Source organism: Hemicordylus capensis, chromosome 1 (genome assembly GCF_027244095.1).
Source record: "Hemicordylus capensis ecotype Gifberg chromosome 1, rHemCap1.1.pri, whole genome shotgun sequence".
NCBI lineage: Eukaryota > Metazoa > Chordata > Lepidosauria > Squamata > Cordylidae > Hemicordylus > Hemicordylus capensis.
This window is the reverse complement of record NC_069657.1, coordinates 273439575-273583753: the sequence shown is the minus strand read 5'-3', so window position 1 is coordinate 273583753 and position 144179 is coordinate 273439575. Positions and strand designations below refer to the sequence as shown.

General features: G+C 45.1%; 1 protein-coding gene and 1 long non-coding RNA gene across 5 annotated transcripts; one reads left to right on the top strand and one right to left on the bottom strand.

The window, feature by feature from the left end:
- Window positions 1–32693: 32693 nt before the first annotated feature.
- Window positions 32694–64600, bottom strand: OSR1 (odd-skipped related transcription factor 1). Of its 4 annotated transcripts, XM_053285555.1 has the most exons (6): window positions 64454–64600; window positions 63954–64108; window positions 59687–59782; window positions 56619–57730; window positions 39168–39851; window positions 32694–33836 (listed from the first exon to the last, which is right to left on the bottom strand). In XM_053285555.1, the coding sequence occupies exons 5-6, from the start codon at window positions 39812–39814 to the stop codon at window positions 33701–33703; spliced, it is 783 nt and encodes a 260-aa protein (XP_053141530.1). In that variant the 5' UTR covers window positions 39815–39851; window positions 56619–57730; window positions 59687–59782; window positions 63954–64108; window positions 64454–64600; the 3' UTR covers window positions 32694–33700. The 4 variants fall into 4 exon arrangements, with proteins under 4 accessions (XP_053141530.1, XP_053141531.1, XP_053141528.1 ...); XM_053285556.1 differs by lacking the exons at window positions 59687–59782; window positions 63954–64108; window positions 64454–64600 and adding an exon at window positions 57851–57995; XM_053285553.1 differs by lacking the exons at window positions 56619–57730; window positions 59687–59782; window positions 63954–64108; window positions 64454–64600 and adding exons at window positions 40644–40785; window positions 56010–56266.
- Window positions 64601–82448: 17848 nt separating this feature from the next.
- On the top strand, window positions 82449–110791 carry LOC128340453 (uncharacterized). The gene is made up of 3 exons (XR_008313727.1): window positions 82449–82553; window positions 94059–94304; window positions 110161–110791. It is a non-coding gene; the product is annotated as an uncharacterized LOC128340453 (long non-coding RNA).
- The last annotated feature ends 33388 nt before the right edge of the window (window positions 110792–144179 follow it).

The following is a 144179-nucleotide window of genomic DNA, read 5'->3' as shown; positions in this document are numbered from 1 at the left end:
CCCGGGAGTTCCTGATTTGGAGTTCAGTATGTTGCTTTCCAAAATACCTCTCCTCCACAATGGTTTTCTTATTGTGGGGGGATAGTTCAAAACAGACATAAGGGTGTGTTATGTGGCCAGACCAGGGGCGTAACAAGGCTGGAGTGGGCCCAGAGACAAAATTTTAAAATGGGCCTCTCGCTGATACACACACACACTCACTTCACATTTGACTTGCCTTTGAGGGCCCCCTCTAGGCGTGGGGGCCCCCAGGCAGCCGCCTCCCCTTGCCTAATGGTAGTTACGCCCCTGAGCCAGACACATTCACTAAATTACTGACTGGCTATTATCGTATCATTAAGAGACTTTGCAAATTGTGTCCATTTACATAGTCAAAATCTACATTTCAAATTTTAAAATGTGGATGGGTTTCAAAAACGTTCGTTCCATCGCTGAAACCTAATATGCCTACACATGGGGTGGGTCCAGTGGGAGGTGTCAAGGTGCTCAGGCACCCCCTGTGAAAATCCTGTCTCCTGCCAGCAGGAATCTCCACACCTCCCAGGGTGGCTTGGAGGCAGCAGGCCAAGTGCGACACTCTCAGAGTTGGAGGCAATGCAGCCAGCTGGCTGCAGCCAAGAGCCGCAGGGCACCTGCATGTGCCTCCTTGCCACACCTCCTCCGGTGTGCTGGGCTCACCCTTCCAGTTCTCTCCCTTCCCACCACACCTGTGAGGCAGCAGTGTTACTACAGCAGGCTCCAGAGAGCCAGCCTTACCACCAGCCCGTGCAGCACTTCTCTGCCTCCCATGGCACCTGGAATCTCCTCTGCCCATCCTAGCCAGAAATCAAGCGCAACGAGGAGCGGGCAGGCCTGCTGCAACGTGTGCCTCTTCCACTCCTTACCAGGTGCCACTGCCACAGCCCCTCCTGTGCTTCAGCCAACCAGGTTCTCTCCCGTCTCATGTCTGGCCACACTACATCAAGGCAGCAGTGCTCGGTCAATTTTTTTACTAAAAGAATATTTCCCGTGGCACCCCCTGTAATTTCCTGTGTGTTCCATCCCTGCCTACACACATGTCAAGTTATACTAGTACTGAGCTCAAGCAAGCATTGAGGAGTGGTGGAGAAAGGAGTCAGTTTACCCAGGCCCAGAGGAGCCCAGACAGGGCTACAAGCCAACTATCATGAGGCAAAAACTAAGGCTAAATTGCAAATGATGCTTGAGAATGTTTATACAAATGAAATGTATTTCCTTGTAGCTGCTATAGGGATGTCCAGATACTGGAAGATCTTGTGAGATTTGAGGGGGAATTAGGGCTCATGCTACACATTTGTATCAGGCCCAGCGGCAGAACCACCATTGGGCAAACGGGTTCAAAGAACCTGGGCCACCACCAATCAGGGGACACGAGCATGGTCCCAGACACACACCGGGCGTCTGACATCAGGGGGTGTTATTTCAGTCCCAAATGGGGCCGCGCTGCATTGTCAGCATGGCCAGAATGAGAGTCAGGAGCAGCTTTCCCTGCCTTTAAAGTCTCACTGCCAACGCAGCGGGGCTGATCGATCTCCCTCCCAAACAGGGCCGCACAGCCCCATTTAGGAGAGAGATCGGCCCGCACTGCATTGGCAGCGCGGCCGGAATGGCTCTTCCTGCCTTTAGGGCAGGGAGAGTCACTCCAGCCCACGCTACCCTCTTGGAGAGGAGAGCTGGTCTTGTGGTAGCAAGTATGACTTGTCCCCATAGCTAAGCAGGGTCTGCCCTGGTTGCATCTGAATGGGAGACTGGATGTCTGAGCACTGCAAGATATTCCCCTCAGGGGATGGAGCCGCTGCTCTGGGAAGAGCAGAAGGTTTCAAGTTCCCTCCCTAACTTCTCCAAGATAGGGCTGAGAGAGATTCCTGCCTGCAACCTTGGAGAAGCCACTGCCAGTCTGTGAAGACAATACTGAGCTAGATAGACCAATGGTCTGACTCAGTATATGGCAGTTTCCTATGTTCCTATGTACCCAATGCAGTGTGGGCTGATCTCCCTTCCAAATGGGGCTGCGTGGCCCCGTTTGGGAGGGAGACCACGTCCCCCACGTCTGACATCAGACACAGGGGCGTGGCTAGCTGGGCCCCTGTGTCTGATGTCAGATGCGGGGGCGGGGCCAGGGGGCTGCAGCAGCAGCCACACACAGGCCGCCGCCAGCCTCCCTATGCTGTTGACCAGGCCCAGATAAAGTATGCTTAGGCACTGCCTAAGTACGGGACTTATATCTGTTTTGAGAATTTGTTGCCAATCTCAGTTAGATTTGATAAAAGTGGACATAAATTATATCCCTGTTAGAACCTCAGTTCACCTATACAGTCCCTCAGGGCCATTCACTGATGAATTGTACAGGGCACAAGAGAAAGAAAAGAGTGATGAGACAGAACCAAAAAACAGAAGGATGTTCTTCTGATTTCTACAAGTGACCTCCACTTGTAAAATAATATTTCCTACCCCAAATAAAGAGAAATAATCTAAACATGCAAACAAGGAGAAATAGTAAGAATTCAGCAGCAAAAAACACACAATAGAATTCTCCCTAAACCCATTGCCTTCCACAGAATTGATGCTAATTACATACTACTTCTTGCATATAGAACTTTGGAAAGATTAAAAAACTCATGTGCACTTGCTTTCCCCCTCAGCTACAACAATAATCGGACTAAATTATTCCTAAATAGTCCTATGGAAATGAACTAGTCCTTTAGAGTAACTCCTGAATAGCACTGTTGAGTAACTTGTTCTGAATGTCAGCCAGTGTGTTGATTAAATTTCCTCTTTGGAGATCTCAATCAGAAGTAAATTCTGTTGGACCCAAGAGTATTCCCTTCCAAGAAATTGTCCCAAATTACCAAGGAGATCCACACAGGAAAGCAGCCTTACATATGCAGAGCCAACTTGGATACAAAGCACATATACATATCCTATTCCCGTGCACTAGTGATGTGCACGAACCAAAGTTTGCCATGTGCGTGCCGGTGCCAACGTATGGGTTTTTTGGGGGGGAGTGCCGTCGCAGCAAGAAGCTGCATGGGGTGGTGGAGAGCAGGGAAGGACCTGCTCTCCTCTTTTTTAAAGTCCCTACTCACTGCTCCCCCCACCCCCCGCATCTGGCAGCACCGAACCAGTTTGGAACTCGCCCTAACCAGTTCGGCTCCAAACCTGTGCACAAACCTCAGTTCATCCACATCCCTACATTGAACTGGTTGGATGTCCATGCCCACATGGGCTGACCAGTTCTTGGCATGGCATGACTAGCTGTTCATGATGGCAACTGGGCTGGAGCTAATGCCTTTAGGATAAGGTGCTTATTCATTTTGTGTTTCTGTGGAGGAAAGTTTCAAATGATTCACCGCTGTAGCTTTGCGTTTTACCAAGCGTTGGTCCCATAAAACAAGGGTGGCTAGGCCTTGCGGTTTTATTTTTGTCCCTATAAAAGTTCTTAATAGGTGGTGAGTGAGTAATGTGATTCCCAGATAGAAATAGCATGCTATATAATTTGTTCCTCATATATTATGTTAATTAACACCATAATTATATCTCCACCAAATTGCATCCTATTGAAAGGGTGTGTCATCTGAAAATAGATGTTCTTGTTGAAGCCCAGAAAAATAAATGCTTCAAGACAAACTTGCGTTCCTGTAGACCAATCATTTCACTGTGGGTGGTATCTCATTAGAAACTGAGCACTTAAATAATAAACCTGAGAAGACAATTGGTAAAGTTTTTCATTGAAGAGATGACTTTTTAACCTGCATCCCATTCCCAGTCCCAAAAGTGACTCTTGGAAAATGAACTTGGATGCTTCTGAAGTATTTACTTGGAGCTCATCATCCCATCCATGCCTTTATTAAACAAAGTATTTAGGCAGATGCTTTCACTATAGCATGTTGTTCGTTCCGCTGAAGTCAGTAAAGCGGATTGCACACAAATGTACTTCATTCCTTTCCTTTTTTTTCCTGGATCAAGGTTCAAAATGGCACATAATTCAAACTGAATTAAGAGTCTGGAGTTAAAAGAAGACTTTCTGAATCAGAAATCTGGATCATATCGTAAAGGCACAATGAAACAAACAGGCCTTCTCAAATTTGTGAACTCGCAAGTGAAAACTGAAAATTCATTCGGTTGGACAGAAAACACAGATTGTATCTGCATGCTAATGTTTTGGTATCCTTACTAGGACTGCAATTCAAATATTTTATTTTCTCAATAGGTAGATTTATTTTTGCAGATTTTTGAATGTTCAGAGCACTTCCCTTACAGTAATCTTGCATCAATCCAGTGCAGCACTTAAGTATTACTATCTTCTTATTGTTTGGGCAGGGAGAAGCAGAGTGGGTGGAGGGAGACTGATGAAAGGTAAACTCCCCTAACATCACCTAGTGAATTTGTGGGCTGTGGCTGTCATAGGAACTTAGGAAGCTGCCATATACTGAGTCAGACCATTGGACTATCTAGCTCAGGATTGTCTTCAAAGACGGGCAGAGGCTTCTCCAAGGTTGCAGGCAGGAATCTCTCTCAGCCCTATCTTGGAGAAGCCAGGGAGGGAACTTGGAACCTTCTGCTCTTCCCAGAGCGGCTTCATCCCCTGAGGGGAATATCTTACAGTGCTCACACATCAAGTCTCCCATTCAAATGCAACCAGTGCAGACCCTGCTTAGCTAAGGGGACAAGTCATAAGTCATGCTTAGCTAAGGGGACAAGCTACCACAAGACCAGCTCTCGGGCAGCTGTTACTAGGGGCACAAGGCCAACGGCAAAACTGGGAGAGCCAGGCAGCAGGAGACAAGCTTGCAGCCAAGGGGGCCTGGAGCACACTAGAGATCACACCGAGTAGACGGGGCCAGAGGGTCAAATCAGTAGTCAGGACAGGAGCTAGGCACACACTACAGGACACACCAGGTAGGCAGCCAGGAGACACTACAGAGAACAAGTGCATCACGACAAGACCTGCTTCAGGCAGGAAGTCTTTCATATACTTCCTGTGATCTATTAGCAGGCCTCACAGGGCAAGGCCAGCATGAGGCCTGGTCAGGGGCGTATCTAGGGTGGGGCAGGCAGGGCATGTGCCCCGGGCACCACATGAAGGGGGGGCGCCATTTCTTAAAATATATATTTTTTAAAAATGGCTGCCAAAAACAAAATGGCCACCACACATGCTCAAATGGCCTCTTTGAGGCCCTAGGCCATGCCAGGCCTCACAGAGGCCATTTGAGCATGCGTGGTGGCCATTTTGTTTTCAGCGGCCATTTTAAATATATATATATATTTAAATATATATATTTTAAAAGCCACCACACGTGCTCGAATGGTCCCTGCGAGGCCCTAGGCCCTGCCAGGCCTCACAGAGACCATTTGAGCATCCGTTGCAGTCTCCAAACTGGCCACGACGCTGATCTTTGCAGTCCTGAATAGGCCCAAAAATCAGCCTGGGATGGGCTGTGGCGGTAAATTAAGAGGCCAGCAGGGGTAGGGGGAATGGTGAGTTTGTCTTTGAATCAGTGTGAAATCTTTAGTATTAAGGCCCACTGGGAGTTTCAGAAAGATAGTTAAAATGAGAGAAAGAGAGCAAGAAATACTGTAATATATTCCAAGCAGTGACACAGTTTACTCTGCATATCCTTTAATTATTTTCAGACTATCTGGGAAAAGTCAAATTCTCCATTTATTTTAAAAACTTATGTAATAGTGATGCTACAATGCATAGTAGAGAATTAGATAGGCACTTCTGTTTAGTTTTCCAAGTACACCTCCACATTTGGGTCTTTGGGTATTTCATGAGCCCCAGCATACTGAATTTTGTCGTTTCCCAGCATTTTTTGGTCTGGCTACGTACACTGCTAAATAGTTTTTGAAATATTAAAAGATAAACGAGCTTGACTTGTATTTTTGAGCTGATATTATGGTAAGTTATCTGAAAGATGGATGTCAGATGTCTGGACAGGGGGCGCAATTTCAGTGCTTGCCCTAGGCGCTATTTTCCCTAGATACGTCTCTGGGCCTGGTGAGTTGCTGCAGTGCAGCAATGCACAGGAACCACCAGGGGCAGTGGTAAGCAGAGCCCCAGACTCAGGAAACACTGACAGTGGCTGCTCCCGGGCTGTGGAATGCACTCCCTGCAGAAATCCGTAATTTGAATTCATTATATGCCTTCAGGGGAGCCTTCAAAACCTATCTCTTTGGCCTGGTCTCCCAGAGTTTTTAAATTGTTGTAAATGTTTTTAACTTCTTGTAACCTGGCTTTCCAGGGTTTTTAAACTGTTTTGAATGTTTTAGCTGTTAATTGTTTTGTGGTGTTTTATAGCTTCTGTTTTTAACTGTTAATTGATTTTAATTGTTTTGTTTTAATGTAAGCTGCCCTGAGCCATTTTTGGGAGGGTGGTAAAGAAATCAAATGAAAAAAATAAATAAAATAAAAATAAAATAATAGTTCAAATTTTTCCAGGGCAATCCTATGGATGCTTGCTCAGAAGTAAGTCCCATGGTCAGTGATGTAGTCGCAAATTCAGGAGTACAGGCACCCTCCATGACAGCCCCCATGGCCATGCCCATGCCCACTCCAACCACCAGAGAAACCGAGGAGTACCGTCGTCCGTCCCCCCCAGCACTATACCTCGGCCCATGGTGTTCAGTGGGGCATGCTCCCAAATCAATGCATCTATGACTGCAGCCTCAGTTATCACAAATTCTGCAGACGCTCCTAGATAACAGTGGTACAGAGCTGCCGTTAAGAAGCCACTGTGTGTAAAATAAGGGCTTTGTGAAATACGACTGAAAACAGTCTAGCAGCTGCTATGGAGGTGAATTTATTTATTGACTCACTGTAAATTGGCATGCTCTTATAACCCAAACTTGTCACTGGCTACATTCCACATCACACAAAGGCTGCAAATCTCTGCATGGTTAGGCCTGCTTAACCCAGTTAAATGTCTCTGGATTAGGAGAGTTTACAAGGCCCAAGGCCAAGACTACTTTCATGTAGGAAAAACAGCCTGGCTTGTGAAGCAAGTAGAGTATGAACAAACTCTTGAAAAATAACCATTAAGTGTTTGTACCACTCTGCAGTTCTGGGTGAATCTCTAGTAGGGATGTGCAAATTGATTCAGGTACAAATCGATTTGTACCCGAATCTAGCTGATTCGGGTGATTTGTAGAGCAAACAAATCACCCCTGTGGTCCATTGGCTAGATTCAGGTACAAATTGAATTGCGACTGATTTGATTCAAATCGATTCGAGATTCAGATCCCTCCTATTAATTCCCCCAGATTCCCAGCTTTCATTTTTAAAAAAAAGCTAAACTCTAGCCCTTGTAGAAGTGGAGTTATGGAGCAAAATGTGTGGTCACAATTTTTCAAGTATTTGGATTCTTTGGTGTATAATAAATTTCCCTCAATGAATCCCTATGAGGATTCATTACACCCTTCATTTCTTCTATGCATTTTGACTGTCTTTTTGACAGTGCCAACTGTCAACTGCCATGTGCCAGCTATCTCCCACCTGCAAGGCAGTAGGGTACTACCCAGTTTATATTCTAGGATTTTTTTCAAGTGTTTAGGCTATTTGATGTTGAATAATCTCTCCTCATAATGAATCCCTGTGAGGATTCATTACACACCAAAGAGTCTAAACACCTCAAAAATTCCTAAAATATAAACTGAATACACAGTGGCTTGTGGGTTGCAAGGTAGCTGGAAGATGGGATGCCACTAATTCCTCACCCCACCTGCAAAGCAGTGGGGTCAAAATGAACAGAAGAAATGAAGGTGTGTAATGAAGACACCAAAGAATCTAAACACTTCAAAATACCTAAAAAAATAAACTGAGTACCCCAGTTTGTGTGTGTGTGGGGGGGGGGGGTAGTTGACACATGGCAGTTGACAGCTGGCACTGTCCAATGCTAGTCAAAATGAACAGAAGAAACAAAGGAAAGGTTATTAGACACCAAAGAATTGAAACACTTGAAAAATAATGACTGCACATTTTGCAACATAACTCCACTTCTACAAGGGCTAGAGCTTTGCTTTAAAAAAAAAAAAAGGAAAGAAAGCTGGGGATCCGTATTAGGGTTAGGATATGGCAACTTTGAATCTCCATTGTTTCCTATGGCTGAAATGTTCAAAATAAGTAAAAACTAAAAAAATCATTAAAAATCAACCAAGTGTCCCACTGCCTTGACACCCATGGGGACCTACCAACCACCCAAATTTGGTGCCCCTAAGGCCTTTTTAAGTGGTCCAAATCAATCCAAATACAAATAGAATCAAAGCAAATACAAATTGAATCTGGGGTGATTTGGAGGGGGTAGATTTGGATACAAAACAAATCAGGGGTGATTTGTTTGGGGCACAAATCAAATTTAAAAAATGATTTGTGCACATCCCTAGTCTCTAGAGTATTTGTGCTTTGCCCAGGATTAAGCATTTTGCATGGAAATGTTTTCTCTGGAATAATTTGCTTCCATCAGCTCCACTCTACCCTGGAGTAAAGACATTTGTGAAATTTTCAAACTGAACAAGTACCTGTGTGTTGTCTGGATGCCCTGGAATTGACTGATGGATTGCTCCAATTAGTGGTGGGTTGAAAACAGGGCACACCTGGAACCTGCATTTTTGCAGCTGCATTACTTGCTGATCACAAGGACTAAATGGGATATAATCCTAAGGATATAAAGCCTTCTCCGCCCCACAACAACACACCCATTCTCTCAATATGTTTCAGTTTCCCAGAGGGTCAATGAGAGCCTGCATTCAACTTAATTTGCTCATTAAAATAATGTGAGCTGGAAAGGGCTTTAAAAAGTAAATCTTGAAGACCTTTCATGTTTGTTCCCCAAATGATTGGAGCCTTATTCTTTCCCTTTCCTTTTATATTGCCTAGATTAACTGAATGAATTTGTTTTAGAGCATTTTCCTATTAACTAAAATCTCCCAGAGGCTGCCTGGTATTTGCATTCAGTACACATCAGTAGCCGTTCCAGCACTCTGCCAAATATGCCATCCGCTGAGCAAGGGAGCTGCTGTGGAAATCAGGCACATGTTCCTTGCAGATGTTTGACCTGAGGCTGTTCAGCCTACCTACAGTTAACTCGCTGGGGACCTGCAGACACCAAGTTCAGCCACATATAAATGAGCTATCTAAGTGCCTGCAGTTAAGTACCCCCACTCAAGGTAGCTGGTTGTTTAAAGGTGCTGAGTTCCTGTTAAATCTGGTGATCAGCAGTTACACCTCTGAACATGTCAGTGGGAAATCTGCTTTGGATACCCAGACCATTCAGCGAAGGCTATAATCTTACGTATTTTCTCTTGGGAGCAAACCACAGTGATGCTTACAATCAGGCTACAAATATAATTATTCTCATATGGGGAGTTGGGACCTACTTTGAGGGAGCCTCCTGAGTAGGTCATAGATGGTGATGAGGATTATGACAGAGAGTTGAGCTTTTGCTGCACATATAAGGCATGCCCTGCCTCCTGCTGCGGCCTAGCAGAGAGCACCTCTTTTACTTTGCTTCCTTCCAGACCATGTCAAGGATCACAGAGGCTAACTGTTTATGGAGATGAAGTTGTGCTTCCCCTAAAGGGAAAGATTTGCCATAAAGGGAAGCTTTTTACCTCAAGTGAATTTAGAGTTGCCATCCCTCCAGGATTGGCCTAGAGCAGGGGTGGGCAATAAATTGTGGCTGGGGGTGATGGGAGTTGTAGTCCAACAACAGCCAGCGGGATAACGTTTGTCCACCCCAGCCTAGAATCTCCAGAAACTGACATTCATCTCCTGGTGCCTATTGAAAGCAATGCTGGAGATTGTGATGGCTTGATATTATGAAAAATATTGGCGGAATTTCCAGGAATAGCTTCAGTCAGAGCTGCTGGCCCTAAGTGAATTGTCAGATAATGCTAAATGGAAGACTCAAACAATGCTTATTTGCTGAACTCAGTTTTGTCATGTCCTCAGCCTAGAAATGTGAAGGCCTCGGGGAGAAAACCAGGAAAAAATGAAGGGAAACAAAAAAAAAAAATTCCTGCCCCCCCCACCCCGACCTTCTGTCACAGAGTTATGGTCCTTCTCAAAAAAAATAGCTCCATTAACATTCAGTAATATTGTTTGCTTGTTCTCACTCTCCAACCATAAATCACATTGCAGTTTATTGTTTCCGATTATGCTCAAATATACACTGTGGTCTAGAAATGGAGGACATGCACAGCTATTCATTACTTAAATTAAAAGTTATCTTCCTGAGCCATTGCTGCATCTCTCAATTCTTCCCTCTGTTTCTGCTTTTAAAACTTCATTATTTCAAAATCATGTTATTAATCTATGGAGAGAATTAAACAGCTGGAAGTCAACATCTCCCAAATGCTGAAGAAAAACTGCAGACGCCATCCTCTCTCAGACTCCATCTATCCATGCTAAGGCAGAAGACAAAGCTATTCCTTTGCCTGGATCACTGCCTGTGCTAATGGAGACTACAGCAAATGAGCATCGTCTAATTTTACATTATCTGACCCGATCCACAGATAACTTAAGAAGAAGTATTTTGAACGATTCAAGGGCCGCTTTCGCATATAACGGACCCGCAGTTTGACACACACACACACACACACACACACACACACACACACACACACACACACACCGCATGCCTCCCAGATGATCTGATCTGCAGTCTGGGAGACTGCAAAGAGAACTGGCTGTGTGGGCTTCCTTCAAGGCATGAAGGGCAGTTGTAGCAGTCAATCAGGTAGGAGAGAGGGAGGAGCGTCTTACCCTCAACTCCGGTGGAAGAATCTGGACAACATGATGCCAGTTTTTGACCTGAGGTTTCTGCGCTGAAACTCACTACAAACTGAAGCTTCAAATTAAGGTTTGGGGTTGGAAACTTCAGGTTGGGTCGTTGGTGAAACCATGGGTTCACATATTCCAACAACACACATCTATAACCTCTGGCCAGGGGTGCACACAGGTAATTTTGGCACCTGGACCTGAAGAGCTTTGGAGGGACCCCCCGCCACAAGGCTGCCGCTTAAATTTTTTTTAGAGCAAACCATCCTTGTGGGGGGCACCTCTGCTGCTGCACGGCCACTGACTCAGCTGCTGCACCACTCCTTATCATTTTCACAGCCTTTTCGTGGCCACCATGTGCACGGCTAGGGGTGAGGGGTGATCTGAGCAGGCCTCAGCCTCCTCCATAGTGGCGGCGGACACAGAGGCTGGTGGGCCCGTCCGTCTGGCCCTTCAGCACCTGCACAGTGGGCGTATCAAGTCGTTGCAAGCCCATGACATCAGCCGCCAGCCAACACGACCACCATGGGAGAGGCCAAGGCCTGCTCAGCTCACCCCCGACCCCCCCGGCTGCACACATGGTGGCCACGAAAAGGCCACGAAAATGACAAGGAGCAGCACAGTGGCCAGGGCAGTGGCAGGCATGAGCAGCAGCAGGGCGGCAGGTCATCTGGCAGCTCCCCTGGACTTAGGAGGCTACAGACTGGGGCCCCAAGGTCCAAGGATAAGAGCACCTCTGGCATGGCTTCCTCTGGTTTGGCGTAACATCTGAAAGTGGTGCCGGGCTAAATGTTGCTTAAGTCCCAGCACTCTGACATGAACAACTCGCTCTCCCCTCCTCTAAGGGCCATGGCTGGCCAAACTGGAATGCCAGCAAGGCCCTAGACAGGAAGCAGATGTGGCCTTGTCTGTTCTGCTTACATCATCCATGACCTCTGCTTGTCTGGATTTGTAAAACCCACCAAATAGCCAGTTAGGGTAAAAGAACTGATGTAAATGCTCTCTGAATGTGCAGGGTGACACTTTGGTCTGTGCTAGCCTGTGATGGACCATTAAAGTGACTACAGTGCTTTTAAAAAGGCTAGCCAGGTGTAGCATTCCCACTTGTCTCAGTAGAACCTGGACACTGAGTCTGGACTTTGATTTGAGAGAGAGAAAGAAAAGAAGCAGCCTCTGTTTGGACAGAGAAATTCTGAAATATTGCTCCCTTCAGCCAGCATCAAAACTGAGTCAGAATGGCTTTCCTTTGACACCGGCTGACGGAAGCACCATTTGGTGGGGCTGGGGGTATGTGTGCAAGAATACTGATGTTGGTTTAGGAGGAGCTGATGCTAGTTATATGTAAGAATTAGGATTGCTATCTATGTGCATAGGAATCTACCATATACTGAGTCAGACCATAAGTTCATCTAGCTCAGTATTGTCTACACAGACTGACAGTGGCTTTTCCTAAGTTGCAGGCAGGAGTCTCTCTCAGCCCTTTCTTGGAGATGCCAGGGAGGGAACTTGGAACCTAGATGCTCTTCCCAGACCAGCTCCGTCCCCTAAGGGGAATATCTTATAGTTCTCACACATCCATTCATATGCAACCAGGGCAGACCCTGCTTAGCTAGAAGGACAAGTTGTGCTTGCTACCGCAGGACCAGCTTTCCTCTGGTATCTGAAGTATCCACTTATTTTACACATGCTCTACTTGTATAACAGGACTCCAGTTCTCTCCCCTCCCAAGGGCACTGGCTCGGTAAGTGAAGCTGCCCTGGAACATCCTACACTTAGGGTGACCCAAAGCATTATTATTGTCAGAACTTCCTCCTCTTCTTCCCTGTCCCTTAAATCATTCTCAGGGCAAATTAAGAATCAAGGATCCTTAGGAGATCTTTACATGAGCTTCTGCAAACATCCCCAGTTAAATAGTACAGGAGGCCCTTGTTATCCGCGGTTTCAACAACCACGGTTTCACGTATCCATGGATGGGTCTTAGAGACCTGATTTCTTTATCCGCAGTATTAAAATGGTCCAGCATTACTTCTGGTGTCACTTCCGGCCACCATTTTATAGCATGGAGCCATTTTGAGGCTCTTTCCTAAAAAAACAAAACAAAACAACAACCCATATTTGCCAAAAATTTGGCCAATTTGGGGGTTTGGGAGGGGGGCATTTCTAGAGCCCTGTAGAGCAAGGCACTGTGTTTTTCTACACTTACTTTTCTCCCCGAACCCTTGTGCTTTTTTGGCATTTTTTTCTGTTAGGAACCTAACCCCTGGATTCCCATAGGGGGAAATTTTCTTTCTTCATGGTTTCTGTAATCATGGTCATAGGCAAGAATGGAACCCCCACGAATAAAGAGGGGCCACCTGTACAATGGAAGCTCTGGCCTCCTCTCACTATTCCTACCAGGGTATTCGTGACTTTCCAGACCACCCTTTCCTGCTAGCTTGTAAGCTAATGCTGGACAGCAGCTCAAAATTTTAAACCTAATAGGAAATTGTGTGTGTGTGTGTGTGTGTGTGTGTGTGTGTGTGTGTGTGTGTGTGTATGTAAGTGGTGCTCTTGTTCCACAGACATCAGTGTATCATTGTGCAATCTCTATTTTGCCTTCTATAAGAGATACATTTCATGCCTGGATAACTCAAGATATCAGCACATCCCAAGAGTTTACATTTTCAAAAAGCCTATAGGCAGAAATTGTTCACAAGTGCCTAATCGAATACAGGAAAGACGTAGTGTTTGGAAAGGTATTTTCTCTTTCTCTGAAATTTGGAACAGTTTTCTTTCCTCCCAGGCATCAAAGATAGGCATGATGGAATAGGAGACAGGGAGAATTGTTCCAAAAAAATGCCGCTGAAGACTCAACAGACAGGTTGTTCTGCTAGCTACATTTGAAGCTGAAAAAGAACTCTCTCTAAAGTCAGATTAGCTGTTGTATGGGGATGGTGTTTTGCCTTTCACTGAAGCCGAGCCAGCTTGTTAAAACCTAATTTTTCTATCTGTCTGGCACAATGGATCTTGGTCCTTGTAGCACATTGCAATCCAAGTTAATAATAATAAGCTACATTCCTTCACTTACACAGGCTCTTCTCCTAGGAATATTTAGAGAACTCTGCACAGGAGCCAAAGGTTCAGCTAGAGCCCTATGTTATGTTCAACACTTATACAGTCTAGACTTATTCATGTGTTAAGTTCAAGAGATATAAGATTTGTGTACAGACCTGTACATGTGTATATATACAGACCTGTACACGTGTACAGTAATTCACACATTTCACGCATGTACAGTAGTATATTTCTTATCTGTCCCCTGTATTTGAAGAGGCCAGTACCCAGGTTCATTTTTAACATGAACACCGGTAGAGTCTTTCACAGAAACACATGTATCTATGTACAGAAACCTGTACATAGATTGTAACATCTGTATAGATACCTGTAATATCTGGATAGGTTTTCTGTGTACAGTGTACACATTAGGGATATACATGGAACCTGCCAGGCTGGTTCAGTTAGAATCCAGACTAGATTCAAAGCAACCGGGTCTGGTCTCAGGCTCGGCCAAACCGGGTCCAGTGTGGTTTGGCCACAGAACCAGGCCAAGCCAGTTAACAGGCTGGCTTCGGGGGATATACTTGTTAATCTGGCAAGGATTCCCCTTTAAGGATTTCCTAGCTAGCAGCGGGGAGAGTGAAGGGGGAATTTCTACCTTTAATTTCCAGGTGGTGGGGATGGAAGGGACGGCCACAGTGGCGGCTGCAGCAGAGACATCGGCGATGGGGGCTTCTCCAACCCCCCACCCGCCAGCCTCCCAAATGACAGCCTGGGCCAACTGCGGCCTGGTTCAGGCCTCTGTGCATGCACAGAGGCCATTTTTGTGACTTCCACACATGCGCAGTGGCCATTTGCACCACCATGCAAATCATGTGGTGATGCAAAGGCCTCTGTGCACACGTGATGATCACAAAAATGGCCTCTGTGTATGTACAGAGCTGCACGTACAGAGCTGAACTGGGTTGCATCCACCCCAGGCTGTCATTTGGGAGGCTGGTGGGGTGGGGTGGGGGGTTAGAGAAGCCCCCATCACTGCTGTCGATGTCTCTGCCACCGCTATCCCTGCCACCTAGAAATTAAAGGTAGAAATTCCCCTTTTGCTTATTCTCCCCTTTGGCTAGGAAATCCCCCCAAGTAAAGGGGAATCCTCGCCAGATCCCCCTTTACAAATATACCCCTGAACTGGCCCATGAACCAGTTCTTAGAACCAGGCCCAGTCCAGTTCGAACTTGAACCAGCTCCCCACTTTGGGGGGCCAGTCTGGTTCAAACTTGGACTGCCTGAACTGGGCTGGTTTGATGTTGAGCCCGGCTCAAATCAAGCTGACTTGCAAATCCCTAGTACTCGTGTACAGATCTGTGTGGATGCAAAGTAATTCACAAATTATGTTTACTACACTTATGATTGTATGCTTTCTATCTTATAGAAGAGCCAGATCTTATAGATGGCTCTAAGAGCCATCTTATTTGTTTTATTTCTCTTTGTAAACCGCCCTGAGCCATTTTTGGAAGGGCGGTATAGAAATCGAATTCATCATCATCATCATCATCTGTATTCTGCATTTGAGAAGGACTGTACCAGGTTCAGGTCGTAAATCAATGTTTGAAAAGTCATTACACAAACACAGTCATTCATACAAATAACAGTTGTGGGGGAACAATCTGGATTGGGATCATGGTGCGGGCAGAACCTTAACCCCCGTCTCCCACACCACATCTCCAATTCGCTATTTACTGAATAAAAAGCAAGCATTCTAGTCTCAAATCACATGCTTAAGGAAAATGCAAAAAAAGAATTGATGACTGAAGAATCAGAAGATGGTTGGGGTGTGTGAATGTGCTTGTGTGTATGCATAGCATTTAAAACAAACTGAATTCTAATGGTCTCATGTGGATAAATCAATTATGGAGAATTACAGTATGTTTTCAGACATATTTGGATGTTTAACAATCGTCATTTTTAATACAATAATGTGTATTGTATTATTTGGTTTTAATTAATGTGTTACCTCATCTTCTCTTTGTCTGGGGGGGGGGGGTTGTGTTTTTTTTTTTTAATTGGAATGCCTTATTCTTCCCCATTCTGGTGCTTTACAGCTATAGTGATGATATTATTGTTGGTACCCATGCTATTTTGTATATACACAGCAGAACAGTGCCTGCCATGGATGTGTGCCCTTAATACAAATAAAATAACTGGGGGGGGGGGTGAGGAGGGGCGAGAGACAAACTGAGCTCAGGCCAGACAAAAAATAAGGCCAAAGAAATGTTACTATTTAAAAGTCTGGGAGCAAAGCGAAGCAACAAGGTACATGCAAAGATAATGGCTGGAGTCTGCAGTTAGAAAAATTGAAACTGGAAAGGGGACAAAAACTGTCTGAACAGCCAGAATAAGTCACTGCTGGAGCAACCCACCACAGGAAATAGTAAATTCATCATCACTTGCAATCTTGAAATTGAGACTGGATTGCTTTCTGAAAGATATGCTCTACTTCAAGTGCAAGTTGTTGGACTCAATAGTTTTCACCTACTTCTCGGAAAGACGAGTCATCCCTTCCAGTGGAAGACTGCCTGGGGGAAATTCCACCACCTGTGTTGAAGCAGGTCAGACTAGATGGCTACAGTGCTCCAAAGTGACCCAAGGAATTGTATAAACTAATCGTCTTTTAATCACAGCATGTTAGTTTTCCGCCCTGCACTTTTTAAAATATTAACCCTTTGCTCTGTTTGTAGTCAATTTTCAGGATAGATGGCTTTCTCAGAAACATCTAGTACATAGCAGGTGGATTTGGAGCACTTGAGATGGCATGGGAGGTGGGAAAGATTCCTTTAAAAGAAAGGGATCTTCAGGAAAGCAAGCCCCATATCTGAAAACCTTCCCTGCCTTTCTTTGCTCAGCTTTGTAGCAGAGGAAGACCATGAGGGTTTTCTGCCTGGCTGACAAGGCAGCTGAGGCAAGAAGAACCGCTATAGAATCCTTATTCTGGTATAGGCTGCTGGTTAACAAAATTAATGATGACCCTCAAAGTGTTCAGGTTCAAATTCCACATCTGCTATGAAATAAGATGGGTGACTTTTGGACCAGTTCATTGCCTTTCAGCCTCAATCCCTTTGTACTACAAGCATTTGACACATCCCTCTTTTGTGGTGTTCGGTATATTCTTAAAACATTGTAGATATTCACCTAAAAATATAATGCTAGACATGGCCCTAAGTGGGTTACAGGAAAACAGAATTAAAGATTTTCCTCCTTTCCTGAAGAACCCCAAACAGGAAAAAGTTTTAGCCCAAAATTATGGGGAGCACGGTGCTCATGTGTATCCCTGGTGGGAGACAAACATTCTTCCATGGCTCTTGAGTGTGTCCAATCCACAACTGATTAATTAGTGGGTTTATTTCCAGTTATGGAAAAAATCGTTCCTCTGGATAAGGTACCTTTCATCAGAGGAAGGCAACCTTTGATACAGCCCATCGTATTTGGAAATAAGCCCATTTAGGGCCTGATCAGAAGATCCATTGCTTCATCATCTGCTTAGGATGAAGCACACTGAACATGATGTTCTGCTGTGCTAGTATTGCAAGAGCACTGGGTCAGATTCATCAGGTCAAATGTTTAGAACTGGAATGTAAATCCCACTGTTAGATTGAATTGACTTCAGTCCAAATGCAATGTGGATTTAACAGGTTTATGGATTTCAGCTGACATGCAGAAGAAATCCCATCCGACAAACGTCAACATTGTGAAAGTCTGAATTCACTTGTGTGCCTTTTTTGTTGCCTCTTCATAAGGAGTTTAAATTGGAGGACAGATAAAAGTTTAAACCATTTCAATCTGTGTCATAGTGGAGGAGGTCTTCAGCTCCAGCCCCGCTTGGAGAAATCTTTCATATGAAAGAAAGGGGAGGTTATCTTTGTTTTAGCAGTAAGCCAAATCCACAAGTGAATGCAGCAAACATTTGCCCATAGGCAGCCAATTGACTTCAGCACAAAACCTCCTGCAAAAACCATTGAGTTCAATTAGGTTTCTCCAGGGATAAATTTGACTTGTAGTGCTCAATCCATTTATAACCACAGTACATTTAGTTAAGACAGAAAAGCATACTGTGCTGCAAGTTTGAGTGGAATTCCATATTTACAAAGCTCTCCTAATAGTGACACAGATTAGGGACCAATGCTATACAGTTTGCCCTTTCAGATCCCACCACAGTCTCTGAATCGGATCCTCCTGTTACCCCAAAAAACTATTCCCTTAAATTAAATCATCAGTCTTCTTTAGGCCCATCATGCAGGATTCGGGAGTCAATGTGATGATAAAATAAACAAAACTGTATTAAGATGATGCTTAGAAGGCAGACATTGTTCCTGTTTTGTCAAAGGTGAACACAGCCTCTAGGGACATGATTCACCTCTACACAAGAGAAGGTCCCCATAAACCACCACCGAAGCTTCACCACTTCTCCTTCTCCTCTGCAAACCACCAGTAAGTGGGAGGCTCTCCTAGAGAAGGATCCAGTGGCTCCATTCTTCTCTCGTCCAGCAGAATGCAGACTACTCATGCCAAGTCAAAATAAATGGTAGATCTTACATTCCTAGATCTACTAGATTTCTAGGAAACAGCAAAGCCACAATCACACTATGGAAAGAGCACATAAGAAGAAGAACAGCCCTGGTGGATCAGGCAGAGGTCTAGCTAGTACAGCTTCCTGTTTCCTACAGTGGACAACCAGGAAGCCCATAAGCAGGACATGGAACTGGTGCGGTGTAATGATTAGAGGGTCAGACTAGGAGCAGAAGACCCAGGTTCAAATTCCCACTCAAATTGCTGGGTGACCTGTTATGTTCACCCAGATGACACTGGCCCAGTCACTGCCTCTCAACCTAGCCTACCTCAAAGGGATGTTTGCTGATGGGAGAAAAATGTGCACTGGTCTGAGCTCCTTAAAGGCAGAGTGGGATAACCATGTAACTAATAATGAGGGCAAGAGCCTTCTCCTGGTGTTCCTTTCCAGCAGTTGGCGTTCTGCGGCATACTGTTTCACTGCACCCGAAACAACGTACAGTCACCTGCAGACCAATAGTGAGGAAAATACTCAATGATGTCATAGACCTTCCATGAGCAGGTACTGGCCATTCTCTATGAAACTGCAGGATAATATCATATATAAATCCTAGCATTACTTCTTAAAATGTCAAAGTGTGTTCCAGCCAGGGTAAGCACTTATACGTTCCATTGATGTCAATGGGAGAAGATTCAGAATATGCTTAGCTTCCCTCACTGAAATTCAATATTATTTTTTAAAAGAATAACTTTGGCTGGATGATGCCTTAGGGTATGAAAGCCTCACTCATAAATCATCCCCAAAAGGCTTTGTAAAGAACAAAAATGGTGCTCAGAATTCTACCTTACATGCAAAAACGTATGTTTCCAATGACACATCTCTTTTTTTGGCTTGTACTCTGTACATATATAGTTTTAGAGCTACTAGGGATGATTTTTTTCCCATTGAGAGCAGAGTTTGTCATTCCTTTCTGAGTGGTTGTGCGGAGGCATCCACCTATTTATAGGTTTTTGCTTTCCAAAGTCAAAATTCTCAGACACAATGCTGCAGAACCCTTCTTGCAGAGCTCTGGCTGAGAGGGAACTATGAAGGCTAGGATGGCTCCAAATGTCTTCCCAAGCCGCACTGTCACTTTCTTGGCTTAAGAAGGCCAGGGCCTTTTTGTTATGGCAGTGGAAGGAAAAGATTTGGCAGAAAATGGCAGCTCACATTACGTGCTTAACTTGCCAAATTTCTCCCTGTTGAAAGCACAGAAGCATCCTTCTGCTCAGTGATTCAGTTTCTGCCTGTGGTTGCCTAGGCCAAACCTTTGGAACCATTTACACTTCTGAAGTTGCCTTATATTCAGAAGCAAGAGTATTGGTTCATCTAGCCCACTACTGTCTTGCTGCTAGCAGCATTTCAAGGTCTCAGGCAGAAATCCCCAACCCTGCCACTTGAAATCTCTAGGGTAGAGGTGTGCACAGAACAGTTGCTGTGGTCTGGTCCAAATTCGAACTGAATTTGGACCAAACCATGGGTTCATGGACCGGTTCAATCAAACCCACCAGCTGGGCCAGCTGGGTCAATGAACCGGTTTGAAGTGGTTTGCAGCAGACCGGTTTGTGATCAAACTGGCCCGTGCACACCCCTACTCTAGGGATTGAACTTGGAACATTTGGTATTCATAGCACATACTCTAATACTGAACTAAGGGTTCTCCTCACTTACAGAAATGCCCTACTCAAAACTTGGTTTTAAAGGCAATAGAAGAAACTGACCGAATATGGATAGCACACAAGCAAAACCAGGAACAGCACCAAAATGAACATTTTTGTTGTTTTTTTACAGTGAATAGATCCAGCACTTCTTGAAAATATTTACTCTGCATAAATTCTTGATTAATCTTTAATTCTGATGTCAATTTTCCTTTTTTATTATTATAGCACATAAAAACATATGCATGGAGAGATTCTTGGCAGCACTGAATGTTCACAGTCAAACAACGCAGCTCAAGCCTTTGGATTTTCCATGTGTTTCTGAAGAATTTATTCCTCTGCACTGCTGCTCCCCACACACACAACACACAAATTTTTCCCCACCGCACTTGTCCTTTTTCTGGGGTGAAGCCTTTTTTAGGATCCGTAAACAGGATTCTCCTTGCACTGAAGGGACCCTAATCATGGCTGATAAGAACTGGAGGCACTGAGCTCGGGGATGTTGCATCTGACTGATCATGTCTTTGGAACTGAATCAGAACTCTCTTTTATTTATTACTCAGATAAAAAGAGGACAGAACTCCAGGAGATAACTGTCTTCCATCCCAGCTCCCACCATGTGTGAACTACAGGGAGACACTCATGTATGCCATGCTGTGATGAATGAAACAACAAAACACAGTGAGGTGTGTATTCCGTATTATCTTGATACCTTTGAAATGTAGAACTCATCCTTCCTTTCTTAGTTAGATAGCATTGTAGAATGCAGTACCACCCCCAGATGCTTGATATACTTTCTGGAAGAAGCAATTCTTTCTTCCAAGATGGCAGTCTATTAGCCATTCCATGATGAAGCCACCACGTGATAGCTTGGTTTGCTGACTCATTCCCATGCCATCTTATCATTTATTGTTCATAATTTCTATAGCCATTTCACCTGTGGTCACACTTATCATGAGAAGGAAGCTATTAATGATTCATTTTATTTGCCTGTAAATAAAGTTTGTGAGATTACTTGCCCAAGGCAAGTAAGTGAACCCAGATTTCCCAGAATCCTAGTGACAGTGCTGTTATTGAATAGTCTGAAGATGAACTGCTGTGTCCACACAGCAGCTCATAGGATCCTGCCACTGGAGTCCATTCAAGTGATTGGGTACACCTGACACCTCCATACCACATGGGGACAGTAACAGTCCCTGTGCTGATTGCCATGAGCCCAAGGACAGACTGCTCAGAGCTGTAGAACAGCACAAACCAAAGAATGACTACTGCTGAAAAACCCCTGTACCACATATGGTCCCTCTTAGCTATATGTCTCAGATTTGTCTAGTATGCATCTAAAACTATACATGTGAGTGTGACAAACAGGTGTTTGGAAAGACGTAGCCAGAGAGTGAAGACTGGCTGAAACTCCCTGCTGAGTACACACTCAATGGCACTCTTGGGTTTATTTTTGTGTCGTGTGTCACATACTCAAATTTATTTATTGTATTTAACATATTTATATACCGCCCAAAACCTGTATCTCTGGGGGGTGTCAAATAATTAAATATAGTTACTGCAGTCTACTGTGGAGATGTCCAGCAAGTCCTCTTATAGGTTTAAATTGGATCATTTTCAGTTTGTGACTCCTGAGGATGTGGACAAACTGCTTTGGACTTGATATGTTCTCTTGATCCTTGCCCAACCTGTTATCTTGATATTTGCCCAACTTGGTTTATTTCATCTGGTAATAAGAGGGTCTGGTAAATATTATAAATACTTCTCTGAGGGAGGACAGGATGCCTCCTTGTCTTAAGGAGGCTACTGTTAGACTTTACTTGAAGAAACCTGCATTGGATTGCTCAGAGTTGGCTAATTACAGACCCGTTTCCAATCTTCCATGGTTGGACAAGATGGTTGAGCAGGTGGTGGCCTCCCAGCTCCAGGCAGTTTGGGATGATACAGATTATCTAGACCCATTTAAAACCAGCTTTTGAGCAGGCTGAGACTGCCTTAGTCAGCCTGATGGATGATCTCCAATTGGCTACTGACAGTGGGAGTGTGACTCTGCTGATTCTTTTGGATCTCTCTGTGGCTTTTGATGCCATCGACCATGTTATCCTTCTGGGTCACATAAGGGAGGTGGGATTGGGTGGAATTGTTTTAGTGTGGTTCCATTTTTACCTCTCTGGTAGATTCCAGATGGTGTCACTTGGAGACTGCTGCTCTCTAAAATGAGAACAAAAGTATGGAGTTCCACAAGGCTCTATTCCAGCTCCAGTGCTCTTTAATACACAAAACCGCTGAAAGAGATCATCAGGAGGTTTGGTGCAGTGTGTTATTAATATGCTGATGACACCCAAATCTATTTCTCCCTGTCAACCTCATCAGGAAATGGCATGTCTTCCCTAAATGCCTGTCTGAGGTGGGTAATGGGCTGGATGTGGGACAACAAACTGAAGTTGAATCCAAATAAGACAGAGGCACTGACTGTGGGGGCTCAGGACCCAAGAGATAGTTTAGATCTGCTTGTTCTGGATGGGGTTACACTCCCCCTGAAAAATCAGGTACGTAGCTTAGGAGTGCTCCTGGATCCAAAACTCTCTCTGATTTCTCAGGTTCAGGAAGTGGCCAGGAGCACTTTTTATCAGCTTTGGCTGATACATCAGCTATGCCCATTTCTGGAGGCAAATGACTTTATAACAGTGGGGCATATGCTGTTAACCTCTAGTCTTGACTATTGTAATTGACTTTTTGTAGGGCTGCATTTGTACATAGTCCAGAAACTACAACTGGTATAGAATGTGGCAGCCAGACTGGTCTCTGGGCCAACCTGAAGGGACCATATACACTGATTTTAAAAGAATTGCACTGGCTGCCGATATATTTCCTAGTGAAATACATAGTGCTGGTCATTACCTATAAATAGGGGTGTGCGAACTGGTTCAAGCTCAAACTGGGTTCGAGTTGAACTGCCCTGGTTTGACTGGTTTGAGCTTGAACTGGACAGGCCCTGCCAAAAGGGGGACCAGTCCAAATTTGAGCCAAACCAGGCCTGGTTCATATCAAACCAGTTCGGACTGGTTCGACCAGTTCAGGTTCTTGTAAAGGGGAATCTGGTAGGGGGTGCTTGCAAAGGGGATTCTGGTTCAACTGGTTTGGATGCTTGTAAAGGAGAATCTGGTTCAGATGCTTGTAAAGGGGAATGTGGTGCGTGGCTCCTCTGCGGTGGCAACGGACCAGCAGTGGCTCCCCTGGGCCCTGCTGGCACTACCCACAATGAGATACAACGGGTTGATTGCATGATCCACAGCTGCCATGGAGAGAGTTCAGAGAAGTGGGGGGGGGCCCTCTGCACCTTGGCCCGCCTTCTTCAGGAGGACTTCTCGTGGACAGCAGGTGGGTACTGCCAAGTTATGACAACACCTGGCAGTCTATGGAAGACATCTCAGAGTGGGATGACAAGCAGTTCATGGGCAGCTTTAAGATGTCCAGAGGACCTTCGAATTTCTTGCCAGAGAAATTGAGCCAATCCTCCTCCATCAACAGGACGAAGTCATGCACCACGTGCTGCCAGTGTGTACGCACCCTTGTCATCACACTGTACAAGTTGGCTGCTAACTCCAAATGTCTCACACTCAGCCATTGCTTGTGGTTGGAACCTCAACGCGAAGCGCAGTGGTTACATTCTTGGTTGAACTGTTCAATGAAGACGTGATCCAGGTGGGTGACCCACAGGAGGGTGGGGAAGGGCCCCCCAAGTCCCTTCCTCTCCATCTGGGGAAGACAGGCTGTCTTTCCCCAGGAAGATTAAAAAGAGCACACCCACAAGGGGGGACATGAGGATCCTCATATGAACTAATAAAGAACCATTTTCCTGGCTGTTTATTGACAACCATGGCCAGGAGGCTGGCAAGTGGATTCCCCGTAGGTAGAGTCTCCTTGCTGCTCTTAAGTTGCCATTAAATGGTGGGGTAGATAGATAGATAAGCTTTATTACAATCTTTGACCAGTACAGAAGCAAGCAGAAAAACATAATATGAATGTTGAGGTATGCTTCAACACAGGAATCACTGTGCGGGTGGGCTATACCCACCACAGCCCTTCCCAGTTCTGCAATCTCAAAGTAGGTGTAGGAATGCCCCCCCCCCCTAAATTCTGGATGCATAGGCCAACCCTCCAGAGCAAAGGTGGGGACGACATGCCTTTGTGAGCCGTCACCTTTCCGGGCAGGTAACATCTCCCAGAAAGACCATTGCCAATTAATGTGCATGAGATCTGCACCAGGCTGCAGGAGCAGTTGTGCGGTTGTGTCATATAACTGTTTCTGGCATGCCGCACCTTGCATCCTCCTCCCCAGCCATCAACCAGCTCACTTCTCACCCCAAGTTATCGGTTGCTATTCTGTGTGAATCCCCAAAGACCCCATTGCTATCTGGAAGTGTCCCTTGCCATTCTTGGGTACCGGTAACTTTGCTTCAGCATGACTGTGTAGCTTGAAAGTTCCTGCAAGGGTATTGCTGTGAGTGCAGTGAGGAAGGGGTGAAAATGTCTTCGCCATGCCGAAGGCGAAGGCGGCCATCAAGGCTGAAAAGGCCTTGGAATGCTCCCTCAGAGATCATGCCCATTGGTAGCCGCCTTGATGACATCCTGATGCCCTGCTCGTAGTCTGGCGACACAAGTGGCCCATAGCTTGTTGGTATTCGGCCTCAGCAGACCAGGAAGAGGGAGGAGCTCCTCTGCCCAGAAACCAGAGGTTGCCAGATGGGCGGTCTGCAGGACGATTCCCAGGTTCACAAATTAACCTCGAGTTCATCAACCTGCAGTTTCACGCCATCAGAGCGTGATCAAAAGCAAAAGCAGTCAGAGTGTTTTCAGAATTGTAGTCTTAGATTTTAAGGTGCTGCTAGATTTGTGTGGTTGTTTCTGCTGCAACAGACTAATGGCCCAACCCTATGGATCCTTGCTCAGAGGTAAGTCTAACATCTTCCCTGGGACTTACTCTCAGGTATGTGCATCTAAGATTGCAGCCTTGCACTCCAGTGCTATGCATGCATTCTCAGAAGTAAGTCCCACTGTGTCCAGACTTATCCCTAGTAAATGTATTTAGGATTGTTGCCTTAGACAGCTGGTCCTGTAGATATGGACTAAATTTGTTGACATTTGGGAAGCCACTATGCCTTGCAGAGGTGCATTAAGAATTCATCACATGCATTTCCAGGAAGTAATTAGAGAAGCTGTACCTGCTGAATTTCTGCCTGGACACATCCCTCCCAAACCCACTGTTCTGCTGAAGACCAAGGCACAGTGTGGGAGGATGGAACCTCATTTGTAAAGCCAACATAAAAATGAGACTGCACAAAGTCTTCACTGCTTATCTGATGTGGAAGTCAAATTGAGCATCTTGCAATTTCCATGCTTTTTACAGCTGGTGAAAATTATAAGCCCCTTAACTCTCATCTTAAACTTAAACTGCTTTGATATTTAAATTTAGCTTTTGTTTTAAAAGAGACTAAGTTATGTGAGAACTTTGCATGCCCCGGGCACCACTTGGAGGGGGGCGCCATTTTTAAAATGAAAAAAAAAAATTAAAATGGCTACCAAAAACAAAATGGCTGCCACACATGCTCAAATGGCCTCTGCGAGGCCCTGGGCCTTGCCAGGCTCCACAAAGATCATTTGAGCATGTGTGGTGGCCATTTTGTTTTTGGCGGCCTTGCCAGGCCTCACAGAAGCCATTTAAGCATGCGTGGCAGCCTCCAAAATGGCCACCATGCTGATCTTTGCAGGCCCAAACAGGCCCGAAAATCAGCCTGGGACAGGCTGCAATTAAGAGGTCGGTGGGGGGAGGGGAGACCCTTGTAGACCCCCCCCACCAGCCTTTAGGAAGCCCCTCGAAGGGGCTACAGGTTAAAAAAATTTTTTTAAAAAAAATATAATATAAGTCACTGTACACATATTCAGTTTGGCACTATGTACAGAGAATCAGGGCTTGTGAATACTGAGCTGAAGCTTATGAGCTAGGATTGTATTCATTTGCTCTTACTTTGCTTCTTGAGATAAGTGAGTTAAGTGTGATGTCTTAATTATATGGCTATTAATGGTGAGTTTGTCTATGAATCCTTGTGAAATCCTTAGTATTATAAGGCCACTGGGAGTTTCTTTCTTTCTTTCTCTCATTTTAACTGTCTTTCTGAAATACTAGAATATATTCCAAGCAGTGACACAGTTTAATCTGCATATCCTTTAATTATTTTCAGAGTATCTGGGAAAAGTCAAATTCTCCATTGATTTTTAAAACTTATGTAATAGTGATGCTACAATGCATAGTAGAGAATTTGACAGGGACTTCTGTTTAGTTTTCCAAGTACACCTCCACATACTATTTGGGTATTTTATGAGCCCCAGCATACTGAAATTTGTAGTTTTCCAGCATTTTTTGGTCTGACTACATCCACTGCTAAATAGTTTTTGAAAGATTAAAAGATTAACGAGCTTGACTTGTATTTTTGAGCTGATATTATGATAAAGTTATCTGAAAGATGGATGTCAGATGTTTGGACGGGGGTGCAATTTCAGTGCTTGCCCTAGGCGCTATTTTCCCTAGATACGCCTCTGACACGGTACAATAGGAAGAGCACTACAATTATCTTGCAATGTATTCCACTCTGTTCCCACAATTTTGTCAATGGGTGCTTAAGGTAAGTCAATGACATAAGGACTGGGTGAGAGGGGAGGAATAACAGCACTCTGCCTTTGTTAGTAAAGTAATTCTAAAAACAGCCCTCCAGTGCTGCTCGCTAAAGAATTCACACAGTTTCTATTTCATTGATAGTGAAAAACTACTTCATATATTCCTAACCCTAACCCTAACCCTGCAGAAGGAAAATAGATTAGCAATGCAACAGATATAAATTGGGCTCAGAGGCCTAGTTCCAGCTGCATTGAAGATAGTGATCAATGCCAGCATGTATTAACAACCTTTAAGACGGAATTATAGGTTCACTCCTTCACATTGGTCTTAGATTGCTAAGTTTGTGTTGGTTTAATAAAGTTGAGGCATGTTTAATCATACTTGCTCATGTCTCTCATGTCTTTCTCTTTCCCTGCTATCTACAAAGTAGTACATTCCAGAAGTTGTCAACAAAGAACACAGCCTCTGAGCATACACAGGGTACGTGTCTCTTCCTTAAACCACAGACTTCCAATTAATGCTCTCTCTCTCACTCTCTCAATCTCTCTCTCTCTCTCTCCTGTCTGCAAACTAGAAAGACAGGGGTCCTTGACATTCTTTTAAAGAATAGATTAACAGATTCCACCTACCATGGGATGTTGTGGATGTCAGAATTATATGAGCACAGTGTGTGTACTGGGTGGGGTGGGTATTTCCCTCTTTTCATAACAGTCCTTCCATTAGTCCTCCCCAGAGGTGCTCTTACCCTTGGACTTTGGGCCAAAGTCCAGAGCCTCTACACCCCCTAGGGGCCCCCAAATCCTCTTTAATTTGCCCTGGGTAGTGTGGTTGCTGCACCGGTTGCTGAGTGCAATTGTGACCAGTGCCAGGTGCTTTAAAGACAGAGGGGAGAGTGGGGAAAGAAATATGTGGGATGGGGATTTGTTAAGTTATCTGTTGTCTTGTTTTTATGCCTGTTTTATATGTTTTTAGCTTGATATTTTTATTGCTTGATGTTTTTATTGCTTTTATTGTATGTTTTAATTTTTGTAAACCGCCTTGGGGTTTTCTTTTAACGAAAGGCGGTATAGAAATGTAAAAATAAATAAATAAATAAGTTGCATGTTGAAATGTTTCTGCTAATGCATATTTGCATAAATCTACCTGCTTTATATTCTTACATTCTTGCGAGTTCAGTTGCTGTTTGTGCCCTAAATAGCCCATGTGTTAAAAATAAAGCGTGTGTATGTGTGTAGGGGATGATGTGTAACTTGCAGCCGAGGCCGGTGGGCCTCCAAAGGCCTTTAGGTCCAGGCTCCACAATTACTTAGGTGCACCTCTGATCCTCCCCATTTTTTAAAAAAATATGTTTCAGTATCACTCCCTGCTGTTTTTAAAAGATTTTCCACTTAAAAGATTCCCCCCTTATGTCCCCATTTTATGGGATTTTCCATTACTTGCCCCCAGCTTCTTAACAGTAGGGCTTACTCTAGAAAAGAAGCAAAGGACTGTACTAACAGCTCCGTAAGCCAGCAGTCTCTGCTGAGAATGAGAGTCAAGTTAAACACACAGCTCAGCTTGCTATGGTAGTTCAGTTGGTTCATACCATTGGCTCAGGGAAAGGGAAGGCAGCAGCCATCTTTACAAAGGAGAAAGATTTCTGCTGGGAAGATTAAAGGAGGTCATTCTGCATGTGTTGCAATGTATGCCTTCATTGGATTACCCTGATAAGATGAGAACTTCAAGATTAATAACTTGAGAAATACTGAATGGTGTGTGTGTGTGTGTGTGTGTGTGTGTGTGTGTGTGTGTGTGTGTGTGTGTGTTTTCAAAACAAGCAAAATAAGAATATGATCCACAATGGAACTGAATTTTTGGACATTTAAAGGGGAAATGGGGTGGGGGGGGAGAGAAAGTGGTAACCTTTGCTTGAATATAGGCCAACAAGAACTGAAATCAGCTTCTTAGGGCTCCGTTCTCAAACTGCTGTCTCTTAGTCATTTGTCAATGTACAGGGGTGTAACTATAATAGGGCAAGGGGAGACAGTTGTCTGGGGGTCCACTGCCTTGGGGGGCCCCCAGAGGCAAGTCACATGACTGACTCCCCCAGATGCGCACCTGCCCAGGCTTCCTTCAGTTGTATTCATCCTTCGAAATGGATGTGAGTGTTAAGACCTGGAGCTACCAGAACTGCATGTCTTTCTCTAGTACCATTAAATGACTTGCATCATCCACAATTTACAAAACCTTTTAAAAAATAATTTAGGATGATGTTCTATTGTGGCACATAGGGTGTGTGTGTGTGTGTGTGTGTGTGTGTGTGTAATCCTCCTGGGTGCGCCTTTAGAATGTGTGTCCCGGTGCCCAGCTGATTGGCTGAGCGTGAGCGGCAGGCGCTCATGCGCAGTAGGAGGCCACTGAGCTGCTGCTGGGGAGAATGGAGGTGGCAAGGAGGTGTGAGGCAGCGGTGACACCCATCAGGGTCAGGAGGTGGCTGGGCCACAAGAAAGAGGAGGCGGTGGCAGGAGAAACAGTGAACGGGAGGGAGAGAAGCGGGCCGTCAAGGAGAAGGGGCTGAGGGAGGGGGGAGTGTCGAACTAGGGGCGCAGACACTATGCTCCTGGTCAGCTAGTATATTACTAATTTTACTATGCTTTTTGTTACTACTATTCAGCCTCATTTAAGATTTCTTTACTTCATGACTTGAGCTTCAGTGACGGCAGGGGTGTGTGTGCCATTTTAAAATCTTGTCTCTGGGCCCACTCCAACTTTGCTACACCCCTGTCAATGTATCTACATGAAATTCAGGGAAATGGTGGTGCTCTTCATCTAGATTGGAGAGGAGAGCTGGTCTTGTGGTAGCAAGCATGACTTGTCCCCTTAGTTAAGTAGGATCTGCCCTGGTTGCATACAAATGGGAGACTTGATGTGTGAGCATTGTAAGATATACCCCTCAGGGGATGGAGCCACTCTGGGAAGAGAATCTCGGTTCCAAGTTCCCTCCCTGGCTTCTCCAAGATAGGGCTGAGAGAGATTCCTGCCTGCAACCTTGGAGAAGCTGCTGCCAGTCTGTGAAGACAATACTGAGCTAGATAGACCAATGGTCTGACTCAGAATATGGCAGCTTCCTATGTTCCTATGTAGATTCTCTGTGCCAAGCCTCTGAAAGATTGGACAGGTGGTTTGGAATGTATGACTGATCTGTTTTGAGCTTGCAATAGTGGGATGCAATTTTTTACACTTCACCTTAACTATCCAGATACTAGCATACCTCTATGATTTACTTATTAATTTATTTATCTTACTATGCCCGAACCACTTGGAAATGTTTTGCTTTTCAGGATTGCAGGGGTGCTGCTCAGTCAATTGGAATGATTTTTGAATTTCAGTTGGAATGATTTTTCCCCTGGCAAATGAGTGGTCCACCTCATTCTCTGCTGCAACCCCATTGCTGCTACATCGTGCCCACTGTCAGCAATGGAGAAGAACTTCTTCCAAGCCTTGTCCCACTCCAGCTTGACCCTTCTTTCTGGGATGGTTGGCTGGGGATGCTTGAAGTGTCTCCTCTTTCTTGACTTGTATCTGTTGACCAGGCCCATTTTTCACAGCTCAGTGGTTTAGTACTGTATTGATTAAAACAGGAGACAAATGTAAAAAGGGGACGTGGAGCTTTTAAAAAGTCCTTAAAACATCTTTAAGGCTCATCCCTAAGTTTCCCTTTTCTTCCCCAATGCACCACCCAATTAGAAATGTAGGTCATATTCTTATCAGCTGAATGGGTTCTTCTTACATGGCTGTTGATCCACAACATATTCCATATATTCAAAAGATACCCACAATAGTGCTCCTGGATGAGTTATTTCTACAAGGTCTTGAGCACAGCTCAACCAGTCCTCCAGTATGGATATGCACATTTTAAATGTTTGAGAGTTCCAGCTGTTAAAGGACTGTTACAATGAGGTGTCTAGTTTAAAACAGATTTCACTTCATGGAAGTAGTTAGGCATTAAGATAATAGAACTGGTTGTCACATATCATTCACTCACTGATGATTTTGCATGTATGAATGAACCATCAAGAGCCAACAGCACAGGACTTCCATAGCACTTCATTTGTCAATGAATGGATATTTAAGATTGCAATCTTAGGCATGCTTAGCCAGGACCCATTGAACACAATGAGACTAACTTCTGAGTAAAAGTGAATAGGACATCAAAACTATGCATATGTCTGTACAACCCAGCCCAGAATCAACAGTGTTTCACATACGTTAGAGGTACTCCAGATATATTTTAGATCTTTTCTAACAGACGTGTCCCAAAATGGTTACTTGTGGTGTCCTGGGTACCTGTGTGATAGATCATTTTGCTACAAATGTAGATGGGTGGTTAGATTAGGTGGTAAAAGTTATGAGGTGGAAGGCTAGACTACCACTTCAGATTCCAGGTGGGCAGCATGTTTCTGAATATTCCCCCACACAATAAATTATCTGCAAGGAGAAATCTAATGCACAAAAAGATTCTAGATAGCTTCTTGCTGATGAGCTACTTCTTTACTTTCAGGGAGGTTTTTGTTTTGGTTTGATTGTTTTGTTTTGTTTAGCATGGAGTTGCATTTCAAAAATGGCATAACACACCTGTAAACTAAAATAGTAAAATCCTGCCTAACCTCTGCATTGTACCACCATATTCCACTGCATGCATAGACCAGGAATATCAAGCCCTGCAGACCAGTCTGATCACATGCAGCTAGATTATTTAATAGCAGCCCCAACCACTCATGGTTAGGCAGCTCTCACACAACAAAGATAATGTTTAAAGGGTAGCTCCATTTATTTTTCCTTTGAGTAAAAGCATGAGATCTTGTGCACCTGGCACAAAGTGTTTTGATTTCAGTGGATTTGGAATAGGGTTGTGAATCATATGAGCAAAATCCACAGAAAAACCATATATGTGATCGACAGAAGTTGCATGTATGTTCATCACATAAAGGCTGTGGATGTGTGGGATGTGTGTGGACTTGCAGGTGTGAATGGGCCCTTCCCATCACAAGTTCAACAATTGTATCATATCAAATACAACTCTTTTCAATGGAATGAGTTCACATAGTCAAATGTCAGTCAGCCACCAAGTTAGTTATCAAATCATGAGAATGCAAGTGGAGTAATCCACCCATTCAGGAGTGTAGCTATGATTGAGCAGATAGGTTCAAAGAACCCACTCCACCACCATCCCAGCTCCAGAGGTCCTCCCAGCTCCACCCCTCCCGATTTTCTCCATTATATTCCTCATTCCGAAGGGCTACCGAGGAGAGGGGCAAACACAGGCCCTCTCTGCCCTAGCTATGTCCCTACGCCCATATAATAGCTAATTTGGACTTCATGGTTTAAGAACTAGGTGAGTCACAGCGATGGCAATCTTCACATTAGTGACTTCATAAACCAATCCGCTTTGATTTAAAAATACTGCAGAATCCTTTTTTTGTGGGCTCGAAGTCTGATCAGTTTCTAAATGGATATGGCCCTTATTAATTGCCAATAGCATTGTGTCCATGTACATCTTGATATGGCTTTTGCACTGTGTTATGATTATTTCTTCCATAATCAATTATTTGTCATTTCCTAGAGAAAAACTAAAATAACCTCATTGTGATGCTGTAATATCCCATCTTAATCTGGCAATGTGCATTCTGGAATCCATGTTTTACTCAGAAATAAGTTGCCTACATTCATCAAGATCTCCAAGTATGTATAGGATCTCAGCCTCAATCAACTCACTAATCTGTTAAAAGTGAGACAATAAATAATCAATGTTGCACTTTTCAAACTTGGGGCTACTAAACTGATTGAGTGTTCAGAAAACACCAGCAGATAATCAGTTTAAGATAACAAAAAGCAAAGACTTGGTTAAAACAGTTTCAACAAGGAGAGTGAAAAGGTTACCCAACAAGATTTGCCTGTAAAATACCAATTTATTTTAATACTTAAAAAAACAAATAAATCCAGTGATAAATGTTCATTATCAAGAATCAGCATAAAGTGCCAAATAGCAATAACTTTAACCAAAAACATATTGGAATGTCTCAATTTTTTTACACCACTTAGGAGAAAAAATGACTGTGGATAAAGCTCTCAGGTTGAGATTTGTCACTCCCCAATCTACTTGCTCCCCATCCGGACATACACTAACTTGAAAGTACCACTAAAACCACACTGTGCACAGCAGACACTGATTTATTGCTGTCAACCTTTCCCCCTTCCCACCTTGGGTGTTTTGTTTTGTTTTGTTTAAATAAATCCACAAATTACAAACCACCTCCCAAGGCACTAGACCACAAACAAACAAGCTGAAACCCCAGGATGCTGGCCGGAGTGTGCAGAAAGGAGACCCACTGATCAGAGACCTAGGTGTCAAGATGTATGGAAGACAGCAGGGTCCCTTATGCAAGGGTCATTTCGAATGTTGCCTCTTTGAATTCAAAACCCAGAGTTTATCTGTGGTTTTCCTCTTCATCTGGGCAATGCCTAAAACATGAAGCCAGTTTCTTTAAAGATCTTCTAGATTTTCTCTTCTGCATTATATGAATTATACGCTTTTAAAACAGTCACACGAACACACACGCAAAAAGGATAAACTTTTTTTTAAAAAGCAATACTTCTGGAAGCTTTTGGTGTTGTTTGTGTCTTAACAATGAAGATTCCTCTCCAATACTTGAGCACCACCTTTTGACGTAAAGTTTATTGAAGCCATGCAAGATTTGCTCTCTCCTGTGTAACTTGGAAGCAATCAATATTATCACCCAGAGTTTGGAAAGGCTGGTCGTATTTGTGTGCAGAGAGGTTTTTTTAAAAATTAAACATTAAATTAATAGTGTTCAATGCTCCCATTTTGTCTCTGTTGAGAATTTGATTTAAAATTCAGAATGGGGTAGGGGTGACGTTCATGGGAGCCGGAAGCTTTAGCATTTTATTTTGGAAGGTTTGAGCTCTTTTACTTGTGTGTGCAGTGTCTTGTGAACAGCTAGAGTCCTGGACTGACAAAATCCTTTTCCACATTCTTGACACTTAAAGGGCTTTTCTTTAGAGTGAATATATCTGAGGAGAGAAAATAAGGGACAGATTTTAAACAAAAGAAAAAGAAAGAAAGAAACACATTCAGCTAGAGGACTTCTCCATCAAAACTTTTCCCTCACAACTTGCCAGAACTCAAAGGATGGGGGGCCAAAGTGGTGATAGCAGTTCCTCAAAAGGGACCATTAATACCCCTAAGGAAAATGTAGTGCTCATGGATTTTGACTTGGAAATTCCACTTGTAGACCACTCTCTCATTCCAGTAGATATACAGACAGAGCTCCACTGCAAGCAAGTAGCTGCATTCTTATCAACAGAATACTGCTCCATCCTCCACTTAACTGAATGAGGCAGCTGGGAGAGCTTTGCTTACACCATCAAAGTCGCCATGCCAAAAGGAGATTGCTAGGTTATGGTAGCAGCACTTGGATGCAATCCAGCATACTGTTCAATTGCATGCATTTAAACCAGGGTTTAACGCTTAATCAGAAATTTAATCCAATCATTTTTTTAAAAAAACTTCCATAGCCTAAAAAGGTGCTCCAATTTATTGCACTTGGATGCAATCCAGCATACTGTTCAATTGCATGCATTTAAACCAGGGTTTAACGCTTAATCAGAAATTTAATCCAATCATTTTTTAAAAAAACTTTCATAGCCTAAAAAGGTGCTCCAATTTATTGCACATATACAAGTACTTATTAAAACAGCAAATGAAAGTGCTTTCTTAAAAGAGGCATCCTTCCTTCTTTCACATGTAGGAGAGAAAGCCTAAGATTAAGCCTGGTATGATATGTGTACATTATCTAAGAAAAAATAAAAGTCTTTCCTTCTCCAAACTATTATTTTTACTCACACACAAGCTCAGCTGATCAATTAATTGACTAAGCCTCATCTAATTAACTAGCTACTGTAACTAATCATAACAAATATACTTCTAAGCCATTATTTAATCAGTTGAGTCTAAGTATTGTTCATTTCAACAGGATTTTTACATCTTAAGCCCACGTTTCTCAGTAGCAGGTCTAATTTAGTTCAACAAGGATTACTCCCAGGGAAACTGCCATAGGATTGATCTGCAAACATGCATAACTCTTTCTGGTTTGTGGGTCCTTGAATTCCCCAGTTTAGCCAATAAATCACTGGATAGGCAAAATAGATGAGATGTGGGAAGTCTTGTTTGATTTTTATTTAAAAACAGCTGCCCTGCGGGGATGAGGCACTCAACATTTTATCCAGGCAGCAGTGTTTAACCCTTTACCCCTGCACCACTTCCCCATTTTAAAATCATCTTCCTGCAAAGAGAGAGAGAGAGAGAGAGATGTTCTTAGTCCCACAATGGAAAGCATACCTCTCCCTTTCCAACTGCGTAATGTGAACCATTGTAAAGTTATGGTTTGCCTTACACAAATACATTCTGACTAAGCCTCGGCAGTAGGGCACTCTATAAATTAAATAACTAAGACTTAAGTCCAATGGGACCCATTATTGGTGGGTTGTGATTTTTTTTAAGTTCCTTAGAAGTTCACTCATGCTTTCCTGCTCAAAATAATTGTCAGCAATAAAACAGAGGGGAACCAATTGATGGAAAAGGCCTAAAACCTTGAAGTTAGAATGAATGACATCCCTTAAAAGGCAACAGAGGGCTCATCCACACAGGAGGTGTGGTACTTTGGGATACATTTACACTACATGTTTAAATTGGTTTGGAAACAGTTTAACCATTATGGTTTCTCCAAAAGGATCCAGGGGATTATTTGGTTAGGGTGCTCAGCATAATGTCCATATCTCCTTGGGTGAGAGCCATAACAGTTGAATGGGTTTGAAAGAGGTTTAGGTTTAGACTACAGATTAAAAACTAGTTTCAGACCTGCATAACTTCCAAGGCTTACTTTTAGTGTCCAATTGTAAGTGTGGGAGGTGTCATTAAGAGTAGGATTTTACTTCTGTTCCTTCATGAGGATGTCACCATTTCTTGACTCCAGGTAATCACATATCAAAACATAGAGAAAATCTCAGCAGAAAAGATTACTGAATAATCAAGGATAATCACACTTTGACATTATGGTGTCAAAATTCTCAGTGTCTTTAGTGGACTGTTCCTGTTGTGCAAAGTGAAGACATTCTCTATACAAACTGGGGGTTGTAAAGCTAAAAAAACAAAACCAGGACCCACAACATAGTAATATCGGCATATTTGTATGTGTATTTAAGATATTTTAAGCCCATTCATCTGCATGGGATTGAGATTGCAATCCAATAGATCCTGTTAAATTCAGTGGCGCTTTCTTCCAAGAAAAATAAAATTGAGGAATGAAATTAAAGGGGCTTAAACTGAAATATTTGGCCTTACCTGAGCTGTGGACAGAAGCCCCGTTCAGACGTGATATGAAAAGACACTGCACTCATGTACACCTAAGGTGGTGCCAGAAGTCACTGAACTGTCACTCACCCCTAGCAGCCTTCCACTCACAGTGACAGCAGCATTCACCGGAAGAGATAAACGCCATACCTGTGGTGGCATATGTTTCTGTGATCAAGAGGCTGGGGCAATCCAGCCTCCTGATCATGGAAATTCCTGCCAGCGCAGATACGGCATTTGCCTCTTCAGGTGAATGCTGCAGTCACTGTGAGCTGCACACAGCTGCAGGCCAGTGATGGGGCCAGGGTGGGACTTCCTGCCCCACTTTAGACACTATACATGAGTACAACATCTTTTCATGTCATGTCTGAATAGAGCTGTCTCTGTTTTCAAAATGAGTTGATCAGACCTGGAGTGTTGATGTAAGCTCATTTTTTACACTAAAGAGGTAGTAGGGCCATAAATCAGGGATTAGGGTTGTCAGCTTACAAAAAGTAAGCTTTCCTCCCACCTTTTTGCTTTCCCCCCTCTGATGGACAGGCAGCAAGTGTGAATCTCAGTTTATTGGGGGGCTAGTACCAAAGTTCCCTCCCCCTCCATTTTTTCAGTCACAAGGCCTCACTCAGAAATCTTAAATGTGGATGCATCCAACATGACAACCTTATCAGTGACAGGGGACATACCTTGTATAGTGAAGGTTCAGTTCCCAGCACCTTCAACGTAAAGGAGCTTAGGTGGCAGGGCTGGGAAAGACCTCTGCCTGAGACTTTGGACCAACACTGCCAGCCAGAGTAGATAATGCTAGGCTAGACAGTCTGACTCAAATAGTCTGACTCAGGATAAGGTGGCTTCCTAGGTTTATACATTACTTAGTCAAATGCAGATCGTAACGACAGTTTTGCCTGATAGAAGCAGTTCTCTATAGCAAACTTGTGTAGGATAAACCAGGGGTGCCAAACACAAGGCAATGTGAAGTCTTGGTTGGGGTCACTATGGCACCCCTATCAGTCTACACCAGGAGCTCCCAAAGTTGGGTCCCCAGATGTTGCTGGACTACAACTCCCAACAGCCCCAGCCATTGATAATTGTATCCATGATCATTGTGTCAGAGTTGTAGATCAACATCATCTGGTGGCCCAAGGTGGGAACCCCTGGTCTACCCAATTCAAGCATTTTCAAAGCCGGAAAGGGTGGTCTGAGATGCTCGCCCATCAGGAGAACCACAGCTGGAATAGTTTGCCATTTACTGTAAAATCAGCCCATCTGCTCAAAGCTAGCTTGCAGCAACTTAGTGAGGCTTGCAACTCAGCAGCTCAGTGGCTTGCACTGGGGAGGGGAGGCAGGCATCGCTTTGGCAATGGATGCTCTTCCAATACCTTCTGTTTTCCTTGCCCAGGACTCTAGGAAATGCAATGAGGTGGTGGGCATCAGAAAGAAGGGTTTGGGCAATGGACAAACTTCATCATACTGAGGCAATATTAGCATCAGAGGCGTAACTACTATTAGGCAAGGGGAGGCGGCTGCCTGGGGGCCCCCACACCTCGAGCCCCCCCCCTCCAGAGGCAAGTCACATGTGAAGTGTGTGTGTGTGTGTGTGTGTGTATCAGCGAGGGGCCCGTTTTAAAATTTTGTCTCTGGGCCCACTCCGGCCTGATTAGCATTTTGGGTAATAATTAAAAGGGATACAACCCCTGGGCATATATGTTCAGTAAACAGCCTCTCAACTCATTTGGGTTATATAAAGTAAAGACTCCTGGCGACCACAGAGCCCTGTGGTTTTCTTTGGTAGAATACAGGAGGGGTTCACCATTGCCGTCTCCTGTGCAGTATGAGATGATGATGCCTTTCAGCATCTTCCTATATCATTGCTGCCCGATATAGCTGCTGAGAAACATATAGTCTGGGAAACATACCAGCAGGGATTCAAACCGGCAACCTCTTGCTCCCTAGGCAAGTTACTTCCCCACTGCACCATTAGGTGGCTTTTGGGTTGTCCCTGCTGTAAGTGGACTTTAGCGAAAGAATGGAAAGAGGACACAAGATTAGACAATTACTAGCATGTGCAGTAGAGAATAAGGTGTAATGGCCAGAATGGTTTAAAAAAATGACTGATTTTTGTTTTGTTTTAAATGTTCAACTAAGGAGGTTTGGAATTTTCTAGCTCTTTAACTAATGACAGGGACAAGGGAAGGAGAATGCCACAATACATATCCAAAAATTAGAAATATTTCTATATATTGAATTATAGAATATATTATCTCGTTATATAGTTAAATATATTGTGCAGCACGGTAGCATTTGTTTGTGACCATAAGTTATCCAGACTGTACTATGCTGAATATATTGGTTGATATCCAGACATGCACCAAAATACAATCCAACATTATTCCAGATGTCAAGCAATATATTCCGCATAGTACACCTATATTGGGCAGCAGCGATATAGGAAGATGCTGAAAGGCATCATCTCATACTGTGAGGGAGGAGGCAGTGGTAAATCCCTCCTGTATCCTACCAAAGACAACCACAGGGCTCTGTGGTCACCAGGAGTCGACACTGACTCAATGGCACAACTTTGCTTTACAGTTTGGATAATTTATCACAAAAGCAAATGCACTGGTGCATTACAATATGTTTAACTATATAATACATTCCATAATATATTTTATATATGTTTAACTATATATTCTATAAAATATTTTTGCCAATTCCCCCTTCTTTGCAGTCCTCTGTGCCTCCTGAAAATGTGTCCTTGAGAGTCCGGCAAGCCTCAGGGACATCTTTTTGGAAGACACAATGAACTGCAGAGACAAGAGGAGAATGGTGAAAATTGCCCCTGCCTGCTGTGCACATGAAACATTTGTTGTCATGCATGATAGTCTGAATATCATCCACTGAATAACTCTTTCTAATTGATAGGCATATGATTTTAAATATAATCAAATATACTTTGATTGTGCTTCATTATAAACTCACTGAGTGAATGGGCATACCTGTGATCCCTCAGGTGATCTTGTCTTCGGAAGGCCTTGTGGCAAATGTCACACGTGTACGGCCTTTCGTCCGTATGGGTTCTTTCATGAATCAAAAGGTTATACGACTTGGTGAAGTGTCTGCCACAGAATTTGCACACAAATTCCTTCTTGGTTTTGGATGGTAACCTCCCACGGGTGGGTTTCTTCTCAGGCGAAAGTTTGGTTACCTCCAGCAAAGAGCCCAAGCCTGGAGGAGAACCTTGGCTGTCCATCTGTCCCAGTTTTGAGTGGTCCTCTTGGGTGGCTGCCACAGCAAGATTGGCAAAATCAAATCTGGGCTTGGCTTTGAGAGGCAGATTGGTGGCTTCTTGCTTGGGATGGATGACATGCGGGAACAGAGGGAAGGCAGGCAACTGAAACCTGGCATCCACCAGGCTGGTCACGCCAGGCACTTTGGAGAAGGATGAACGGGGCAGATGCATGGCAGGATAGCCCAGTGTCCATTGGTGAAGGTGAACGGCATGCAGAGCACTGAACCCATAGAGGTTGGGCAGATGATCCGAAGGCACTGCAGGCAGGCCATTGAAGGCTTGCAGGAAAGAATAATTGGTGAGCTGCAGGGAGGGGTGGATAGGCACTGGTGCTGGCAGTGTCTTGCTACCCATGATGGCAGACAAGCTTGAGAAGAGAGGAGACAAGTGCCTGCAGGAGAGAGAGAGAAATACACAACACACAGCACACAAGCCTCTGATTATTGGGTTGAGGTTTTTTTAAAACATAGCTATATTATCACATACTCACAAGGGGCTATTATGCTCTACTTTTACTTTATTTGAACATGCTTCCTCTAAGTAAAGATAACAACTATGTAGAACTACAACTATGAATGTATATACTCTAGAAGTATGCTGGTTGCTGTGCAAAACAACATTTTGCCTGTCCCAAATAGACCATAAGTACTCTGGGCAGAAACAAAGAGAAAAGAGGGAAGAGAAGTCAACAACTCAGAATAAACTTTGAGACTAACAAGATCTCTCTCCTCAGTAGAAACCAATAACGTTATCTGACTGAGGCCCTGCCTCACAAAGAGCACATGGATGGGGCTGTAGCTCAGTTGTAAAGCATCTGCTTTGCATGCAGAAGGTCCCAGGTCCATCCCCTGGCATCTTCAGATAGGGCTGGGAGAGATTTCTGCCTGAAACCTTGGAGAGCTGCTGCCAGTCAGGGTAGACAGCACTGAGCCAGATAGACCAATGGTCTGACTCAGTATGGCAGCTTCCTACGTACTTCAAGGTTGTACAGAATGTAGGCCATGTTTACCGTTAGTCAAATACCCATCCTTTTGATGGGCATAAGGGCCCTCTCAAAAGGGCCTGTGCTACCCAGAAGCAGGGAGGCAGAGACAAGAAGAAAGTTTGGCTTCACTGCAACCGTGTCTCCAAGTATATTGCTTTACTTTCTGGCCACAGGGGTAACAGATAGCCATTCACTTACATTTCAAAGTAAAGAGGTGTGTATTTAGGGATACTGGCTGACATCCAGACTAGTGTTGCACTAGAGCAATGAGAGAAGTTGTGCAGAGCTGCATGAAATTGTGGTGCTCCATGATGTTGTGTAGCCGCTGGAAGTCGACCTTCTGTGGGACAGATACAAAGTTGTGGTACAAGACCATGCAATATTCCACTAGCACAAGGACTATTCTGGAACCGATGTTTCTTTAGCCAGTGTTCTTGTGCTAGCACAACACTAGTCTGAATGTAGGCCATTGTCGAGGTGGGAGCTAATCCTGCCCCTCTTGCCCCTAGTGAACCCAGTATGGAAGATCTCAAAGGAAGAAGGTTTTGTTATTGTTCCCCAGCAGCAGATATACTTTGACCCATAGAACTTAATAGGAATAACTGGCTCAGTTTTCATGAGCACCGGCACCCACCCACATAGTAGACCTCTGATTCTGTTTATTGGTTACACTAGTAGAACCCTTTAAATAGATTTTCTTTCTTGTCCTACCATGGAAACACATGGGCTCTTCCCATTGGCTCGCTGACCTTTGGAAGGAGCCAATAGGACTGATCCAGTGCTACAAACCCCCAAATCACCCTTGGGGAGTCCCCATTACATGGCAAAGCTGGCATTCTAGCTTGCCTTTCCTAGGGACCAATGGCAGCTGAAGAAGTCCATAACAGAAAGGAACTCCTCACTTATCAGGAGAACAGGGGGAAAGCATGCGTTTGGGCTAGGCCTGACCAGAAGCTTCAAGCAAGAGCTGTTGTGGCTTGTAAGCCCACTTTCTCTCTCTTGGTCTCTCTCCTTTTTTTCACAACAGTCGCTTCAACTTTGACCTCCAATTTGCTTTGGAAAGCAGAGTACAAGGGTTTAACATTGCTGACTTCAAAGCCCTGCATCTGCGCAGCCTCCCCCCCCCCCCCAATTCCTCCTTCCCTCGCCTCGTCCATTTCAGCTCAGAACTGCCTTCCCTTCTGCATCGGAGAGGTTTTGCTGCGAAATCATCATCATCATCATAACCATCATCATATGTCTGACATTTCCCTTCACCTTAGCCCTTAAGTTTAATAGGGGCCATCTAGTCGACTTCGTGGCATTATCGATCATATCTCTTGCATGAGGATGTGTGACCCAAGTCTCCTCGGTGTATTTCGGAACAGCCCAGGACAAGACGAGGGAGGAGGAGCCTAGCTAGTGGTTTTCAACCACCACATCTCTCCAGCCGGAAGAGGAGGAGGACGGTCTTGAAACAAAATTCCCACTCCTTAAATAGGAAAGGAGACCTGATCTCACAATTTCCCCAACTAGTAGAAAAGAAACTTTTTGCACATCAAGAGCTATAGGGCTTGACCTACATCGCACTGAAGTCAATGGCAAATCTGGCACTGATTTTAAGGCTACTGGATTGCACCAGAAGAAGTCACCTCTGGATGTCAATAAATGTGATTTTAGGGAGTTTTGTTGTGTTTTAACTTTTGTAAACTGCCTTGGGATGCCGATATAAAAAAAAAAGGCGATATAAAAATTGAACAATAAAATAAAATACACATAAATAAATATGCGCCAATGGTAATCGCAGGACTTCAGTATACGGTTGGAGAAGAGTTTTCTAATACCGTTATGTAAACAAAGAAAATCTGGGTCATTTCGGGCGGGTCAGAAGTCCATCCTAGTTCGAACTCTGCCTTTCATTTTAAAAGAGTCAAAGAAAAGTATCGGCAGAGAAACTCTTGAACGCAGGTGAGAGTTACAGCGCACATATATATTTTAATGAAAGGCGGTGTATAAATTTATCAATAAATAAATAAATGCCGAATCCTGCAAGTATCAACGATTTGACTCGTAAAGACTGCCAACCGCTCTCGTAAAGAACAACTCGATCCGGGTTTTCGGTCTTCCATTCAGTTATGACAGAGCATATTATAGACTGAAGACGTGTGTGTGTTTAATGGGGGGCACGATCCGGCCACAGTCAAACATTTTTATGTTCTACTGATTGCAATGAGAAGGTTTAAGTACATGCTTAAGGCTCCCCGCCACCAAAAAATAAAAATTTAAAAAATGGACTAATATTTGAGTCAATGCACTTACTTCGCAAAGCTGTGTGTATGTTTACTCGGAAGTAAATCCCGTCGTTCAGGGACTTACGCCTAAGTAACCGTGCACAGGATTGCAACTGTAGGAACCTGCTTCTCCTCTCTCACAACTGCATTAGCGGGATTTAAGCTGAATTTTGGCATAACTTCATTTTACTTTTGACAGGGTCGTGCCTTTATCTAATAGCGCCGACAATTATTGAGTAAGGGTGGAGGGGCGAGTGGGTAGAATCCTAAAAGATCTTATTAGAGAAATGAAATAGAGCCAAATATGGTTTAAGAATAAAACAAAAACACTCCCAACTCTCTACCATGCCCCGTTTCTTAACTAAGGTACAGAGGTTTAAATCTTGCTAGGAATTCCTCTTCCGCTCTAGCACGCAGAACACCAGTCAATGCAGATTAAGGCTCCGCTCCTCGAGTAAACGCGCAGAGGAGCGCGCAGCATGCAGGTGCCCCAATTGTGTGTATGGCCGCTGCGCCTTGGCCAATCGCCTCCGTCTTCTTAACAGCCCTCGGTTGCTTCTCTGCCTAAAAGAATGGCTCTTCCTTTGTGACGTCATGTGATCTTGATTCTGGGTTATCTGTCCCTAAGTACCTGGCCATGGGGTGGCTGCCTTCTGTTCAAAACTTATCAGTGACAGCACCTTTTGTTGTGTTGCTGCTGCTGTTAAGTTCTGTTTTACTCTTCCTCTTTTCCCACGGAGCAGCGAGAGCTCAGAGAACGAAAGGCGGTGGGGGGGCGGGGAGGGAGGACCTGACCACAGTTGCAAAGCAAAGCAAAAAAGAAAGAGAAACCTTTCTCTTAAGAACTCATAAGCAGGGAATTTATTACTCAAAAGTAGGAAAACCAACAAAAAGATGCGGGATGGAAAGGAAACCCTGCCGCCCAGCTTAGGTGAAAGGGGACCTTCAAAAGGCGACTAACTGTTTGTGCGGAGGTTTCGGTGCTCACGGATCTTCTCACTCAAGATCTGCCCCAAGTGCACCTTTCACACCACTTTACATAAATCAGCCTCAAAAAAAAAAAAGAGCCTCGAAGCCTAGAGGAATTCCATCGCATTGACCCAGAATAAACGAGTGTGACATTTTGCCAAGATTTGCCTTTTCTAATTGGATAAATTTGGTATCGTGGTCGATTAAAACACATACATCCACCCTGCAGCCTTCCTCGCTCCCTCTCAAACACACTCCCCCTCCCTCCTTAACTATTTAAGAACCAGAGACCAGAAAAACTGTGTTGAAAGCAGAACAGAACTTTGCCTATTTTTATTCACGTCCGTAATCCCTGACACCGTCTGTCTTTTCTTGGTGGAATTCCTCGTGCTTTAGAGTGTCCCGACCAAAGTAGGCAGGAGGAATCCCAATTATTCTTAGGGCTACACGATATCACTGATCCTAAACACCGGTTTTGGCATGTAAGCATGACCTACTGAAACCAATTAACCTTCCTTCAAAGTATACTCAGCATCATAGATAGATATAAAATTGCATTTCTAATGCTGATTTCGATTGGTAGGACGGACGGACGGACCCAGGCGTGTTCTGTTCTCTCTATTTTACACTGAACATTCTCCCCACCCTCAAGTTCAGAATGATTTACTTCCCAGGAAAGTGCTTATTTAGCCTTGCAGGTTTATTTTTACGCGATCGTCTAACGGTGTTAGAAGACTGTTTTTTGAAGGCTTAATGCTGGGTGATCAGAAATTGAGTTAATACCTCAGTCAGGCAGAATCTCAGCGACAAGGAAAGCATGACTACTGTATTCCCATATCCTCCAATGTTACTAAACTCTAAAACGTACGCCTCAACCATCTACGCCGATCCACAGACCAGTTAAGTCCTCTGATTTAAGGAAGTGCATAAATCGGGATTCGAAACCCCATCTATTAGAAATTAAGTTACACCGATTTCAGTGTAAACTTCCCTTCCAACTGTCAGCGTGCTTCGGATATAGGTGCCATGAAACCAAGTGTTTCGTTTTAAATCTGTTGTTTAACCGAATTCTGGCTTGGTCTGTAAAGCATAAATCTTGCCCCGCAAAAACGTCATGCTGGGAGGGGAGGGGAGGGGAGAGGAGAGGAGACCATTTAACAATGAAAAACAAAACAAACGAATAAAGGTGGTATTCAAGAGATTCTCTAATCCGAAAGGAAGAGAAAGTCATAATAGCATCCATTGTGCTAATGATTTTGTTTGCTAGCAGCAGTTGGGATTAAAACAAAGAGATCTTGGGGGCAGAAAGCGGGGAGACGATTCAGGCTGCTACAAGTTGGCTGGCCTCGGTCCAGCCAGAACTGTAAGCTACACTTTTGCTCTGTTACATCCAAGGAGGGGGGGGGGCAGGGGGAGGGGAGACTGAGGAGCAGCGACGAGTCCCTTTTAGGACATCAAAGCAAAGATTCCCTGGAGGTCTGCAGTGACACCCCCGGCTCGCCTCCCCACCAGAGAGCCGGTTGTTGCTTTTATTTCGGTGTCACCTCCACCTTTAAATTCTGTTTCATGTCAACAGATCTTTATCAGCATCTCTTACTCTCTTTTTCTTTTCTTTTTAATGAGAAGAGCCTGGGAGTTCTCAGCCACTCCGCGCTCCCACCTTTCCCTCTGCCCCGACGGCAATAAACCACAGCCCCGTTTCTTTCTTTAAGCGCGCACACACACACACACACACACACACACACACACACGAGATACCCCAATCGCTGGGTAAACTGGACAAGCGATTCCGGGACTGACAAAGGAAGTGTGGCAGAGGAAAGAAAGGACCGACAACCTACGGCTCCAACTGCAGCCTTACTTTGGAGAAAGCCCGGTTGGACTCTAAGGGTCTTATTTCTGAGTAAACATGCTTAGGACTGCATTGTGAGAAGCACGATCTAACCAAGTCAGTTGGACTTCGTCCCATTCGGTTGCGTTCAGTTGGACTCATTTGTCCCATTATGACCGTAAGGCTGAAATCTTATACGCACTTTTGCGGGGAGACACACATCACACAGGGAGAATTACTTCTGAATATAATGCGCGCGTTTCGGATCCAGAGGTTGTCTCTACTAGGTGGCTGTTTTACAGTCCAGTCCTAGCACCTTCCAAGATGTTTTTTGCTGCGACAGGCAGAGTCTTGTAGCACCTTAACGACTATTTTGAAATGGGCGAAGTTGATCAGGATGGATCAACTGTCGTAGAGTCCGTTGAAGTGGACTCCCGGAAACACATCTGTGCTGAACTGGATGTGTTCGTCTTTAAGATGCTACGAGGCCTTTGGTTGATTCAGTCCGAGGGATGTCCTTTCAGAAGTCAGTCCACTGAATCCAATGGAGACTGCGGCCTTCCCTCTTAGAGGCTGGTTTTCTGGCGTGGATCGCCAACCCAATGGCGTGCCCCCACCCCAGGCCAATTCAAGGACGCAGCCCCGACGACGCCCCAAGTGCCTGAATCGCGAGCTTTTATTTCTTTCCCCCCTTTTCTTTACTTTTTTTTTAATGCCAAGAGCATTTACCGCACTTGGATGGAAACCGACTCGAAGGGCGTTACACAGAGGGCAGCCGCTGCTTGCATTTCAGTGAGTCGTCTGGGATGGCAATCGCGTGGCTTGCAATGGGCGCTCAATATCTGAAGACACCACCACACTGGCAGCTCGGCTGAAGCCCGCGAAGGCGGAGCGATCTCGCTTCCTAATCCACATCCCACTTGAGACGCGGACCCCTCTCTCCTAGACTCATAGCCGCGAATGACAGCCCTGTCACGGCCTTAATGTTTACTCACGGCCTGACCCTCACCAGCATTGACTCGGAAACAAAGGCCGTGGGTTTCAGGAATTGTCTTTAGGATCTCGCATTTTCTTGAGGCTCGTGCCCGGATGGAACCTTCCTTTCAAGCAAAGGGGTTTACGTTCGTGGCGCGGATGCCTTTCCAGAGTTGGCTGGAGCCAAACCACAGAGAAGCTTGTGGCACCTAAAAGCCGAAGGTTGAGATCCTATGAATACTTTCTTTTGAGTAAGCCCCACTGAACACAGTGGGACTCACTGCTGAGTAAACCTGCATAGGATTGTGCTGCGTCACATTTGTTGTTTGCTTTGGTAGGCTGCAGTCCAGGTAAATCTGATTAAGTAAACTGCTGCCCACAAAAGCTTATTTTACAATATATGTATTCGTCTTTCTGGTGCCACAAGACTCTTTGCTGTTTCTTAAGCAGGTTTGTTCAGAGGCAAGTGTCTCTTACTTCTGTGTAAGTGTGTATAGGTCTGCAGCCTTAAGCTTCCCCTCCTGACCCAATTACAGTTGCGAAATGCGAACCCAGGCGGGTTTACTAAAATAAATATGGTCCTTTGATATTAATGGGGTTATAAAGCGAAAAGGTTTGTTTCAAGTGTATTTACAGACGCCACCTAACACGCTTATGATGTAGTGAGTTCCGCAGAAATCAATGGAAAGGGATTTACTTTCCTGCTGAGGCTAAGAGATCAAGGAAGCCGCTGAAGAAAGTGAAGTAAAAATCTTGCAATTTAAAAGTTGGATTATAAATCCATCCACACCTTGGACCAAGACACTCTTTTCCAAGCAAATCCCTTGTGGTCCAGTGGAACTCACTGCCAAGAAAGGACTTATCTACATTAGGCGTTAGGCTGGGTCAGTGCCTGATTTCACCAACAGCTGTTCCTCAACATCTGTGCTGGAAACATCTGGAAACAGGGTAGTCCCCACCAGACGTTGCTGTTCGTCCGGGTCAAGTTGCACCACAATTGAGGAGAGGACAAATGGGCCTGGTATAACTTTAACAATGTGTGTGTGTGTGGGGGGGGTGTCCTTCAGATACCCAACTCCCCTTCTTTTCTGTAAAGATTGACTGCATCCCTATGCATACCTCCTTACCCCTCTGTAAGCAAGCATAGGATTGTATGGCAATGCACAGCTCTGAATCTCGTTTGCAATCCCTAAGCATGTTTACTCAGAAGTAAACTCCGCTGAGTTCAGTAAGACTTAGCAGTAAGTGTCTTTAGGATTTCGATCATAGAAAGACACGAGAGGAGAGGAGAGAACTTCACGGAGAATTCTTCCAGTTTCTCAGCAAGGGGCAAAATTGCTGCCCTCCCCTTTCAGTGTTCTCACCAATGAATGAAAACCCTGGGATGACTGACAACCCTTTAGGCACTTTAAAGTGTATTGCGTTAAGACAAAAGACACTTTGACTTTAAACTATTTGTATTTGGGATTTGTGTCCATTTCCAATTGAGGGGAGCTTTAACTACTAGGCCTCCTGTCCTGACTGCAACATTTCTGACAAGATAGCAAAAGGCCTAGACACACACCCCCTCCTGGGGCCAACAAAGGGGCTGGGAGTCCGTGCATCTCCATTCTTATTTCCGGTTATTCTGCAGGTTCATCTGGCAGGGGTACAGATCCCCCCACACACACACACTATGAGTAGTCACCCTCTTTTTACTGAACCCTGGCCTTATATATACTATCACTCTGATTTATATACCACTTTTCAACAGAAGTTCCCAAAGTGATTTACATAGAAAAAACAACAACTAAAGATGGCTCCTGTCCCCAAAGGGCTCACAATCTTAAAAAGAAACATGAGTAGACACCAGCAACAGCCATTGAAAGGATGCTGTTTGGGGGGTGGATAGGGCCAGTTGCTCTCCCCCTGTTAAATAAACAGAATCACCACTTTAAAAGGTGCGACTTTGCCCAGTTAGCAGATATCCCCCCGCCCTGAAAAAAGCATCTTTCTTCCCCTCCAGATTTAAATGAGGAGTTGATCCTCAGACTTTCCTTCTGCCACCTGTCTGGCCTGTTGGACCCGATTTCATTCCTCTTTGTGCAAATTCCATTTGGAAAGCAAGAATTTACGGAGGTTGGCAGGCAGACGGGGGAAGAAAAGGCACCGACAACACACAAGAAAGTCCTTCTGGCAACCAGAGATGCCTATTGACACTTGTCAACACAAGGTGGTGTGTGTGTGTGTGTGTGTGTGTGTGTGTGTGTGTGTGTGTGTGTGTGTGTAAAATCTGGTACAGCTCAAAGCAGAGCTGTTAGAAGGCGGCGCAGGATTCCAACTCAGAACTGCCTACCTCAAAACGGGTCCTTTTATGGAATTTGCTCTCAGATCGGACCGAGGAGCGACCCTCCAGCTACAGACCTATGCAGGGGTGTAGCTATAATTGAGCCGCTGGGTTCAAAGAACCCAGCCCCCAGCTCCTGAGCCCCGTCCACCCCTCCCCATTTTCTTCATGTTCTCCCTAGGGGCCGCGAGGTGGGGGCGAACAGGGCCCCCTCTCCCCTAGTTACGCCCCTATGCGCCCTTTCCTGGGACTCTAGGGAATGCATCCCATCGAATACATTAGGACTCCCCCAGCAAACCTCCTTGAATAAACATATATAGGATTACAGTGCACGCAGGTCTACTCAGGAGTTAGTCCCACTGTGCTGCTCAACGGAGCATTCTTCTTCGTAAGTGCGCTTAGGACGACAGTTTTAAAAAACCAACCAATGTTTAAGAGAAGTTTTTACATCTCATTTCTTCAGACAAGGTGTCAGTAACATCGTTTATCAACAGAATGCACTTCTTTGAAATATGTTGTGTTTGCCCTGTAGATGTAAAGCTTAAACTAAGATGACAAGGACAAACACACTTGTTTGGAAAGTGAAACACACCCAATCGATGGAGAGGCTAGATGGATCTTGCCCGCACAGGGACTAGAAATAGAGCGATTTAAAATTTGTACAGAATTCAAGTGGAAGTAAGTTCCACCGACATTACCGAGACGGCCTTTAAAGTCAATGCATTCGGAATCCCAACACAATCCCCTTCCATCCCCATCTAGTTTAACCGTGTTACCCGTGTCAGTTCAGTGACAGGCTTTCAGCATCGTATTTAGCTATACGGACTGGGAGTCGCAGATTTTTCAACCTGAGCACTGAGATTCAACCAGATTATCCGTAGAAACGGCTATTATCTTCTTCCAATTGCGGTGGCGAGGGGAGTCCCTCTCCGTCGGCCAAACTAAATGCTGCCTCTCGCGTTAGGAGTAGTAATGACATTACCTTTAATTGTATGGTCAGTTCTTGGTTTAGTATGTCTTTTTCTTTCTTTCTTTTTCTTTTAAACGGGGAGATTTGCAGATGAAATACTTGACTCATAAATAATGAGCTGGGCTTCCCTCCCCGCCCTAATTAGTTCCACATGTGGAAATGGCCGAAGTAAATTAGCTTACTTGCTTGTCAAATGATAAAGTAGCGGCTACATTAAACACATACACTCACCTCGAGATTCTAGCGGGGGAGGGAAAATGCCACACTAGTCGCAAACCAGCCCGCGTGGTCTAGTAATTAAGAGGGTGATCGACGTACCAGGACGGTCCTAGTTCGAATCTCACCCCCGTCTCACTAGGTGGTGGTAGTTCGAATCGCATCTAGGTGGCCTGGAGCAAGTCAGCGGCTGCCTTACAGGGGAAGCGCTATACAAGTAGGATTTTTTTATAATCAAGTCCCGCCGTCAAATAAACGAATGCACTGTAGCAGTGTTAAATATTAACTATTGAGTTACGGGGGCGGTTAGTTGATTTTAGGCGGCGAGTATCCTTTTGTTATTTTTTGTCACCAGAATCCTAAACACGTTTTCTTGTTTATATCATCGGTTAAATTACAGAAAAGTTAGAAGTCCGAAATTATTATGGGGATTTCTGTCCAGTTAGAAGCGTCTTTATCAGGATCGCAGTCTTTATAAGAGCCAGTTCTGCATTTTGGATAGAACCACGTCCCCTTCCTTAACCTCTACAGAATCGAATGCCAAGTAATGTATAACATTTTAATGTTTGGATTGGCCCATTGTCACCTACACTTCTGCTTTCTGTCCTCTGCCCCACTCTCCGGCTAGGATCGAATTGTAAGTTCCTCCTGGCAGAGACCTAACTACTGCCAAGTGCTGCGCTGTCGAAGCCGCTCTTTAGTGGCGGGGAAATGCTTGACTAACAAGCAGAAGGTTGCCCTACTGACCCGGGAGGAGGCAATAGTAAACCCCTCCTGTATTTTACCAAAGACAACCACAGGGCTCTGTGGGTGCTAGGAATCGACTCTGACTGGATGGTCCATTTTTACTTTTACATGTTAGGCAGACGCGCGGAGGCAAGCAAATTCCAGCATTGGTTGGAGCCATTTACTTCCGAGCAAGAGCATTTAGGATCTCAGCCTGATCCAGTCATGTAGCGAGATCTCCGCTCCGCTCGACCCCAACGCTAACTGGCCTGCGGGGCCTTCCAAAAGGGGGTGCGGGGAGGAGAGAGAGAGATTGAGAGAGAGAGAGAGAAGACAACTGTGCTTTTCTATCCATGCCACCGCCGGCCGCCTAGGAGGAAATCGCGCATGGCCTCTACCTGTGTTTAGGAAACAAAACAGGAAAGGGATTTGGCGTGGCCGGCCAGAGGCTCTGTCGGCTCCAACAGCTCTGGAGGATTCAGCCTTGCTGGAAAGGGGCAGGCAGGCCGGGATCTCCTCAAACCGAGTTATGTACGGCGCTAATCGAGCGTGAACGAGTTAATTGCGTCCCTTAATGAGGGCTGGAAGGACTCCAGCAGCCCTGCGCCCTGCCTGGGACGCAGCGCCGGGCGAAACGGTTTGGTTAAAAAGGAAAGGAGGAAAAGCCAGTCACGTTTTATCAAGCAATCGGTGCTGACAAGCCTGGCAAACGCTCTCGCAGTTGTTTGCACACACAAACACCAGAAACCTCCCCCCTCCAAAAATAGAGATCACTGGGATTAAGTGTTCACAACGGACTTTGAAATGGCTCTTGTCATTTCCCTCCTTTCTTTCTCTTTCTCGCTCAACCCCCACCCCCAGCTAAAAAATAAATAAAATTGGTTGGAGTTGGAGGGAGCCGGCCGGGACTGAGAACCACTTTGTGAAACCAACCGGACCAAAAGGCATGGGTCTTCTACGTTCTGGAGAGGGTGTGGGAGGACTAAGGGATTTTGGTTTGTTACACGCTGGAAATAGTGTCTTCATCTGTAATTGCTAAATGCTGTGAAAGCCAATAAATTGTTACTAAATAAACAGGAAAATTGGTTCCTTCTGGATCCCAATAGAAGTCAGAGACCGGAGTCACTATCCGCAAAACTAAACTGGCTCAGTGGGTTCAGATTCATACGCACACAGAAGGGAAATAAAGGGATACTATAACGTCTGAAAAAGGGTCCCTTGGAAACCTGACTAGTGGTGAGAGAAGCAAGCAGAAATTTAGCGTAAAATTTTCAAACTAAAAAACTAGCATTTGTAGCGCGCCTCGCATGTATGATCTGCTTGTCATCCTTACAACAGCCTTGCTGTGGAAGTGCGTAGTATTATCCCCATATCGCAGTGTGTGGGGGGGGGAGGCTGAGAGGGAGTGGTTTGATTAAGGCCACCTAGCCAGCTCATAGAAACGGGGGGCGGGGGCGGTGTTCAGATCAGGGACTTCGATTTGTAACTCACCCGCCTGCTAGGCTACATCAGTTCTGGAGGTTGGTGTAAGTGCAGAACACAAAACCAACAGGGATTTGACAGCCCGAGCCCGATGAGAAAATAAAATGGATTAGGTCTACGGGGCGTGGTTCTAAGTAAAGGCTGGGGGTGTTGGGTTCACTTATGTTATGAACATGTCACCTGCGTGTTTAGGGCGGTGTTTAGCGTGTTTAGCTCTTCATTATATTCTTTAGATGCATTGATTCCAGTCGAATTTACTTCTCCATCCTATCAGGATCAGGGGACCTCTTGAAAGTCCAGAATATTCTACACCCAACACTAAAGGTGCTTTTAAGCCTCTCTGTCGCTATTTGCCTGCTTGTGTGAATGTTCCTCCGCAGAAGACCGCGCTATGAACTGTCTTTTTTGCGTCTGATGAAGTAAGCTGTAGTAAAGCTTATGCTAATACTACTACAAACACTGGGTAGTCTTTCAAGTGCCACAAGGCGCGCGCTCTCTCTCCCTCCTCTGTATACTGACAGTATAACAAACAACAATAACAATAATAATTTATAAATCATAATCAGTAGGATTTTCGATTGGGCTGCATTAGTAGCAATTACAGAATTGGGAAATAAAACGGGAGGAGAGGTTGTAGTACCTACACACATTTCTTCTGGACTTGTTTCAGAGTAAACATGGTTGGGATTGAGCCGATCATCGTGTGGTGTGAGGGCACCTTGACCCCAGCTCATGACTTGGAGATTATTCCCATGAGACTAGCTGAATACACGCACGCGTAGGGCACTCCGAATCGTTTGTGAACAGGTTTGTGAACTGAGAGCTCCCTGCTTTCTAAGTGGAATCGATCCCTCCAAGGGAACCGGTTTATCAGACTGCATTCTGCGGGGCTATTAGGACTTCCACGCCACTGAGTGCCTTACATATACTTCCAGAACAAACAAAAACCGTGCAATGGACGTTCCACTGAGTGGACCTTCGGTTCCTGAATCCTGAAGTCGCTTAATGGGGCGTAAGCCCCACTGCATTTAACGGGACTTACTTCTGAGTCCACACATGGATAGGATTATGCTGTTAGGGTGCATAGATCTGCAGTCTCAGTCATGTGCAGCTCAGCTGAGCTGAGGTATAGCCCAAAACTTTGCGAAACAGGAGACCTCACAGCCTGGACAGGGCATTTGTTCATTGCAGACCCACCACCACCACCACCACACCCCCGCTAGAGTGCATTTCTACTTTAAAGAAAGACATACTAAAAAGCTACAATGCTATGAACGAACGACATGAAGCTGAATGGAATAATTCACACCGACCCCGGCCCTGCAAACACACACACACACTCACACACCCCAACCACCTTGCAGCCTCCTTCCATATTTTCCGATCCAAAATATACACAATTATTAGGTAAGACTGTAGGCCTCGCGTTTGCCCTCTACATACGTTTGTCTCTAACGCATGACTTGAAAAAGTTAAGTCTCATTGGAATTAAGGACACCTCCTTCCAAACAGACATTTTAGATTCTAAGTGGTAACAATTGTACATTGATAGACGAGGCTCGAGTGCCAGGTAATTAAAATAACCAGCCTCGATTCTGACTTTAAAAAAAAAGACAGGGGATTTATTAAAGAGGACACTCTTTTACTCCCCACAAAAAATTGCATCCTCCCCCCCCCCCCAATTTTTAAGTTAGATCAGGCTTGGGTAAGATAGGTTAAACAGGAGACAAATTCAGAAAGAACCCGGTTCTTCATAAATATTTCGCTCTACCAGCAACTCTAATTTACAGCCTAATTTACTTCAGATTAACGTGGTCATCGCAGATCGATCTATTGGACACCAAAAGGCAGCGAAGAAACTCCGGTAACGGTAGGCCTTGCAGATACCTACGTGGACGTATGTGTGTTTGAAGGGCCACCGATAATTTTCAGCAAAGTAAACGCTGAAAAAACGCAAGTGACGTGCTGAATGGGATTTCTTCCCACAAAATACCTTTAACATTCAAAAGGGTTTATTACGCCAGAGATATGGAGTTTTAAGGCGGACAGCTGAGTGTGCACCTGTGTAGGATTCAGTCCTCAAAAGGCAATGCTAACCAAAACAGAAAACAAAAGAAACCCTCTTGGTGTGTTCGATCAGAACACAACGCAGCCACCCTGAGGTCCTCCTTTTTTCTTTTTTTCTTCTTTTTTACTTCCGCGGATCTGACACCTCCCATTCGCTCTGAAGTTTCACCGAGTGCAGTACTAACTTCGAAGTAAGTGCCTTTAGAGCGGCAGCCTATTCTAGAGACTTGGAAACAAGCGCTACTGTACTGAAATTGAAATCCACGGGGCCGCTGCCGGGATTGGCTGTGGCGAAGAACTGAAAAGCGAAACAAACGTGCTCCTAAGCAGGTCGAAACAAACGGGGTTTTCACGGGAAGAAATAAGCAAGCAAGGCTGCAGTCCTCCGACCTAGATCCTGCACCCATTTATTTGGGGGCAAGTCCCAACGAATTCACTTCCGAGTAAATCTATGTAGGAGGATCGGGCTGCGAGAAAGCGAAAGATCCGGGGGCCTAGTAGCGCCCTAAATCCCAGCCCTTCGGCTTCAGCGAGAGAGGGATAGGACTGATGCTATAAGCAGTAAAAAGGAAGAGGGATACCTGAATGCCCCTCCCCGCCCCAATATTACTGTTGTCTTAGAAATGCAGCTTTAACGCACGCAATCCGCGTACACACGCGCGCGCGCGCACACACACACCCAATCTTCGGAGGGAAACCTACTTTCAAGTAATTATTGTGTTAGGATCTATCCCCGCCCTCATATAGGTGCATACAGTAAATATACAATTGATCCATCCACAGAGCCAAGGATTCTTGCTATGGGATTCAATGCGGTGTGGATCAACCCTTTCCCCCCACTTCCTCCAGACACTCCCCCCTCCCCGCCTCTCTAAACTACCCGGTTTCTCGTCTTCGCAGCACCGTTAGCCTCTGACAACTCGAACTACATCGGCGCTGCGCTCCTTCGCAGGTCTGGAAGGAAAGTCCCAAACTGGTTTCTAAGGAAACGCGTCAAGGATCGGGCTCTAAAGGTGCAAGCAAAGCCAGCTTCCCTTCCTTCTACTGAAACCCGTGGGACGCCCTTCTGTCAGAAGGCGCCTGGGAAGAGATCAAGACCTGGAGGAACAGCCTTGTAGATACTAGGATTTCCGTGGAACTCTCCCCAGAGGCAAAACCCTCCAGTCGCGTTCAGTGGGACTTTCTTCCTAGACACGCTTACGAGCTAGGAAAGGAGTCAGCCACACTGAACACGCTCGGGCTTACTCTCGCGTAAACGTGCATGGGCTTACAGCCCTTTAGACACGGTAGCCCGCTCCTGTCTGCATGCCCTTGTCTGCTGCGAGCCGGTGTCTTATTCCACCCATGGAGCTGGGCCCTGGGATCAGAATGGATGCTGGGAGGAGAGAGCTGGGAAGCGCCACTCCTGCCAAGGGAAGAAGTGTAGGGGGAGCAGAGAGAGCCCGCTAACTTTGCTACTAGAGCTCGCACATCTGCCTGCACTGAGCCGCGGCAAGACTTTCCCGCAAGTAGCCCGATTTCCCAGCGCGTCTCCCCGAGTTCCAGGAAGAGCAGGGAGCGCTGTGACAGCGAGAAACCCGCCGCCGGTCCAGGTGAGCCGCCCGCTGCCCGCCAGAGGAAAGGAACTTGACAGGACTTCTTCGTCCCGTGGCGTGGAAGCAGCAACCGGGGAAAGAAGGGAGAGGAGGCCGGCGGGCGGGCGGGGGTGCTATTGGTGGATCTCCATATTTACCTACTCCCGATCTCCGCTTCCCTGCCGGCCGCTGGTACAAGATCCTCCGGGGCGAAAGGGGTTCAAGCTGGGCAAAGCGGATCTGCCCTGCCCGGGCCCTTTCTCCTGCTCTCCGGCTGGGCGGGGGGCAGCGGAGGGCGAGCCAGGTGCTGGGACTGGAGGACAGCTTCTTTCCCCCGCCTCTTGGTCGGAGGATGCGGCTGAAGGCCAAGGCGCCTTGGAGGAGGCGAGCTCCGACTGAACGGATCTCTTCCCTACGCCGCCTACTTATTTCAACCCCCTGCCTCCCCTCCCCTCCCCTCGCCTTCCCCACCCCTGGGCATGCGCACTGGCAGGGGGAGAAAAGTTTCTAACTGGGAAGCTTTTGGTTCGGCGGCCGATCGGCTGCTGGTTACGGGGCAACCAGCCCGCCCCGCCCTCGCTCCAGTGGCATCTCCCCCCGCCCGCCTCCGCCCGCCTCTCAGTCAGGGCACAGCGGGGAGCCAAGCCTTGGCAGGGAGTCGAGAGCCCCTTCTCTGACTGACGGGATCTCTGACCCTCGAGGGGATCTCTCCCGGCGTTTAGCTTGGCTCTTCGCGGATCTCCAGGGAGCGGAGGATCCTTCCCCACCTTTCCCTAGCGCCTGCTAGTTGGTCTTCGTTCTCCCTTGAAGTCGCTGCTCTCTCCCTCGGATCCCAGATGCATCCACTCAAAAGCGGTAGAATTTGCTCCTTGGCGAAGGAAAGTGGTTAGGCTCGACGACAATATTCTAGAGCTGACAGTTTGAATAATCTGACTACTCTGGAGTAAGCCCGACCCGCCAGCCACAACTCCAGAAAACCCAATGACCCCAGACAGTCTTGCAAGCATAAAAATAAATAAGTTATCCCATATCTCCAGTGGGATCCAGTGTATTCAGTCTCAGTGGACCCCGTCTCCTAGCGGCAATCTTCTACACACACTCACACCGGGCTCAGGAATGGATCCCCTTTCCCTTTTTCACATAGATCCCGATCTCGAGTGGGATTCATTTGTCATTCTATCCCTCGTAGACTCAAACTTCCATCAGAGCTGAACCTTGCCAGGTGACCAGTCCTGATCGCCGATCTCTCCTCTAGGTGGATCTATACATTCCTCCCTCGAAGTAGGATCCCAGAGTCCAAGCGTGGTGAGACGGGCCAGATCTCTCTGCCGTGCCTTAGGAACACACGCCTCTACCGGCCGCCCTCTCGGTTTCCTCAAATGCAAAGCCCTGGCCTTAAACCCCGAGTTGCAGATCCTTCAAGCAAAGCAGGCGAAGCCTACAGCCCTTGGGGAAGAGCAGTGACCCCCTTCCCCGCGCTGCCCTAATAACCAGCCCACCTCAGCCAGTCCTGCCTGCCTGTTTGTTTGTTTGCCTACTCAGCCATCCACGAGCGATGGGCTCTATTATACAGATCCGAACAAGGTAGCCTCATTAATAGGGAGGTGAAGACAGATCTTTCCTGATAACACCAGCTGGGTCTGCTTATTGTTATCAGGGCCTTGTCACCGTTTTACAACCGCTGCAGATTGCACATGGTGGCGGTGTGTGTGTGTGTGTGGGGGAGAATAAAAGGGTGGTGCCGTAGAGGATGATCCCAATAGGGAACGCTGAACAGGAGAACCGGAGCGAAGGATCAGAAGGAGTCACGGAGAGACGATCCGGCTGCAGTCCCTGGTTCCGAGGGGAAAGCAGCCTCTAGGCGTTTGCAGAGTGCCGGCTGCGGAAGAAGAGGAGGAGGAGAATTAAGCCCTCTGGCCATTTCACTGGGGCTCCCCATTCAACCCAGGAGCATTTGCTTCCCTGCCCCCTCCCCCCCCCCCCAAATCGAGCTCCCTACCTTCAATCTTTGCACCTCCACTTGGAAGGAAAGCTCCACTGAGTTCAGTAGTGGAACTTACTCCCGAGTGGGGCTGCAAGAATCTTTCCGTTCTGTGAAATTCCTTTGGTGATGTCCCCCCCCCTCCCGCGGGCCACGCGCGCTGCTGTCGAAAATCCGACAGGAACCCTTAGCCAGAGGAGAACCACAAGCGAACACCTGTGACCCCCATAAATGGTGCGGGCATCAAAAGAACCCACAGCACCAACGGATTTGCAAAACAAGCCACGTGGCCCGTTCTCCTAACATTCGTCATCTGCGTCATGGATTGGGGGCACGATCCAGACAAGAAGTGTCAATTATTTCAGTGGGGAACTGCTGAGCACACGCTTAGCATTTAAACGTGCATACTTTTGGCGGGATTGTTATATATATGAAATAATAATATTTCAGACAATTATATAATGTTATTGCCTGAATTCAGTAGCTAACATGGACCCTGAAAACTTCCATATCCGTTCAAAAACGTAATTTTGACGAATAAGACAACGAAGTTTGTCGTTCCCCCATATTACGAAGTAATTTGGAGCTTGTGGCACCTGCTTTCTTCCGTGCCTGAACTTTCCCCCATACTCCTCCGCCAAGGACTTGTGCATACAATCAAAACGTTGTCATTTTCAAATACAAGCTTCTCCACCATACCATAAAACACAGAGATCGGAGCACTTCTTGCAGTGTTGATGTACAGCCCCGATCCTACAATCCAGTTACAATGAAAGCAAGCCTCCTTGGAAGTAAGTATCGCTAAAATTCGGAATGATTTGCAACCCACGGTGCTGCGACTTACATCCCGACCAAAAGTAAATTCCACCGCGTTCAGTGGAATTTACCTCGTCATAGGATTTTCGTTTACTTGCAAGGAAATGTCAGCCCAAAGGATGGAACAACCTAGAGATATTTTGAGGATCTGAGGTGTAGGCTCTTGTGACAAGCTGGTTTCCATCCCGATCCTAAGCGCATCTCCTTGGAGTCCGTTGATTTCAGTAGAATTTATTTAAAAATAAATGCGCTGAGAACCGAGGCGAGAAAAAACAGACTCGAATCCAGCCACGCGGTGTTTGTACAGAATGAGGCTGACAAGGCTCTTCAACCCGATTCTAATGACTGGAGTGGTGTGGAAGAGCGTTAATCCGGAATGTCAGTGGGGTAATAGGGAATATAAGAACCCCACGGAGCTCTTTAAAAACCTGAACCGCGTTGCCGCTGGATGCTCCCTCGGAACACTGACGTGTTTGTTTAAAATAGACATATTTGACATAGTCTAGCGGCAGAGGATTGAAACCAAAGTGAAGCGGGCGGTTTAAACACACTCGCTTGCAACAATCTACTGATTGAATAATAGAGCGAGGGAGTCGCTCCAGAACCCGCAATTTTCCCGCGAGGTCTGCTTTGGTTTGAAGGAATCCCTGGTTCCCTTCACGCCTATTAATAAGTCCGCTTGCTCAAGGCAGAAAGATGGGACCTCCCTGCCTTTTCTAACACTGCGAACGGAATAATAGTAATAATAAATATATAATATAGTAATTATAATAAAAGCCCGCCCACCCCTAGGACATGGAGGGAATACCCTCGCCTTTTCCGCGGCGGAGATCTGCAGGAATGAAGGCTGGTGTTTAAAGAGCCTCGTAAAGAGGGAGAGAGAGGGGAAGGAAAGGCATCTGCTTCCAAAGGCAGCCGTAAGTGCTGGGAGACTTATAGAGTGAGATCATAACCATTAAAATAATAATAATAATAATAAACCACCGCAGAAAATTCTCCCCTCTCTGGATATCCCGAGTGGCAGAGTCGGATACACACCGGTGGGATACCAACTCGACCTCTCAGGTAGGCAGGGCACAGTAGGTGGGCGTGCAGGTTGATCTTGATCCTGTGCGTGCAAACATTCAAAAAACACTAAATCAAGGGAGAGAGAGAGAGAGAGAGAGAGAGTTTAGGTCATTTGTTGTAACAGCGTGTTGATTTTGTCCCGATTTCCCGGTTCTAAACCCTGGGCAGACACGATCTTAAATGTGGAGAGCAATCTTAAATATATTTATTCCAAAATAACTCCATTTGCATTTGGACTGAAGCAACGAAAAGTGAAGAAGCAGCCTCAATGCGCGCTCTTTCATGCAGATTGATAGGGCTGAATAGTGAGTCAGGTTGGCTGGATCGTGCTCCAGGGGATGGTTTTATCCATCCTCGGGGATGCTTTTAGCCATCCCCGGAGAGGGCTCATTAACGCTTAATTTCGAAACATCTTAGGGGCAAGTAAGTACCACTGATTTACTTTCAGATGCTCAGGGTGGAGCTGTTACATTTCTTCGGTCAGGAATAATTATGATTCCCGTGCAAACAGCATCCAAACTGTGTCCAAATCTGATACTTTGGTGGGGGGACGATAGCAACTTTTATCTTAAAAACTAATTATAATTAGGATGCACACATTCCACAAGCTGCAAAACCCAACGGTTTAGGGTCTGGGCTGACAGCCAATATAGAAGTCTTAGGACTGAGTTCCACCATGCCTAGTATTTCCAAGGTCCCTTAAACGCATTCCCTTGACAACAGTTCCCTTTTGTTTCAATGGATCGTGTTTACTGAGAAGTTAGTGGAACTCAGCGCAACTCAATTCTGGGTCCACATATAAATGGAATCTGTTTGTGGATTTATTTAAATGCAAGTAGCTGGCCTTAAGAGAGCGGTGGAGCGATCTGAAGGCTGCTATTTAAATACTTCAGTTTAGCCGACATGTGGCCTTGGCTACAAGGTAGTTGCAGCCAGTGCCTAACCATATTTACTCTAAAGTAAGTCCTTTTGCGTAAAAAGGCATTTACTCCCGCGTCCGCGCCTGGAGGATTGCAACCCAGCGGTTCAAACTTCAAACCCTCAAGTGCTACCAGGCAAGTGCAATGAGATTCTAAGTAGGTTTACTCGAAAGTAAACCCCATCGAATTACGCAGAGTCCATGCCGGACAGACAGTTCTTGCCCAGTCTGCACAGAATCATACTACCGGCGGCTCTTGAGGTATATCCAATGCAAATCAAAACCCTGGAAAGTAAACCCTTTTAGCACGGCGGCGTGGCACCCGCAGGCAGCGTTAAGAGTGTATTGAAAAATCATTCAGACAAATCTGGAAAGCTGGTTCCGCAGTGCCCGCAATCCGGAGCTAGCTGAGTAGCAACTGAAAGCGTAGTCCTTACATGAACCCCTTTCCAGCCTTTGACTGGAGACAAACATTTCATAAACAAAAACAAACCTGGCTGTCTACCTGTCATGGACACACCTGGAGCACGTGGTGATTTGCTTGGGTTCCTCAACACCGCCCAAGCAGAGACCACCCCAAGGGTCAATTTGGCTGGATGCAGGCTCAGGAAGAGAGACTGCGCAGAGACCGGGAAGAGATCACGTGACCTGGGGTCCTGAGCGGAGCAAACCCTCTGGTGGGGCTTTCCAAGAGGGGTTATTCTCGGCGCGCAGTTCCAGCGGCTGCTGCAGGAAGCCGAGTCCACCGTGCGTGCGAGTATTTTTAACGAGTTATCTGTGTCGCGATGAAAGCCCGTTTCCTGCCCTCTTCCCCTCTGACTGTAGAGCTATTCTTGCAGGCTCATCCTGAATCCGAAAGGCATTTGCTTGGGAGTCAAGAGTGCCACTGATTTTAAGAGATTTGGCTTGCATAGGTCAGTGCCCCCTTTCAGCCCTTTGATCAGTCCCTTGGGACCTAAGCTCGGCTGAACTCGACCAGACCTGCTGCGAAGAGCAGGGTTTGGAGAAGGATGCAAAAGAAGACAGGATTCGGAGTCCGCTTCCATCAGCCCCTCCGAGGGCTTTCAACATCAGGCTGCCTTAAAAGGTGTAACTAGCTATTATTTTGCACATCATCTCTAAAAGCCGAGCAAGATCATGCGATGCGATCCATCATTCCTTATCACATATCAATCAGTTTGGGGGCACTCACATTCAGGATAGTTGCAGCGAGCAGAAGCTGAGCGGGGTTTCCCGCCTGAAGTTAATGTTTCGGGGTGACCTGAGGACTGCCATCTATGCTTGTCCTTGTGAGTCCATTTCAGAGGCTGCAGTTGTTCGCACAGAGTTCATTCACTCGCAATGCGATCCTGTGCATGTTACTCAGAAGTTAGTCCCTCCACGAGCAATGCGGCTTACCGTCTAGTAAGGTGCACCCTTGGTTAGTTAATGAATATAATGTGATGCCATCTCGTCCTTCTTCTGTGCGTGTGACCTGGGATAATCCCGTCTGAATCGGAGAACCTACCTTTAGAGAGTTCAGCGAGAAGGGACTTCATGTCCAAGGGGGGCTTTGGATGGGGCCCTAGCTTAGGGGGAGAGCATCTGCTTTGCATGCAGAAGGTCCCAGGTTCAATCTCTGGAAGCATCTCCACGTAAGACTGGAACCTTGGAGAGCCACAGCCAGTCAGCGTGGACAGTACTGAGCTATATGGACCAATGGTCTGGCTCGGCATGTGAGCATCGCACACTCCTGGAATTGACAACTTGTGGACCCCGCACGGAGCTGATGGGTGCTATTCTCTGAAATGGAAACAGAAATGCGGGGCGGTGGGGGGCAGCCATTTTCGAGGGTGGGGGACTTGCCACACCACCCGCCCCCTGGGAGGTCCACTTGGAAGGCCAGTAATTGCGCACTCCTGGATAAATGTGAGATGGAATCCTGGGTGCTTTTCTCTCTCTGCCTTGCTCTCTCTCCTACACGCGACGCTTTGCAGGCCCTGTGGATGTGCAGCCCGATCTCATGCATGCTCACTCGGGGAAAATTCCTACTGGGTGTCATGTAAAGGTTACTGGCAAGTAAATGAGCGGTGGATCGCAGCCAAAGCAGGTAAAAAGACTCCCCCTCCCTGAGCGGGAGATAACGAAGAAATTAGGGAAGAGGTGGTACTTGGGGGCGCCCTCAGGAGCTGGGGGCCCTGGGTTCTTTGCACCCATCCGCTCAATTATAGGGACACCCCCTGCCTCCTTCCAGATGTGAGCAGGTGAGCTTAAGCCGACAGAAGTCTGTGTTATCAATCCGTTGCGTGGAATGGGAAAGAAGAACCTGGCGGGGCAGAGAGTTTCAAGTGAGCAGTGGCTGTAGCAGTCCGGGTCTCCAGCAGGGGAAGGGGAAGTGCCCAGAAAGGAACACCACGGTATCCACAGCCGCAGCCGGAATCTTCTATCATAGGGGCGCAACTAGGAGAGGTCACCTTAAGTGGTGCGGCAGCAGGGAAATGCTTGACTAACAACTAGGTTGCCAGTTCGAATCCCTGCTGGTACTATATCGGGCGATATAGGAAGATGCTGAAAGGCATCATCTCAGACTGCGCGGGAGGAGGCAATGGTAAACCCCTTCTGTATTCTACCAACAGAAAACCACAGGGCTCTGTGGGAGCCAGGAGTCGAAATGGACTTGAGGGCACACTTTACTTTAGCTAGGGGAGAAGGGGCCTGTGTTTGTGCCTCTCCCGGTGGCCTCTTGGACTAAGGGAGATAATGAAAATAGGGAGGAGTGGAACTGGGGGCCCTCAGGACCCGGGGGGCCGAGTTCTTTGAACCCCCATCCACTCAATTATATCTACACCCCTGGCGACAGACCGGCCCAAACTGTCCCAGATCGCTCTGGCTTATTGGAAGAGCAGGAACCACGCTCCGCTCCCCCACACCCTCCCCTCCACAGCACCGAGTCGTCTCGTTCACTTTGTGGCGACTCCAGAATCATTTTCAAGGTCCTAGAAAGGAACCACGACCTAGTGGGGTTCAGGGGTTGCCACCACCGACGCGATCATTCCAAAGAGGAGTCTTGGTCGGACTCCTTCTTTCCAAAGGGGGGTTGACTGAGCTTTTGATCCTCCTGTCAAACAGCAAAACACGCTTCCTCCACCCCGCCTCGAAAAGTGGATGTTTCTTTTACGCTAGCAGCAGCGGCTGCAACTGAAGACACAGCTGGAAATCGAAGAGCAGGGGAAGGCCATCGTGAAACAAAAAGGACCGCCTCTGCCGTCTAACCGACAAACGCATATAATCAGCATCAAGGGGCATAAGGAGTCGGTCGCCTGGCTGAACTTCACTCACCTGTTTAATTCAGCACCCCCTTGTTGTGAACGGCCAGATGCCCTTTAGGGAGCCGGGAAGCAAGGCACCGACTGTACTCCTCTCCCCCTCCCCTCAAATCAGTGGTTCTGTGAGGACGCTGCACGTTCCATCGCCCCTTACATTTCCCAGGACACCTTGGGCAAAAACAAACAAACAAACAAACAAACAAACAACTTATTAGTGTAATAGATCCTTTGTAGTGTAGTCCTTAATTACCCCGCCCCGCGCTTAAGAGAGTTAAAACTGATCTTGCTGACCAGAGCAAGCCCACCAGCTCATGAAGAAAGCCAGAGCCACGTGGCTATCACCCGGGGCGTTAGAAAGGCCACGCCTTTGCACGGAAAGCCAAGACTTACATTTACAAAATACATAACAACACATCAAAAGAATAAATTGGGTAAGCCGGCTGACCCCGTCTCCAAAAAACCAAAGCCCGGACACACATAAATAAAAGTCTGGAGAAATGTTTGAAAACTCACACCGAAGCAGTTGTGAAGATTCACACCAACGCGGGGGTGTAGCATGGTGGGTAGGTGAGTGAATAGGGAAGTCCCCGATTCGAATCTCGCCATCTGTGAAGAAATCACTGGGCGGTGTTGCGCAAGGCACTCTCCCTCAGCCTCAGGGGCCCCCGCCATCTGCAATGTAGGGGTAATAATGGTCACGTTCTTAGAAGGCTGCTGTAAAGACTACAGAAAGGTAGTACGTGTGAAGCGTTGTACAACGCACTCAATATTCTGATTGATGGTAACGTAGACTTTAGGTTAATGGCACAGCAGAGTGAGATGGTGAGAATCGAAATAGACCTAAATGTCCTGAGGTTCCACCTCGTTAGAAGCAGTCCCTAACTTTGGACACTTCCAGTTCGTTCTTGGGTTCCTGATTAGGTCGGTTTAAGCGTGCACTACTGATCGGGCATTCAGATAGTTTAATTAGTGACGTCACCACGGAGTGCTCCAATTGATTCGCCTCACCTCTGTTCATCAGCGAAGGTCCTCCCTCGTTTCTCCAGTCTCTTCCTGCTAGAGAGGAAGAGCAACGTCGCCCATTGACTTCGTGTGGAAAGCATCGAGGTGAAAAGGCTAGAGTATCAGAAAGGTCTTCCTGGGATCCTCCTTGTACGTTGTCATGCAGAGTAAAAGCAGGGCATCTGCATTATGTTGGCTGGGTTGTTGGAGGAAGTTTGGGGAGGGATGGTGACAGCAACTCAAGGATGTTCTTTTGCTGCATAGTGAGGTATGATTTTTCTTTTGCTGGACTGTTTGCATCTACCATGTGGTGATTTCAGATGGTTTAGACACATGGGCGGTATTAGCCAAATGAGTAGGCTTGAAATATCTGTCCCTCCTATGTAATTTGTTCTATTCTAGTTCTGTATCGTGACAGCTGTGTCTGCTGTACAGAACAGCAGACACAGTCCTGTGAGTCCTGTGTCTGTGGCATTGTAGTTATCCAATAAAGATTGGAGGAGGTGATAGTTCTGAAGTTGTTATCGATGAAAGTATCTAGCAGCCTCCACTCCTTTCTGAAGTGGGAAAACCACAATACAAGGTGGTTGGAATCCTCAACCCAATCTGCAGTATGGAGAGAAGTCATTGTGTGGTTGTTATGAACTGCAATGAGACTGAGCTGCACACAGAGCAAAGATTCAATTCAGAAACTGCCTCAGACATTCAAAGGGAAAGTGATTCAACTTATCCCTTCAGCTGCACATTGCACTTTGATCTTGCCATATCCAGAGGGTCGCTTCAATTTGGGGAAAAAATGCTTTGGATTAGACTAAGAAATTGCTAAAACAATTTTTAAAAATCTGCAATGAGAAATCCCTAAAATACCTACCAGTTTTTCATTGCTGGACAGAATCAGACCAAAACTGCAGGAATGGCATCCTGTTCTGAGGGAACAAGGCCTGCCAGATTGCAGACAAGGAGGTGCATGGCTTTCTGTAAAGGTAAACTTTAAAGTTGGCGATCTCTCTCTAACTTTGTTTTAAGGCAGTATGGGATGGAAACTGCAGAAATAATAGCCTTCTGAGACCATAGACCCTACCAAATTTCAGACAAATAAGAGAAGAGATTTATTTGCAGGGACCTTTTACAATTTGTGGATTGCGTTCCCATGTAAAAAGCCTCCAAAGGATGGAATCGGATCCAAATTGAAGTGGGATGCTTTAGGCAGTTTGCTTCAATTTGGCCCAGGCTACTGATTCAAGTGTGAATTAAAGCAAATCTCCTCGAAGCACCCCCATTTGATTATGATCTGAATGCCAATCCAAAGCTTTGCTCATCCTTACTATCGGATTCATTTCCCAAACTGCAATATGTGAATATCCACAGTGCTCAATCCAAAACAGATTCCCAGTTAAATCTACCTGCTTACAAATCTTCCAGTAGGGCCCTAGTCTGCATGCCAACCATTGTTGAGTCACAATAGTCATCAATGCCTGGCAGGGCCTTTTCTGTGGTTGCCCCCAGATTGTTGAACTCCCTATATGAGGATATTTATACTTCTGTCTCACTCCTGGTCTTCCACAGGCCTAAAAAACCTGCCTCCTATGAAAAATACGTCTATTTTTTAATGATTGGAGGGGTGCATCAGAAAACAAGCTTTAAAATGGGCGGCTAGTCAGGTTTGTCCCATGAGGTAGTTGTTCTTTGAGGAGGATGGCGATTTAGTGTGGGATGAGTGGGGTTCAAAAGGGCTGAGATGGAGAAAGATGGTTATATGCTGATACTCTTTCTAGGCCCCAAAGGGCAGATTTAAAGAAGACGGGGAGTGAAGTGGCACATCAAATATCCTCTAGTAGGGAGTTCCACAGTCTGCGGGCAACCATGGAAAGGGCCCTGTCATATGAGGGAGGCACCTTTCAAAGTGGTGATTCTCTTCATATTAAGCAGGGGGGAAGCATCCGGCCCAATCCAACTCTAGCACAGCACCCTTTCAGTGGCTGTTGCTGTTATCTGTGTTGTGTTTCTTTCTAGACTGCAGGCATAACTATAATAGGGCAAGGGGAGACAGTTGTCTGGGGGCCCACTGCCTTGGGGCAAATCACATGACTGACTCTCCCAGCCACACTTCCGCCCGGGCTTCCTTCAGTTGTATTCATCCTCCGAAACTGATGTGAGTGTTAAGACCTGGAGCTACCAGAGGAGCATGTCTTTCTCTAGAACCATTAAATGACTTGCATCGTCCACAATTTACAAAACCTTTAAAAAATAATTTAGGAGGATGTTCTGTTGTGGCACATAGGTTATATATATATATACATTTTACTATGCTTTGTGTTACCACTATTCAGCCTCATTTAAGATTTCTTTACTTCATGAGCTGAGCTTCAGTGAGGGGGTGGGCGTTTTAAAATCTTGTCTCTGGGCCCACTCCAACCTTGCTGCGCCCCTGCTAGACTGTAAGGCCTCTGGAGACAGGGAACCCTCCACCCCCCGCCAGTAAACTGCTTTGAAAACCTCTTTTGAAAATATAAATAGTAATAGTAGTAGTAATGTATGTTCTAGGCCAGCATGGAGATCATTCAGTAATTCATGCTTAATGCAGATCCAGCTATTGCCAATGCAAAAGCAACTCCACCTGCTGTTGCCTTCCTAGTCATGAGGAGGACAGAGAGGAGAAGACTACTGAGATGTTTGAACCATGCTTGATGCAGTCCAAGCAAGAGCATGCAGATTCATAAGCCAGAGCCAGAAGGCCCTGGACAGGTTAAGGGAAAGCTGTGTTCCAGAATGTCACGAAACCTCTAGAGCAGGGTTTGGTTTGGTGTCTGAAGCGCCTTCCACCTGCATGACATTGGGCAGGTGGCATGAGCGAAGTGGCTGATGCCATCCTTAGTCAACTGCACACCAGTGATGCACACACACCACAATACCACCACTGTGTACCCAGAGGCACATTGTATTGCCTGCAGCAATGAGAAGAACCACACTACCCTCCTTTTTCTTGCAATGAGGAGGTAATGCAGTGTTGAGACTCACTCATTTGCTCTCCCTGTAGAACATCTGCACCATAAAGAATGGGAAACTGCGGACTCACTATGACACTGTCGGAAAGCCAAACTTCTAGGACCCAGGCAGACGAGTGACTCACTGGGAATTTGACATAGGTGGGATCACCATGATCTCCAAAGAAAGAGGGCAGCAGATAATCAGCACTCCATGTGTAGGGCTGTCATATGGGAAAGAGGACAGGTCTCCTGTACTTCTGATAGATACACAGAAGAGGGAGGTTCAGCAGGTGCAACTTGTCATGCAGGAGGAATCCCTGAGTAAAAATGCACCTTTTTAAATATGACGATTCTCTTATTTATCAGGGGGAGAGCAACTGACTTTATCCACCCCCAGCACAGCATCCCTCCAGTGACTTATGTTTCTTTTTAGATTATGAACCCTTTGGGGACAGGGATCCTTCCGTCTTTCCTTCCTTCTCTGTGTAAACCACTTTGAAAACTTTTGTTGAAAAGTGGTATATAAATATTTGTTGTTGTAGCTGTAGTAGTAGTAAGAAAAGCTGCATCCATTGAAATTCCCTCTTCTGTGCATCTGTTAAAAAGTACAGGAGACTTGTACTATTTCCCACAAGATGTTCCTAACCATGTGCCATAATCTTTAGCCCAGCCAGATGATTGCCAGATGTTTATAGTTCCACAGGTTTTCTATTACAGTAAGCAAAGGTACAAATTTTTCTGATTGTTTTTTAAAATTACATTTTTAATTCACAGTTCACATTAAAAAAAAATTCCAACCAAATGTCTGTGTTCAACAAATTTTGAAGGCTCCCCGTGAAGTGCAAATGTCCAAAATAACATAACATTGAACATAAATTAAAACTGTTTCTTCATGGCTATTAGAAAAAGAATTGGATTTATCACTGGTAAAGGTAAACAGAATGCAAATCAAAAGTAATTATTTAAAGATAGCACAAAGTTAAAGAGTCTAGTTCTGCAGTGATTTTTTAAAATAAAAACTACATCAAGAAGAGGCAAAAATTAAAAACTGATTCTCTGTTTAAATTTATTTTATTAAAACTCTGAATTAAATTGTCAAAAAGAAGAAGAAGATCCATTGCTTATCCATACTCCCCTCTTTGTCCCTGCTACTAACACATTGCTCCAGGTTATTAAAATCTTTCCAAAGTGCATCTAGTCTTTCAAGAACCTCTCTGTCTGCGGGGGGGGGGGGGGGGCGCAACTATTTAAAGCAGATGCTTTAGGTGAAGGCATCTACTGCCCATCCATTAGCCAGACCTAGCTGGTCATTTGGGGCACCAATCATTGGGGGGGCATGGGGGGCATGAGGGGGGGCAGGCAAACTGAGTAAACCCCACAAATAACTGCTGTGCATGCCCATTGGCCAGGTGAATGGAGGGGGGTGGGTGGGCGCCATGTGGACCTGGGCAGCAGCATGAGATGCCAGCAGTAGGATTTATGGATTTTAAAAGCAACAATCTCCTTCCTCACAACCGCCTGCCTCAGCCAATGCCAGCTGCCAAGTATTATTATTATTAATTCGATTTCTATACCGCCCTTCCAAAAATGGCTCAGGGCGGTTTACAAAGAGAAATAAAACAAATAAGATGGCTCCCTGTCCCCAAAGGGCTCACATTCCAAAAAGAAACATAAGATAGACACCAGCAGCAGTCACTGGAAGTACTGTGCTGGGGGTGGATAGGGCCAGTTACTCTCCCCCTGCTAAATAAAGAGAATCACCATGGTAAAAGGTGCCTCTTTGCCCAGTTAGTAGGGGTTTGACTTTGACACCTACCCACATCCAGTTAAAATTATCCTCTTGTACATTAGAGAATAGAATTCTAACTGAATGGGAGGGGGCAAAGCCAGACTTCACCTAAGGGCTCGGCCTTGCTTAGTTGCCATAGTTGCTGCACACACCACATACATTATTCAAATGGAGCATGTTCTTTGGAGTTTCTGGGATTTCAAGCACAACTGCTTGTGCGGCAGTTGACACTCTGCTAAGTCTGTGCACTGCCATGGGGACAACATCTAGGGTGGTCTCCATTTGTCGTGCTGATGACAGTGGTTCTTGGTCAGTTGTGTCCCTGCAGGAGGCAGAAGGCTGGGGCCAAGGCTGAGACCCCTCACCAGGTTCTTTGATCTTAGAAATGGGGGGGGGGGTGTTCCGACAAATTCAGAGTCTCATTTCTTTCAGATAAATAGTGATGCTGAAAGGCATCGTCTCAGACTGTGCAGGAGATGGCAATGGTAAACCCCTCCTGCATTCTACCAAAGAAGAATCAGAGGGCTCTGTGGTCGACAGGGTGCGTTCCAGATTAGACCCTGCAAATGGGGTCACATCGGAACTCGGAAGTGTGCTTTAACATTTCCTGTGTTGTGACACCACAGTCCCTACGCAGACAGCAGAGTGCCGTTCACATTGCCAATGCCTTGCTGCGATATAGAGCGAGGATGTTGTATATCCGTCATAAGGAAGTGGCTGTTTTTTCGGGTTGTTAGTTGCTGTGAGACTGCTCCCCCTGCTTTTTATGTTTTGAATGCGGCTTGCCTGAATGGAGGCATTTTGCTGCTGTAGAGCAGCTAGTCTGGAAAACGCCCAGGAGTCGACACCAACTCGATGGCACACTTTACCTTTAACCTCTATTTAACCTGTATTTTTTTGGGGGGGGCATCTTAAATTCAGAGTCATCTTTGGGTAGGGGGAAAATCAGGATAGCACGTACCTTTCCTCCAGATGTTCCAACTCCAATCCGAGCTGCGTGGTTCACGCACCCACATGACCAGCGCTGCTGTGAGCCACGCAGCATTTGGGAGGCTGGGAAAATGCATTCAGGCATCCAGATATCCCACAATGCACCGTGCAAGGAGCACAGTGCATTGAGAGATTCCCCTGTGAGTTGGACACTAGGTACCCAGATCTGTGTCTGCTGAGGCTGTGTGCAGACCGAGCACACACACGACCAATATACATAACCACGTACCTGGGTAAAAGGGGACACTCGCGTCTTTTTGCCCAGGTAAAAGGTCAGGTTAAATTTCTGGGCTACCTGTGGAGGCCGTGCCAGGATCAGCCTCAATCCTGATGCTTCTTATGAAGAGCCCTACCTGGATAGGGCTGCTTGTCTGAACAGTCTCAAAGTATAGAGTCAGCAATGTAAAATGCTCCTCTTTTCAATCTCACATTTTTCAAACTGAGGATTAGTGCTGTAGTATAATGATCCTCATACGGCTGCCATTGAAGTCAGCATTTCCATTATTATTTCCTATTTTTAGGATTTTATAGTGGCTATAAAAATGAAATTCAGGTTCAATTTTGCATCCTAAGGCTCTTCCCAGGAGTCAGTGAGCTTCTTTTCTTTCTTTTCTTTCTTTGTTTTTTTCAAGAGGAAACCATCTATCTGTTTTTATGTTACAAGAATGCAACAAAAGGAAGTCAGTGCTGAGCTTTGGAGAACACTGCGGTATATTTTATAGCCCTCCACTTTATGGAATCGGCCCGATCTATTAAAAAGAGAAGACATCAAAGAATATAATTAGTAACAGAACAGACAAAGAATTATCGGGCTGTACAGAATCTAAAGTGCATGCACGTGTGCACATGCCCACACGCGCACACACATGCCCACACCCAATCAATGCAAGTCCTATAAATGTTACTTTAAAAACCATTCTATAAAAAGCCTTCTTTGCTAAAAATGCATCATTTACTAGTAAGTCATTTAGAGTGTGAACTGGATACCTTGGAGTATTTGAGATCAAAATGACCATTTAATCGAACTGCTGTGCATAAGCGTGAATATGCATGAGTGGTTTTATATGGCTGCAGATGTTTTGCCTGCAGATTTGGGGCTCTCTTCCCCAGCCCCTTTTAGTATAGCCTGTGCAGCAGTCAAATAATCGGAGGATTTAGATGTCCCTAAACAGCCATTTATTTGATGGATTGTAATGACTCAGTGGTTCCTTTGGAGCTATTACAGTTGATCAGGTCAAATACCAGCTTCTCAAAATGCCTGTAAATACAAGGGCCACAATCCAATGCACAGCTATGCCTTTCTCATTCCTATTCCATTCAATGCATGCACAATATTTACCTGCTTAAACCTGTTCGATTTCCATAGCACATAAGCATGCCTACATTTCTGGGTCTGCATTGATATACTCCATTCCAAGAAAAGAGAAGCCTGCACAGAAGTAGGTTTCCAGGTGTGTAGCTGATGTTGATGACAACGATGATTGTATTAAATGAATTTGCAACCTTTCTAAAGGAAATCTGTATCAAGAGGACTTGATATATGGTTATCAAGATGACAATGATTTGTTTATCATTTTTATATACTGCATGATCTCTAAAATCAATATGTTCCACATCAGTATGCTGCACTCAAGGCAGCATATTGATGTGGATGCATATTTGGATGTCTATCTGCACCTGGATGCTCATCTGACCCTACAAGTATTAAATGGATTTGATGCATCTTTGATATTCTCCACCCCCATGACACTAGTTTTTGAATAGAGTAGAGTTGACAAAGACTATGTGAGGATGGATAGAACAGTTGGAAGTTCCCACTGGTGCTTATTTCTGAGTAAGCACTGGATTGTCAGCATTTATACAGTGCAATATAGTTACACAGTGTAACGTGCACTGCAAACAGCTCCATCCGGTAAGGAGGCTGCAGTCTTCTCCTTCAGATACAGTCCTAGGAATGGCCATTTATTCCTTTCAAATGTCAAAATTGGATTTCCACAATGTGCCTTAATGGAAGGCAGAACCTTGATGACTGTTCCTCTGGAAGTTTTGATTGGTGTAGAGAACAGGACAACTGAGCTCCTAAGTAGGGGTGTGCATGGAACTGGCTAGTCTGGTTCATTTTGAGTCTGAACTGGACCAGGCCAGTTTGTCCAGGGGGGTAGTTCATGAGCTTTTTTTTTTTTTTTTAAATTAAACTTACCCTCTCTGGGGGAGTTGCGATATCTGGGCATGACCCAGGATACTCAGAGGCCCATTGCGCAGGTGCAGCAGTCTCCAAAACGGCTGCCGTGCTGGGGGGAAAGGCCGAAAACCGGCCAAAGAATGGCCGAATTGCCAATTTATGGACTAAGGGAGGCCAGCGGCGGGGGGGGGGACACCTCCGCTGACCCCCCTCCTGCCGGCTCAGACAACTCCCCTGTAGGGGGTAAGTTTAAAAACAAATTACATTAAAAAAAACATACACGTGAACCCATGGGTGGGGGGTGATCCAGGGTTGGACCGAACAGGGGGTGGTTTGGTTCGACCCCGAACAGTCGAAACCAATTGGTTTGACACTGAACATATTCGACATCAAACCTGTTTGCACATCCCTACTCCTAAGGCGGCTGGGTCACTGGGAACATATTTACACCTGTGTTCCAGCTGTTGTATGAAGGATATTCTAGAGTGTGATAGTATTCCATGTATAATGCAAAGTGCTGAACAGTTTGGATCCTATATACTTCAAAGACTGACACCTAGCTTATGCTCTGTTATGTTATCTAAGATCAGTCAAGCGCCCCTGTTTAAGTACACTATCTGCATAGAAAGTGTACATGGAAAGTATACATAGTGTACATAGAAAGACATCTTTCAAGTGGCTTCCCTGAGCTCTAAAATTGTACATAGAAAGATGTCTTTTAAGTGGCTTCCCTGAGCTCTAAAACTCTTTTTCATTTTTAGATCCGCCAGAGTCTAAACCTGAGCACCCACCCCAGCAGGGACTCTTCCTGGCCTCGTGGTCCACCTACCAGATTCCTCATGATGAGTTAATCTTTAGGACTCAGCTCATATAAGCAGATGTGCACACAACCTTCTCAGTTGCCTTAGTGCAAATGTCACAGATACAAACACTTAAACATTTGGGCTACATACAGGGGCGTAACAAGGCTGGAGTGGGCCCAGAGACAAAATTTTAAAATGGGCCCCTCGCTGATACACACACACACACACACACACACACACACTTCACAATATATAGTCATGTGACTTGCCTCTGGGGGCCCCCTCAAGTCATGGGGGGCCCCAGGCAGCCGCTTCCCCTTGCCTAATAGTAGTTACGCCCCTGGCTACATATAAAGCAACTAGTATGAACTAAAGCAACTGGTTTGAACTAAAAGTGCACTAAACTAAAGAAACTAGTCTGGATATGGGACAGAAACTGCCTTGGTGGCCCTGGTGGATGACCTATGTTGTGAGATAGACAGGGGGGAGTGTGATGCCAGCTTGACCCCTTGGCCATTGGCTTATGGGGTGCCACAGGGTCCTGTTCTGTCGCCTATGCTGTTTAACATCTACATGAAACCACTGGGAGAGGTCATCCATAGATGTGGGCTACGGTATCATCAGTATTTTGATGATACCCAGCTCTACCAATAAGTCAGCTAACACCAGGCAGGCCATGAATGTCCTGAACTGGTGTCTGCAGACTGCTCTGGATTGGATGGGGGATTGGATTGGATGGAAACTTTATCCAGATAAGATGGAAGTGCTCTGGGTTGGTAAAACTGATTATCGGAGTGGTGAGTTAATCTGCTCCTGGATGGAGTCACACTCCTCCTGAAAGACCAAGTTCAGAGCATGAGGGTGATTTTGGACTCGACACTGTCTTCGGAGGCGCAGGTGGTGGCAGTGTGCAGGAGTGCTTTATCAGCTACAGCTGGTAGGCCAACTGCACCCCTACCTGGAGAAGTCAGGGCTGACCTCAATTATTCATGCACTGACAACACCCAGATTGAATTATTGCAATGCACTCTACTGGCGGCTGCCCTTGAAGATGGTTTGGAAATGTCAGCTGGTCCAGAATGCTGCTGCAAGGATGCTTGTGGGTGCTAGTCAAGGATCACTGGTTGCCAATTTGCTTCCGGGCCTGATTGAAAGTGTTGGTCTTGGCCTTTAAAGCCCTACACAGCTTGGGGCCAGGGCAGAATGCATTCACCCATATGAATTCGCCAGGGCTGTTGGTTCCATCATCTTGAGTCCTGCTCGTGGCCCCACCATTGACTGAAATTCAGTTGGTGGGGACAAGAGACAGGGCTTTCTGAGGAGTAGCCCCTCAGCTATCGAATGCCTTCCCAGAAGAACTTCACCACGCTCCCTCCCTTAGGTTGTTGTTGTTGTTGTTGTTGTTTTAAAAAAAGATCTCAACACCTTTCTGTTTAGAGAGGCTTTTAAAATCTTTTAATGATAAATGGATGGACTTTGTATTTTATTTTATTTTATTTTATTTTTTATTTGTTTTTAATGGAGTTTGCTTTAATTGATTTTATTCTATGCTGTGTTTTATTGTTTAAAACTTTATATTAAGTTTGTGAGCTGGGTATAGGTAAGTAATTAAGTAAATAAATAAATAAATAAATAAGGTTGGGTATACAAGGTGCTAATACATATCATATGAAGATTATTTAATCTGTTGTGGTTTCTGATAAAGAAACATGAAGGAAACCCTGGTCTTTTAGATTCCTTGTACTGTGCAGAATCAAATTAATAAAACGAATCTCATGTCCTAGTTAACTCTCCTTTCTCTTTAGCCTCACTACTTCTTGATCAAACCATCATCTCCTTTTACCTTCACACCATTCATCTTATCAAGGCTGTGAAACAAGAACAGTGTCACTTGTCTGTTCTGATATGCTGTTGAAGCTCTTAATTTTTGAATACAGGAGTTATGTTATGTTATGTTTATTTATTTTTATTTATAGGAGGATTTCTTTCCTGCTTTTCTGCTTCTAGGAAGCACCTAAGCTTAAACACTATTTTAAAAAATAATGACAGACATACTACACCATTTTTAAAAATGGCAAATCTACTGCACAATGGTACTTCAGTCCAGTAACATTGAATGCACTCAAAAACTGCATAAATGATATTATATGGGAGTAAGTCCATTATTTCCTATGGGCTTACTCTGGTGTAATGTCTTTTTTGCATATGAGCAGCCTGTGTGCATGCAAAGTGCAAGACAGATGTACCACTGTGCAGTATGTCAGCCACTAGCACAACGGCAATAGAAACCGAGACAGCAGATAAAACAATATGAACCAACAGATAAGCATTTAGCCAAGTTGCATGCCTTAAAAAATGGTACTTAGAATGCAGCAAAAAAGACAATAAGGAGGAAGCTAAATGGATGTCCAGTTGTGGCATTCTCTGCCTACGGGGACAAGGGATTCCACAACTGGGTGCCACACTAGAGAAATTCCTGTCCCATATTCCTACCATCAGAGGAAGGTAGGAAGCACAAGAGAGTGAGTGAGACGGCTTGTTTAGCACAACCGTATGTGTTGTCCTCTCATGGTTTCCCCCTGTCTCTTTCATAAGAAAGCTCAGAGTGACTTATGTGGGGTACCCAGTGGTCTGCTATTCAGCCACTGATCAGGCCTACATCTGCTTCGCTTCAGCATCCGGTGCTTCCTGCCCATTCATTGGAAGCAGTGACACACTACTGACTTCAGTGACAGTTCTGTTTCCTTTCCTTTCTTTTTGTTTTTGTCACTGAGACTTTGCCCAGACAAACATCACAGAAAGAGCATGACGACTGGCCATTTGGTTGGCATTTATGAAGGAAATTAAGAATGACATGTGAGTGTCCCCCCCCCCGCCGAAATCTCCCACAGTTGTCAGTCACTGACTGACTTACCAAGCAAGGAACCACTGGTGTGGTGAGAGGAGCAGCACATACGTTCAGGTGGCACAGACGGCTTCCTAGGGAAGGGGAGGGCATCAAAAATGGCCCCTTCCACAGTGTGCTGGCAAAGTTGGTTGGGAAGTGCTGTTAGCCTGCTCCTCTTGCTGCACTGGTGCTTCCTTGCTTTGTATGTCAGGCTGGCACTGACTATACAGATCCATTGAAGATACTTTACATAGGGACACAGGAAGTTGCCATATACCGAGTCAGACCATTGGTCCATCTAGCTCAGTATTGTCTACACAGACTGGCAGCAGCTTCTCCAGGGTTGCAGGCAGGAGTCTCTCTCAGCCCAATCTTGGAAATGCCAGGGAGGGAACTTGGAACCTTCTGCATGCAAGCATGCAGGTGCTTTTGCCAGAACGGCCCCATCCCCTGAAGGCTATATTCTACAATGCTCAGTGCTCTTGTAGTCTCCCATTCATATGCAAACCAGGGTAGGCCCTGCTTAGTAAAGGGGACAATTTGAGCTTTCTACCACAAGACCAGTTCTCCTCCACTTTGAGGTGCTTGGTGGAGGCCCTCATCACCTCCGCCACACCTGTTTGTTGGCTGAGCACTTCACAACAATACCCAGTGGCATGAGGGAAGGAAATCACATGAGGTAGGCTCCTGTGTTTGAGGGGCCAGTTCAGAATACTGTCCGAATCTGCCTAGTGTCTCGTCACACTGAGATTTCATCCTTCCTTGTGGGTGCTATTGTTTTATCCTGTGGTATCCTGGGACAGGGTCTTCACAGTTGTTGTCCCTGGGTTGTGGAATGTGCTCCCTGTGGACATGAAAAGATTATCTTCCTTGGAGGCCTTCAGGAGAGCCTTAAAGACCCATCTTTTTAACCTGGCTTTTGATGTTATCTTGTTTTGATTTAATTTTAATCTGGTGTAAACGTTTTCTTTCTTTCTTTTTTAATGTAAGCCACTTTAGGATGGGTGGTATATAAATCAGCCTGAATCAGCATGGTGAGCATCAAGTGAAAAGGTGGGCCTGGCTGGAGGCTGCCCAGCTTGGGCTTGGGCATGCTTCTGTCCCCTTTTAAGTTTTCTTGGCAGGGAAAGAGGGAGAAACAAGAAGAGCTCCAGGGCCCTGTGATGGGAGAGGCAGCTTCACACACCTTTAAGAGGCACAGAAGACATTGCTACGTCTGGAAGCTCATTTTTCCTCTGATCTAGGACCTGCATTTTATACATCAGTAGAAATGTAGTCACTTATTATACCAAACACCCACTGCACCTATTTCGCATGTTCTTTGCATCACAGCTAAAGCAGTCACTCACTGTTCAAAGTACTGTGGGTGCACAGCTTTTTAGTGGACATATTCTATTTTCCATATTCATATTTTGACCCTAGAACCTTGCATTTGGATCCCGAACAACTTGGATGTTACTCAGGTGGAAATCCAAACACTCTCCTAGGGAGTAAATCTCTGAGAACTCAGTTGGATTTCTGGCCAACATGCATAGGGCTATGCTGTTAGTAAGATGACTTACACATGCCAAAGCTCATGAGCCTGGCATTTCCTTCCGAGCAGCTCTCTAGCAATGTTCAAATTGCTGATTAAACTTTGGAGAATGTATAAATAGATCCATTGGAGGGTTTATCAGAGGATAGCTGCCCACAGAGAAATGTCTGGGTCACCATAAAGCACATGTGGATCTGTTTCTTGCACACATGTGGATCATGGCCACCATGTAGAAATAATTCCATTTAACTCAACTGAATGTATTGCTAGGTATAAGCCCACACTTTAAGTCTACATCTTTATAGCATATAGAGCATGCACAAAACGGATAATGAATGTCATAGTAAGTCGAAAGTATAATTCCCTCCATTAACCTGTTGGAATCTGCAGACAAGCTTACTTCTGAAGAATCCATAAAGGTTTATCAACTTCTTGAACATGTATTATAACGTTGTCTTCTATCCTTGGTTGGTACGCTGCGAGTTAAAAGTTGGGTAAAACAGCATGAGTGTGCACTTTGATTTCCCATTCACCCCTTCTTGGGACCTTTCCCCCCTTCCAGTACACAGCAAATAAGATTCTAGCTTAAGTAATCATGTTATGATAGCATCTCACTGCTTTTCTACCAATCACATTTCTTATATTACATACTTCCTTATTGGTTTGTTACATGTATACTTTGCTACAGAGCTCAGAAGAGTTTACATTTGATCCCCACTCTGTCTTCCAATCAGGCAGCTTACAGGGCAAAACTTGCTTCACTTCAGTAGCAGACCGCTGACTGACTTGTTCTCATGATCAGTCTCATGTTAGTTAGCTGGGAACTGGAGGTTGTCCCCACCCTGTGTGCACTCCCGCAGAGTATGCCATGGAGACTCAGATGGTTTTTTTGGAACCTCATATTTGAAGCTAACTTCAGATCTTGATTCCAACCTTGATTCTGATCTTCAGATCTTGATTCCGAGCTTCAGATCATAATTCTCAGTTTCATTCTGGGGTTGATGCGACGCCAGTCTGAGATCCCCCAAAGATCCCCGAGTTCTCTTGGCACACTCGGCAGGAGTGCACATGTCCAGGAACCTCTGATTCCTGGCTAACTAGCATGAGATTAGTTGTGAGAACCAGCCCATGGAAATTCCATATATTCAAACCTTTAAAATTTCAGAATAGTTAAATATGTGTAGTAGTGGTGGTGTTGGGGTTTTTGGGGGGTGGTGGGGTGGGGAGTTTGCTTGCACACACTGTCATTGCTTGCGCACACTGCCACACACTGACAGAGGAGAGCTGGTCTTGTGGTAGCAAGCATGACTTGTCCCCTTAGCTAAGCAGGTTCCACCAAGGTTGCATATGAATGGGAGACTTGCTGTGTGAGCACTGTAAGATATTCCCTTAGATATTCCTTATTTAACTTAAAAGAACATAGGAACACAGGAAACTGCCATAAACTGAATCAGTCCATTGGTCTAGCTAGCTCCGTAGGGTCTACACAGACTGGCAGCAGCTTCTCCAAGGTTGCAGGCAGGAATCTCTCTCAGTCCTATCTTAGAGAAGCCAGAGAGGGAACTTGGAACCTTCTGCTCTTCCCAGAGCGGCTCCATCCCCTGAGGGGAATATCTTACAGTGCTCACACACCAAGTCTCCCATTCATGTGCAACCAGGGTGGACCCTGCTTAGCTAAGGGGACAAGTCATGCTTGCTACCACAAGACCAGCACAAGACCACAAGAAGCAAAGAGCATTTCAGAACAACCTCTGATGGCATCCTTCACACATTGTGTAAGCTTCTGGAGGTAATGATGGCATCTCCTCCTTCCCCTACAATCTGCCAAATTAGAGCCGGGTTCCTGGTCATGGGGACCACTGGGTCCTAATGATGCCAGCAGTGGATGTCAGCAACAATAGAGGCTAAGGAGGTTTCACTTCTAGGTCAGGAGTTCAAATTGATACACATCAAACAAACTTTCATCATTGGGTTCACTTAGTAACGTCACTTTATATTTCCTGTGCCTGGTTGTCTCTAAAGATAAATGATTATTTTTGAAGTTCTGATGTTATAAAAAGAAATGCATGCACATGGACATCATCATAGATGTAATGTTAAGAACTCAGCTGAAACTCACGAAAGCAAAGGAAGTTGACTCTTAATATAGCTTCTTCTGTTTGAAGTGCTGCTTTCACAAAAGGTCATCGGCCAGGAGTTGCCTCTACCTCCTGATGCCAGGTGATCAGAAATACCAAATGTGTCATGTTTACAAGAGAGTTTCAGCTCTAAGCAAGACAATACCTCTTATTAGCAGTTTAAGGCCAGGTCCTCGAAGTTATTTAAGATACATCATGTTGTGTAAAAGCTGTACAAGAAGAAAGTTTTCATGGAGTGGGATCTTAAAAAGCTCTGCATGAGGAACAATCTTGAAGAAAATGTGCCACCTGCTGGTCATAGAGTGAGGCTTGTTTCAATTGTTGCATACTGAGGTTAGACCACTTTCACTTCACTGAATTTAACCATACAGTTAGCAGTCCAGAGACCGTGTATATATCAGATCACTACTCCATTAGTTTGGCTCCACTGAGGGTGGATTTGGCTTGCTACTAGCTTTGTGCTGTCTTCACTTGAGTATTCGGATAAGGAGTAATATTTCAGCAGAATAAAATAACAGCCCTTCAAGATTTTCTTGAGCCCAATTACCTTTCACCTATATTTCATCCAAAGTCACAATCAGAGGGCTCCCGAGTTCCTCCCCCAGCAATTATTTTAAACAACAGTTCCTATATATTGAGTATTGTATGCATAGCCCGAGAATAAAAATGATGTGTTCTGACTCCAGATCTCATAATAGGAAATTTAAAAGACAGAAAGCATAGGCCCCACTCACATGGCATGTTCAATGTATGTACAATCTATGTACACGCATACAAATCTGTATGCATGTACAGTTATTCACACATTATGTACAGTGTGTGCACAGTGATCCATTTCCTATCTGTACTCTGCTTTTGAGGGGGCCTCCACTCCTGGATTTAAAAAGATCACTTTGAAAATGAACCCATGCACAGTCATTCACACAAAAACATGTACATGTGTTCAGACCCCTATGCACACACACAACCTACTGTCTGAATAGGATTAAAGAAGTGGGCTTAAGAGTCCTGCAGCAGTGTGGTAGTTTTGATTCTCTCTGAAGGCCAAGCCATAATAACCATTCCCTCCCATCCCCACGGAAAAAATAAAGAAGTACTGAAATCAACACAGTTTGGATTTTTGTGTTTTTAAGATTTTTCAAAAAAATTGTCTGACCATTGTTTCATTTTGTTTAATTCCTGGATTTTGCAGTTTTGTTTCTTTTTCAAATAACATTAATTTTGTTATAGCATTAAAAAAATACCATGTTTTTTTTTTCCTGATTTCTCCATCTTATTTATTTGTTATTTCTCGGTGTAAACTGCCCTGAGCCATTTTTGGAAGGGTGGTATAGAAATCAAATAAAAATAAAAATAAATAAATACAGACCCCTAATGCTGTTGCTTGAAACACATTCAGATCTTAAAATAAAATATGTTCGCACCAGTGCGTTATTTTTACTTTGTTTTTGTTGCTGCCCTCTTTGTCTAACTTCACTAAATGTTGCACAAAATATCCTGAATGTCTCATTAAAAAAATAGGTTGAGTAATCCAGGATACATTGATTTGGACACATGTTTTCAGTCCATCATATCCAAATTTATCGATAGGTCATTTCACATCAATTACCACGAGTAGAAATGGTTGGAATCAGTGGGCCTTACAAGTACTTAACTTTGGTTAGGAATTTAGTCAAAAGTTCTGCTATTAAGAAAATAAATGCTAAGCTCTCTCAGCTTCCCCCAGTGTTGAGAAGTTCCAGATGAAGCAGCATGGGATTGGCTGTTTTTGGATGAGCGAGCACTAAAGGCTTATGTCATATTTGTTTTATTTACAAATATTCAAGCAAAATGTGAGTGGAGGCACTCTTGGAAGGCAGATGACACCCCCGCTCCATGAGCACCTTGGGCAACCCTCCCCTCCCCACTGCTGCAATTGCAACCCATGGACAGGCGCGTAACAATGATCGGGCAAGGGGAGACAGTTGTCTGGGGGCCCCACTGCCTGGAGGGGCACCCCAGAGGCACCTCACGTGACTCCCCATTGCCCCCTGCCCAGCCCCAAGGCCCCTCAGCCACTTGCCCTCTTCGCCGTCTCTCCTGCTTGTTCTCCTGGCCGGCAATCCAGGCAGCAGACAAGCTGCCAAGAGCTCCTTTTCTCCCGCCTCTCAGCTGATCGGCGGGTGGGCGGGGCTTCCACGGAGGCCTCCGTGTAGGCCTCTGTGAAGCCTGAACTCCAGTAGGGCTCAAGCCAGCCAGGAAGGAGGAGGCAGCCAGAGAGGCCTCCACTGTTCTCTGCAGCAGAAGACCCCTTGCTGCCAGGTAGAGTGTGAACTCCTTTTTGTGGTTACCTTCCCCACCCGGATATATAGGGATCTGCTTGCCATAGGGCTTTGATATGGGGGGGAGAGACTGAGAAGTCTCTGAATATTTATTTTTAAACAGCTTGGAAAATTTACTGGCTTAAAAAAAACTATCTAAAAAGTCCTATAAGTGGCTTGTTTCATGGCAGAAAATTGCAAAAACTTCTGGAACAGTATTTTATTAATTTTATTTATTCATTCATTTATTTATAAATGCACTTATGTTCAAGTTGTTTTGCAACCCAGAAGGTCTGAGTGAGAACTGTGAAGCATTTATGGTGCTTTTATTTTATTTTTCTTGTGTGTGAACTGCTCCCCAATAACTTGCAGGGACTTCAGGGTAAATCTGGCCAACATGTGAATGCAGCACCTCCATTCCAGAGGAGAGGTGTCTTAAAGGGCTTTAAAATCCTCCTGTGAAAAACCTCCTGCAATCAAACTTGACTGAATTTGTTCAGAATTCTGAGAAAACAAACATAGGTTCACCCTGCATGGTTGAAAGTCTCCTTTGCTAATCTGCAGCGAGGGGCCCATTTTAATAATTCATCTTTCTAGTGTGTTCTAGGCATTAAAAGTAATACAAATGTATAGTACTCAATGTATATCACTATATATTGTGACGTGTGTGTGTGTATTCAGTGAAATGTATTTGCAGGCAGCATACTTATTTTGGAATATCAGACTTAAATCCTTGGGGGCCTGGGGTGTGCGGAGGCCCTGGACTTTGGGGGGGGGGCCATTTTAAAATCTTGTCTCTGGGCCCACTCCAACCTTGCTACGCCCCTGCCCATGGAGCTTCTGTCTGTCACACACACACACCCCTGTCAGCTGAAAAAGTGTCACCCGCTCTAGGTTCTCGTAGACATCTCATTCAAAAACACAGAGAGGTTCCTAATTTCACATAGAGACCATATTTTAACATTTACTTTCCAGGAATGGTTTGCTAGCACTCCCATTATTTGTTTATACTAGGATTATATAACAACAGCATTAGCCAAAGGTCATAGCAGAAAGCATAATACTTCTTTCTAATAGGTCTACTGGACTCCAGCAGTAATTTAATTTAATAATAATAATAATATTAATTAATTAATTAATTAATTAAAAATTAAATTACTCAAGTAGTAATTTACATTTTAATGTAAACTGCCCTAAGCCACCTTAGGAAGGGTGATGTATAAATTGAACAACAACAACAAAAAAACATTAAAACAGTAATAATTGTCAGTGGGCCACAATTGGCTAACAAAGCCAGTTGGCCTGGAGCTGGTCCATGGGACCAAAGTTCTTGGCTAAACTCTTCTAGTGACTTTGACAACAGTATCTTCATGAAGAAGGGGAAGGGTTACGAGTTCAAAATGTTTGTGAACTTCCTGAATGTCATCTGTTTGCAGGAGATACTTACCGAGATACTGAAATATCATCTGATTTATGGAGTATGAACTCACAGAATTTCATTAGACAAAAATTATTGTAGGCTGCCATGAAAGCATTATTTTTTAAAAAAATGTTCTGGTTTGAAGAGAGAGGCATTGGTTGTCTCTTTTAATTTGTTAAACAGTTGTAAAAAAATGTGTGTGGTTTGAACACTGGCAGCACCAGAAATTAAATAATATTGAGAGGGGCCCATGGAAGGGGGAAAGTACATTTCTGAGCAGGGGTGAACTTTGTCCCACACATCAAAAGTTACCACAGGGATAACAATGCAGCAGATAGGGGTTAAGCTACTTGTCTTAGGGGAGTGGGGTACTTGTCCCCTTCATCCTCCCCCCACTGGTGCTACCTATGGGCTTGAGAGCTGAAAGGCCACTGAAAGCTTGCTTTCGACACATCAGTAGGCCTGTTCACATGATAATCTGCATCTTGATTTAATGTGGGTTACCAACATTAGCATGATTGTGTGAACTAATGCCAAGGTGGGAATCTTCAGGCCATAAACCACCTTGGCATGGATTCACATAATCACACCAATGTTGGTAATTCACATTAAACATAGATTCAAATGACTGTGTGAACAAGCCTAGTTTCTGCTAACCTAACTCACCTAATAGATATTTAGTAAGGAGGACAAGCCTGTCTACGTTGCTCTGAGCTCCTTGAAGGATACCTGGACCCAAGGAGTCTCTGAGCTGTAAAACATGAACACACACACACACACACACACACACACACACACACACACACACATTGTGACTGTTATCTGTGCAGGTCATAACCCTGGTCTCCGTTGTGGCTTACCATGATACAAAGTAAGGTGGCTAGGAGGTAGTGGCCCCTTTAAGGACAGATTTTCTCTGTTCTTTCTAACAAAAGCTTAGCCCCCCCACCCCACTTTCTGCTTTTTAAAAGGAAGAATAGTCCAGGTTCAGAAGCAGTCTTGATGAACAACACAAGGGTCTTTCCCTTTTATGTCTAAATTGTTATTTGAATCAAAAGCAACAACCACTCTGTGCCACACACCCAGTCCAGCTCACTGAGGGAGAGAAAACTCACAGAAAATGCTGCTGGAGGTGTTGGTGCAGTTACGCTCCCTCAGCCTAATCTACTTCACAGGATTGTTTTTATTTAACATATTTTTATGTTATTTTGTTGTGAGGATAAAATGGAGACATATATCCATTTACACTGACCTGAGGTCCTTGGAAGAAGAGCACCATGAACATGTAATAAACACGTTCATTCATTCATTCATTCATTCATTCAATAGGAAACATTGCAGTCAATGGAAAAGGCTAATTTCAGGGTATGGTCTGAGGACTAGGGGTGCGCACAAAACCAGTTTGCCCAGTTTGCTTCAAGTCCAAACTGGACTTGAACCAGACCGGGCATGTTCAGTTTTGTGCACTCCCAGACACCCCCCAGTTTGGTTTGGGTTCGTAAAGCCCTGTTTGGACAGACTTTGGCCCATTCTGAGCCTCACCTCTGTGGTGGCGGCCATTGTGGAGGCCACTGCACATGCCCAATGGGCCTCTGGAGTGGCGGCAGTTAGTTATATTTCTTTCTTTTTGTAAGTTTTAATTTTTAAAATAAAAAACCAAAACCTCAAACATGACCAAGGATTGTTCGGTCCATGATTGGGCCGAACAGGAGTCAGTTTGGTTTGGGGGTTGTTTGATATCGAGCCACTGAACCAGCCCTGTTTGATGTCAAATGGGTTCAATACAGAACCCATTCACACATCCCTCCTGATACATGATACAGGCACCTTGCAGAAGCTAAGTGAGCCAAGCTCTGGTCAATGCCTAGATGGGAGACTACCTGTGAACCCCATGAGTTCTATCAAGGAAGATATATTAATATAAATGTATGTAATACATCAATAAATTGACATCATTGAGCTCATCCAGTTGTTGATTCAAAGCTGGTATATACAGCAGATAGTTACCCTATTGATTCTGGTCTATATTTCTTGGTGAGAAGTTGCTTTGCCCATGGGAGGAGCTGGAAGTAGCTCAGGAAGGCAGGAGACCTTCCTTTACAGTCCACTTCAAACTCAAGTTTTGAGCACATTTTGGGTCATGAACTTCAAGCTCCTTCATGCATTTGATCATTGACTGATGGTGCCATTGGGCTTCTTATTTTCACCATTTCATTTTATTCAGCCAAACTGTCTTGTGGTCTTATATGTCCAGCAAGCCTGTTTTCCTATAGGCTGCTTGATTCCGTGTCTAGGATGAGAGCAAGGAGAACCAGGAGCATTGGTTACCTTTCTTTTCTCTTCATTACGCAATCAAAGAACAGTGTTTGCTGAAGTGCCCCTCACCCACAAATAGAGAACATACCAGTAGAACAAAGGTTGAAAGTTCCTGCTATAATGTGTTTATTTGGCTGATGCTGTCTCCAAAGTAGATTGATGCCTAGAATACAAAACCAGGGCCCATCATAGTCAAACCTCAGAGGTAAAATGTTAAGAAAATCACTCACAAAGCCCCACACCTCTTTAGCCAGAATGACATTGCAGTTACTAGATCAACTGTTCAGACACTGAAGCTGTTCTCATGATCAGAGATTCCAGGGTAGAAGAGGGTTAATCCAGGAATCTCGGGTTGTCTGGGGCAGTGGAAGCCCTCCCAACCCGACTGTGCTGAACCTGGGTAGCCCAGATTCACTACCCAGGTTAAAAGTGAGGTAGGAGGATAACCAAACCCATCCCACCTTCTTTTTTTGTTTGATTGTACAACCACACTGTTTAAATATGCTCCTGGGCTGCTGGCAACCCTTTTAACCATAGAGCCAGATGGAAAGAGGGGCCAGGCAGAGCTGCTGTGAGGGCTGCTTCTCCGCTGCTCCTGCACTGCATTTTGATATAGTTGGAGGCCCCAGCCCCCAGTTTCAGTAATGGAGATCACCACTGTGCTGTCCATGTGGGTGTGTGAGTGGCAGAGCCAGAACACAGTCCTGCCTTCCCTCTAACATTTGGTTGTGAGATAAATTGTGGCTGGGGATGTTGGTAGTTGTAGTTCATCAACAGCTGGAGGGCCAAGTTTGCCCATCCCTGGTCTAGACACTCAGCTAAGTTGAACTGCATGAAGTTCATTGCACAAGCCCATGGAAGCTTGCAGAAAGAAACTCTCCATCAGGAAATATCTTTGGTTTAAAGAAAGGAAGAATTGTGCAGAAAGTTGGTTGGGATGTTGATGTTGAAGTTGAAGAAGAAGAAGAAGAAGAAGAAGAAGAAGAAGAAGAAGAAGTAGTAGTAAATAGCAGTAACAGGAAGCAGAACTGTGAACAGAGGTAGCTTGAAGATGGAAATTATATTTCCAAAATTCAATATCTGCCAACATTTCTAATTTTACCATTCAGATCTTGAAATGTACTATTTAGAATTCAGAATCCAAGTTCACACATTGAATGCTAAACGTCACCTCAGCATTGGAGATTGTTTTGGCAGGCATCAGATATGATATATCAGAAGCTGTATCCACTCAGCTTCTGATACTGAAAGAGCCAATACCACTGCATACTTGCATTCCCTTGCATCACACACAACAACAACAAAATATTTTCCAGGATGCAATATACTGCATATCAGCTATCAAAGAATGGCAAACACCCCATGCTCAAGCTCAAATATGAAAATCCAACATCTTAAAGATGCCAATAATGGACTGACCATGTTCAGCAAGTGTTAAAGTGTCCCTAAAATATCTGGGAATATTCAACATCGTCTTCACTGAGGAGGATTGTGAGGATGGATTTGGGGAGCACATTCACTCCAGCTCTACCAGCGAGCTTGAGAAGCAGGGGAAAGTGAGTGACAGGCAGCAAAGAACTCCAAGGGGTTTGGAACATTTCAGAATTCAAAGCAACCTCTATTCCCAGCATGTTTGTAACTCTGAGGTTTGACTGAGGGTTCATTGTGGTTGGAGGAGCAGCCACTGGCAGTGTGTGCAAGAGCACAGAGTTTTGTTCATGAGCTGGCAACCGCAGGGTTCACGCTGCCTCGTGTCTCTGGCATTCATTTAGTCATGCAGGTAAACATGCAAAGTGCTGAATTAAATTCAGCATCGGGAACACAATCCTTAGAACAGCACTGTGCTGCTTGTGAAACAATGCAATAATCGGAGACTGTGCCAGCATGTGCAGTTGTGTTTATTTAAACCACTTTAGTACCGATGAAGCATTCCCTAATAGGTTGTCACTGTACATCACAGAGGAGACCTACTTGGTGGTATGAAACCCAGCTGCTTCTAGTTCTCCATGAACAAAGCCCTGGTCGCTCCCCCCCACCATCTCTTTCCTGCCTTGTCAGACAGTGCTTGTGTTTGCATTGGAAAGGCAATCAAACAGAAGAACTTTCAAAGATGATGATGGGGCTGATAATTCTGAAGTCTCACCATTGCTGAAACGGAGACAGAGACCACAAGAATCTCTAGGCCAGTGGCTTGGGACAGGTCAGATTTCCTTTTGGGATCCTGTAGCATCCTTCAGTACTTCTCCAATGTCTGTGCTGGGCAGTGCAGCAACAATTCTAACCACAAAGTAACTTGCACCTGGATCCTCAGTGTCTGCTGAGAAGCCCACGGCCCAGAAATTTTGCACTGCGGCTTCATGTCGAATATTTCCCCTTATGCAATTCCAAGTATTTAAATTGCACAGATCAGAAAATACTGACTTGCCTTGATTACTGCTTCATAGAGCTGTCCTTCCCCCCCTTTCCGTTCTTCCATTACTGGCCCATTTCTTTTACTATAGGTATGATCCAAACAAAGCGAAACATTTTTTAAGTTCCAAGTCCCACTGATTTCACTGAGAGAGAGGGAGAGAGAGTTAAGCATATGCTTAAGCACATTCTTAGGTGTCCCTCTGAGCTGAAAAGGACTTTAGAGCTGCAATCTTAATGCACTTACTAGAAAGAAATACCCATTGAACTCAGAAGGATTTACTTCTGAATAAACATGCTTAGGATTGTGTTTCACAGTGCATAATTTTGGTTGGATTGTGCCCTATATTTTCAACAGAAATTGTCCTTTATGAAGGTTTAACCAGGAGCGTAGGGAAGCTGCTGCCGGCCCCAGTTCAGCTTGCCACTGGTGAACTGCCAGCCACGCCTGACATCAGATGCATTGGGTGTGGCTGGGGTGTGAGCCACGGCCCCTGATCACGGTGGCCCGGGTTCTTTGAACCCGTCCGCACAATGGTGGTCCTGCCTCTGGGTTTAACTGTGAAGTATTTCCTCATTTCTTTTATGCACTGATCAAGAAGTGGCTAATAACAGGGTTTTATTTTTCCTCTTCATTTATTCTTTAATGAATAAACTATGCAAGTATATTCAGTCAACAGAATAAATCACAAACCTTCTTGAAGAAATCTTCACTTGAAGTATTGGCTAGTCTGAATTGTCCCAAATACACTAATAGAAAGTAAAGGTAGCACAACACAACATGCATTGGAGCTGAGTGGCAGAATCAAGATTGCCCTGGTTTGAATCTTGCCTCTGCCACACACTCACAGGATGTCCTTAGGCAAGCCACTCCCTCTCAGCCTCTGCTGCAATAGTGGGAAAATAATATTTATTCACTGCAGGGCTGTTATAAGAATTAGAGCAAGATAATTCATATGAAACACTTTGAACAATCAAAAGAGTTCAAAAAGTTTGAACAACTCATCAGTTGTGAAAGATGCATGTGTGTGTAAATACGTGTTAAGATATGTGTATCATTCACACATCTTAGCACATATTTACACACACACATGCATCTTTCACAACTGATGAGTTGTTCAAACTTACCTGCTTTATAGAACCCAAAGCAGCTAAGAAGTGTAGCATGGCTGAACAAGCACCGCTTCTTAAAACTGCCTGCCACCCTTCCATTGCAGGGGCACCCGCAGCAACGTTGATTGGAGGGTACAGGAGCAGGTCCACCACCCTATGTCATCACTTCCTCCAGACATGTCCTCTTTCTTAAAAAACCCCTATGTCCTTGAGAAAACGCAATCTGCCCAGTATTCGCCCACCCCATGTGTGAGCCACCTGGCAGTCCAGGCCCCCTTTCAGCTAGCATCAAATAGGGGTGTGCACGGAACTAGCTGACCCGGTTTGGTTCGAGTGCAAACTGCACTTGAACCTGACCAGACAAGTTCAGTCCGGCCCCCCTTCAAACCCGCTGCCCCCGGTTTGGTCTGGTCTGAATTTAAATTTAAAAAAATATTTATTACCTTTAGCCCCTTCAGGGGGCTTCCTAAAGGCTCCCCCTCTCCCTGCCAGCCTCGTTTATCAACGCTGTGGCCCATTTTAAGACTTTTTCCGGCCCGTTCCGGCTGACGTGGCGGCCATTTTCCCCACTGTCATGCATGCACAAATGGCCTCTGTGAGGCCTGATATGGACCAGGGCCTCGCAGAGGCCATTTGCGCATGTGTGGCGGCCGAAAAAAGTCTTAAAATGGGCCATGGCGGTGATAAATGAGGCTGGTGGGGGAGGGGAAACCTTTATGGACCCTCGCCCCCAGCCTTTAGGAAGCCCCCAAAGGGGCTAGAGGTAATAAATATTTTTTTAATTTTTTTTTTTTTTTAAATTGTGAACTGGCGGGGGGAGAGTTTAGTCCCAGTCCAGACGGAACCGGGAGGGTAGGTGGGTTCAGTTCAACCCTGAACCCCTGAACCCCCAAACCAGTTCGCACATCCTTAGCAGCAAAGTCTATGACCAGAGCTATCCAGGCAAGAAAGACAGCCAGCAGGTAGGCCTAGCCACCTTTGTATCAGTGGCCAGGACTACCCTGACATGGGAGGTGGGATCTATGTGCCTCACGTAGGGGGGGTCTGGGTAGACCTGGCCTCTGCTGCAGGCCAAGCTGGATTCCACAGTTACTGCAGAGTCTACTGGGGAGGTGCCCAGCTAATCCTCTTATGGGATCAGATTGGATCATTTTCAGTTTGTGACTCCCAAGGAAGTGGACAAACTGCTTTGGACTGTGAGAGCAACAACCTGTTCTCTTGGCCTTTGCCCAACTTGGCTTATCTCATCTGGTAATCTTATTATCAGAAAGGGTCTGGTAAAAATTATAAATGCTTCTCTGAGGGAGGGCAGGATACCTCCTAGTCTTAAGGAGGTTATTATTACACCACTTTTGAAGAAACCTGCATTGGATTCCTCAGAGGATTGCATTCCTTAGCTAATTACAGACCTGTTTCTAATCTTCCATGGTTAGGCAAGGTGATTGAGCGGCTGGTGGCCTCTCAGCTCCAAACAGTTTTGGATGATGCAGATTATCTAGAACCATTTCAAGCTGGCTTTTGAGTGGGCTATGAGGTTGAGACTGCCTTGGTCAGCCTGATGGATGCCCTCCAACTGGCTATTGAGCCCTCTAACTGGCTATTGACAGAGGAAGTGTGACTCTGCTGATCCTTTTGGATCTCTCTGTGGCCTTCAATACCATCAACCATGGTATCCTTCTGGAGCACCTGAGGGAAGTGGAAATAGGTGGCACTGTTTTACAGTGGTACCGCTCCTACCTCTCTGGTAGATTCCAGATGGTGTTGCTTGGAGACTGTTGTTCTGCAAAATGAGAACTAAAGTGTTGACTTCCAGAAGGCTCCATATTGTCGCCAATGCTCTTCAACATCTGCATGAAACTGCTGGGAGAGATCATCAGGAGGTTTGGTGCAGAGTGTTATCAATATGCTGATGACACCCAGATCTACTTCTCCATGCTGACCTCATCAGGAAATGGCATTTCTTCCCTAAATGCCTGTCTGGAGGTGGTAATAAGCTGGCTGATGGATAACAAACTGAGGTTGAATCCAAATAAGATGGAAGCACTGACTGTGGGGGGTGGGGGTCGGGATCTGAGAGATGGTTTAGATCTGCTTGTTCAGGATGGCATTATACTCTACCTGAAAGATTAGGTACATCGCTTGGGAGTGCTCCTGGATCCAAAGTTCTCTCTGGTTTCTCAGGGTGAGGCAGTGGCCAAGAGCACTTTTTATCATCTTTAGATGATACATCAGCTACATTCATTGCTGGAGGTAAATGACCTTAAAACAGTGGTACATATGCTAGTAACCTCCAGGCTCGACTACTGTAATGCACTCTACGTATAATGCACTCCCTTTGTATGTAGTCCAGAAACTACAATTGGTACAGAATGCAGCAGCCAGATTGGTCTTTGGGACAAAATGAATGGACCACATAACATTGATTTTAAAAGAACTGCACTGGCTGCCAATTTGTTTCTGAGTGAAATACAAAGTGTTGGTTATCACCTATAAAGCCCTTAACAGCTTGGGCCCTGGGTTTTTAAGAGAGAGCCTTATTTGTCATGAACCCTGCCGCCTGTTACGATCTTCTAGAGAGGTCCGGTTACAGTTGCCGCTGGCTTGTCTGGTGGTGACCCGGGATCGGGCTTTTTCTATGGCTGCCCCAGGGCTCTGGAATATGCTCTCCACTGAAATAAGAGCATTTTCTTCTCTGTTTGTTTTCAGGAAGATCCTCAAGACTCACCTGTTCTTGCAGGCTTTTAATTAGGATTAATTTTAATAATTTTAAAAATAACTTCTATGAGATTGTTTTTATTGTGTTTTTGATTGTAATTTGAGACATTTATATTGTTTTTAAATTTTGCACACCGCCTAGAGATGTATATATTTCAGGCGGCATAAAAATATGATTGATTACTCAAGTAAGTAAGTAATACATAAGAATAATTGACAAAGACTTTTTTTAAAAAAGAACATTAGATGAAAGGTTATTAATGTGTAACACAATAAATATACTAAAAATATTGATAATATGAAAGCCTACAACAGTATACAACATTTTTAGTATATTTATTGTTGTCTTACATATTAATAACCTTTCATCTAATGTTCTTTTTAAAATGAATTGTCAATTATTCTTAGGTATTTATATGGATTAAGTAGCATCAACTTTTATTTTTAAAATATTCATTTATATCTTTCTTCTATGTATATATAGAAGAACAATGTTTATGGGGTGGCTAACAAATACCCTGTGTGTGTATTTCCTTGGTTTTTTAAAAAAGATCTGTACTCAAGTACTTAATAGAATGTGAGAAGCCACCAGTGATTTTAAAGTTTTTAAACTTGCTTTCATATCTCAGTAATAAGGAGTTACAACTAATGGTTGTGAAGGCAATGCTCAGACCACTTAGTGCTGGATATACATATATATATATATATATATATAGTCTCTGTGTGTGTGTGTGTGTGTGTGTGTGTGTGTATACACACACACACACACACACACACATGAATACAATAAAGATTTATATACTGCTTTTCAACAAAAATTCCCAAAGTGGATTACACATATATAAACCAAAAAAATGCCCCCCTGTCCCCAAAGGGCTCACAATCTAAAAAAGAAATATAAGACTGACACCAGCAATAGCCACTGGAGGGATGTTGTGCTGGGGATGGATATGGCCACTTGCTCTCCCCCTGCTGAATAAAGAGAATCACCACCTTAAAAAGGTGACTTTTCAACTTTTCTTGAAAAGCAGTATATAAATATTCATCATATTTGTATTTGTTAAGAAAGAAAGAAAGAAAGAAAGAAAGATAACAGTTGGGGAACAAAACAGCTACATACTCAGTGTACTCAGCCAGTCAAGGTCATTGCCTGTCAAAACATTTTGGCCTTTGCCGAATATCTTCGAGATGGATGAAGAAACTTACCTTGATGCTCACTTCACTTTACATTTGAAGGATCCAGAGACATACAACCAGAAACTTGTGTGTGTGTGGCAGTGGGGAGGTTGAGTTGATCCAAGGTAAACCAAGGAAGCAAAGGAGAGATTTTGCTTGGAATCATGTTTGTCTTCGGTATTCACTGGTAAGAGGGTAATTGCTAGCCACTTAACATGGCTGCTGTGTGAAGAAGTGTGAACAGCAGTTCATTTTCCCTTTCATTATTAGATCATGATCCTTTTGTTACAGTGCCATTTACATTGGTATACTAAATCAACAAATACCTGTTTCTGTTGTGCTGGTGTTTCCTTTCAGAGCTGCTGTGGTTCCCATTGAGCATTAGTCAACCCTGTACAGGAAGACCAGGAATGCATAGGCCAATGCTGCAGCTATCTGGACAGAAGGACCTTCATACCGCAGGCTAACTGCTAGCATCAGGTTACCTCAGCTATGGCGATGACTGTGTTTATTTGTGAAGGAGTAATCTATCCAGCAAGAGGCACTATCCTGACGCCTCCAGCTCCTCTGATGTCATGAATTTGAGAGTGATTTTAGGACATGGTAAATTCTATTACCCAGAATTCCACCTCTCCCCCCAATTAATGATAAACATTCCAGCAGCCTTTATTAATGATTAATCACTGCGGAGGTTTTTCTCTTGGCAGCAATGAATACGACCATAATTCAGCCCCCAAACAAAGCTAATCAGTATAATGACAGTATTTATTCATTGGAATCATTCTTTAAAAGGGGGAAGCTGGCTAACTTCAGCCAGCTTCCCCTGACATAACTTACAGCCAAGAAAAAAAGTGCCAAATGATGTTACTTTTCTTAATCACATTGTTCAGTGGGGGGAAATCCACCACACCAGGGCAAATTAATCTTTCTGTCACAGCTGGCTCCATGGTAGGAGGGAAAGTCGGTCTTACATCACTGATTCAATTTCTGAGGCTGTTTGAAGATGCCTCGAAAGCTTATTTAACGACCTTAAAACACATTTGCATACCACCACCATTTCCTGCAGTGACACTTTTGGGGTTAAATAGTGACTTCGGGGTAGGGGTAGGTTTTCAGCAGAAAAACAGCGCGGAGATGAAGTAGGGATCACTGTAACTGCATTCAGTACACAACTCTCACCTTAGCAGTGGATGCAGGAGATAGATAGATAGACCAGTCAGAACTGCCACATCAACTCAGACACAGTGCTTGCCAGTCAGTGAAACCTATTTCCATATTCTGACAGAGTCCCAAAGTGACAGAATGGACTTTACCACTATGGAATACAGGGTGGGGATGCCATTTTTTGAACGAATTCTCCATGTAAAAACTCCCCCAAATGCATCAGAGAGAGATGCCCAGGTCAGACATGGCACAGAACCATGGGTCCAATGGACCCATGATTCCACGCCCCCCCCATCTGTGTTCGGATGATAGGGGGAGTTGCCTCTCTGCAGTCAGTGAGTCAGTGAGACTGCAGAGAGGCAAGGGAGCTGGCTGTGAAGGCTTCCTTCTGGCCAGAAGGACAGCCCACACAGCCAACCAGACTGGAGTGAGGGAGGAGCTTCTTCCCTCAACTCTGGCTCTGTGGGCTCCAAACTGTGGTGCCAGCGTTTGTACACAATGCTGGCACCCCAAAACCAAAGTTAAAGGCAGTGAAACTCTACTCTGGCCAAGGGTTCAGAATGAAATTTGGTGTGGGAAACTGCAGGTCCCTTTTCACCCTTAACTCCAGTTTTCCAAGTTCAGACGACCGGCTTCAGAAACTGGAGGTGACGGGACGTCCGGTTTTCCTATGTTGTCTGAACTTGGCCAGAGACTCTAATCCAGACAATTCCTCCTTGAGCTAGATTTCTACATGCATAGAGGTGGGGTGTTTTGTTTTTTTGGTTTTTTTTGTTTTGCAAAGGGAAGCATTAAAAAAGTGACAAACCTCCCCCCACACTCCACCGTTGATACAGTCTACTCTACTACCCCAGGACTCTGCCATAGCATTTTTTTACATTATTCTGCTGCAAGTATAGACTGGCCCTCAGTTTTGAGTGATCAAGTGGCACAGACTAAGTGAAGGGCATACGTGTGTGAACTGGGTCTCCAGTGCCTGCTTCTGCACATAGATCTGCTGGACTGGGCTAGCTGTGGGAAGCTAGCCCAGGAGACTGCATGCTCCATGCTAGGTCTTCTGAGCCCTGCCAATTGGCTTCAGCACAAGCTACAGTGCCTTGCTCATGGCAACTGTGGGCATGAGATATGCTGGAACAGCACATATATCCCAAGGCATGATCTGTGACAAAGGATGCAGCCACCTGGCTGAAGCTGAGCAGGTCCAGTTCTGGTCATTGCCTGGATGGGTGACCACATGGCAGGGACGTAGCTATAACTGAGTGAGGGGGGACACACAAATGTCCCTGGGCCCCTAAGGGAGGGGCCCCTATGGCTGGGTGACAGCTCACTCTTCTGCAGCAAATATATGGGGGTTGGAAGGGTAAGAAGGCAGAGGCCCATCTTCCCTTTTTGTCCCAGGGCCCACTACAATCCTGCTATTCTCCTGCTGTCTGGGAATCCCCTGTATGCTACCTTGAGCTCCAAGATGGAAGACAGGAAGCATATCAATGTAATAAGTAAGATCCCACAAATCACAACCATCCAGTTGTGCCTTAAACCTGACATTACAAACCACTCATGCCACCTCATAGTGAGGTTCCTAATAGTGGCACATTAACCAGAAGACAGGAAGGCCTTACAATGGAAAGGGAAGCCACTTGGTTGCTATTCCATGAAACAGTTAAACAGGCAGAAGTGCTGTAAGACAAAAATCAGAGCAAATGTACTGTAATCCCAGCTTGATGCAATTACTCTGACATGAATTTAAAATAAAATTAAAGTTAACAGTTTAAACTGATGTTTGAGGGTTTTAAAAAGATTTAGTTTCCCTTGGAACCCCTGTGTTATTTGATCCAGTATAATCTCAGTGTGTGCTGCTCATAACTTCTCTTCCCAAGTGCCGTAAGCACTAGATTACGCCCACTGGTTAAGTTACAAATGTCTAAAAAATCGTAAAATTATTAAACCTAGATTAAAGTGTTCAGCAAATACAGTGTTATTTTAGTCTCCTGCCATATCCTACATTCACTATAAAATGGTTCTATTGGCATTCTACGAAAATGTCATAAAGCAAGTATGTAAGGAGGTGTTTTGGGTTTGTTGCAGGGCAACTCGAGCCAAGTTAACATGGCAACCAAAATGTATAACAGAAACACTTAAAATGTTTTTTTCATAAACTGGAAGCCTTGCGAGTCCATGAACGCATGTTGGCTTCTGGGCAGCGAGTTAAGTGGAGATTATGTGTGCATACCCTGCTACTTCATCCCACATCATATGTATAAAAAATTAACTCTCTGGAGCAGGAAATAACATATTTTTAAGGCCACATTCTAATACGCTTACTCACGTTGCATGGCAACCTGGTCCACTTATGTCGATTTCAGCGTTGGTCACGAACTACTTATGGAAAGAAACCAAGGAGATAAAATGATACCTTTGATCTTCCTGGTGAGGCTGCAGCGCTTTCAGGCTTCCCGGACCACTTACTGATCCCCCCACCCCATCCATCTCTGTAGCTTCTTCGCTGCATCGTCTCATTCCAATGTGTTCACACACCATCTCTGGAAAATGAAGAATGCCTACATTTTGCAGTAAAATCAATAAGTATGATTAGGGATGCATTGGAAGCATTTCGGCACCTCTATTTCGAGGTATTGAAACGCTTTGAGCTGCCCCAGGCAATGTGTTTCAGTGGGGGGGGGGTGCTGGTCACTTTAACCAGAGGAAGGCAGGTCTTACCTGCCCCTCCATTGCTCCTCTGCCACCCACCACCACCCCATTCGCAGCACTGTTTGTTTTAAGCAGATGGGCTGTCTGTTTGAAAGAGCCACGCTGCTCCGACAGCATCAGTTCTCTGTTCCCAGCAACCTTTGGGCAGTATCTGGAAGGAAATGGCATCTGAGCATGTGCAGATGCCCGCTTGAGTGGTCCAGAACACACAGTGCTGCATTGTGGGGGAGGAGCAGAAGAGGAGCAATGGAGGGACAGGTAAGACCTGCCTTCCTCCAGTTAAAGTGGCTGCTTTCCACCCCTGCCCCCCCCCCCGCGAATGTGCACAAAACATTTTGTGCACATCCCTAAACATGATTCCTGAGGTTCCACAAACAAAAACACAACAAAGCTCTGTGCAAAACAACAACAAACTTTGGGTGGGGTCACAACATGCAGAAAGTGGAACCAGGGGTTCCTGGTGAGTGCACGCTCTCGGCACAAACGGCAAGTTCCAGTCCTGGCATGTCATCCAAGCCTACTGTGGTGAGTTGTCAATGTCAGGTGCCCTCTGACCCGACATCCTCTGTCCAACTTCAAATGTAAGGTACTGATGTCAGTTGGTGGAAGGAACCCAGCATTGGCCACCCGACGCTTCCAGGTTCAGATGACATGGAAACGAGCAGAAGTAGCTGCTTGTGCCGGAAGATCATCAGGAACTGCTGGATCCCACCAACTTACTTTCTGGTTGTCATCTGAACTGCCCTTAGTATTCTTATAGTGCATCCAGGCATGATAGTGAGTGTAGTTAACATACAGGGGTCGCTTACAATTAGGGATATGCAAACCAGCCCACCGGCCCAGATGGTGGTGGTGGTGGGCAAGCAGGGCATAGGGGAGCCATCACCCCGCCGCTGCCCCTGAGGAACCATGCCTCCCCCACAGTGCTTGTAAAGGGGAATCCTTACTGGATTCCCCTTTACAAGCACTAGAACTGGGGGCGAACCAGTTTGACCTGGTTCAACTCCCCATTTTAGACACAAACTGAACTGCTGGTCAGTTTGGCAGAGTCCAGACCAATCCTTTGAGTCCAGTTTGGACTCAAACTGAACCACCCAGAGTGGTTCCGGGCACACCCCTATTTAGAATAATATTTAGCATATAGATATCGCACATTTCAAACCCTGGAAATGGTACACTGCCAGTAATCTGGCTTACAGCAGCCCTGCAATATCTGCACATATCCCAGATGTGGAGTGTGAGGTGGAGAGAACCTAGTGCATGCATGGCTAAAATGAAATCTGAACCAGGGGCTTCCCAGTTCACCCTCTTATTTACTCTGTCACATCAGCTCTCTTACACTTGGAGGGTCTTCCTGCTGGGTGGGGGGGGGCGAGGAGAGAGAGAGAGAGAGAGAGAGAGATATGCCACACAGCATACGCTCAGTATAATTCCTCATTATGAAATGGGTGCATGAAAATGTTCAAATGGCATGTGAAACAAACCTAATTGCAAGCATTCAAGCATTTGCCTTGAATGACAGATGATACTGTGGAATGTTTGTATCATGTGAACACAAAAGCACAGGATTCTCTAAACACTCCAAGCTCTGAAATATCCTAACCCAAGGCATACACAGAGCTGTTGGAAAATAAGCATTAAGGTGAATGTGTATGATTATTTCTTGCAGGGATCTTTCACCATGAAATGATATCTCACCTGGAGTTCTTGTATATTTATAGTTACAGAAACCTAAAACAATCATGGGGAAAGACACAATTATATTTGCAGTTTTAAAAAATGCCATGGTGGTTTCTCTATTTCCCCATGAATGTGGTTGGTAAAATTAAAATTTTTCAAAATTCTGACAAAACTAAAATGTGAGCATGGGTAAATCAGAGGGATTCTCATTTTTGTTATCAATCAAACTCAGCTTAAACATGATACTTTCCAATGGAGTCAATTCACATATTCAGATCCAGTGCTGCTGAGTAATCAAACCAAGAGAGATCACGATATGGGCATGAATGGGGGAACAGTCTCTAGTTCACTTTATTAAGAATGAATATTGAACTGGGGTGATGATGAGAGCATGGCCCTGTGTCTCTGTGTTCTTAAAGTCTTATGATAATTGTGGAAACATCCATTTATGAACAAATAAAGTTTGATAACAACTTGGTGTAAGTAAACAGATAACAACCAAGTATCTCAGTTTCCCTCCTCCATGTCCCAATCCAAAGCTCAGTGAAGTGAGCACAGAGCTACTTGTGTCCATCCAGGCTTCTCCATGAACATCATGTGTGCTCCATTGCTTTTGTGGGGCTTCACTAAAGTAGAAATGCGAATGGAGCTCCTGCACGGTGCATCAGAGGTAATGCACCTGCAAGAAATCACTGCATCAGTTTCCCTCTCTGTTGACAGAGTTAGCTGCAACCCATCTGTTATTCAAATCTTGCATATTCTAACCAAGATCAAACAAGATGATGATGATGAAGAAATGAAATTGTTATTGACAAAAAGATACTCTGCTCTTCTGTAAAACAAAGATCCCTTCTCCTTTTATTCGGCTCTGAGCAACCAAAACGGAGTAATAATGTATCATATAACACCTAGTAGGTTACCATTTCCCAGAGGCATAGGCTGGCTCCCAACTAGTGGTTAATATAATTATCATTTATTCTCTTTAAATATTAGTACGATGTGGTTTTTACTTTTTTTATTATTTCATTTTTACAACAGGATTGCGTATGTTCTGCATTAACATTCCAGTGCTACCCAGTAAAAACAGTTGGACTCGAGCCCATTTGTGGAGTTAAAAAAAAAGGTTTACTATTTTTTAAATTTAGATTCTAATTATAGTCAGCTCTTCATAAATAGTTTAGCAGAAGCTGGAAAGAGTGCTAAGTGCTGCTTTTCTGAGCCTTTCCTTCTTAATAAGTAGGTATAAGGCTGCTTCTAACACACTTCAGCTGCCCAAATCCCTCCCAAATCCAATATATTTTTGTAATTTCCCTTCCTTTGTTCTGAAGGTCTTAGAGGCTCTCTGTGCAGTTTATAAGAGGAAACATCTCTCGTACTTCTTGATCCTGTTGGCAACTTTTCATATTCTTCATTCCCTCACCTGCTCCTCCAGCATATAGTATCTTCAAATAAACCCCCAGTCTGTCACTAATGGGATGGTTACGTCTTCCACATGTAGGGCAAAGAGCGGAATGTCCAGGACAGTTACACCAACAGATGTGCTGGCACAAGCAATCAGTTCAAAGCCACTTGAAATAACACAAAGAGCTGGTTCATACATGCATGTACCTGAATTGATTTCTCATCAATCTGATTTCCCAGCTTTTGACAACTTGCAGCTTATCGAGGAAGGGACTCCATGAAAAGTACTGGCACTGGATAATAACACAAGTTTTGTCTGGCTCATTCACATATGCAAGTCATCAACGGGTGTTGCAGTCTGCCAGTGATAAACATAAATGTGTGAATCAGCCCAGAATTGTGGGCCACTTTACAGCATGAAAGCCACCTTCACACCTGCACCATCCTCATCTCTGTTTGCCTGGGATTGTATAGAAAGATAATCTAATACATGTATGTCTCAGAAAATTCCAGGGTACAGTTGCAGCTTCTAGTGGCGATTTCTGCAGCCATGATGCCGCCTTTCAAATTACAGTGGTTCCCACAATTGCTGCTGGGGAACTGCAGCTTTATCCAGGGGCACACCAGTTGCCATGCCGTATCCACTCTAAAAGCAGTTTATGCACATTGGCTGACATCCAGAGCCATGGAACTGCTTGTGGAAGGATGCTGTGCTAGTTAAAACCTGTTACTCTAGCTAGTTGAGCTAAGTCTTACACCTATCGCTCCAGACCACTGTTGCACTATTGCAAACATGCTTGCAGATGCACAATGGTTGTGAAGCCACAGCATGCCTCATTTGTTTCCGTGGGGACATTAGCACAAAAGATCTATAGCACAATAACACAATTTTACAACTTCCCCTTTCTAGTGAAACTAAGCTAACATCTTGCACTAGCGTTAATTTGCCTGCTACCCCAGCAGTTCATAGGTACATAGGAAGCAGTCTTCTACCAAATCAGACCATTGGTCCAACTAGCTCAGTATTGTTTACACAGACTGTCAGGGGCTTCCCCAAGGTTGCAGGCAGGAATCTCTCTCAGCCCTGTCTTGGAGATGCTAGAAAGGGAACTTAGGACCTCAGATGCTCTTCCCAGCGTGGCCCCATTTCCTGAAGGGCAGATCTTACAGTGCTCACATGTAGTTTCTCATTCATATGCAAACCAGGGTGGCCCCTTCTTAGCAAAGGTGACAATTCATGCTTGCCTCCACAAGACCAGCTCTCCCCCAGCTCTGTACATGGCCACTCTACAACTCTGAGGGAGGGCAAGATGCTTCCTTGTCTTAAGGAGGCAATCATTAGACCGCTTCTGAAGAAGCCTACCTTGGATCCCTTAGATTTAAGCAACTACAGGCCTGTCTCCAACCTTCCATGGCTGGGCAAGGTGATTGAGAATGTGGTGGCCTCCCAGCTCCAGGTGGTCTTGGAAGAAACTGATTATCTAGACCCATTTCAAACTGGCTTTCGGGTGGGCTATGGGGTGGAGACTGCCTTGGTTGGCCTGATGAATGATCTCCAATTGGGAATTGACAGAGCAAGTGTGATTCTGTTGGTCCTTTTGGATCTTTTGGCGGCTTTCGATACTGTTCACCATAGTATACTTCTGGAACGTCTGAGGGGATTGGGGGTGGGAGGCACTGCTTTGACGTGGTTCTGCTCCTATCTCACGGGCAGATTCCAGATGGTGTTGTTCTTCCAAATCTGTTGTTTGGAAGACTGTTGTTCTTGTCCAGATTGTTGTTCTTCCAAATCTGAACTTTCGTCCCTCAGGGCTCCATATTGTCTCTGATGTTGTTTAACATCTACATGAAACTGCTGGGAGAGATCATTAGGAGATTTGGTGCAGGGTGTTATCAATATGTTGATGACACCCAAATCTATTTCTCCATGTCAACATCATCAGGAGAAGGCATAACCTCCCTAAATGCTTGCCTGGAGGCAGTAATGGTCTGGATGAGGGATAACAAACTGAGGCTGAATCCAGATAAGATGGAGGTACTTATTGTATGGAGTTAGAACTTGGGAGACGATTTTGATTTGCCAGTTCTGGATGGGGTTATGTTCCCCTGGAAGGAACAGATACGCAGTCTAGGGGTGCTCCGGGATCCAAGCCTTTCCCTGGTGTCCCAGGTTGAAGTGGTGGCCAGAGGTGCTTTTTATCAACTTTGGCTGATACACCAGCTGCGTACGTATCTTGAGATGAATGACCTCAAAACAGTGGTACATAGGCTGGTAACCTCTAGACTGGATTACTGCAATGTACTCTATGGGGGGCTGCCTTTGTATGTAGTCCAGAAACTGCAGTTGGCCCAGAATGTGGCAGCCAGGTTGGTCTCTGGGACATCTTGGAGAGACCATATTACTCCTGTGTTGAAAGAACTTCACTGGCTGCTGATACGTTTTTGGGCAAAATATAAGGTGCTGTTGATTACCTATAAAGCCCTAAACAGCTTAGGCCCTGGGTATTTAAGAGAACATCTTCTTCACCATGAGCCCCACCACCTGTTAAAATAATCTGGAGAGGTTCATCTGCGGTTGCTGCCAAACCGTTTGGCAGCTACTCAGGAACAGGCATTCTCTGTTGCTGTCCCTGGACTTTGGAATGCGCTCCCTGTTGAAATAAGGGCCTTGGCATCTCTGGCAACTTTTAAAAAGTCACTGAAGACACATTTATTCACCCAGGCTTTTAATTAGATCTATGGTTTTAATTTTCAATGTTGGTTTTAAATGATTTTAATGTTAGCAATTTTAATGTTTAAATGATTTCAATTGTTTAATGTTTTAAATGATTTTAATTGTAAACCACCCAGATTTGGGTGGTATAAAAATATGCTGAATAAATAAATAAATAATGCCATGTAAGCAATACACACATTCCATAGCTTCACATATTGTGCTCACTTACAACTTAGATTCCATGCACATACATTTTCTCTTGAGACTCAGTTTGACTGATCTTCAGGACACCTAGATCCCTATATATTGTCCTTATATGTTTCCCTATATGTTTTCATTTCTCTCTCTATATTTTTTCATTTGGGTTAAGGATATAAACCCATAAGGTTATATGGGTTTCATTGTTAGTAGTGATGGATTGTATGTGCATGGAAACAAGAGTGCTAGATAGAAGGCTCATTCTCATGATCATATGGGGATGGGCTGGAGGAAAGGCATGCTCCTGCCTCATGCCACGTAGATGACCAGAGCCTCCTTTGGGCTCTGCAGCTCGTGCGCCCACACAAATGCTACAGTGACGTTTTCCATTGCTGAAATTGGGAGCCAGGGCCTCCATATAGCCACGCCGTGGCAACACACGAGGACACTCCTGCCAGGAGGCTGAAACAAGCCTCCCAGCCCTGGGGGTCTCTCCAGGATGCCCCGTGCGCTTGACCGGGGCATCCTGCGCAGCCCCTGATCCCCGCAGCCCCTACTGGCTCCGTGATGGAGCCGGAAATCGTGTGGCCGGCTGATCCGGCCACCCAGGGCTGCAGCCTGGATTGTCTGCGGGGGGAGCAGGCCAAGCCCACTCTCCCCGCTGGCCTCATTTCAGCGAGTCTCACCAATCGTGAGACTCGCCTCCATGACTTGATGTGTAGGGGGGCAAGGTCAATTTTCAATGCATTGATTACTGCAGTAAAATTAATTATAATGATAAGTATTAAAGCAATTGCTACTTACTTGTGGGTCTTTCCCTCCCTCTGGTGCCCATAGTTTTAACTAAGGGTAGTGATCAGAAAATAAGCCCTGCCCCTGCTTAGTCAGTGGGGCACCTGACTGTGCCAGCCCCACACAAATGCCAAGTTCTTTGTGGCTGCTGTTGTTGCTGGTTACCTGTAGGCCACCAAAAAAACCTATATTGTGCAGGCCTGGCTTATGCACATGTTTTGTTTTGGTACTCCCTTTCATTTTCCTGTGCAACTGTCCCAGTGGTACCGACAAAAAACCCCAATTATTTCTTTTTGGCAAGAGCCCGGTGCTGTTGCACAAATTCACCAGGGGACGGGGGAAGGAGAGGAGGAAAAGCCATCATGTCACCCACCCCCTCTTCTCCCCTCAAAACCTCACAGTGTGGGAGGAAGTGGTGTAAAATCCAATAGCTAACTCTAACTGGCTTCAAAACATCAGGATTTGCCATAGGATTTTACACCACTTCCTCCCGCGCAGTCAGGAAAGCACCCATGAGAATACAATCCGCCATTTCCAAACTGACTTGAGTCTTAGCACCTCTTCTTCTAGGGATGCAGCATTTAAGCCCAAACATGTAACTAGTTTAATGGCCCTTTTAAAACAAAACAAAACAAAACAAAACAACAAAACAAAAACAGCACTGGGCAATTGGGAACAAAGATACTGGGTGGTGGGGGGAGCATCCGCAGTAGTTGCAGCTTGTCCCTCCAGGGGTTCTCAGATGTGTTTGCCCTCTTTTATATTTTTCAAAATGGCAACAGGTGCAGAGGGGAAATGACTTGACTAGCAAGACAGAGGTTGCCAGTTCAAATCCTCACTGGGATGTTTTCCAGACTATGGGAAACACCTATATCAGGCAGCAGCGATACAGGAAGATGCTGAAAGGCATCATCTCACACTGCACGGGAGGAGGCAATGGTAAACCCTACTAAAGACAACCCCAGGGCTCTGTGGTTGCCAGGAGTCAACACCGACTCGACGGAACACTTTACCTTTATCTGCATGCAAAGTAAAGCTTGGTCTTACTTTTACTACTGTGGGAACAGTTTTCAATATTGCCATTTGCTATCAATCATACACCGACAGGTACCAAACTGTCATAATTGTTATAGTTTTTTTTAAAGTAACATACTCCAAGTCATTTCTTACTGCAACTCTTGTTGCATATAGAGCTCACTTACAATAAAGCCAGGTATTTTTGCAGTGGTAAGGTCTCCGCATTTTCTTAATCAAATGCATGTGGAATTTAGCAGGCCAGGCCAGATATATGTCAGGATCTTAAACATGTTCCAGTTGCATGAAATACTAATTAAAGGCACTCATTGTTAACAGATATAAATAGACCCCACTTTGCCTGCTATAGGTGTGGGTTGTAAAACAAACAATTACGTGACAGATGATACATGTTAACACAGAGAGATTCTATAATGACATTTCTGTAATTCTGTAACCTCTTCAAGCCACCATGTGTTCTACATTAAAAATTAACTGGGGTGCTGATTGGAGAAGTGATGTACTTTCCCCGTGTGTGACTTCAATGCTAAGAATAGAGAATTGCCTTCAAGTGCCTCTGTGTGATTTATATCACATACCTAGTCCAGGCAATGAAATCATGAATGCACATTTGGGTCTGATGGTGCCATGTGCTCACAGTTCCATCCGCAGCTGCCAAACGGCAGCAATATTTGCACTGCCTGCCAAATTTTGCCCTGCCCTGGCTTGAGAACTGGGTAGTTGAAGGCAAATACCGGCCTCCTATTTAACAAGTACTGTCTCCAAGCTCCCATTTCCTGTCCTCCTGCACTGAGATTCAAACATCTTGGCAAAACAGGAAATAGAATTTGAAGTGCAAAATGTGTCATCTCTACTGAAGCCTGATCACTGGATAGGAGTAATTCTCTGGCTCTTGAATAAAACACACAGCTTAATTCAATTACTCTCACCACTATCCAGCTCATGAGTATAATGTTTGAAGCAGGTGTCCTCCTTATTGAGAATACAAATGCACACCAGTGTTTATTGGCTAGCACATCTATCAAGCTAACCTCTCTCTCTGGTCTCAATTTCTCATTCAACTCAACAAGATTTTACACTGCGGTTTCAATAATCCTTTCAAGAGTGAGTGTTGTGGCAGTAAAGCTGGGCTTTTCTGGGAATTGCTGGTAGGGTTTGTACCTTATCTTCCTGGCAGAAGTTCTGTGCCAGTGGCATGCCTGACAGAAATCCAAGGGCAAAGATTCTATGTTACTGAAATTCTTGTGCTGGATAAACACTGCTTGCTGGATTTCTGCCTGCCACTGAATGAGAGCCGATTCCACCTGTCCTAACCACCACAAATAGAAAAGCGGACTTTTAGATAGAACCAAAATGTTCTGTCGAATGTACTATCTGAAAAAGGTATCCTCAACAATACATATTTATTTAATATATCTTTTCTATAGATATATAAAAGATGCCCAGGCATCAAGTTCCTCTTCCTCTCTGAGTGAGTGAGACTGCAGTAAGGGGGCTCTCCATGATGTCTGAATTTGGACCGGAGAGTTGGGGAAATGGAGAATGGGACCGTGGGTCCATTGGACCCAGACTTCTGCAATAGGTGCAAATGCGACCAATGAGACAGGGCATGTTGGGATCTTGCCATGGACATTGTCTCGGTTCTTTGTATAGGGCATGCTTGTCCAGCAGCGTAGGGAGGTGGGTGGCGGCCCATGTGTGGCCACTACCGCGGCCCCCTGACCCCGTCCATGTGTCTGACATCAGACGCAGGGTCCCGGCTAGCCACGCCCCTGCGTCTGACATCAGATGCAGGGGATGTGGTCTTCCTCCCAAACTGAGCTGCACAGCCCCGTTTGGAAGAGAGATCGGCCCATGCTGTGTTGAGCCGATCTCACTCCTAAAGCGAGAGATCGGCCCCATGCAGTGCAGGCCGATCTCACTCCTAAATGGGGCTGCGTGGCCCCGTTTGGGAGGGAGATTGATGGGCCCTGCTGCACTGGCAGCGAGACCAGGAGTGGGTCTCCCTGCCTTTAAGGCAGGTAGAGTCACTCTGTGCTGCCAATGCAGCGCGGGCTAATTTCGGCTCCAAACAGGGCTACGCAGCCCCATTTGGGACTGAACTAATGCCCCCGCATCTGACATCAGACGCGGGGTGTGTGTCTGGGGCTGTACTTGAGGCCCCTGATTGGTGGCGGCTTGGGTTCGTTGAACCCGTTTGCCCACTGGTGGCTCCGCCCCTGTGCTTGTCTGTGTTTGAATGTATCTGTGTACTGGCTTGGGGGTGGAGTCACAGTCTGTTTGTCTGCTCTTCACTTGCTGATAAAAATTCAAAGGGAGAGGTTCTTCCTTTCTCTGCATAAGAGACTGTTAAGTCAGTTTACTTAGTAATAAATATCAAACTCATGTTTCTCGCAGTAAGTCCAGTAACTGTAAGTCCAGTTACTTACAGTAGATAAGTAATTTCTCTGCAACACCCAAGACCAGGGGCGTAACAAGGCTGGAGTGGGCCCAGAGACAAAATTTTAAAATGGGCCCATTGCTGATACACACACACACACACACACACACACACACACACACACACACACACACTTCACAATATATAGTCATGTGACTTGCCTCTGGGGGGGCCCCTCGAGGCGTGGGGGCCCCCAGGCAGCTGCCTCCCATTGCCTAATAGTAGTTACACCCCTGCCCAAGACACCCTACTGTCTCGAAAGCAGGGCAATGGGAGTTTCATACTATGACTCTGGGTGGACAGCTGTGGCAGATAGGAAGGCAACAAGGAGCATCCAGCAAGGAGAGGCAGCTTTTCTTGCTGCCTTTTCTTTCTCTGGTGGCTCTCTCTCTCTCTCTCTCTCTCTCTCTCTCTCTCCCCCCTCCCCACTGTGCCTTCTAATAATAATAATAATAATAATAATAATAATAATAATAATAATAATAATATTTCTATACCGCCCTTCCAAAAATGGCTCAGGGCGGTTTACAAAGAGAAATAACAAATAAGATGGATCCCTGTCCCCAAAGGGCTCACATTCTAAAAAGAAGCATGAGATACACACCAGCAACTGTCACTGGAGGTCCTGTGCTGGGGGTGGATAGGGCCAGTTCCTCTCCCCCTGCTAAATAAAGAGAATCACCACATTAAAAGGTGTCTCTTTGCCCAGTTAGCAGGGGTTTGTATACTTGTACTTTTCTCCCAAAATGGAGCAGAAAACACACACAAACCAGTTGGGGAAGGTGAGGGTGGACAGGAAGGGGGGGGGGAGAGAGAGAGAGAGATCAAGCAATACTTTGGGTGAGGAACTGGAGTCTGGAACTAGCCACCTCTTTGCTTGTCCCAGCTGTGCACTCTGCCTTCTGAATGGTGGGGACTCAGAGTCTGGGGAGAGTCATGCAGTGAGGGAGGCAGGGGTGGCTTTGTGCCTGATGCTGATGTCAGGGCCATGCCTGATGCCAGAGGGGCACTGCCTTGAGCAGCGCATTGGCTTGGGCCACTTGTGGGAGATGAACTTCCAGTGCATCGACCTTTTGCACCAACTATCCTAATGACCACTAGGGGCATTGGGAGTAGAGACAGTGAGTCAGGGTCTCCCTGACTGTTCTAGCTGTCTCTACTCTATGACCCCTGATCTGACTCTTCTGCACTTCCTGTACTGAGTCACAATTCTTCCTTTCCTCTTAGAGAACAGTTGGAAACCTCTCTCTCTTTCCTTACCTATTCATTATGTAGTCCTTTAGATTAGGGGTAGGCTTTCTGATTGAAGTGTAAAGGTGAAGTGTGCCATTGAATTGATTTCAACTCCTGGCGCCCACAGAGCCCTGTGGTTGTCTTTGGTAGAATACAGGAGGGGTTTACTATTGCCTTCTCCCACACAGTATAGAGATGATGCCTTTCAGCACCTTCCTATATCCCATAATCTGGGGAACATACCAGGGATTCAAACCAGCAACCTTCTGCTTGTTAGTCAAGCATTTCCCTGCTGTGCCACTTAAGGTGTGTACTTAACCAATAAATACTTAGTATTTAGCTCTACAAGAATCTCCATGTGTTTTCTCTAAATAACTGCAACATCTAAACCATCCTCTGCTACCTACTCTGTAACTGGAGTGTGTGTGCTCATTCCCTAGTCCTCTGCTCTTTTACCCACTGGGGGTAAAGATTAACAACCCCCAACACCACAGCTGTCTAGAAACAGTCCTAAACTGTGGGTTTGGCCCTCACTCTCTGAAATGGAGAAAATGGGTCACAATAATAAGCACCCAATTGCTGCCAGATCTTTTGTCTCAGGCTGGAGGTGAACTGGTATGTTTGTCAGGAGATAGGAGCCATATGTTGGAACTGGCCAGGAGTCTGTGTGCAGTGATATCCTTATGGAGACGTGCAGTGGGTATATAAAGGTAAAGTATGACATCCAGTTGATTTCGACTCCTGGCGCCCACAGAGCCCTGTGGTTGTCTTTGGTAGAATACGGGAGGGGTTTGCCATTGCCTCCTCCCACGCAGTATGAGATGATGCCTTTCAGCATCGTCCTGTATCGCTGCTGCCCGATATATCCAGTGGGTTCTCTAGGCTGAGGGACACAGAAGATACGGTAAGTTGAAAGAGGCATGATTTCATTGAAAACCGCTTGTTTCACTTCTTAAAAATACAAACAAGAAATGTCATTCACTTTGTTCCTAATGGAACTTGTCTACATTTCCTTTCACGTGTGACCAGACTATACTATTTTGTACATCCCACTCTGAATTCACATTTTTCTCTGTTTACATTTTTTGTAGTTCATTTGTGGGACAAGGGCTAGAAAAGAAGAACATTTTGCAAGGGAAGGAATTTGTTTTATGGTGGTGTGATCCCAGTGATATTGGGCTACTAATTAGCCATTCAAGGTCTAAGGTTCAAGAGCCACCTGTGGAAGCAGCATCCTTTGCAGGATAAAATGGGCATTGGAGGAAAGGTGTGTTGAAATCGATGTTTGTGGTAAAGCTAAAAATAAAAAGAAGTATTGCCCATGAGACCCTTATTTCCTAGTGCATGTCAGTAGCCAATCGGCAGCCAGATGGCATTTGGCCATGAGGAGGTGAAAGGTCAGTGGACAACTGTATGAGACTTGGCCTTGCCTTTGGTTACTGAAGAGTGTATTTCTGAACTAGGTAACTGAAATGGAAAGGAATTCAGCTATCAGAGGTTTGTTTCCTCTTAGAGTGCAAAGAAACGGACAACTAAAAACTTGGATTCCTGCCATCCAAAAGTGAAAAACCAAAGGTGAACTCTGGAAGCACATTCAAAAGTGCTGGACAGGGATCTCCGTTCATAAATATCTTGCTGCTGCTGATTGATGAAATGGAAGTATTTTGTATGTGAAACAAAATAAAACATGTTGACGAGAGCAGAGCAAATAGCCAGCTTGCATCAGCCAAATGCTCTTACCATGGCTTTAAGTTGAAATGTATGTGATTAACTGTCCACTAACTAAGAGTAATGTAGGAACTGTGTTAGTGCTTTGCTTTAGTTCCACAAAAATACACAGCAATCCCATTCCATGGTGTATACAAGATTGAAGAAGGTGTATGCAGAGTTTCACACTTGTGCATTTTTTTTTAACCCTTATGATTTTTTTATACATGAGTAGGGCTTCCTACTGCCAAGTAGTCCCATTGGTTACATTGGATGCCCCAAATTTTTTTTCAGGTCACAGAATCCACAATAATTTAACAGTTCACTCCAGAGGAGTGCAGTGGTGACCCCACTTCCCAAGCATGGAGCCCTGTAAAACTTCATGACTCACTAAGAACATAAGTTCTCAGCTAGGAGAGAAAGAACACATTACACCCCACACTAATGAGGATCCATACTTCAATATCTCAGTTCTCACCATTTCTGAAAGGTCACACTCTGACCTAAAGGCAGTCTGAGAGATGGTGAAGTACATTCCATTGGCCAGTCACCCACAACCATCACACCTTTGTTTGGTTTCTTGTCAGCTGTCCTGGGCACAAACTTCCTGGGTACATGCAAAAACAATATCTTCTGTCCATCCAAGCCAAACTAGGAATGAGCATGAATCAAAAATCTTGATTCAATTCAAGCTTGAATCCAAACACACTGTTTCGATTCCAACACGAGTTGAATAGGTGACTCGTATAGGTGGGATGTGTGGCACTGAACAGTCTGCTGAACCTCACTCACCTGTCAGTCAAGGTACTGAGATAGTGGGATACATGTCAAGCAGAAATGGCAAAAGGTAGTCTAAAACCACTCCATCACTCACCCAATGTACAGTGCTAAGGTGGGGTCTGGATCCTCCAGTGAAAGGCCAGATCAAGAGATGTTTAGTCCAGCAGGAGGAGGCAGTGAGTGAAGCAACTCCCTCCTCTACAATCTGAGACACAGAGAGGGAGGGAGGGAGGGAGAGAAGACCATCATGAACTCTGAGGGAAAATCCAAATACTGCCTGAAGTCCTGGAGAGCCACTGCCAATCAGAGAAGACAATGCTGCTCTTGATGGACCAACGGTCTGACTAACTAGGCAGCTGCTTCCTATATTCCAACAGAAGCATCTTGACTTAACAGAACTGAAAGGGTATCTTGGCTGGCTAGTCCTGGCTGGTTTGTTTCATGCCAGTCATAAAATGCTGCAGGGACTGTGGGTAGTATGAGATGATGTCTTTCAGCATTGTCATATATCGCTGCTGCCCGATATATCCAGTGGGTTCTCTAAGCTGAGGGGACACAGAAGATACAGTAAGTAGAAAGAGGCATGATTTCATTGAAAACCACTTGTTTCACTTCTTAAAAATACTAACAAGAAATGTCATTTACTTTGTTCCTAATGGAACTTGTCTACATTTCCTTGTCCATTGTCTACAGTGCATTTAGGGCCCTCCTATTTATGTGCCACAATGCAGCTAAGATGATTTGAGAACAACATCACAAGTAATTTGATGACAGAGCCACATGACAGAAGAGAATGATTGCCATGCTGCCAACCATTAGAGAAATCTCGAACCTTGTTTGTACAGGAGCTGCAGCACAGCTACATTTCTGCATCTGACCAGCAGTTCATGAGCAGCTGTTTGGCTTGCTTGGCAAGTGTGGCCCTAATGGACAATACCTTGGAAACCTAAGAAGCATGGTTTGAAAATATGGTGGTGCTGTGATGCAATAGCATCCTACTCACAGACAGGGAAGCTAGCTGGAGGACTGCAACAAAGACAAGTAGGCTGCAAGTTGTGCAGCAGTGTGTACAGTCATGCAATAGCACCTGGGGCTGCTTCAGGTGAATCACCCCTCTACATGCACTCCAAAACCTTGTTGAAGCATGTGTAGAGGGGTGATTCAGATGAGCATCCCTCTCATGGAATTAAAAGATGTGCCAAGAGTGCATTGGTGTATCCATCAGTGACATCAGGGCAGTGCGTTATTGCCACCAACCTGATGTTCTCACATGTGGAGAGCAATGTTCACCTGAACCTGTCCTCAGAGAATTGTGATGAGGGATAACTCCCTCTGCCTCCCAGTGAACAGCTGGCAGAGGTTCCCCTGAGCAAGGGATTGACCTATGTAGGCACTATGAGACGCATCAAGCCAGACATACCCCTCAGAGATTCAACCACATTCAGAAAGGGAAACACTGTCATCTGTGTTTGGTTTAAGGATGTGTGAATTGATTCAAATAGAATCTGGCTAAAATGGGTGATTAGATTTGAAGTCAAATTGAATCAGCCCAGCTCAAATTAAATAAATCTGGATTGATTTGATATGTATGGGGAGAGGGGGAAGGGAGGGAAAGGAGAGCCTTCTCCTTCAGCATTTTTTTTTTAAGAAAGAGGTGCCATGGCATAAGGAAATTACCTTTGATGTTCAGAGCCAGCAGTGTGGGGGTGGGGGAGTGGTGACCTGACCATTTGAGTCCCAGTTGCAGGGGAGTAACAGCAGGAGGGAGGGAATGACCTCAACTCCTGCCTGTAGGCTTCCAGCAGCATCTGGTGGGCCACTGTGTGAAACAGGGTGCTGGACTAGATGGGTCTTGGGCCTGACCCAGCAGGGCTGTTCTTATGTTCTTATGTTCATATCTCCCTACAACCTGCAAGCTGCTGGTTTTTTTAAAAGAGGCTTCTCCTGGGAGCAGTAACTGCAGAGCATGAAGCAGTGTGGAGGCAGTGGCAAACCGACCTGACCCACCATTCCTTCCTGTGGCCTGCTGGCTGCCTATCTTTTTAAATGGCCTCTGTGCACACATGGAGAGGCCATTTCAAGGGATAGCCCAGTGTTTTTTCACTAGAACACTGAGGTTTGCACAAAAACATCAGTGTTCTAGTGATAAGAACACTGGACTATCTCTTCCCTTCAGGAAGGGAGCTGGTCTTGTGGTACCAAGCATGACTTGTCCCCTTAAGCTAAGCAGGGTCCACCCTGGTTGCATACAAAAGGGAGACAAGAAGTGTGAGCACTGTAAGATATTCCTCTTAGGGGGTGGAGCTGCTCTGGGAAGAGCAGAAGGTTCCAAGTTTCCTCCCTGGAATCTCCAAGATAGGGCTGAGAAAGATTCCTGCCTGCAACCTTGGAAAAGCTGCTGCCAGTCTTTGAAGACAATACTGAGCTTGATAGACCAATGGGCTGACTCAGTATATGGCAGCTTCCTATGTTCCTAGGTGTTCCTATGTTCCTATACCTCTTCCTGCTCTCTCCACCTGGAACCCAGCTCCAACCCGCACTTTTGGACTGCACCACACTAGGGGAAATGGGAAAAAGACCAGAGGTATACTGTGGATCCATGGATGCCAGGCTTACTGAAGCTGATGTGTTGTGGTTGCTGCTGTTATGATCCTTTTGACTTTGTTCTAGTGGCTAAAATCCCTGATTTTGCAATGCCATATGCTTCCAAATGCTTTATGTGTTCCAATCACTGGGCTTGCCATTGTGAGAGAGGCCTGTTTCATCTGCGCTTACTCGGGAGCACAGAACAATGCAGTGCCTCAGGCTAGTTCTGGGACTATCATCCCCAGGGGAAACAAAACTGAAGCTTCCTAGAGAAACAGGGTGTTCTCCCCTATCCCAAATGGCTTAACATGGGCATGGGATAGAAACCACCCCACCATAGGGATTCCATTCATTCCCGCCATGGTTTTTCTCCCAAATGGTTTAACATGGGAATGGAATAGAAAAACCACCCCATCATAGGAAGCCCATTCATTTTGGGGTAGTTTTCTACCCTGTATCATATTTTCATTACTAACATAAATATAATAACTGGTGAGGGGTCATACTGGTGGATAGATCGTATTCCAGAGTCCAGGTAATAGTTTGACAACAAGATCATAGCGAGGTGCAGTGGTTGGCTTGTTTATGCTGCTTTACGCAGCTGGGGGTGGAAACCTACCCCCACAAATCCAGATGAAGGTTAATATCTACCCACTGTAATTGGTTAAAGAGGCCCTAATAGATTGTGGTCAAATTACATTAAAACAAATTATGAAGAAAATTCAACCAGGTTGTCAATGCCCTGTACAATGCAGAATGTAGGGTGCTCTGTACCTGCCTTCATAAATTCAATATGCAAGCCTCTTCCTAATACCACACAGATAGTCCCTGGTGTGAACCAGGTCTTCTAAAGAACATTTAATAGCGCAGAGGCCTGTTTCACAAGTTCTCCCAGCGGTTTTTGGAGGGCATTGAATCATGCAGGGAAGGCAATATCAGAATGCTGAAAATATTTGCAAAAACCTGTTGAATAGTTTCAGCCCAAAGAGAGAGTGGATGTTTGCCAGAGGAGGCCTAAACATCAATCTATGACCCGTGAGGCTGAGGACAAAAAGGGACCTTGCCAGGTTAAACTACCTACCTTATGGCTTTTAAAAAATTACAGTTGAGGAGCCTTGAACTTTTGCATTCTTGCCTTGGGGAGGCTCAACCTAACGAAGTCTGGGAACCCCCAGGCGACACCCACAGCGATTGTAAACCATTGTAGCAACCCTGCCTAGTTATTTATACTAGCTGAGAATTTGACTCCTTTCAGACTGGCTGCTTTGTGCCTGCCTTGTGTTGCTCTTGGGTCCTTTGACCCCTGTACTTGATTTCTTTCCTCCAAATCACAGTAGAAGAATAGGTAAATTACACCTCAGCTGGCCTGGCAGCACAAACAGCCTAAGGGCTTCTAATATTCTACCATTGCCTGGTAGGCCCCTTCTGTAAGCCTCTGGGGTTGCTCTGACAATGATCCCAATATATTTTGTTTCAAATGAAAATAAACTTTATTGCAACTTTTTGAAGCAGCAGGACCCAAGAGTATGTATTAGAGAAGCCTAGTGGGCAGCTGTGTAATCATTAGCAATGCCTCCGGGAGCAGGACCTAGGATCAGTTTGGAAGGCTCCTCAGCCCAGCCGGGAGTATAATTTACTATGCCACCATCACAAGACCAACAAGTTAGCATAAGAAAAGCATGTCAGGAGGAGTGATGGTAAAACTAAACCAGCCAAAGGTGTAGTGGGAACTTTGTGACTGGAGAACTCTTAATTAAAAGTTCTGTTATCAGTCGTTTCAAGCACGGCAAATGTCCAGTTCTCTTAAGGCAGCCATTTATGGAAATCTTGTTTAGGGAGAGAATTCTTCATCTGTACAAAGGAGAGAATTCTTCATCTGTACAAATCTGAGGATCACCTTTAGTTTGACAGAGAGGCCTTTCTGGATAGAGCACATGCTTTGTATACAGAACGTCTCAGGTTCGATCCCAGCTAGGGCTGGGGAAGACTCCAGGGTCTAAAACCTGGAGAGCTACTGCCAGTCAGTATAGATAATGTTGAGTTAGATGAACCAATGGTCTGATTCAGTATAAGACCTCCTTAAGTTAATATGCTGGCAGTTTGATTAACTTTTTTCCAGGGACTGCTGTGGCCCAAGAACAAGCTTCCAGTAATCATGGAACAATGCGCATAGGCTAGATGTGTGACTCTGAAGCCCAGAAATATGGAAGAACCTTGAGTTTGCTTGGATAGCTCCGTGAATCCCCATGTGACATGATTTCTATTTCTCAATGAGATGGGATAACTGTTTTAAATTAGCAGAGTGTTGGGATTAGGGTTAGGACTCATGAACTCTCTTTCATTGGTTTCAATGAAACTTTCATAGTTGTAGCTCTAAAACAGCAACTTTTACGGTCTTGTCAGCAATCTCATTTACAAGTATAGCTTAGGAAAGAATGAACAATTGCAGGGCCAAATTACCCATTCAGAAAAAAGAACATGGAACAGCCTTCCTGAGGCTGTACTACTTTAGAAAGCAGGTGGAGGATTGCATGACTGGATGGTTCTCCAGGTTAAAAACAATCATTGCACCTCATAAAAATCAAGAAGTTGTGGGAAGGGTTTTTTAGTCTTCTCCTTGACATGCTAACATTTATTGTACATAAAGGGTGCTTTTTTTAATTCCGAGGAAGATGTGATCTGTCACTTTCATTCTGAAGTGGTACAATGCCTGAAGGACTGTACCATGCGATGTTTCTGTCTGTGTAGATGAGATCTTTTTCCTAGATATGTTTTTTTAAAAATAGTGTGGGCTGGTTTGGCTGATATGTCCACTCTCCTTCTCCTCATGTGACAGTTCACTTTTTATAATCCCATGTGGGGATAGTTCATTCAAACCATCCCACACAAAACTGAATACTATTTTATTAAATGGTGTAAACAGCATCTGAAGGAGTAGTTCGCCACACCCCACATGATTATCAAAAGTGCAATAGTGCACTAGCAAGGGGAGCAAGATATGTGCACAGGATATTGCATGCTCGGTGGAGCCAACTGAACATATCCCAATTGGTCCTTTGTTCACCTGGTGTTACTTATTCTTAAATCTTCATGTGTCAACTCAGGGGTTCCCCGAATCCCAACCTTTGGTCCTCAGATGTTGTTGGAGTCCCAGTTACAATGGATCCCCAGTTACAATGTATCAGGATCCCCAGTTACAATGGCTGAAGGCCATTGTGGCTGGGAATGATGGGAGTTGTAGTCCAACAACAGCTGGGAGCCCAAGGCTGGGCACCCCTGTACTAACTAATCTCACTTGAGGTAGCTACTGCTTGTCCCCTGTTATCAGTTTAATAATTGGTGGTCCATATTGCCATATCAAAATTTTTCTACGTATCCCATTTTATCCTTAAAACAATCATGCAAAATATGTTTTTACTGAAGCTTTTAAACATCTGAATCCCCTCCTTTGTTCGAGGAGCTCAGGGTGCCATACATGGCTATCGCATGCCCTAATTCAGGCCAGTCAGCTCATGAGCTCCATGACTGAGTAAAGGTTTGTTTCTGGCTCTCCCTCATCTGTAACTTCATCCACCTCACCGCACCTAACCAACTCCGCATGTTATTTTCATTTGCAATTACATGACATCATCAGATAGTGAAAATGCAAGCTTTAGTTTGTTTCAAAAGGGTGGACACTCTTGTCCATGCACACTGGACCAGTTAAAAGATATCACACTCTTAACTTTATGTATGGACATGTCCAGAGGCTACTCTGGACTGGTTCTTTTAAATGCTTGCTGGAGGCTGGGGGGAGGCATAGACGGGCACATCTTCCCCCTCTATTGGGTGCACTGACGCATAATTGGGCATGAGGTGATTGGTCCAAACTGCCTTTCAGTGCACAGTCTCAATACTACATTTTAAAAAGTATTAATACTGTACATTGAGGGCTGGTTGTGCAGTTAGGCACTAGCTTGCTCAGATGGTAGGGGAGTTCCTCTCCCACACATTTAAGATTCAGTACTGGAGTATTGTCAGAACCCCTGCCCTGTATCGCATGGACTAACGGGCAACCACATTTTACGGGGGGCGGGGGACCTCACTCAGAATGTTGGCATCTAAGCTGAATAAGAGGCAACCTTATCAGATTAACTTGCTGCACCAGCAAATTACAGCTTAGAAGGGGAAATATTAACTCTGATGGAAAAACAAAAACATGATGGAGGGCCCACATTGCAGGGACATTAAGGTGGTGTTGCAGGCAGAGAAGCAGCCATTGATTTTAAGCATTAGGATGCCAGAAACTCAATATATTCCATTAATTTTAATTATTGGCAATGGCCAGTAAGAATTTATTGAGGGATGCATGATGAAAAATAAGTGCCTCTGCCAAGAATAACATAATAGAGTAGACTGTGTTTTGCTTCCCTCTCTCTGACCAATCAGCTATGAGCTGTTTTTCAAATCTACATCTCTGCAATAGCCAGACTGCCAAAAACATATGGAAACACCTTTTTGCTAATGAATATTAATTATTGTAGCAAAGTTGGAGGTAAATAAAATATATTAGTCTGGCCCAGAAGATGGAGACACCTCATCATAGTCAAGAATCTTGCCAGAGACACTCAGAGTTATGCCATCAGGGACCACAGAGCTCAGAGTACTTGATGGCAGAGCTTAAGGAAAATGGAGATAAAATCTTGATGGAGTTCTACTGTCTTGCCAATCTACTGAGCACATTAAGCCTCCACCCAGTCCTCCTGCTAAGGGGAGATTTTTGCCTTGGAGATAGCTGCATGTAGCTAGCAGGGTGATGACAAGTGTTCAGGTGGAACAATACCACTGCCTTGTTTAGTAACTCATGATTGCTAAGGAACACACAGGCACTGTTATTAACTGTACCCCACCCCATGAAGACGTGTTTTGAGAATATTACCATCTTGTTTCTCTGTGTCCTTTTCCTCCTCCTTCAGAGGAGAAAGGATTATACCCAGATACAAGATCCTTTACTACAGGGCATCTTATTTCCTAATAATAGGAAATAAACTGAATAAAAACATTGAATAAATAAATAAATAACAAGACATACCTATCAAGATATATTTTTGCCTATTAAGATTACTACTTTTACATCAGTAATGGAAATCAAAGTGCTTCTTTAATATTTGTTTAGACAGTTGCTTACACAATGCAAAAATGCCACTGACTATAGTGTCCAGCAGAATAATGCCACTGGCTATGTGTGACTATATACTGCTTTGAATTCCATTTGCAACTTCAGTGGTGCACGCAGTCCTTTTCTTGGAGTAGAAAAGTTCATTTTATCTTGACTTCATGAAAATTTTTCTCAGATAATGCCAAAGGACGAGCAGGAAAAAGTTCAGCAGAAATTCAACAGGTGCAGCAGCTTCGGTTATCACTCCTCCAGCAAACTTTTCTAACCCCTCCCATCCATTTGGAATCCAAGATTTGGCCTTCAAAAGGTTTTTAAAGCGGGTCCAATACTTAATACTTTCTTTACTTTCATCTGTTTGCTAACAGAGGATGTTGAGAGTTCGAGGGGTAACAAAAATATTTCTGTTGAGCCACAACACAATTTTGGGGATTTAAAGACCTTAGTTTTTTGCCTCAGTTTATCAACATCTCTAACTTCTACAATCCAGAGTTATTTGAGGGCCACAGCTGCAAGACTGCAGATCTTCTGTAGAGTACTGATGGTACAGTCTTTTAGTAACCTAATTATGAGATGCTGCGGATAATGTCACAGTGTATCAGATATAAATCCAACAGGTGTAGCTGTATCAAGTGAATCGGGAAGCTGCTGCACTTGCTGAATTTCTGCTTGGACATTTACTATAGCAGGTGGCATTTTGGGAAAGCACTGCACCTTGCAGAGATGCATTAGGCAGAAAGTTGCACCAATTTCTGCCTGGACAGATCCTTCCCCAGGCCTATATTAAGCTGAAAGGTCTAGGCAAAGTATGACCCTAATTTGTAAAGCTAGCAAAATATACAAGTCTGTAAAAAGTATACACACACACAACACACACACTTCCATCTGACCAGTGCTATTAAAGATATAGCACACAAGAGGCACGATTCTGGGATAGAAGGCCTTACTGCAGGGTTAACGAATTGGATCACATCCCTGTTCCATGTAGCCCATTGAGCCTATTTAATTGCCTATATTTTTTAGCATAATCTATACATATTTTCATTACTAGCTTGATTTAATCACCTGCACCAACGTATCTACCTATGGTGTTGATATGGTTTGTGACATCTTCACGTTATTAAAACATCCCATTCTAAGTACTTCTGTCCTGGTTTATTTCACCGATGACGCTCAAGATAGGTATTAGGGATGTGCACAAAACCAGTTTCCCCAATGTAGTTCGAAACTGAACTAGATTCAAACCAGGCCAGACATAGGAACATAGGAAACTGCCATATACTGAGTCAGACCACTGGTCTATCTAGCTCAGTATTGTCTTCACAGACTGGCAGCGGCTTCTCCAAGGTTGCTGGCAGGAATTTCTCTCAGCCCTATCTTGGAGAAGCCAGGGAGGGAACTTGGAACCTTCTGCTCTTCCCAGAGCGGCTTTATCCCCTGAGGGGAATATCTTGCAGTGCTCACACATCAAGTCTCCCATTCAGATGCAACCAGGGCAGACCCTGCTTAGCTAAGGGGACAAGTCATGCTTTCTACCACAAGACCAGCTCTCGTCTCCAGTTTGGTTTTACCCCCTTCGGACTGGGCCTTTGTTCAGTTTGAATTTCAACTGGTTAGGGCCTGGTTTGGAGCCTTACCAGCAAAGGGGAATCTGGCAAGGATTCTCCTTTACCAGTAAAGGGGCAGCAGCAGTGGGGGGGGGCTTCTCTAAGTGCAGTAGGGAGTTAAGTAAGATACTTACAGAGGCACCTGTGAGTGTGGCTGTAGTAGCTGCAGAGGGGATGGTGGCGGTTCCCCTGACCCCTGCTGGCCTCTGCTGAGTGTTCTGGGCCAGTTAAGGCCAAATTTGGGCCTTCTTTGACCCATATTAGGCCTCTGTATGTGTGTGGAGGCCTTATTTTTTTTTTTAAACCTCCATGCGTGTGCACAGCCCAGATCATGCGAATGATCTGTGCACATGCACAGAGGTCAAAAAATGGCCTTCATTCACATGCAGAGGCCCAAACCAGCCCTGGACACTTGGGGGTGAGGCCAGCGGGGGTCACTGCCCCTCCCCTGTGACCACTGCAGCCTAAAAGTACCTTGCTTAACTCTCCGCTACACTTAGAGAAGCCCTCTGTTCCTGATGACCCAGTAGGGCTCTGAATCGGTCCTGAACCGGCCCAAATCAGATCAGCTTGACCCTGAAATGAACCAAACCTGGTTCGATTAAAGATCAAGCCTTCAGACTGAACTGGTTCACACATCCCTTGTACATATACACAATATTGCTTTATGATATGGTTATAAAATAAACATTTGCTAGAATGGCCATTGATATTACAGATGAATGTCACGCCTCTGTTTTCTTTTTCACATTACCAACATTAAGATAAATAGCAAGAGAGAGGCTGAATCCTGAATCAAGTTTCACGTGTGAAAATGGTTGTAGGTTTGAGCTTTAAGACAGTGTTAGACATGCCACCTGGCTGAGGAAGAGGGAGCAGTGAGATAGTGAGGCCGCCTCCAAAGGCCTGGTTAGAAAGAACTGCCAATTGGCTCCTCCATCCCCTGAAGTGTCTCCCTCAGTAGGCTAGCCATTTGACTTGACTGCAACAGAAGAAGAGGTGACACAGTGAGGTCCCTTTCACTGGCTTGCTTGAGACCACTTGTCATTTTGGCAATTGCTTGAGATTAGTTCCCACTCTGCTGGAACTGTCTTTGTTAGCAGCCATTCAGCCTGTCTGTGAGAGAGTGAGGCGTCTTCCACTGGCTCAGCGGGGATGAACTGCCACTGGCTACTCCCCTCCCAGAACTGACTCATGCAGTGGCCATAGTGCCTTTAGTTGTTTTCTTCTTCCCTCCCTATCCTTCTTTTTTGGTATCATGTTTATTAAACCGTAAGCTGGTATTTTAAACTCTGAACTGTCTTGAGTGCATTGCCAGAAAGGAGGTATAGACAATAAATACAGTAAAATAAATAATGACACATTGACTGATACAGATGCAGTTCTTTGCTAAGCAGTAACCCAACCTATGCAATAAGTCAGGGGATTTCAAAAAAAGTGATATAGAAAATGAGCTTTTGTGCTTTCATGGATTGGGTCCCAGAGAAGAATGCAGCTACATGAACTTCTGTCAGAAGAACAGATTTCTTCCTAAGCTATAAACTTCCCTGCTGCAGTAGCCACATGCTGCTTTTTTAATTATTAGTGGCACAGAGTGCCGTTTTATTGCAATCTGCCTTGAATCAGTCCCCTGTCGGGAATGACAGCTACCACCACTAATTCAATTACATACAGCACCGCTATTTCAACCCAAACACACCTATCAGCTGAAGCATTTTTGGGTTGTTGTAAAAATATGTAAGACCATGGGCTTAAGTGAGTAGAAACTGTGTTCAGAGTTCGTTTCCCCCGAATAATAAAAAGAATACTCAGTGGGTATGTTTACATTACAAAGAAAGTTTAAAATTAGCACCTTGGAGGGACCACCTCTTAACCCTGGACAAATTTTGCAATAAAGGGCCATGTGAAAAAAACAGGTGAAGGTTAATCCAAATACTTAGCCAAATAAAGAAGAATTATAAAGGCCTAATAGTGTGTTTTCTTGTTTTAACATATGGAAAGATGTGGGAGGCAAACCTAATTCTTTTTGTTCACATTCTTAATGTTTAATTTCACCCACACCTGTACATTTAGGCCTTTGTATAGTTCATATGACTCATTTAAGCTTAGGTATCAAAGGCCCATGGTTGCATGAAGTACACCAAATGAAACAATAAGACATAGCATCACTCCTAGAATTCTTTAGAGATTATCAAGGTTTTTGCATCTCTTGAAGCAACAGGAAAGCAGGTTTGCACTTCAAATGAAGGCCATCTCCCTCACACACACCATAGCCATGCTTACTTGCATATATAAAGTATGTTATGGGGGTATATGTTTGGGGTGTTGCATGTTGGGGTGTGCACCAGCTATCTCTCTTTAAGCAGGCTGCCTGCGCAGCAGCCTCCATGCATTCTGGCCTCCATGTATCAGCAGAGGCCACGCAAATGGCCTCTGCACATTTGTGGAGGCCAGAACCATGCTGCTGCCACGTGGGTGGCCTGCTTAAAGAGGGACCACCTGCGCTTGGGTTACATTGGGGGTGGTGAGAGGCAGTGCCAGCAGCTGGGCCGGTAAGAACGTTAAACTGCCTTTAGCTCCTGCCTCCTTTTGATGTCGAACCGGCTTGCTCAGACTGGGTTTGGTTTGGTTCGATCATGGACCAAACCAGCCCTGGCTTGGTTCATGATCGAGCTGCCACACTAGCCCAGTTTGATGCAAACCATTCTGAGATTGAATAGTTCGTGCACACCCCTAAAGTATGTGAAAATTCTCTGCTGCGGAGAATTGATCCAACATGAGGTTACTTCTGAGCTGCATAACTTTTTTCTGAGTCAAATCTGCTTTTCACCAAGTTCTAACAAGTGTTGTTTTCCAAGAAACACAAATGAGTTGTTTTATAAGTCTTTCTTCTTTCTTTTGAACTGCCAGCCATTAAACATCCTTAATCGTATGCTTCTTCCATAACAGTCTGCTATGATTTCCAAAACTCTGGTAGAGTTTAATATATTAAACTGGGGCCTGAATCAAGAATCGTAACAACTTCTCATATGATTCCACTTTTTCTGGACTCTGAATCCCTTCTCACTTTGAGCTGATTTCTGACCAGCCCTGCCCCCATGTGATTAAAATTCAAGTGCAGGCATCTCTGCCCAGTGCACTGTTCCTCAGCTGAATGTGTATCCAATTTAGGAATGGCATGCTAGGTGGAGGGAAAACAAAGGAATTCACAGGTGCACGCATGTTTTAATTACATGCGAGTAGGGCTGGTCAGAAACTATCATCCATCTCAGTCCTTTATCATATAAAACTACTCTAATTACCTTTTTTGATTCAGAAAGCAAAGTCTTATTTTTATTGACTCCTGCAATTTTAATTCACAGATATTTGCTTCCTTTGATTTCAGTCTCATTGTGGGCATCCCCTGTTTTATCCCCACAATATCACTGTAATGAACCTACCATCAACCTATCTTAGGTTGCCTCTCCATAATTAAGAACCATTTCACCAATTTCTTTAGAATATGTTCTTTTGATTGAATGATTGATTACGTGCCGTCAAGTCGGCGTCGACTCTTAGCGACCACATAGATAGATTCTCTCCAGGATGATCTGTCTTCAACTTGGCCTTTAAGGTCTCTCAGTGGTGCATTCATTGTTGTTGTAATCAAGTCCATCCACCTTGCTGCTGGTTGTCCTCTTCTTCTTTTTCCTTCAACTTTTCCTAGAATTATGGACTTCTCAAGAGAGCAGGGGTTTTGCATAATGTGTCCGAAGTACGATAGTTTGAGCCTGGTCATTTGTGCCTTGAGTGAAAATTCCGGATTGATTTGTTCTATGATCCATTTGTTTGTTTTCATGGCTGTCCATGGTATCCTCAAAAGTTTTTGTCAGCACTTTTTCTATTTTGCTTCTTCAAAGTCCAGCTTTCGCATCCATAGAGTGTCACAGGAAAAACCATTGTCCGAATGATTCTAATCTTTATAGGTATAGACATGTCACGACTTCCAAATATCCTTTCCAAGACCTTCATTGCAACCCTACCAAGTGCTAGTCTACTACATTATTAAGGTGCCGTGTTCCTTTAATGCATTGGATTACCCATGGGATGCCAGAATCCTCCTCATTTCCGTGGTGATTATCAGAGAGTGACTTCCCAGACTATGAGTTATGTTCTATGTTTCATGTCCAAATAAAGGCAGAATCTCACAATGAGGCATGTTGGAAAAAATTCCACGTTTTATCTGGTTTGATGTCAAAATCATGTGAAAATGTGCCACATAAATCTGCCAGGTTTTACACAATGCTGGACCTACGTTCACTCAAAAAGGAGGAGATTCTAATGAGCCTTCACTTCAGCCTAGTCTGGGTTTCTTAGGAACAGAGACAAACAGGTCTTCAGTGATTCGCAATTCTGTTAACATACACACCACATTGCTTCCCACTCATATTAACTCTCCCCTTTTTACTTTAGCCATATACTGTCTTGCACCACTTCCAAAATTCTGTTGTCTTCCATTGGCGACGCTATGGGCAACCCCTTCAGGATTTAGTCTGTGAAGCCAAAATTTACTGGAATCAGTTCACTTAAATCTTGCTTAAACCAGTATTGTTAACATTTTCACTAACTCACATCCCCCCCACCCTCACCCCCACAGAGAAAAATCTGACATTTGTTGAATCAAAAATTCTCGGAACATGTCCTAAAAACGATTCACAGAGGAATGCTTCTCTTGAACAGTTTTGATTGAATGCTCTCTTGGGCATCTTTTATTTGTCTGAAAAACACTCAGCACACCAGTCTAAGCATATGTTAGTAGCCATATGTCAGTAATCCATCATCCAGACTGTAAACTCCTGGAGGCAGGGGCCTCTTTTATGTCAAGCCTATTTGTGATAATTCAGGCTAAGGTCTATCCCAACCTGCCTTACCTGAATGGCTAGGCCACACCTGCTTCTATGGCATACAAACTAGTGAGTAATGTGGCAAACTCCACAGTCAACCTCCTTTGATTTCTCTGTCAGATGGTTAAATATCTATTTCCAGCTGGGTCGACTGGAGCGGTCCTCAGTTCTGGCCTACTCTTCTTGGGGAGACCTTAGTCTAGTGCTACTGTTGGGGATCTCTCTGCACAGATGTTACACACTTTTATAGAGATCAGTGCTGTCATTGTATACACAATAGTGCTGGTCCTAGCCTGGCAGAGTTACGGCAAAGAATGTTGAGGAGGAACAGAGACAGGAGAGACACACAGTTCTACTACACTATGAGGCTATTCACACATGTGTGCAAAACCGGGCTAAGGGAGTCAAGCCCAGTTTTGCTTGCATGTGTGAACTGCCGGGATTGGGCCAATCCCGGCAGCTACCTGGAGGCAAACCCGCCTATTTAGCCACCCTTCAAAATGAGGTTAAGGGAGTGAGCACTTGCAGCCGTGGCTGGCACACTTGGGAAGAGATGGGGGGATTCTCATAATGCACCACACACGCATGCAGTGTATTATCATCAGAGCTCCAGGGGATGGGGTGATGCACAGTGGTGTGTCCCGGCACCCCAACCCTCGGAGCTGCTGGGAGAGCCGCTGGTTGTCTGGGTGGGCGATCCGCCCAGGGAAGGGAGGACGATTGTCTGCGGGGGAGGTAAGTTTAACCCACCTTTCCTGCAGCCCGCCCGCGAGCCCTTCTCATGGATCATGGGAAGAGTCTCACTATCTTCTAACAGACTTTTCTGCTTTGACTCCGTTTGAAGAGTATCTCGCCATATGATCTTCTATGCCTACTTTGATCTGCTTGGTGAGGGGCGGCGGCACTGCTGCAGTCAAATGAGGAAGGTCTAGAATAGGGAGCTCTCCATGGAAGCCACAGAACTTTGGAATTCTCTTTTGAATGACCCACCACCACCACCACCAATTCCATTCAGGCTTTCAGAAATGCTAGATGTTTTATGTCTGTGCAGGCAGTTGTTGTCCAGGAGGGGCTTCCAACACCAGCATTCTGAGGATTCTTCCATGTGATTCCACAGAAAGTGTAATTTGGCTCTTAGCCTAAAACTGACCTCAGGAACTGGCCAAGAACCACAAACCCTTGGCTAAAACATATCATGTGTGATTATCCTATAAGATAATTAAACAAAGGGGATGAGTGCTGCCTCTTGCTCCACCCTAATACCAGATCCAAGGGCACACCCACACAGCTCTTACTGAAGGGATCAAATGCAGTGCTCTAGCAGATCCAATCTCCAGAGGTATACAAGCAGATGGTGCTTCAGCTGACTAGTGGGGATAATTTCCTGATGTGGTTACAGGGCTATCTGGGAAGAAGGGAGAAAGGTTACTGACGTTCTTCTTCTTGTACCCTGGTTGGACTGGGCACTCCAAGCAGGGGGGCAGGCAACTGCCACTGGGAAAAAAAATCATTTAATATTCCCATTTAAGACTCAGCTAGAGAGGTTAAGCAACTATTTTATCACACATCAAGATGTGGCAATGCTTACTTGATAAGATAATACAGAAGACCTGGCTATCCCTGGACATCTGGATGGGCTTCTATTATACCATGCCCTTTAGGACAAGTTCTTCCAAGACTCCCTTGCCTGAAACTTTGGAGAGTTGCTGCCAGTCAGTGTAAACAATACTGAGACATGTAAACAATAGGCAGTGGTGTATCAGGTAATTTTGGAGCCCAGACCTGAAGGGCTTCGGAGGTCCCCTTCCTCAGCTTGAAGGGTGGTCAGGGGCAAGTTAAATCTTTTTAAAAACTTTTTTTCAGCCAGTAAAGTGTGGCAGGGATGTGGACACAGGGGGCAGCCAGTGGGTTGTGGTCCGCGATGGGGGAGGAGGAGGCGGCAGCAAGAGTTCCTTCTCTGAGCCTGCCTGCTGCCCAAATGACAGTTCAGGCAGTTTTCAATCCATTTTGGGCCTCTGCGTGCATGCGCAGAGAGCCCCTAAATAGGGCTGTGCAAACCGGTTCGACGGTGAACCAGTTCAACGGTGAACTGGTTTAGTTCAAAGGTTCAGGGTTGACTTGACCCCAGACTAACACACACACACCACCTGGCTGTTCGGGAAGTTCATGAGCATTTTAATGTTAAAACTTTGTTTTTGTTAGCACCTACCCCCTCCAAGGCACTTACCCTCTCGGGGGCTTCTCCAAGACCATGTGTGTGTGTGTTTGTGTCCGCAGAAGTTCCTCCTCCTCCACCAGCCTTCCTTATTTCAAAAATCACCCAGTTTGTGGCCAGATCATGACCCAGGCCATGCAGTGGCCCATTGCGCATGTGTGGTGGCCTCCAAAATGGCCACTGCAAGGGGGAAGGCCTGGAATGGGCCAAGGGATGCCCAAATGGGGCAATTTTTTACATAAGGAAGGCTGGTGGAGGGAGGGGGAAACCCCTCCCCGGCCTTGGAGAAGCCCCCCAGAGGCAGTAAGTAGTACAAATATTTTTTACATTGAAATGCCCACGAACCCCCCCCCCAACCAAACCAAACCAGAGGGGCTCGATGGGGGGCAAAACCAAACTGGCCCAGTCCAGTTCGGGTCCGGTTCAGACTCAAACTGGGCCAGCCAGTTTTGTGCACACCCCTACCCTTAAATGGGCCCAAAATGGCCCGGCCTGTCATTTGGGTGGCAGGCGGGCTCAGGTAAGGAGCTCTTGCCACCGCCTCTGCCTCCCTACTCAGTCCACCCCCCTGCCGGCCTCCCCCTGTTTCTGCTACTATTCCTGCTGCTGTGCAGCAGCTGAAAAAGTTTTTAAAATAAGATTTAACTTACCCATGACCCACCTCCTGTGGGAAGTGGCAGAGCAGGGGTGGGGAAGTGATGGGGCTCTAGGGAGCCCCCCCAGAGACAGGAGGCCACAGATCAGATCCCTTGGGCAGCTTCCTATGTTCCCATGACAGCTAATAACAATTGGATAGAAACAAATAGTAACAACACAAAACAGAAACAATACAAAGCAGGAAATGCAGCAATCTATTGAAATGAACTCAAGCCAGCCATTAAAAGCTCTTCAAAATAGACTGTCCGCTTATAAGCAGAGATGGAAGGTGTTAACTTGATGGATATTCCTGGGGAAGGAGTTCGAAAGATGAGGTGATACCACTGCCTAAGCCCTATCTCTGGAAGGAGCCAAATTTGCCTCAGAGGTGGGCTGGGGACGAGGCCTATCACAGGGCTCAGGTAGGCTCCTATGAGCAAAGCTCCTAAGCCCTGCTGATCAAGGAAACAGGAGTGAACACGCTCAGGGCACTTGCCTCTTCAGACAAATGCCCTAAGCTTGAAGAACTGGGTGGGAGAATGATTGACAGAACTGGGGGTGGGATTTCTGGCTCCATTTTGAGCTCTGTATTCACTCACTCTACATTTGAATGCCTGGGCAGGGCTTGGCTCACAGCTCTATCCCTGCAAAATCCTGGTACTATCAGCAACGATTCCTACACAATGAGTAAGAGAGCCATCCTGAAGCAAGGAGGTATGGCAGCATCTCATTATGTCCAAGCTGGATCAGGACCCGAAAGAATTATTTTATCTCAAGGCATTTCTTATATAAGTAGCCACTCACAATCAGAAACGCTGGGGAGTCTGAGAAAGTTCTGTGTGATGACGGGTTATTTAAACTATGCTGTGAAACACTTTCAGCTTTAAAATGTTTTATGCCCTAAAGGATATCATGAAGAATGATTGCATTCCACAGCAACAACAGTGTTTGGAACGCTTTCCTCAGCTCAGCCTGCAGACAATGATGATAAATTGAATGCATTATACTTTGCTTGTTTGTGTGTGTGTGTGTGTGCGCGCGCGCGCCTGCACACATGTGTGTACAGTTTTTGTGCAGGTGTTTTTGTTTGGTTTCTTTTGTATCAGAAAAGACCTCTACTTATTTTCCACTAGGAACATGAAGATTGATTCCTTCCATATTATTGCCTCTAGGAGACCAAGCAGAAGATTCAAACAGCATACATCAACACAATGCATGCCAACAGAAGTACTCTCATGTGTTTAGTATTGTGTCCCTCTTGGAGAATATCCACACTACAGAGTTAAACTGGAAACAATGGGAATTATCAGTCTGTGAGGGAAACTAAGAATCTCTTAGAGAATTCTTAGCATTTCAACAAACCAGTATTTCAAAGCTATTTGTATTAGATCGGGCAGCAGCGATATAGGAAGATGCTGAGAAGCATCGTCTCCTACTGTGTGGGAGAAGGCAATCGTAAACCCCTCCTGTATTCTACCAAAGAAAACCACAGGGCTCTGTGGGAGCCAGGAGTCGAAATTGCCTAGATGGCACGCTTTACTTTTTGCCTAGTATAAAATGGATTGCATGGCCTTTATAGAGAGAAATTAGTAGTGCTGGCAAAAAAAAAAATAAAATAAAATAAAAGGCACCATCCAAGGAAGGTGTAGTTTGCTTTCAGTTTCAAATATGAGGGATACTTTTTCCAATTTTTAATCCATACAGGACCCAAGATGAGAGAATTTGTTGATCCACCATCACAAGGAAGTCTCTCCTTATTGGCAGCTATCACTAGATTAAAATGCTTCAAATTCTGTTAACCCATTCAGTGGTTAGATATGCATCCATTTATTTAAAATCACATCAAGAATATTTGGTTCAACCACAGGTCATTTATATCTCTCCTTTGGCCGGAAATTACAGACGTCACAACAATGTGAAATGTAACTTGGGCATGATCGCAGCAAAACAGAACCAAACGAAAGATCGCAAGTACTACACAACCTCCTGAACATTAGCCAAGCCAATAAAATGTGGAATTGTGCAGGTTGTATTGACATTTTTTTGTTTTATTTGGAATCTCTAAGCTGATTGGTGGTGGTCAGAAAAATAATCATAAATAACATAGTCTAACACAGCATGAGTAGCCAAGGAATGACGCGAAAATGTTAATCTTTCTCTCTCCCTCCTTACTTTCTTCACGGTCAGCATCATTTACATGCCAAATGCCATAAAAAGGATATACTACTGGAAACAAGAACAGCTAGAAGGTGATCACCAGAGAGTTGTGCTCTGGCAATCAAATTTTAGTAAACTCCCATGAAAATGTTAACAAGCTACAGCTGAGAAAAGCCCGGATAGAAGCTGCTCCCTATGAAATTATAAATTTTGGTAGATTGTTAAAACTAGGTTTCTGTCAGACTGGTTAACCTGCCCTGTTCTTATCTGTGCTAAATACTTCTTCCAATTTGAGAACACAGCTGAATTATTTAAAAAGATGATTTAGTTCATCATCCTTGGACTGTACCACTTCAGGTGGAAAGAAAATCATCTCTTTGAATACTCCCTGCCCATAGAAAACTAGCATATCAAAGAGAAAGCTCGGTTAAGTCCTTCCTTCCTAACATTCTCGTTTCCCATGGGCAAAGAGCTTTTCATGTCATTACCAGTTGGTTCCCAAGCTCAATATATGGTTCACACACAGTAGCAAGGTTGGACCGGCTCTGGGGCAAGATTTGGAGATGGGCTCCCCTGCTTGCCTCTGCTGCTCACTACCTGGATGGCTGCACTTCAGTAAAGCTGATGTGGCTTGATGATGTCACAGACCTGGCATGACAAGGCAAAGCAGCCCTGATGACAGGCAGTACGGGCCTGTTTTAAAAGGGCTGCCTGTTCTCACTGGGATCCAGGCAGCTCTGTCTCATTCACACCCACTGAGGCTCTTCTCACGATCATTGAGAAGAGCCTCTAGGGGGTTTGTGAGGAGAGTGAGCTAAGCCCGCTCTTCTCGCAGACGACCAGCCAGTCTGCTCTGGGTGGCCACAGCGGCCGCCCACATGACTGCCAGCTGGGGGCTGGGAGGATTGGGGGCTGCGTGCCCCCCGGAAGATCCAGTATGCCCCCTTTGAGTGCGCAGGGCATACTGGAGAGAACCCCCTAGCCGGGAGGCTGCTTTTAAGCCTCCTGGTCAGGGGTCTCCTTGTGAGTAGCCGTGGTGCGGAGCTGCGCCGCGGCTACTCACGATTTTAGAAACCGGGTTTGCGGAGCACTCGCTCCGCAAACCCAGTTTAAGGGGAGGGGTAGTTAGGTGGGTTAACTGCCTGGAAGCCATTGGACTCACCTGCAAGCCCGGTGGCTCACACAGTCAGGTGAAATCGGGCTAGGCTCTTCTAGCCCGATTTCACCTGATCGTTAGAATAGCCTCACTCAGTGACATCAGAGAGTGGCTAGTGCGAGTTAGGGCCAACTGGCCGCCCAGACACCCATGAGCCCTGGGAATTTGTGCCCCCCCCAATGGTGGCTATGCCCTTGGGTATTGCCCCTATACTATAGAGTTCTCCATGGCCTAGACCTGTAGAAGCACCTTTTTAAGCAGCTGGTAGCAGCAAACTATCCCTCAGTGCAGCATCCTTCCAGCGGCTGTTGCTGGTGTCTACCTTAGGTTTCTTTTTAAAAAATGAGAGCTATCTTAGAAATTGTGATGTGCATATGGGGAACTGCTAGGAGTTCCTTCACCATGAGAAGGAACTCATGGTGTAATTAAGTAAGTTTATTGTTGTAAACACAGGTCATAACACACCTATACAAGCATAATAAAACACAAGACAGTAAAAAACATAAGGTCTTGCATATGGCCATTTCCTGCAGGTGCGGAAGGTGAGGGGGGGAAGGCAAGATCAAGCTTACCTTCCCTCCAGATGATTTCGCCCAACGTGTGGGACATGCTGCTCGCATGCCCACAAGATCCTTGGAGGCCAGGAAAATGAGTCCCGGCCTCCAGGAATCCCTAAATGAGATGCCCGAGCAGCATGGTGCATTTAAGGATTCCCCCGTGAGCCAGGCGCTCTAGGCACCTGACTGTGTGTATGCTCAGGCTGCATGCAGCTCAAGCATACACACAATCCCAGCACCGGGATTAAGGACGCATTCGTGCCCTTAACCCTGGCTAAAGGCTGGGGTAAAAAGTTGGGTTAGGTAGGGCAGCAGCATTGGGATCGGCCTCGATCTTGGCGCTCCACATGAGCAGCCTAACCTTTTAAATCCACAAGCCCTTGACTCCGCTTAATTTTAGCCAAAGCATTTTTAATCAAACTAAACCAAAGCATCACAAAAGCCCCTCTGACTCCCCTGTAATTTGAGCACTGCCAGAGCCATATGGCTCGCTGTTGTTCAAACCGAATATCTTGTTTATAAAATTTATATCCTGCTTTTCTGGGTTTTTTTTTTGTCTGGGTTTGTTTGTTTGTTTGCTGTGGTCTGATCCAGAAAGGCAAAACTGTTCTTTCTTTTTTTAGTCATGCTCTTGATTCAGATATCTCTAAACATCTATAAGTGCACTGCTCTTTTATGAGATTTTATTTATTTTTGCACTTTATTTTCTGTTCTGTTCTTTGGGTTTGCAATCACTGACTAGAATATGATATGAGGGCTCTACATTGTGAAAATAAAACAACTTTTTTTTAGCACAGCACCTTCATTTGGGTTAGGAGCAGGCACAGGATGTAGATGGACCCAAGGTTCCTAGTGGGCCCATGCCAAGTGAATCAATGAATCATGATCATTTATCTGAACAGGTAATAGATCAAACTCTCTCATACTTCCACACACCTTTGAACTCCAGATGGAGCAGTTTTGTCTTTCTTCACACATTTGATCCTGGACATTAGCATCAGTGAAAACAGAGACTTCTACTATACAAATCACTCATTTCCCACTGAAGCAAGTGATACTGTCTTGTCCCATTACATGCACACAAACATACTTAGCAAACCCACAGGAGTTAAACACACACTGAAATCTCACAGCAGGCTGACTGGCTGGATGACTGCAGCATAAACTGAGAGGGCTAATGTGTTTTTTTGCAAAACCATTTTTCAGTGTAAAGATCATGTTACATCACAATGTAATGGGAATAACAGGGTATACCCCAGTCTGCAGGCACAGTGTGACGTCAATATCGAGTGAAATGTTTCACAAGCAGACTTTTTAAAAGGGCTTCGTGTCATTGCCACCTTCCCTGCGTTTTCTTCAGCTAATCACAATTTTCCTTTTCCTGCTCAGTGCATGCTATTGCTAGAAGATGCCACCATTTGGAGGATCCATGGTTCAGTGGTACAGCAAGTGTCTTGCCTCTAGAAAGACCTGGGTTCTGTCCCTAACTTCATCGTAAGTTGCAGGACTAGGACAGTCCTGTGCCTTAGGCCTGAGAGAGTTGCTAGAAGTTGGCATTGACAGCATTGGCATTGGTCAAGATGTCTGAGTCATTGAGGTCATTCACACAATCAAAAGCCGTGTTCTATCTGGGTTTGGGGGCTGTGTGCGCTCCCAGTTTTTAGTTGTGCAGGAGCAAGGTAGGAGAAAAACCTGGGTAGAAGTGATTGAGGCTTTTCTCACGATCAGTGAGAAGAGCCTGGATGGGGTTTGCGGGGAGAGCAGGTTAAGCCCGCTCTCCCCGCAGACAAGCAGTCAGTCTGCTCTGGGTGGCCAAACTGGCCACCCACACGACTGCTGGCTCCATTACAGAGCCGGCGGGGGCTGGGGTGATTGGGGGCTGCGTGGCCCCCGGAAGCTCCAGCATGCCCTGCACAAGAGACCCCCGAGCTGGGAGGCTGTTTTTGAGCATCCCGGTCGGGGGTCTATTCGTGAGTTGCCGTGACACAGAGCCACACCGTGGCAACTCACGATCGGAAAACCCAGATTAGCGGAGCGCTTGCTCCGCTAACCTGGGCTTAAGGCAGGGACAATTAATCAGGTTACCCGCTTTGACTCAACCAGGCTCGGCTGCGAGCCCGCAGTGGGAAGCAGGCTAAGCATCCTTAGCCCACTTCCCACTGATTGTGAAAACAGCTTCAATGTGTGTAAGCAAGGTAAGAGGAAAACCTGGGTAGCTTTTCTTCCTACCTTGCTTCCACACTATCACTTCCACCCAGGTTTGTTTCCACACCACTGAAAATTGGGAGCACACACAGTTCCCAAACCTGGGTGGAACACAGTTTTTGATTGTGTGAGATCTTTCAGCTCATGGCCACTGCCATTTCTGGGTTTTTAAAATGCTGGTTTTAAGTGACTTTTTCTGAAAACTCTGGAGAAAATAGGGAGAAGCACAGATGTAGAATCATGAACATGATAAGAGGGATACACTCTTTAGGACTGCAGATATAGACTTTAGAAATCCCCCCCCCCCCGTAATGGTTGGAGGAAAACATGGAGGCATGCAACGTGAACCTGCACAAACCCTCCCGTGTGAGAGCAGAGGGGAGAGGCTGCTTCCCTCAATGTCGCGAGTGTAATTCGAAGTGGCTTCACTTTACCCCGCAGCATGAAGCCACATGTGAATAACTCCCAAGGGACTGAATTCAGTCCTACCCTCTTCCTTCTCTATGAACATTTGGTTGGTAGGACTGTGATATCTGACTAAAACTATGAACACACGGCTCCAGCTTCTGTGCATGAATAGCAGTGGACCTGGGCCACAATCTTTTTAAGAGTTCTGAAGTAATTCAGGCAAAGACGAAATTTTAGAACCACATTAGGGGTGCATATAGGTGTACCAAAAAGTGCTCTTAGAAAGTCTGACTAAACCTGCTCTAGGGGCATAAAACTATCAAAGGGGCCCAACTGAACTCCATACAAAAGTTGCCGTACAGTTTTAGTGAAGAACAGTTTAATGGCAGCAGGAATATATCCACCGCCCTGCGCATGGTGAAATCTCAGAATAACTACCGCACTTCATTGAGCCAAATCAGAAACCATTCTAGCATGAACACATTGCCTGTTATATTGAAATATCACTCCAAGATATTTAATTTGCTTTACTTGCTCAACTTGATGTCCCTCAACAGTCCATCTAAAACTCTTAGCTTTATTGTTAAAGCAAACTATTTTCGTTTTGGAATAATTGATGATCAAATGTTCCTCTTGACAATGTGTAACCAGAGCCTCCAGAGCTCTCGTAAGGCCTGATCTAGTTTGGGAAAGAATCACTGCATCATCAGCATACAGCAATAATGGCAGCCTTCAGTTTGCTAATATAGGGGCAAAAGTATCCAATTTCTGTAAATGTTTAATTAAATCATTTGCATAAAGGTTAAATAAAAAAGGTGCAAGTATACACCCTTGTCTCACACCTGTTGTAGTTGGAATGACTTTAGAGAAGTGACCAGTAGAGTTCAAATGCACGCCAAGAGAAGAGCTCTCATGTAATTTATAAAGTAAGAGTAAGAGCTGCTTATCAATTGTTGTATTAGCAATATGCAGATAGGGTGTCCTAGGAGGATGCATCTTAGGAGGATGCAGGGCTGGGGCCAAGCAGCACTCCACCTCAGCCACACTCCTCCTCTGTTGCCACACCGCTCCTCACTCCCTGCCCATCTGAGCAGGGCTGTCCCTAGCTGGGTGCAGAGCCCAGAACAAACGGAGGGGGTGGGGTGTGCATGGGGCCCCCAGCAGGAGGAGTGGAGGCCACTGCACAGGACCATGTGTGTAAGAGGTGAGCAGCTATAAAACAGTCTTCCAAAGCGGTGGCTCCTGCAGCAGTGCCATCGCTGCCCTCAACCCCCATGGCTGCTTCCTCCTCCTCCTCCTCCTCCTCCTCCTCCTGGGATCAGGATGGCCTGGGAGGGACGGAGGGAGGCTGGGCCGAGCCAGCTAGCACCCAGCAGAAAGACAAGAGAAGTGCGGCAGCTGCCCTGCCCGCCTGGCTGCCCTGCTCTGCCTCCTGCTGGGGGCAAGGCTCCTCAGCGGTGCCTGGGCAGCAGAAGCAAGAGCAGTGGGAGTGAGGGGCGTAGGAGCTGCCACTGCTGCCCAGGCCCCACTGTCTCTCTTTCCCAACTACACACCAGACCAGCATGCCGTGAGGGAGTCAGGGCGGCGGCAGAGGTGGCATGTGGTTTCTTTAAACAGCACCACTCTTTGCCCTGTTGGGCACCCAGCAGCAGTTTCTGTGAAGCCTGCATGGGGGCTAGGTGAGCGGTGGAGGCAGAGAAGTCTCCCTATGGAAAACCAGGTGAACCTCTGCTGCTTTGCAGAGGCTGCTGCCGGGTGCCTGACAGGGCGAAGTGAGGTGCTTTAAAAAGAAATCACTGCTGCCCCTAGCCTGGTGGGTGGTTGAGGGAGAGAGATAGCAGGCCTGCGGGAGTGCGGAGCTCAGGGCAATCGCCCTGGTTACCTGGCCCGAAAGATGGCACTGTATGCAGAAAGTCTTCAAAACCTCACTCCTGGTAACAGGGCAAAGGGGCATCTTCTAAAGTGGTAGCTCTCTTATATTTAGCTGGGGGTTGTGCGGTGCACAACTGCCCCTATTCATTCCAGTATTGCATCCTTCCCATTGTCCTCCTTTTGGGATTGTGAGCCCCATCAGGACAGGAAACCATCATTTAATTTTTTTTTTGCTATGTAATTTGCTTGAGAACTTTTTTTTGGTTGAAAAGTGGTATATAAATATTAATCATAAAGTACTCCTCAGCACCAGCATTTTTGACCTTCTGTAGTTGTGCTGCTGGGGGAAACGTTGGTTCTGGTTCTAGATTTCTGCCGCTTTCAGGTTTTAGCAAGCAGGGGCAGCCTAGGACCTCTTGCTGCCTGGGGCAAAGAACAAAATGATGCTCCTCCCATCTGTGGGAGGATCCTCAGGCCACACGGTCAAGGCAGCAGTGGTGACATGCAAGCACTCTGAGAGTGACTACCCTGCCCACAGACTGGAGTTAGGAATGCCCCGAACTAGCCAGGTAGGGGCATTCCTAGTTCAAGGCTGGGGTAGTATGCAGAGGCACTCTTACCCCTGGACTCCAGGGTCAAAGTCTATGACCACCACAGCTCCTGGGGCCCCCCATATCCTCTTTAGTCTGTCTCAGATGGTGTGGTTGCCTGGTGGAGCATGATGATGCTTAATTTGCAGGGGAGGGGGGCCTCCAAAGGCTTTTAGGTCCAGGCTCTAGGTGCACCTCTGGTAGTATACCCCAGTGGGGTGAGGATAAAGAGCAGCCCCAGCAGGGCGAGGAAGGCTGATGGCATGGATGTCAGGGTGGCTTCCATGGTGGTAGGGACTTAGCATTGGCTGCCCCCGCACCCCTCCTGGCTCCTGCCTCATGGAAGGATTGCCCCCAAGTCCAAACAACAACAACCTCCTCCTCCAAACACAGACCAAATGGCTCCCCTACTTATGTGCGTCAAGGAATTACAAAAAGAAGACCTAGGCGCTGTCCTTCATACCTTTTAAGGAATTCCATCAAATTCCTATCATGACAGAGCTATCGGAAGGAGGCGAATAGGAGTGGTAGAGGCTGAGCTATCATGACGATGAACTACGTTGACTTCAAGGCACATTTCAGATAGCATTGTGGGAAAGAAGGTTATAATAACGTTTTAATAATAAAATAAAATAAAATGAGATTCTTTTGAACTAGAAGACACATTCATTCATGAGGTTCATACTGAGAAACAACTAATGGACAAATGGAAACGAGTAGGCATAGTACTGCTTGCTCCATCTTAATGCATTCAATACCCTGAGGCCCTGAGCTACTTAAGAGACCTAAATTATGCTCCACCTCACTCTTTTACATTATAGGTAAAAGAGCTGGCTTTGCCCTAATTCATCTCATTTTATTTTGCCCTCTAGTACCTTACTTACGACATGGGGTGATGATGGACTTTCCCCTTCTCCCACTCTTGGGTTGTAGATATTCTATACCCAGTCTTGAGTCAAAATGAGTTTTCACAGCTGGGTTATAAACCAAATCAGTGGAAATGTTGACACCGCATGAGGTATATCAGCCCAAGCAGGTGTCTCTTTAACTGCTCTCATAAAAGAAACACCTCTTGACAGAACGCAAACCATTTCCAAGGACTGCGCCAGAAGGAGGAAGCAGGCTGAAGCGCTTCGTTAGAATTCTGTTATGATCCAGTCAAAATGAAGGCAAGTCCTTCCATTTTCTGTCAATTATAACTACATTAAGAACCACTACATGAGCTATAAGCAGCATGCACAAATCATGGCAGCATGTCGCCAAAACTCAAGTATAATAAAATCTTTCAAAAGCTAACAACAACCCAATAAAATGCATTAACATATCTTAGAGGATTGATGTTGTCAGTAAAGAAGAAATATAGAAGGCTAGAAGCAGGGGCATAGCCAGGGGAGAGGGGGCCCGTGTCCGCCCCTCTCCCTGGTGGCCTCTTGGAGTGAGGGAGATAATGAGGAAAATAGGGAAGGGTGGAGCTGGGGGGCCTTCTGGAGCTAGGGGGCCTGGGTTCTTTGAACCCATCTACTCAATTATAGCTGCACCCCGCCTAGAAGAGTCGCTGGTAGGGCTGGATGAACAGCAGTTTTTACTCCACACTAGATGACTTTGTGTGTCAATGCCAGGCCCACTTATTGTGTGTATGCTGAAAAGCATTGTGTTTGAGGCAATGTGTGTGGTGATACAGTGGTTTGGTGTGAACTTCTATTCACACATGCAAGTCACAACTTGATATTGCAAGTCTCAAAGGAATGCTGCAGTTATCAAATGATGAAGAAGCATATGGGAATCATCCTTTAGAAAATAGAAAATAAGTTCTTCTAGGCAGTTACCTATGACCAGTCAGGGTGGCTATGTCCTTAAGGGACACACTACTTAAAAACATTGCCAACAGGCCAATGGTCCATTTGCCTAGTTCCAAAACTGCTCATAACTAGATGATGATAAAGTTGATGCAAAACAAGTGCAAACAGCTCAAGACAAAGTACCTCAATATATTTTAATCAGCCTCTGTTTGTCTAGCAGGGGTAGAGTAACTGGCCCTATTCATCCCCAGCACAGTACCTCCAGTGACTGTTGCTGGTTTCTATTTTATGTTTCTTTTCAATTGTGAGCCCTTTGGGGACAGTGATCCATCTCTTTATCTATCTATCTATCTATCTATCTATCTATCTATCTATCTATCTATCTATCTATCTTTGTAAACTGCCCTGACCTGTTTTTGGTATAGAAATCGAATAAATAAATAAATAAAAATGCCCCAGTGAGGCACTACCTTGGCGTGGTTGTGGGGCTTGCGTGCTCTGAGGAAGGTGAGAGCTATGCCAGAGGTCCAACCATACTGGACACGTCTCACCAGAGGAGCCAGATGAAGAGTGCCTCTCCCATCAACAATATGGTGAGACGTAACTTTAATAAACCTATACTGGATCGGTCGTCGCCCGGGTCAACAAGGACCACGCCAGATGCTGGAGTCCCTGGACATCTGGTGGCAAGTGGGCTACAGGACTCAGGATCTTCAGTTGAGCAACCATGGCTGGAGACTGCAAGGTTACTAGAAGAAATGTTGCTTAACCAGAAACAATATAAGAAAAATGCCAACAAGGAAATAATGATCTGCTATTACAAGTCTAGTCCAACTAGAAGAGGTTATTTAAAAAGAATGTACCAATTTGGAAAGAGAAGCATCCAGATACAGAAATAACAGAACAAAGGCTAGCAGACCAGAGAAGATTCATAATAAGAAATTAGGGACTGGGTCTCACGATCCGTGAGACCCGGTTTGGGGCTGTGACCAGGAAGAGTGGGCTAAGCCCGCTCTCACCACTCACGAGCTTGGAGGGAGCCCTGAACAACTGGATCGGCCGCCCACATGATTGCCGGCTCCGAGCCAGAGCCGGCGGGGTCTGGGGAGCTCGGGGGCCACATGGCCCCCAGAAGCCCCAGTATGCCCTGCATGAGCACACAGGGCATACTGGGGAGACCACCGAGCCAGGAGGTGGCTTTTCGCCTCTCGGTCAGGGGTCTACTCGCGAGTAGCCATAGCACGGAGCTGCGCTGCAGCTACTCGCGAGTAGATAGCCCAGGTTTGTGGAGCGCTCACTCCACAAACCCGGGCTAAGAGGCGGGCTACAGGAGCAGGCTAGCCGCTCCAGAACCACCGGGCTCGGCTGTGAGCCTGGTGGTTCTGACGATCAGCAAAAATCAGGCTAGTGGAATTGAAAGATATGAAAGACAAGAAGCTGAAGAATGAAAACACCAAACAGTATCTTATCCAAAAATACCATCTAGATTCAAGGATACCAAACATCTAAAACATCAACTAAAATAAACCATCTGCTACACATGGAGGATCTGAAGTTGCATGGAAAGTCCCAGTCAGAAATCGAATCACTGCTAAACACTGTCTGTATATTCAGTAGCAATATAGCAATGGAGTTTGGACTAGACAAGTGTGCTGCATTAATAATGAACAGAGGGAAAATAACAAAAACAGAAGGAATAGAACTGCCCAATGGAAGCAAGATCAAGAACCTGGAAGAGAAAGAACATTACAAATACTTGTTGTTGTGAGGAGAAACTCAAGTATGTAGTACACCGCTCTGGGCTCCTTGGAGGGAGAGTGGGATATAAATGTATAATTAATAATAATAATAATAATAATAATAATAATAATAAGCAACAAGAACTAAAGCAAAAAATAACTGAGCACATGAACCAAACAAACACCAGGGTTCGACTTCCCACTCTAAAAACAGTTGCCAAAAAACAACTTGCTCAGGCATTAAAAGATGTCAATGCTGCACTTGCAGAAATAACAACCAATAATTTGCAAGAAACAAACCAACTAATGTACAGTGCAGCAACAATAACAACACAAGAGCTTGGATATAAGATCAGTGGACCTGTCAAAAAAGAAAGCAGTACATCACCTAAATGGAAGATTCGATTAGAAAATAAAATCTCCAGGCTTAGATCAGATGCTAGTAAATTGAAAGATATGAAAGACAAGAAGCTGAAGAATGAAAACACCAAACAGTATCTGATCCAAAAATACCACCTAGATTCAAGGAAAATTAGAGAAGTCCTGGAAATAATAAAGCAGCAAATAACAGCAGTGTCAAAGAAGATTAGCAGATATGAAGCCAGAATTACACAACACAGGCAGAATCTCCAATTCCAGTCGAATCAGAGACGTTTCTACCAAAGCATAGAAGGAGAAACTGCAAGAAACGTAGAAACACCAAATAAAGAAGAAACAGTGCAATTCTAGGGGAAATTATGGGACAATCCAATAGATTATAATAAAAAAGCAGGCTGGATGAAAGAGGTCAAAAATGTAACCAACAAATGCAAGATCTAATAATAACACCAGAATTAATAAGTGAAAGAGCAAAGAAAATTAAAAATTGGACTGCGCCAGGCGACGATGAACTGCATGGCTTCTGGCTTAAACACCTAACAAGCCTTCATAAACAACTATCAAAACAGTTCAATCACATTATGAAAGGCGGTGATATTGAACAATGGCTAACAACTTGGAAAACCCATCTCATTATGAAAGACTCAGCAAAAGGTGCAGTTCCAAGTAATTATAGACCGATAACCTGCCTGCCAACCATGTTCAAATTATTAACTGGAATAATAGCAGATGAAGTGATGCAACACTTATTAACTAACAAACAGCTTCCAGTAGAACAGAAAGGAAATTGCCCGAACACCAGAGGCACAAAAGACCAGCTGCTGATTGACAAAATGATTTTAGAACACTGCAAGAGAAGAAAAGCAAATCTAAGTGTTGCATGGATTGACTACAAGAAAGCCTTTGATTCATTGCCTCACACATGGATACTAAAATGTTTAGAAACAACTGGTGTCAGCAAAAACCTTCAGATATTTATTAAAAAAGCAATGAGCATGTGGAGTACACAGTTAACAATCAATGGTGAGGCACTTGGACAGGTTAGCATTAGAAGAGGCATTTTCCAAGGGGACTCACTATCCCCTCTATTGTTTGTAATCGCCATGACCCCACTTTCACAAATACTCAACAAAACAAGCCTTGAATACCAAACATCTAAAACATCCAGTAAAATCAACCATCTGCTGTACATGGACGATCTGAAGTTGTATGGAAAGTCCCAGTCAGAAATCGAATCACTGCTAAACACTGTCCGTATATTCAGTAGCGATATAGCAATGGAGTTTGGACTAGACAAGTGTGCTGCATTAATAATGAACAGAGGGAAAATAACAAAAACAGAAGGAATAGAACTGCCCAATGGAAGCAAGATCAAGAACCTGGAAGAGAAAGAACATTACAAATACTTGGGCATTCTCCAGGCTGATAACATCACACACACTGAAGTTAAAAGAAAAATTGGAAGTGAATACATCAGGAGAGTCAGAAAAATCCTCAAGTCCAAACTCAATGGCGGGAACACCATACAAGCCATAAACACCTGGGCTATACCTGTTATTAGATACACTGCAGGAATAATAGACTGGACCCAGGCAGAGCTAGAGACGCTAGATCGTAAGACCAGGAAAATCATGACCATCAATCATGCTCTGCACCCCCCCAGTGATGTAGATAGGCTCTACCTCCCTTGCAGCTCAGGTGGAAGAGGAATGCTGCAAGTCCATCAAACAGTAGAGGAGGAGAAAAGAGGCCTTGAAGAATATATAAGGGACAGTGAAGAAGATGCACTTCAAATGGTCAAGAACGCGAAACTATTCAACACCAATGAAAAAAGGCAGGCCTACAAGAAATAACAAGTCAAGAACCGAGCAGAAAAATGGAGAAATAAGCCCCTGCATGGTCAATATTTACACAATATAAGTGGAAAATCAGACATCACCAAGACCTGGCAATGGCTTAAGAATGGCAACTTGAAGAAAGAAACAGAGGGTTTAATACTGGCTGCACAAGAACAGGCACTAAGAACAAATGCAATAAGAGCCAAAGTCGAAAAATCCACAACAAACAGCAAGTGCCGCCTTTGTAAAGAAGCAGATGAAACAGTGGACCACCTGATCAGCTGTTGTAAGAAGATCGCACAGACTGACTACAAACAAAGGCATGACAAGGTAGCAGGGATGATACACTGGAACATCTTGAAAAAATACAAGCTACCTGTGGCCAAGAATTGGTGGGACCATCAAATTGAAAAAGTTGAAGAAAATGAAGATGTAAAAATATTATGGGACTTCCGACTACAAACAGACAAACATCTGCCACACAAAACACCAGATATCACTGTAGTCGAGAAGAAAGAAAAACAAGTCAAAATAATCGACATAGCAATACCAGGGGATAGCAGAATAGAAGAAAAAGAAACAGAAAAAAATCACCAAATACAAAGATCTACAAATTGAAATTGAAAGGCTGTGGCAGAAGAAGACCAAAATAATCCCAGTGGTAATTGGCGCCCTGGGTGCAGTTCCAAAAGACCTTGAAGAGCACCTCAGCACCATAGGGGCCACAGAAATCACCATCAGCCAATTACAAAAAGCAGCTTTACTGGGAACAGCCTATATTCTGCGACGATATCTATAACAATTGACAATAAAATTCAGCCATCCCAGGTCCTTGGGAAGGA

Coding starts and splice junctions, on each gene's coding strand:
- OSR1 (XM_053285553.1), bottom strand. CDS start 40,687: ATGTCAGCCAGTATCCCTAAATACACACCTCTTTACTTTGAAAT. Junction 39,852..40,643: donor ACACCTCTTTACTTTGAAAT/GTAAGTGAATGG, acceptor TCTCTCCTGCAG/GCACTTGTCTCCTCTCTTCT. Junction 33,837..39,167: donor GATCACCTGAGGGATCACAG/GTATGCCCATTC, acceptor TTCTCTCCTCAG/ATATATTCACTCTAAAGAAA.